The sequence below is a fragment of the Bubalus bubalis genome, chromosome X (genome assembly GCF_019923935.1).
Source record: "Bubalus bubalis isolate 160015118507 breed Murrah chromosome X, NDDB_SH_1, whole genome shotgun sequence".
Classification (NCBI taxonomy): Eukaryota; Metazoa; Chordata; class Mammalia; order Artiodactyla; family Bovidae; genus Bubalus; species Bubalus bubalis.
The window spans coordinates 86928096-87072274 of NC_059181.1; the positions used below are offsets into that span (position 1 = coordinate 86928096).

General features: G+C 47.7%; 1 protein-coding gene across 2 annotated transcripts; it reads right to left on the minus strand.

Moving 5' to 3' along the window:
• Positions 1-18788: 18788 nt before the first annotated feature.
• FRMPD3 (FERM and PDZ domain containing 3) lies at positions 18789-87143 on the minus strand. 2 transcript variants are annotated; one of them, XM_006050718.4, is made up of 14 exons: positions 86763-87143; positions 82722-82824; positions 78984-79029; positions 68702-68806; positions 63800-63907; positions 60535-60666; positions 58384-58503; positions 54153-54289; positions 53727-53853; positions 51465-51554; positions 49248-49427; positions 38359-38503; positions 24186-25007; positions 18789-22609 (listed from the first exon to the last, which is right to left on the minus strand). In XM_006050718.4, the coding sequence occupies exons 1-14, from the start codon at positions 87031-87033 to the stop codon at positions 19656-19658; spliced, it is 5340 nt and encodes a 1779-aa protein (XP_006050780.3). In that variant the 5' UTR covers positions 87034-87143; the 3' UTR covers positions 18789-19655. The 2 variants fall into 2 exon arrangements, with proteins under 2 accessions (XP_006050780.3, XP_006050784.3); XM_006050722.4 differs by lacking the exon at positions 24186-25007.
• Positions 87144-144179: the final 57036 nt, after the last annotated feature.

Genomic DNA, 144179 nt, shown 5'->3' on the forward strand with positions numbered 1-144179 from the left:
ACCTGTTGCTAATGTGTTGTTTTACACCACTATTTTATTACTTTTATGATGATACCAGCTAATTAGACCAAAGAGAGCCTTTATTCTCACACCACATTTTCATTAAGCATATCCCAACCATGGGTTAGAAGTAAGACAAAAATCATGTAATTTTAGAATCATACAATTTTAGTTAGAAGTGCCATAATGCTCATAACTACAAGCTGTAAAAATAGAAGGGACTTCAGAAATCATCTAGTCTACTAGCTTCATTTTACATACGGTTGAAACGTAGACCAGAGATGGAAAGGAATTTGTCCAAGTGGCAAAGGCAAAAAATATTTCAAGCAGCACCCTAGCTTTCTCTTCCTGCCATTTTCAGCAGTGCCCACAGAGGACCTCTCCTTCTGACCTTTTGTTATAATTTTATGAGTTCAGAAATTCAATATAAGCCCAGGAGTACAGGAATACTTGAAGAAGGAAGTAGACTACAGGCAGAATATTAGCAGTGTTCCATCACAATTCATTCATCAAATATTTACTGAGTGCTTCATTGCATACAAGGCAGTATACTAGGCATTGAGGGGACTATAAAATGTTTGCCTCCAGGGAATTTGTTCATTCAATATTTATTGAAATTTTTCTTGAATAATTCTAATGTACCAGGCCTGTTCTGGGCACCAAGAATGCAGTAGTAAACAATCAGAAACCCCTGCTCTCATAGAGTTTACATTCTTAAACAATAAACATGTAAGTGAAGAAATTGTGTAATATATCAAGTGGTGATAAACCATATGGAGAAAAATCAGGGGAAATGTGCCATGGTGGTTGTGGAGGAAAGGGAGAGTCTAATTTTAAGTAGGGGAGTCAGAGAAGGCCTATCTGGGAAGGTGACATTTGAGCAAAGACCTCACGGAGATAAAGGAACGAGCCCTGTTGATATCTGGGACAAGCAGAAGGCACAGCAAAAACTCTAGGGAAGGAGTGCACCTAACTTGTTCACAGACTAGTAAGGAGATTGGTGTGTCTGGTACAGAGTGAATATTGGGACCACGGAGGTGGAGCACACCTGTAAGAGAAAATAAGATCAGTGAGATAAGAGTGATGGGTGGGAAGATGTCAACCATGGGACTGTAGGACTGTGAAGATCATTTAAAGGATTTTTGCTATTACTGAGTAAGGGTTTTTACCAAAGAATTACATGAGCTGACTTCTCTCTTAAAAGGAATAGAGTGTAAGCAACAAGCCTTTGACTGTGTGGATCACAATAAACTGTGGAAAATTCTTCAAGAAATGGGAATACCAGACCACCTGACCTGCCTTTTGAGAAACCTATATGCAGGTCAGGAAGCAACAGTTAGAATTGGACATGAAACAACAGACTGGTTCCAAATCAGAAAAGGAGTACATCAAAGCTGTATATTGTCACCCTGCTTATTTAACTTATATGCAGAGTACATCATGACAAACACTGAGCTGGAGGAAGCACAAGCTGGAATCAAGATTGCAGGGAGAAATATCAATAACCTCAGATATGCAGATGGCACTACCCTTATGGCAGAAAGTGAAGAGGAACCAAAAAGCCTGTTGATAAAAGTGAAAGAGGAGAGCAAAAAAGTTGGCTTAAAGCTCAACATTCATCATGGCATCTGGTCCCATCACTTCATGGAAAATAGATGGGGAAACAGTGGAAACAGTGTCAGACTTTATTTTTTTGGACTCCAAAATCACTGCAGATGGTGATTGCAGCCATGAAATTAAAAGACACTTACTCCTTGGAAGGAAAGTTATGACCAACCTAGATAGCATATTGGAGAAGGCAATGGCACCCCACTCCAGTACTCTTGCCTGGAAAATCCCATGGATGGAGGAGCCTGGAAGGCTGTAGTCCATGGGGTCGCTGAGGGTCGGACATGACTGAGAGACTTAACTTTTACTTTTCACTTTCATGCATTGGAGAAGGAAATGGCAACCCACTCCAGTGTTATTGCCTGGAGAATCCCAGGGATGGGGGAGCCTGGTGGGCTGCCATCTGTGGGGTCGAACAGAGTCAGACACGACTGAAGTGACTTAGCAGCAGCAGCAGCAGCAGATAGCATATTCAAAAGCAGAGACATTACTTTGCCAACAAAGGTCCATCTAGTCAAAGCTATGGTTTTTCCAGTGGTCATATATGGATGTGAGAGTTGGACTGTGAAGAAAGCTGAGAGCCGAAGAATTGATGCCTTTGAACTGTGGTGTTGGAGAAGACTCTTGAGAGTCCCTTGGACTGCAAGGAGATCCAACCAGTCCATTCTAAAGGAGATTAGTCCTGGGTGTTCTTTGGAAGGACCGATGCTAAAGCTGAAACTCCAATATTTTGGCCACCTCATGCGAAGAGTTGACTCATTGGAAAAGACTCTGATGCTGGGAGGGATTGGAGGCAGGAGCAGAAGGGGATGACAGAGGATGAGATGGCTGGATGGCATCACCAACTCGATGGACATGAATTTGGGTGAACTCTGGGAGTTGGTGATGGACAGGGAGGCCTGGCGTGCTGCAATTCATGGGATTGCAAAGAGTCGGACACAACTGAGTGACTGAACTGAACAAGATAAGAAGCAGAGAGACCAATTAGGAGATGACTTCCTAGTAAAGAAGATGAGACATTTATACAAATGTTTAAGACACAGTTCAATTTAATACACAACCTTACAGAACTCTGTGTTTGGGTAAAGAGCAAGCTGCTGTAACATAGACCCTAAAACACAGTGGCTCAAAGAACACAGACTATTTCTCTCTTGTATAACATGTTCCCAGGCCAATGGGACCATTCTGCTCCATGCTATGTCATGAGCACATCCACCTTCCAGTCCGTGGGAAGGAGGAAAGAGAAGAGGTCCAGAGAAGGGATTTCTTTTTAATCAAGTCACGTGGAATTTCCCAGATGGTGCTAGTGGTAAAGAACTCGAGTGCCAATGCAGTAGACATAAGAGACACAAGTTTGATCCCTGGGTTGGGAAGATCCCCTGGAGGAGGGCATGGCAACTCCATATTCTTTCCTGGAGAATCCCATGGACAGAGGAGTCTGGTGGGTTACAGTCTCTGGGGTTGCAAAGAGTCAGACTTGACTGAAGGGCTATGGAAATTGCTCATTTCATTTTCCATCACATCCCTTTGGAATGAGCTTAGTCACACGGCAAGAGCTTAGTTGCAAGTCACACCTACCTGCAAGAAAGACTAGGAAATGTCTTGTACTCAGGATGCAGAGGAAAAAGGGATTTTGGAGGTACAACTAGACATGCAACCCAAACAAAGTGATAATGCAGACTCTGGTAAAAAATGTCTCCTCTACCTGGGATATCCTGAGTTTTTCTGGCAGTGAAGGCACATGAGCTAGGCCTTGAAGGATGGGCAGGGTTTTGGCAGTGATGAAATAAAATTCATATTTTGTGTCAAGACAAAATTCTTCTCTGCCCATCTGGGCCTCCTCCTTCCCTTTTAGTGTGTATTATTATTATTAACCAGACCTCTCTAGAAGATAAACTTCCTTCTCATTCTTGTGATGGGTCATGATGACCTACTACTCACTTTGTATGCACAGATCAGGATTATGTAAGCTGTCAATCAAACTGTGATTTGATGTATCTCTATGTCTCAGGGAGGCCTGGCGTGCTGCAGTCCATGGGATCACAAAGAGTCAGCTATGACTGGACAACTGAAGGTGAAGTTGCTCAGTGGTGTCCAACTCTTTGCAACCCCATGAACTGTAGCCTGCCAGCCTCCTCCATCCATGGGATTTTCCAGGCAAGAATCTTGGAGTGGTTTGCCATTTCCTTCTCCAGGGGATCTTCCTGACCCAGGGATTGAACCTGGGTCTTCCACATTGCAGGCAGACTCTTTACCATCTGAGCCACCAGGGAATCCCTGACTGGGCAACTGAACAACAACAGATGTCTCAAAAACTTATATAACTGTGCTTTGACCTCTGATGGGCAGAACAGTCCTTAGTGCTGTCTGAAAGACTGTTTCCCAGATTACAATCCTCAGGTTGACTTGAATAAAATTTTTCATTCTTTCTTAGGTCGACTGTTGATTAATTTTTTTGCTGACAGCAGACAATGATTGGGAGGAGGTGGTTCTCCCCTGACAAGAAGAAAAGGTGAGGAAGTAGATGTGTTGAAGAAAGGTAAGGAGTCTGCCTTGACTAGCGTATCAGGTACCATATTGATTTTATTCTGCAGGTGATGGGAAGCCATTTACTATTCTGGAATAAGGGAATGACATGATCATAATTGTGCTTTTGGCAAGTTTAACTGTGTGGGTTAATAATAGGGAAGAGAAGATTGGAGGCAGGCAAACCAGCTTGGGAGGATAAGTTAGTAATGTCCTTAATTGGGCCAGTAGCTGTAGGTTTAAGAAGAGGGATGAGAGATGTAAATCTCAACCTTTTGGATGTCATGGACCCCTTGGAGAAATTTATGAACACAAGGGATCTTCTCTCCATATAAATGATCAAAGAACCCTGGGCTTATTGGATTAAAACTAATAATGATCCCATTAGGGCAAAAACTAAGTCACCTAATCAGAGAATTCCAGAATATAAATGTGTGTGGGGAAAATGCTGTTATCTTTATTCAATTTTTCTCTCTCTAGAAAGGTAAACAACCTTAGGGCATGGGGGATGGGAGTCTTAGTCCTTATTTTAGGTAAGGTAATCCTGAGGAGAAAGTTTAAAGGAGACTTGAATTAAAGTCATCCAGGAAAAAATGTCCACAGACCTTTAGGGATGGATGAACATGGCCAAATTTGTTGTTCAGTTGCTCAGTCATGTCTGACTCTTTGTGACCCCATGGACACAGCATGCCAGGCTTCCCTGTCCTTCACCCTCTCCCTGAATTTTCTCAAACTCATGTCCATTGAGTTGGTGATGCCATCCAACCATCTCATCCTCTGCCACCCTCTTCTCCTCCTGCTTTCAATCTTTCCCAGCATGAGTTTTCTCCAATGAGTTGACTCTTCACATCAGGTGGCCAAAGTATTGGAGCTTCAGCATCAGTCCTTCCATTGAATATTCAGAGTTGATTTCCTTTAGGACTGACTGGTTTGAACTCCTTGCTGTCCAAGGGACTCTCAAGAGTCTTCTCCAGCACCCAGTTCTAAAGCATCAATCAAAGGTGCTCAGCCTTCTTTATGGTCCAGCTCTCATATCTGTGCATGACTACTGGAAATTAGGTCATCAGAATAGGAACAATGTATGTGAGGCTGGCATAAGGATCCTAAAATACGAAATTTAGAGAAGAGTGTGCTGAGTTATATGTAAATGGTGATGAGTTCTGTAAGTTTGATATTATTCCAAAGAAATATGCTGAGATCCTTCTATATGTCAGGGCTTCTATATGGAGGGCGGAAATGCAAACAGTACACAATCTTTTCTTCCTAGCATGCAAGACAGATACAGAAATAAGGTTAAATATTGGGGGCAGGGGTGTGAGAAATGCAGTCAAGTTGAGAAGATGTAGGAAGAGTCTTGAACGAAATGGGTCTCTTAAGATTAGTGAGGTTTGTTGCATGGGAAAAAAGGATGGTCACATCCCAGGTCTGAGGTGAGTCCCTGGGATGGGCCACGAACTGTGAGTTCTTGGCTTCATGCAGGAAAGAATTCAAGAGCAAGCCATAGTAAAATGAAAGTTGTTTTACTTAACAATATACATGCCACAGACAGAATGAGGTCTGTCTCAGAAAGTGAGAGGCCTTGGGAGAAACACATTCCACAGAATGTGGGCCATCTCAGAAAGTGAGAGACCCTGAAATATGGGATGGTTAGTTTTTTTTCAACCTTTTATTTTATACTGGAGTATAGCCAATTAACAGTGCTGTGATAGTTTCAAGTGGACAGCAAAGGGACTCAGCCATACATATACATGTATCCTGCTGCTGCTGCTAAGTCGCTTCAGTCGTGTCCGACTCTGTGTGGCCCCATAGACAGCAGCCCACCAGGCTCCCCTGTCCCTGGGATTCTCCAGGCAAGAACACTGGATTGGGTTGCCATTTCCTTCTCCAATGCATGAAAGTGAAAAGTGAAAGTGAAGTCGCTCAGTCGTGTCAGACTCTAAGCGACCCCATGGACTGCAGCCCACCAGGCTCCTCTGTCCATGGGATTTTCTAGGCAAGAGTACTGGAGTAGGGTGCCATTGCCTTCTCTGATACATGTATCCATTCTCCCCCAAACACCCCTCCCATCCAGGCTGCCACATAACATTGAAGAGAGTTCCCTGTGCTATACAGTAGGACCTTGTTGGTTATCCATTTTAAATATAGCAGTGTGTACATGTCCATCCCAAACTCCCTAACCAACCCTTTCCCTCACCCTTGGGGTGCTTAGTTTTTATGGGCTGAGTAATTTCATAGCTAATGAGTGGGAGGATTAGGATTAGTCCAACTATTTGGGGAAAGGGGCAGAGATTTCCAGGGAATTGTGTTACCATCCACTTTTTAGTCTTTTATGGCTAGCCTCAGAACTGTCATGGCGCTGGTGGGTGTGTCTCTCTCTTTTTTTTTTTGGCACACCACATGGTATGCGGGATTTTACTCCCCCATCTAGGGATCTAACCCATGCCCCCTGTAGTGGAATTGCGTGTGTGAGTGTGCTAAGTCGCTTCATTTGTGTTCGACTCTTTGTAACCCTATGGACTGTAGCCCTCCAGGCTCCTCTGTCCATGGGATTTTCCAGGCAAGAATCCTGGAGTGGATTGCCATGCCCTCCTCCAGGGGATCTTCCCAACCCATGCAGAGTCCTAAACACTGAACTGCCAGGGAATTCCCAGGGGTGTCCTTTAGGAAAGTTGATGCATTACAATGGGCATTTAATGAGGTTCAAGCTCTTCTAGTGGAAGTTGACTCTTCTACCATCTTGGGCTTACTTACTTCTAACCAGTTTATATTGTGTTCTCAACATCTAAGTCATTCTTTTAAAGGTTGTGCCCTGCCCCTTTCCTGTCTCAGGTTTATCAAAGGCCTTGGGGCAGGTAAATGCACAGATGGGGAGATGAAGTAAGGGAAGGTATGTTGGGAGCTCAGGCAAGACAGCAACTCAGAAACTTATGATGGTCAGTTTTATGTATCAACTTTTCTAGGCAGTGGTCTTAGTTATTGTATCAAACACTAATCTGGGGGTTGCTGTGACTGTATTTGGTAGATGTGATTTATATTTCTAATGATTGTCTTTAAGTAAAGGAGATTTTCCTAGACAATTTGGGTGGGTCTGATTCAATCAGTTGAAATGTCTTAAGAGGACAATTTCAGTTTCCCTGAGGATAAAGGTATTCCACTAGTAGAATTCTAATCTCTCCTTCCTGGTGACTGGCCCACAAATTTCAGACTTGTCCAGCCAGCCCCTGCAATGGTATAAGCCAATTCCTTATAATAAATCCCTTAATATACACCTCCTACTGGGTCTGTTTCTCTGGTTGACACTGAGTTATACACAACCAGGTTGTGGAGGGTTTTGAATGCCAGTTTCAGGCTGCTAAGGGTAAAGGACTAGAGTCCTGGTCCCCAAATAGGAGAGAAGGGGAGGGGAGAATTCAAACTATTTTGTTCTAGAAAGGGCTGAGAAATGTCCTCTTGCCTGTTTCATATTTCCAACTAACTCCAAAGCTCAGGGCTAGTGGGAGAATTTTGTAAGCACCTTCCTCATTGAGAGAGTCCCCTCCCTCCTCTATAGGGCACGTCTGGTTTTGCTTCCTTCTGAGATTCCAGGCATTATGTTGTTATTGCCAGGCTTCTCTGTCCTCCACTGTCTCCCAGAGTTTGCTCAGATTCATGTCCTTTGAGTCAGTGATGCTATCTAACAATCTCATCCTCTGCCACCCCTTTCTCCAGACATTATAAAAGTGAAAGTGTTAGTCGCTCAGTCGTGTCCAACTCTTTGTGACCCTAAGGACTATAGTCTGCCAGGCCCCTCTGTCCATGGAGTTTTCCAGGCAAGAATACTGGAGTGGGTAGCCATGCCCTTCTCCAGGGGATCTTCCAGACCCAGGGATCAAACCCCTGTCTCACTGCCTTGGAGGCAGATTCTTTACTGTCTGAGCCACCAGGGAAGCAGGCATTACCCATCCTAAGTCACTTCAGTTGTGTCTGACTCTTGTGATACCATAGACTGTAACCCATCAGGCTCCTCTGTCCATGGGATCCTCCAGGCAAGAATACTGGAGTGAGTTGCCATTTCCTTCTTCAGGGGATCTTTGCGACCCTAGGGATCAAACCCTTGTCTCTTATGTCTCCTGCACTGGCAGGCAGGTTCTTTACCACTAGCGCCACCTGGGAAGACTGTAGCATTATTCAGTTCAGTTCAGTCGCTTAGTAGTGTCTGACTCTTTGCGACCCCATGAATCGCAGCACACCAGGCCTCCCTGTCCATCACCAACTCCCGGAGTTCACCCAGACTCAGGTCCATCGAGTCAGTGATGCCATCCAGCCATCTCATCCTCTGTCGTCCCCTTCTCCTCCTGCCCCCAATCCCTCCCAGCATCAGAGTCTTTTCCAATGAGTCAACTCTTCGCATGAGGTGGCCAAAGTACTGGAGTTTCAGCTTTAGCATCATTCCTTCCAAAGAAATCCCAGGGCTGATCTCCTTCAGAATGGACTGGTTGGATCTCCTTGCAGTCCAAGGGACTCTCAAGAGTCTTCTCCAACACCACACTTCAAAAGCATCAATTCTTTCGGCGCTCAGCCGTCTTCACAGTCCAACTCTCACATCCATACATGACCACAGGAAAAACCATAGCCTTATAGGAGGGTCTAAATTTATCCATTTATTCAGTCATTTCTTCTGCAGGGATTTCTTGGGCAGCAACTATGGGCAAGATAACAGTGGTCAGACTTTGGATTACAGAAATGAATAAAACATGACCTTTTCCTTGAGAAGCTTTACAGATTTGTAAATGACTACTTTAACAGCAGGCAGAGAGAAAGTTATGGTTCTCTCCTCCCATCCCCTGCAGGAATATAAGGAAGGAGTTACAGTAGAGTCTCTTCTGGTCCTGCCACTTCAATCCCAGTGTGCAGGGCTCCTTCTAAGCAGCGGCTTTGACCAGCTGGACTTCCTTGTCATCTTCAAGCAAACTTTCCTGCTCCTTCTGGGTATTAGCATTTCTTTCAAGCTATATTCTCTTTTTTATCTCCTGCCTATGTTCTGATTCTTCCCTCTCGAGGCCAGTGTGGCCTCTCATTGTTCATATCCTCACCTTCATATTTTCAGCCAGCTCCTAACTCAGTGCCAGGGTGATGGCAGGTGGGTGTCTCTCTTTTGTCAGCACACCAGAGGGCTTTCAAAGGCCACCACAAAGCACATTACATCTGTAGAGACAGCCCGATGTGCTGAGCCCACACTGAGCGCACCAACTCTCAAGAGTTAGCCCTTCTGTGGGCTCTGAACTCCCAATTTATGTTCTCTGTGTCTTCAGTGAGCACACAAACTCTTTGAGGCCAGAGACCATGCATCTCTCACAGCCCTTAGCACAGACCCTTAGAGTGGATGCATTTTAAAGATTTAAGAATTTGAACTGAAAATCTGAACTGATGCCAGATATATTACGAGGTGAGTAATAACAGCTTTTCAACAGGATTCACTTTAGTAGTCCTTTGAAAGAGCAAAAGGCATAAATGTAAGTCATGGTTTTATTAACAAAAGTCTATCTTCTTTTTTTTTTTTTCATGTGCCTTGTGGGATTTTTAGTTCCCTGTCCAGGGATTGAACTGGGGCCCTCAGCATTGAGAGTTCAGAGGGCTAACCACTGGACTGCCAAGGAATTCTCAACAGTTTATCTTTAGGTTTACTTTTTCTTTTCCTCTAATTTTTGGCTGAACCCTGTAGCATGTGGGATCTTAGTTCCCTGACCAGGGACCGAACCTGTACCCCCTGCATTGTCATTCAGTCGCTAAGTCATGTCTGACTCTGCAGGCCATGGACTGCAGCATGCCAAGCTTCCCTGTCCTTCACCATCTCCCAAAGTTTGCTCAAACTCATCCATTGAGTCAGTGATGCCATCCAACCATCTCATCCTCTGTCATCCCCTTCTCCTTTTGCCTTCAATCTTTCCCAGAATCAGGATCTTTTCTAATGAGTGGGCACTTCACATCAGGTGGCCAAAGTATTGGAGCTTCAGCATCAGTCCTTCCAATGAATATTCAGGGTTGACTTCCTTTAGGATGAACTGGTTTGATCTCCTTGCTGTCCAAGGGGTTCTCAAGAATCTTCTCCAGGACCACAGTTCAAAAGCATCAGTTTTTCGGCTCTCAGCCTTCTTCATCATCCAACTCACACCCGTACATGACTACTGGAAAAAGGTGGAATCTTACCCACTGGATCACCGGGAAAGTCCAACAGAAGTCTATTTTAAATCCAGTTCTGGGACTTCCCTGGCACTCCAATGGTTAGGACTTTGTGCTTTCATTGCTAAGTTTATTCCAGTCTATTCCTGGTCGGGGAAGTAAGACCCCACAAGCCATGCAGCAAGGCCAAACAAACAAAAACAAACAGACAAACAAAACGCAGTCCTGTTCCAGAAGATTTATCTCATAAAGCCAAGTCTGCTGCTTTACCTTAGGATTTGCCTGAACCCTTTAGATGGATTTCACTCTCTAGGGTTCTTGTGAGTTGGTTTCATGTGAATGTAGGCTTTATTGTACAAGGTCAGTATTCCAGGGAGTGAGAATCATCTAGGGATTTAAGAAACAGGAGATTTTATCCCCCTTGACAGAAGGGGATTAGATGAAAGCAGCAGGGCCAAGCTGGCTCTGTGGTCTGTTCTGGTGCTTACATTTTATGAGTTGGGGAGTTCTCCCAGTTTAATTACTGACCTGGGGAATGTTTGGGTGATGCTAGAAGTACTTGTCTTTGTCTAAAAAAGTGCTTATATGAAAAAATGTAGGGAAAATGTGCTCTTTTAAAGCCAATAGGCCCTCTAGTTCAACCCACTCCTTTTATTAATGTATAGCAAGACACTGATACTCAGAGGAGGGAAGTGAATTCCCAAGATCACACAGCTAGTTCTTGAAAGAGCTGCAAGTAGAACCCAAATCTCCTGGCTCCTAGTGCTGCTCTGTTACAGAGCCAAGCTAGCATGGGCTCAGGGCTGCAGAAATGGCAAGTCAGATCAAAGCCTCTTCCATTGTTCAGCAGGGGGAACATCTGCCTGTTTTTGACTCAGTTCTTTGAATTTTTCCAGGTCCCTGGAGGCATTGTACATTCCTGCTGTGCCAGGCAAGGAAAGGGGCAGGAATGCTTGTCCTTGTCTCGGTTTCCTACCAATTCTCCTGTCCTTGGGGGCCAAGAATCACGCCATTGCCATATGGCATTTCCCCCCCTTTTCCTCTAAATTGTACTAGGAAGCAGGAATTTATAGGAAATGTACCATTTCCTATAAATTGTACTAGGAAACAAGAATCTGCAAACGGCTTGCCCATACTGCAGATTTACCTTCAAATTTATATGAGGGAAATTCCCTGGTTGTCCAGTGGTTAGAACTCTATTTCCATTGATGGGGGCATGAGTTCAGTCCCTGGATGGGGAACTCGGATCTCACAAGCTGTGTGGCTTGCCCCCCCACCCCAATATTTTTTATATGAGGTAGGGAGAGATGGGTGGGTTTCTGAGTTTACAAGTAGACAGGCTGAGGGATTGAATGATTAGGATTCTAGAGAAGGCAAAGAGAACTCTGTTTACCTCAGTGGCTTAGACCATCCCCACTGGCATAATGCCATAACCGAGAGAAGGGATTTCCAATGGCCATGTTACCTAGGTCACAGGCATGCATACAAATTCAAATATCACATTCATTGCATCCTGCATTGGTTATCACTAAAGCTAGCTTTGTAGGAAGCCATGAGGCATGGTATAAATTGATTTGTATGGTATAAATTGTGTTAATCAGATGGCTCTGAAACAAAACATAGGCCTGTAATACTAGTTTTTATGTGGGGAGAGGAAGAGGAGGAAGAGGTCATTTTGTAGGGGGGGGAATGCCTAGAGGGTTATTACCATGTAGGGCATTGACCAGAGAAGGCAATGGCACCCCACTCCAGTACTTTTGCCTGGAAAATCCCATGGATGGAGGAGCCTGGTAGGCTGCAGTCCATGGGGTTGCTAGGAGTCGGACACGACTGAGCGACTTCACTTTCACTTTTCACTTTCACGCATTGGAGAAGGAAATGGCAACCCACTCCAGTGTTCTTGCCTGGAGAATCCCAGGGACGGGGGAGCCTGGTGGGCTGCCATCTATGGGGTCACACAGAGTCGGACACGACTGAAGCGACTTAGCAGCAGCAGGGCATTGACAAGCTAGAAGAATGCTTGAGGGCCCAGAGTGTCCTGGCAAGGGAGAACCAGGGGTGGGGAAAGAACCAGGGGGTGGGAACCAAAGCCAGCTTTGCCTTCTAAGCCGTCTTGCTATGATCTGGGAGCTGAACTGCCTCCCCACCCCCTGCCCCCATGGGTCTTCAAAAATCATTTCTCCTGCTGCCCTTGGCCCACTGCCATAGGTTGGCAAACTTCTAAGGTGGGAATGGGATGCACAGGAGCTAAACACAGGCCCTGCAGCAAGAACTCGAAGCTGTCCCTGAGAAGCTGGCTAAGAATTTGAAATGGAAAGTTGTTTCCTGTGAACTAAGCCTGAATGTTGGGGAAAAAAAAAATGAGAAGCTCAAGTTTCTCTGGCTGAAAAGAGCTTTGGGTGTGCCTGACAGGGAGCCTTGGGTCCTGGATGGGAGTGTGTACTGAGAGAGCAGGTGGGCTTCCCAATTTCAAAAGAAAGGCCCGAGAGGGCAGAGACCTCACACATGCCTTTTTGAGGGGAAGGTGGTTTTTGTCAGAAAATAATGGATATTTGAAGGAGATAGACACCCAATTTCCTAGTGCCAGGCTCTTGGTACAAGCTTAATTAGTTTCTGTGGACTGGCTGCAAACGGAGCAGTTCGATTTGCACTTGTTAAGCTCTACAGCTAGGACTTTTTACAGCTGTTTTTTTCAGTACCACCTCATTAATCCTCACAGCTGCAGAGGGAGGCTGAAGACTCAGTCATCTTCGTTTTAGAGAAGAGATCCAAAGAGAAGAAATGATTTGTACCCCCATCAGATGGCAAGTCAGCGGCCAGGCTGAAAATAGAACCAAGCCCTGATTATAGGGGAAACCACTCACCTTACGCACATGGCCACCCTGCTTTGCCTGCTCATTGCAGAGGAAGAAATTTTGGGTGGCATAGAATCTGACTTCCCTGTCTGTACCCAGGGCTGTGGTTGGTGGTTTATTTGCAAAGTCATGTCTGACTCTTAGCGATCCCATGAACTGTAGCCTGCCAGGCTCCTATGTCCATGGGATTTCCCCAGGCAAGAATACTGGAGTGGGTTGCCATTTCCTCCCCCAGGGATCTTCCAGACCCAGGGATCAAACCCATGTCTCCTGTATATTGCAGGCAGATGCTTTACCACTAAATCATGGGACTGACCCTGTGCTAAAGTGTGTCAGAGGCAACACTGGGGCTGAGAAGGAGACTTTGATAATGTGCTCAATCTCCTCCTGGCGCCCCTTCCTGGCACTCTGTCATGCCAGGTCTCTCATACCCAAAGAGGTGCCTGACCGCCAGGGCCCAGATGCACAGAAATAGGTGAGCCTTAGCTGTCCTCCCCTTGGGGCCTGCATCACTATATAGTTCATCTGATGGACTCAGAGCGTGTCCAGCATTTTCACCAATGCACATCTAGGGGTAGAGAAGGGTGAACCTGGAGGCTGGTGCAGTAGACATGGTAATGAAGCCAGAAGTATCAACCATGCGTCTCGAGTGTCTTTTGAAATGATATGTTTTCTTTACAGGAAGTTCAACTTCTTCATTCCTCTCCAAAGTTTTACATAAAAACATTGAAGATAGGGACTTCCCTGGTGGCCCAGTGGCTGAGACTCTGCACTCCCAATGCAGGGAGTGGTTCAATCCCTGGTCAGGGAACTAGATCCTGCATGCTGCAACTACGACCCTCTCCAGCCAAATAAAAAAATAATAAGTAAAATAAATATTTTTGAAAAGTTAAATATATCATTCATGTGGTATTTGCCTGCAAAATCTTTGAGAAAAATGCCAGTGCATAATGAGTATGGGTCATACCCATAGGAAACTTAGATTCCCATTTGAGGAACATGGGGGAGGGGTGTTCCCCTCATTTTGATGATGGTGACTTTTTGGACACAGCTGCTCTATATGACTCCACTGCTTCTGAGAGTCACATGGCACTGGGGCCACCGGGTGAAGAGTCAGCTGGGCTTGCAGTATCCTGCACCTTCCACCCCAACCTTACCAATGACCCACACGCTGCCTGTACCTTGAGCAACAGTTATAGGTCATCCTCTGACGAGTGTGGCTGCGCCTGTGCCTCTGTTTTCAGGGGGATGGGCTGTAATTTGGAGCTAGGCTGAGTACTGCAATGGCACCCCACTCCAGTACTGTTGCCTGGAAAATCCCATGGGCGGAGGAGCCTGGTAGGCTGCAGTCCATGGGGTCGAGAAGAGTCTGACACAACTAAGTGACTTCACTTTCACTTTTCCCTTTCATGCATTGGAGAAGGAAATGGCAACCCACTCCAGTGTTCTTGCCTGGAGAATCCCAGAGACAGTGGAGCCTGGTGGGCTGCCATCTCTGGGGTCACACAGAGTCGGACACGACTGAAGTGACTTAGCAGTAGCAGGCTAAGTACTGCAGGGTAGCAGGTGAAAGCTTGGTCTGAGTTTAGAAACCAGCTAGCTTACTGCTTACCAGCTGTGTAACCAAGGTAGTGACTTAACCTCTCTAGGCTTCAGTTTCCTCCAAGAAAAGTGGATATGCTTGTGGTATTTCTCTCTAAGGATCTTTGAAAGTTTAAATAAGAACATGCATGTGTGCATGCGTGATAAGTCACTCAGTTGTGTCCGACTCTTTGTGACCCCATGGTCTGTAGCCCACCACCAGGCTCCTCTGTCCATGGGATTCTCCAGGCAAGAATACTGGAGTGGGTTGCCATGCCCTCCTCCAGGGGATCTTCCTGACCCAGGGATCGAACCCATGTCTCTTGTGTCTGCTGCATTGGCAGGTAAATTCTTTACCACTAGCGCTACCTGGGAAACCCGATAAGATCATGCATGTAAAGTACTTAACACAGCGCCCAGCATAGGGTAGATACTCATACACGTTTGTGTGTGTGTGTGTGTGTGCACGCGCACACATTTAAAGGCAGGGATCAAATTTTTCTGTGTTGTGGAAGGCTCCCAACTTATTCATATTCCTTTCAGCCAAAGCAGTGAACATTAGAATGAGGCGTCAATATGCAGAGGGAAGGACAGTCATCGCAGATGGGAGGGCAAGAAGCTCACAGTGAGCACACTGCTAAGTGGTAGGTCCAGAACCTGCAGCTGGAAAGGTCGGTGAGGGCACCAGGCAGTGTCCCTGAGATACTGGGAGCATGGGCAGCACCTGCAGACTTGGTGGTGTGTGGGCCGTGATCATGAGTGGGAAGCAGAAACCCAAAGTGAAACAAGAAGTTCTGTACCTGTGAGAAGTCAGGCCTCCATGGTTTCCATGTAATGGTTGCTCCCAGCAAGTCAGGGCGTTGAAACCAAGAAACCCACCTGGAATCCAGGACATTTTGCCCAGACCCGAGACTGAACCCTCACGGGTCATTTCCTCTGAAGACACACACATACAGTCTGGCTCCCAGGCTGTCAGGATGGGGCATGGGATGGAGTTAGTACTCCCATCCTAGTGGCTCTTTGGAGAAATTTGATCCTAAGACAGAAAACCATACCCCTTCCTAGTGCTGGTAGCCGATCCTCCCCGGTCCCTTTGGCAGTAGAAGTTCTGGCTCAGGCGGCCCCTTTCAATTCATTGTTGATGAAATTGCCTATGATCCACAGTGTCTTGATAGCAGTTTGGAAAAAAAAATGTGATTGTGCCAACACCACTGGCATCCTGGGCCCACGCCAGTAGCGTGAGCCCATTTTCCTCGAATGGCCTGAAGTTGGAAAGGCAGGAGGCAGGCTCTGGGGACTTGTGTCAGGTACAGGATGGCTGGAGAGGATCAGCTTCCGGCTCCAGCTCAGGCCAAAGATGGTGAGGAAGGTGCTTGTGGGGAGAAGCCTGTGCCACCCCCACCCAGGTCTCCCAGCTACTGCAGAGAACCACCCCAGGTCAGGAGAAAAGGAGTCCATTGAGCACCTCAGGAGAGTTTGTGAAGCTTTTGGAAAGTAACTGGTGAAACTCAGCTCTGAGTCTGTGGTACATTTTTCCTAGTTGGCACAAAGGTATCTCATAGACTTGTGGGGACCTGTGATTACCACAAGGACCCAGAACAGGAGAAATAGAATCAGCACCCACCATTAGGTATCTCTGAAAAACCAGAGAAGTCAGCTCAGCTTAGGGTCCTGCTGCTTCTATTGTACGGAAATACCCCTCCCTAGAAATCGCCAGAGGCCATTGCAAAGTCTGTAATGAACGTGACTCCTCATCTTTGATAGGAGGATGCCAGGCTGCTGGGCCTCATCCAACTGCACTGACTAGGGTTAGCCATTCCCAGAGAGAGGGCCTTTTTCACGAGGGTCAGAGGTCTGGCAGGACTCTCTCACGGCAGTCATCTCATTCAACACATTCATTCAACAAATGTTTATTGAACACCTACTATGTGCCAGGCAGGTACTGTGTGGGTGCACACCCAGACTATAAAACTGAATAAGATATGCTTTCTGACTATAAGGAGCTACCAGTGTGGTACAGGACCGCAAGTTTCTGGACTGTCCAATCAGGTCATTTTGAGTGGTGGCCTCTGTTCACACTGGGACTGACTTCAAGAGTCCCAACCTTGATGTCATGGGATGTATCCCTGGTGGGTATGCCACCAGGTCACCCTGGGTAGCCTCCTACATGCAGAGCCACCCAGCCTGACTGCTGTCTCTGGTTCCTCCTCCAGGTGTGGCTTCCAAACCACTTTAGCCATGACCTTTGCAAACATGAGAAAAAGCATCTGTGCCCAAGCTTTGGGAGGAAGTGACTCATTAGGGCTGCTGTACACAGTTGTATAGGATGTACAACTTGGACAGGGAAGCAAGTGGGGCTGAAATTACCAAGCTATGTGTCCAAAGGCCTAGCATCACCCAGAGGACTGGGTCTGCCCCCCCTAATTCATCATGGCAGGTGGGTGCAGCAGGGAGAAACTTTTCCTAGTTGGCACAAAGGTATCTCATAGACTTGTGGAACCTGTGATTACCACAAGGACCCAGAACAGGAGAAATAGAATCACCACCCCCCATTAGGTAACTCTCTGAAAAACCATCTCTGCTTAGGGTCCTGTTGCTTCTATTGTATGGAAATACCCCTGTCCCTAGAAATTGCCAGAGGCCATTGCAAAGGATTGGCTAGCTTTAAATACAGGCTAGTTCTGAGGTAACTGGGAGCAGTTTCAGAGGGAGAGGCCCCATTTCCCAAAGCAACTTGAAAGCTGACCTGAACCTGTCTCCTAACTCCCAGGCTGCCCAATGCTCCCAGCACAGAGCACATGGTGTTTCTGTGCTGCCCTTGCTGGCAGCCACGGTGGCCAGTGGAGCCAAAGGTCCCAGGGTCAAGTGAAAGGAGCACAGTATCCAACTCCTGTGACCAACAGGAGACTTCTAAGAGGGGCAAAGGGGAGGATGGAAGAGCAGGGTTCTCAGCTCTCCTTGTCCACCGGGGCCCAGATAGATGGGTGAGGGGCCCAGTGGGAGCATTCAGAGGGCTGCCAGCAATCAACAAGTCAAGGACACAAGGACTCCCACACAGAGGCACTGCAAAGACTTATTGGGATAGTAAGATGAATAGATTTAATCATTCTTGTTTGAAAAACAAGACATAAATTAGTATATATATAGAATTTATATATTTTATGTAGTATATATACTATATACAGACATTAGAAAATGTGTCCTCTCCATGAGGTTGAGGGAGAGGTGAAGGATGGTGGTGGAATGAATGACACAGGCGGGGCCTAAGTGGTGAAGAGGCAGGATCAAGAGGTTGGGAGAAGAGGGAGACCATGTCAGCACGTGGGCTCACAGTGGTCGTGGGGGCAAGGGTTCCCCACCTGGCTGCATCTCTGGCCCATTAAACAACTTGGTCCTGTGGGAGGAGAGGCAAGGAAGGGGGGGGGGGGCGCTGGCTTTTGCAGAACAAGCTCCTCTAATCCTTGCCGGGAGGAATTGCCACTCAGGGGGTCTTTTATCACACTCGGGGGTACCAAGGATAGGTGGGGGTTGAGCACAGTGTACATCTTTATAAAACTCACATAAGAACGGGAGGTTTCACATGAGCCCCTCACGGAACGATGAATGAGGCAGACGCAGGGCACGAGCATGTGGGAAATGGGGAATATGGAGAGGTGCATGAGAAGCAATCTATACAGAAGAAACATTGGCTTTCTTTGTTCCCTACAATGGGCAATTAGTAGGGACTCCGTGTCTTCACTCCCAGGAACACTGTGGGGGGACGGTGACGGCAGCAGATGTGTGTCAAGAAGAATGCGAAACAGTGTGAATTCCCTTCCAGATAACTCCAGGGGAGGGGAGAGAGAGAGAGAGAAAGGGAGAGAGAGAGGTGCAGGACTGCACCGGGTAAGGCGCTCAGCTTCTTTTCTTAGAGAGACAAATCCACAGGGTCAATACACAGCCAAAAGCATATACTCAGGATTAACATATCACGCTAGCTTCCAGAAGTTTAAGATATAGTCATCGACACCCCCCACCCCCGACCCCCTGCCCCCCACCCCCCACCCCCCACCCCCAATCTGTAGCTAAGTCGGACTCCTAAGGACAGTCTGTCTGGTAGAGAGATGTTGAGAGGAGTCGCGTGCTGGCAGCGACAGCCCCTGTGCTGGGCCGGGCTGGGCAGGGCGGGCTCCGAGGCCTGCACTGGGTCTCCCCAGGGCAGACATGGTCACCAGGTACCTTACCCAGGACGAGCGGGGTAATCCCAGATGCCTGCTCCCTAGTGGACTGAGCTGCCCTGCCCGTCAGCGAGGGACAGGGCACTTTGGGGATGGCTGGTGTGGAGCTACTGGGCCCAGGGGCGAGTGCTCCCAAGGCTGCCAGCATGTAGAGCTGGCCACCAACAGCCCAGAGTGGCTGTTTTCTGCAGACCCACTACCTGGGCACCAGCCCTCAGGGTGGCTCCTGCCGAGTGAGTGAGAGCTTGGGCACATTTGGGCTGTGTGCCCTCTCCCCTCCGCTCGCTCGGCACCGCCGTGGCCCTGGAGGGGAACAGGTGCCAAGAGGAGCTCGAGACCCACAGGCCTCCGGCTTCAGGCCTGCCTCCCTCTGACTCCCACGATGGAGCAGGAAGTGGACCTGACGTCACATCTCAGCCCTAGAGAAGAGAGAAAATACAGCTCTGTGACGGGCGTAGTGACGGGGGGGCCGTGGCCCTCACAGTGACGCCCAGAGGCCAGGGAAGGGGCAAGGATACCCAGGGTGGCAGCTGCCTGGAGCCCTCAGGGACAGCCTCCAATCCAGGGACTTCTCAGTCCCTGGAGACTGAGGACTCAGGGGGGCCCTGACTGGCCCAGCAGACACATATACTCACCACAAGATGCAAAGACCACAAAGCTCAAACCTGGGGCCACGGTTGGAGAAGGGGGGCAGGCCTGGGCAGATGGCCTACTTAATAAGGGTCTTTAAGGAGCGGGTGAATGTGCTCATAACAGTCGCTGAAGTTGGGGAGCCTGGCGGGTGGCCCCCAGCTGCCCCCAAAGCTGTTGCTGCCTGCTGTTGCTGCTGCTGCTGCTGGTTAAGGTTCCGGGCAGTGGACTCCTCAGCTGCGCGCAGCAGGAAGGTGTAGTTCCTCACCACTTCCTCCACCTTGGCCAGCAGCTCCTGGCGCTGGGCCTCAGAGCGCACAATGAACACCAGCCGCACGAAGGTCTCAATGAGGCTGCTCAGCACCTGGAAGCTGCCCGTGATGGCCGCCAGCATGTGCGTGGGGCTCTTGTCCACGTTGGCCACACGGCGGCAGGAGGCCCGGAGCTCCTTGAACTTGAGAGCCAGTTCCAGTTTGTATTCAGAGATCTGGGAGACGTAGGGCTTGGGGGCGCGGGCCTCAGGACTGGCCACACACTGCCGCAGGACCGTCAGCAGCTCGTTGGTGTCCAGCCGGGCGGCCAAGAAGCCATCGGGCAGGCCATAGGCATGGGCCCGCAGGGCATTGATTTTGGCCAGGCTTCCCTCGAAGGTGGACACCCGCAGGTCGATCTCCTGGGTGCGGGATGCCTCGGGGCTGCTGCTGCTGCAGGTGGCGGCATCCAGCACCTGCAGGGTCCTGCTCACCACGGGCACTACCTGCTCGTCCAGCTTCATGCCGGGCAGGATCTTCATGGGGATGGAGTACGAGAGCTCGTCCTTGCCATCGCTGGCATCATCTGCCATGTCACACTTGCGGTAGTAGAAGCAGTAGCGGATGGAGCAGCACTTGCCGCTCTCACTGTCCTCGTCCAGCTCCGCGGGCTTCCGGTACACCTCTTCTGGCAGTGAGAACACGGCCATCTGTCGGGGCCCTTTGGTCTCAGGGGCGACATGGACGTAGGAGGGGTCTCCCAAGGTCGGGGACTCCAGCGACTTGCTTTTGGGACCCACGCCTAGGGGGAGGCCCGCCTCTACCTCCTTGGCCTCCCTGGGCAGCATGCCCAGGGGTGGGTGCGGATAGATGTCTGAGGTCAGTGAGGCTCTGTCACCCTGGTCCAGCTCACTGATGCTGTAGCGGCGCATCAGTTTCCTGTAGTTGGGAGCTCCGAGACACTCGCCCCCGGAGGCACACGTGGTCAGGCAAGAAACACCACTCTCAGGGTCCGATCGGCACTCTCGGGACTCCAGGCTGGTGGAGCGGATGCGCCTGACACTGGTGGGGGTGTCAAGGCTCAAGCCTGGGCCGGCCTCTGGCTGCCTCTGGGTAGGCGGGACCCTGTCCCGATCCTTGCCCCGGAGGCTGGGCACTGGCGTCTGGGGAGCCTGAGGCCGGGCCCCCCTGCACATGCGCTTGCAATCGCAGCTGCGCCTCTGCTCACGGGACATGCCGGGTCCCTGCTGCACAGGGCTGCTGCGGAGCTGGCAGCTGCAGCGGCCTGGCGCTGGGGGTTGCAGGTACTCGGCTCCTGGCAGCTCCCCCTGGCTTGGCGGCTTAAGGAGTTCCTCGAGGAACTCCAGCTCATACTGCTTCACCTTCTGCAGCTGGGCCTGCCGCTCATCGGTCTCCTTCTTCTGGCGTGTTGGGAAGGTGGCAGAGAATAAATTACGGAGCCGGAAAGGACCCCGGGAAGATTTGGGCTTGGCAGGGCCTTCGGAGGCTGACTGGGCTCCATCGAGAGTGGTTTCGATCTTTCTGGAGGGCATAGTGCTCACCTGCCGGTTGGCGGCTTGAGGCCTCAGTGGGCTATGGCCTCGTGGCGGGCAGCTGGGGCTCTGCAGAATCATGGGGTAGCTGACTCGGGGGACCAGGCTGGTCTCCTCAAGTTTGCTGCTTTGGGGGGTGCTCTCCAGCTGCCCCTTCTCCCCATGGCCAGAGACAGTGCCCTGTTTGTGCACAGAAGGCTTGGCACCCTCGGGCCCACCCTTGCCTGCCACCTCCCCGGTACCTTGCTTGCCTGCTGACTCTCGACTCACTCGAGACAGATAGGTTTTGGGAGGGAAAGTTTGAACAGGCAGCCTGTCCTCTTGTGGGGAGAGGTGCAGGCTCTCAGCTCGGCTGCCTGTGGGTGCTCTGGAGCTGGAAGAGACCTCTGGGCTCAGCTGCTGCTGGGAACTGCGTGAGGTCTCCGGAGCACCGGGGCTCATTTTGAACTTCAGATTCTTAGTGGCACTGCCACTCATTGTGCTAATTTCCGGCCTTACTAGGCTGACCTCTGACCTCCCCATGCTGGCCTCTAGCCTTCTCTCCCCACTGCTGGGGGTGTTCCCCAAGGCTCCGGCAGGGGCAGGTAGGCTCTTAGTGTGAACCACCTGCTGGAGGGCAGCTGAGATGATGGCTGGGGTCATGCTGCCCTTTGGGTCCAGGATAAGCTTGGGGCTCAACCTGACCTCCTTGGGCAGATTCTCCCTTAGCTCAGAGACCTGCTCTTCACTAAGGGATGGTGTGGCCGCCCTCAGTGACATCTCTAGGCCTGCCCTAGTGTGGCCAGGCCCTTTGTCCTCAGGAACTGGGGACAGCAGGCTCAGATTCTTCGGCTCACTCAGCTGTGGAGACAGTGCCGGGTGCACTGCCAGGGCATATGTTCGTTCACGCTGTGGCTGGGCCTCCGATGAGGGCAGCTTCCTCCGAGCACCAGGGGGACCGGGACTCTGACCTGCAACCACTGGGTGGAGGGATGAGTTGGGATCCGGGCGCCCGAGAGAATAAGGGGCCGTGAGAACAGCCTGGGCCGCACAACTCTGGATCCGGAAGGGCAGGTCCTTGCGGGCCAGGAGGCTGTCCTTGTTGAGGTGCTGGGCCAGGAAGTAGGTGGTGTTCTGGTGCTGCTTCATGGCCGACATCATCTCCGACATGTCTGTGAGCTCTGAAGAGTTGGTCTCATGGCCCGAGTCCAGTGATGATTCAGGGGTGATTGTGGCCAGCACAATCAGACCTGGGGGGACAGGAAGAGGGCTCTGCAGCACTTACTCAGGTCAAGTCCTTTCCGATCATACGTAGACAGTCTGTGAGGGTCAAGGTTAGTCAACAGGATTTCAAGCTGGGAAAATCCAGTCAGCCCTGAGGGGCCTGCAGGGCTGAGGGTGTGAAGCGGGGAAGGGAGGGGACAAAGCGAGGCAAGCTGGGAGAGGGGTGATGAAGGGCTGGAATCCAAAAGAGAAACAAAAGAGGCCAGAGAGAAGATCTGGGCAGTTTGATGGCAAATTAACATGCAAATCACAGGCAACATAACATGCTAATAATCATCACTATTTTTAGACTCAACAGCCTAGGAAATTTTTGTTAATTGTCCTGAAGAGAGCTGACAAAGAGAGCTCCCTCTCTCTGGCACTCCTCATTTGGCCAGGCCAGCCTACTGTCCCCGCAGCTGAGACCATTTAGCAGACCTTGGCCTCTCTCTGGCTACCACATGGGCCTCTAGCCTGGGAGCAGCTAGTGCTTGGAGCTCCAGACTCTGAGAGTCATGCTAGGCCTAGGGGCCGAACACATAGGGGCTGCCCAACACCAAGGATGCTCTTACAGACAGAAAAGGCACACGCTCGCCCTGGTCAGCTAGGCTCCCTCTGACCCCAATAGCTTCACTTTCTGTCCACACTTGTCCTTGCCTCACATGCTTTCCCATATGCCTTCTTCCTCCCTATTTCTTTCCTTTCACTACAGCATTGACCTCTTTTAGGCATATGTGTATGGAAGGAAGGATGTACATGTGGCTATGGGTGCATGTCAGACATGTGAGCTTGTTTAGAAGATGGATGTATGTGGGTCTATAACAGGGAATAGCATGCATGTTGTATGGCTTGCCTACCAAATAATAATAACAATGGCTACGACCTACTGAAACCCTACAATGTACTAGGAAGTATTTATGTACTTGGCAGGAATGATCTCAATTTAATCCTCACAACACCCCTATGAGATAGGACTGTTCTCAAATCCATTCAAGATGATGAAAGTGAGGCTCAGAAAAGGTTAAGTGGCTTGGAAAAGCAAAGGTGACACCGAAAAGTGGTGAAGGAGCCAGGACTTGGGTGCATCTGACTGAGAGCCAAAACTCTGAGGCAGGATAAAGGCCTTAGCCCTGAGCAGTGATGGCTCCTGGCTCCTCTGATCCCAGGTCCCTACGTAGTTAGTTGGTCATTTTGTTTTTCTTCCAGACACATGCATGCTGGATGCTCTTTGCCTGTCTTCTATCTCTCTCACAATTTTGCTCTGATCCTCCATCCTGGCCTGGCTCCGTAGCTGTCATGGCCCCAATCCCTGGGGTCCATCCACAAGACATTTCCAAAGCGACGGGATGGTGAGAGCCAGACCTGTAGTGGGGGCTGAGCAGTAGCTCCCTGTCACAGCATCATCGCTCCCCTGACCTTATCTGAACTGCCTCTGGGCCATCCACTGCCCTGACACACCACGCTAACTTTGACCTCTGCTTGGGAAGAAGAAATGTCACCTGCTGGCCCTGCCTGGCTGGGACAAGGAAGGGGAGGCAAGAGAGAGGAGGAACGGGCTGTTACCTGCAGTCTGTGGGGGTGGGGGATGTGGTCCATCCTCTGAGGCTGCCAGGGCTTCCAGAGCCTGCAGAGTGGACACCAGGGCATCATCTAGCTCCTGGGCATGATCTCGGACTGTCCGGGTCTGCACGCTGTCAATCAGTGTCACTGGAATCTCATCGTACAGGAGCCCCCGCAGGTGGCGTCCTTGCTCCTGGCTCTGGGCAGCCCGGCGCTTGGGGTCATCCTCATCAGAACTGTTGTCTCGGAAACCAGGAGGTGGGGCAGCGATGGCAGGCAACAGCGAAGTGCTCTCATCTTCTTCCTCTTCCTCCTCCTCACTCCCAGGGGGTGGGAGGGACATCAAGTCCACCATATTGTCACGAGAGGAGCCAGACCTCCCACCTTTGCGAGGGCCCAGCTGCTCCTGGAGTTTGGCTTTGCAAGAGTCACAGTAGAAGTTCAGGGCTTCAGCCCCAAGGGAATTGTCCAAGGTGTAGGAGCGGGCCCTGCTGGCACAGGGCTCGTGGTCTAGGCTAGCTGCATCAAAGTCATCAGGGATCGCCTCATAACCTTGGCCAGAGCTCTTGGACGTGGGGTCAGACTTGGTCCGGGGCCTGGTCTCCTCAAAAAAGATTAAGTTTTCATTGACATCCATCCGGCTTTCCTGTTCCTTCCTTTGTTCCCGCATGTGGAGGTAGCAAAAGCTGACAAGCTCAGAGTCGGCAGGTGGGGGCGTGCAGCGGCTCGACTTCCTGGGGCTGGTGCCCACGCTGCCCACATAACTACTCTCCTTTTTCCCCAGGTGGCCCCCAGTGACAGGGCGGTGGGCGCTGTGCATGTAATCTAAACCCAGAAAGAGAATGAACAGATGAGTCCTGGTGCTGAGGACTGTGGCTGAGTTCACATGGCGTCTTGGGCCTGGGTCTCTGGTGCCCAGCTGGGTGGTGGGTACTGAGAAAGAGCATGATTTGGCTCCTAGAGATAAGGGGAGGGGCAGCCAGGCTGCTGCTGACCCTGAAAGTAGAGTGAGTAGAACTGAATGGCCTGGGTGGCTAAGAGCCCCCAGGGATGGGGGCAATGGGGGCCCCCATGGGGGGCCTTTTCTGCAATGGGAAAAGGCATGGGGTGAGGTGGTGTAGGGATAACACCTTGGTGTCTGGGCACAGCTGGACTCTTACATGGGTATATGTCTGGTCCAAGAGTCAGCTGTACGGGTGAGGTTTGTTTCATGTTCCTTCGGAACTGTCAGTCTCCAACCCCGTCTATTCAGAGCCTGTGTTATACTTGTGTGAGGTTGTATCTCTTCTAGCAGAAGGAATTGAGTCTGACAAGTTAGTAGTGCTTTAGTGAGAAAGTGTACAACAGGTAGTACAATTCCAAGAGTGTGTATTTCAAAGAGGATGGTCAATGGAGGGCACCTAAAAGAACAGAGCTCTACTAGCAGAATTTGGGGCATCTGAATGTGTCAAGCATATGAGAGAGATGCTGGCATGTACATTATGTGGGAGGAGAGTAGGGGGAGCATTTTTTTCAATTCCTCAAATCACATCACTTCTCAGTATTCATACAGGGCTAGCCTGCCTGCTCTATGTATATGTGGCAAAATATTCTAGTCAAGTATTTCTTTTCCTGGCCATGCCTCACTTAAGAGGAATCTTAGTTTCCTGACCAGGGATGGAACCCATGCCCCATGCATTGGAAGCACAGAGTCTTAACCACTGGACTGCCATGGAAGTCCGCTACCAAATGTATTTTAGAGACAGTAAGTGCAGGAGGAGTTCACAGAAGAGAGAGAGGCCTTCAGTCTAGAATGATCAGAGAAGACTTTCACAGAGGAGATTTAACAATGGTAAGTATGTAGATCTGAGGATTATTCATAGCAAATGCTTTCTTTCTGAATGGCTTCTCTCTTTTAGGCTGTTTTTTTTTGGCCCCTTCCCATGTTACTTGTGAGAATATACTCAGACAATGCCAGTTTCCTTTGCTATCAGCAGACAGACCGATGGCAAACACTAACTTAGGCTAAGGCTATATACCTGATCCAATTTAATCCTCACAACAACCCAATGAGGTAGGTACTATCATTATCCCCATTTTACAGAGAAAGAAACTGATCCATTCATTTTGTGACTTACCCAAGGTCACATGAATTGTAAATGGCAGTCTGGATTTTTTTTGGGGGGGTTATGCTACACAGCTTTTGGGGTCTTAGTTTCCCAACCAGAGATTGAACCCAGGACCTTGGAAGTGAACACTCAGAGTCTTAAACATTGGACCAGCTGGGAATTACCTGGCAGTCTGTATTTGAGCCCAGGTTTGAGAGACTACAAAGCCTATGTATTTTTTTTTCTTAAACTTTTTACTTTATGTTGGAGTATAGACAGTTAACAGTGTTGTGATAGTTTCACTTGGACAGCAAAGGGACTCAGACATATTTATACGTGTATCAAAGCTAGTGGAGGTGATGGAATTCCAGTTGAGCTATTTCAAATGCTAAAAGATGATGCTGTGAAAGTGCTACACTCAATATGTCAGCAAATTTGGAAAACTCAGCAGTGGCCACAGGACTGGAAAAGGTCAGTTTTCATTCCAATCCCAAAGAAAGGCAATGCCAAAGAATGCTCAAACTACTGCACAAGTGTACTCATCTCACACGGTAGTAAAGTAATGCTCAAAATTCTCCAAGCCAGGCTTCAGCAATACATGAACCTTGAACTTCCAGATGTTCAAGCTGGTTTTAGAAAAGGCAGAGGAACCAGAGATCAAATTGCCAACATCTGCTGGATCATCGAAAAAGCAAGAGAGTTCCAGAAAAACATCTATTTCTGCTTTATTGGCTATGCCAAAGCCTTTGACTGTGTGGATCACAATAAACTGTGGAAAATTCTGAAAGAGATCAGCATACAAGACCACCAGACCTGCCTCTTGAGAAACCTGTATGCAGGTCAGGAAGCAACAGTTAGAACTGGACATGGAACAACAGACTGGTTCCAAATCGGAAAAGGAGTATGTCAAGGCTGTATATTGTCACCCTGCTTATTTAACTTCTGTGCAGAGTACATCATGAGAAACGCTGGGCTGGAAGAAGCACAAGCTGGAATCAAGATTGCTGGGAGAAATATCAATAACCTCAGATATGCAGATGACACCACCCTTATGGCAGGAAGTGAAAAAGAACTAAAGAGCCTCTTGATGAAAGTGAAAGAGGAGAGTGAAAAAGTTGGCTTAAAGCTCAACATTCAGAAAACTAAGATCATGGCATCCGGTCCCATCACTTCATGGCAAATAGATGGGGAAACAGTGGAAACAGTGGCTGACTTTATATTTCGGGGCTCCAAAATCCCTGCAGATGGTGATTGCAGCCATGAAGTTAAAAGACACTTACTCCTTGGAAGGAAAGTTATGACCAACCTAGACAGCATATGAAAAAGCAGAGACATTACTTTGCCAACAAAGGTCCATCTAGTTAAGGCTATGGTTTTTCCAGTGGTTATGTATGGATGTGAGAGTTGGACTATAAAGAAAGCTGAGCACTGAAGAATTGATGCTTTTGAACTTTGGTGTTGGAGAAGACTCTTGAGAGTCCCTTGAACTGCAAGGAGATCCAACCAGTCCATCCTAAAGGAGATCAGTCCTGGGTGTGCATTGGAAGGACTGATATTGAAGCTGAAACTCCAATACTTTGCCCACCTGACGCGAAGAGCTGACTCATAGGAAAAGACCCTGATGCTGGGAAAGATTGAGGGCAGGAGAAGGGGACAACAGAGGATGAGAGGGTTGGATGGCATCACCGACTCAGTGGACATGGGTTTGTGTGCATTCCAGGAGTTGGTGATGGACAGGGTGTCCTGGTGTGCTGCAGTTCATGGGGGTGCAAAGAGTCGGACATGACTGAGTGACTGAACTGAACTGAACTGAACTGATACTGTTTCTTTCCTTCTGCATGTTTTGAGTTTAGTTCACTGCTTTTGTTTGTTTGGGTTTTATTTTATCTATGCCTTGTGGCTTACAGGATCTTAGTTTTCCCACCAGGGATTAAACCTGAGCCATAGCAGTGAAAGTCCCATGGCCTAACCACTGGATTTCCAAGGAATTCCCATACTTTGCTCTTCTTCAAGTTTTGTAAGGTGGAAGGTCAGATAACTGATATAAAGTCTTTTTTTCTTTTTAAATCCAGGTGTTTATAAATTTCCCTCTAAACCCTACATTTGTTAGATCTCATAAGTTTTCATGCATTCTATCTTCATTTTCATCCATGTCAAAGTATTTTCCAGTTTCCCTTGTGATTTATTTTTTGACCCATTGGTTATTTAGGAATGCTTTATTTAATTTCCATGTACCTATGAATTTCCCAGATTTCTTTCTGTTATTATTTTTTTTTTCTATTTCTGTTGTGCTCAAAAAACATACTTTATAAGATTTCATTCCTTTTAAATTTGTTGAGGTTTATTTTATGACCTAATAATATATGGTCTGTCCTGGAGAATGTTCCAGGTGTACTTAAGAAGAGTGTATATTCTGCTATTGTTAAATGACATATTCTATAGATTTCTGTTAGGTCTAATTGGTTTATGGTGCTGTTCAGGTCCTCTGTTTCTTCACTGATCTTCTGCCTAGTTGTTCTATCCATTATTGTAATTAGGGTATTGAATTCTCCAGCTATCGCAGTTTTATTGTGTTTTTCTCTTTTCAATTCAATCAGGTTTTGCTTCATGTATTTTGGGCTCCATTGTTAAGTGACATCATCACAGTTTTGTGATGGCTGTAAGCTCTAGTGAAAAGCAACACTGATTCATTGCCCCCGTCAAACTGGAATTTGAAAGGCATTTGGAAGTTTTTTTTTTTTTATCCCCCCAGCATCTAGACCACTATGATGAACTATAGGGTAATGGTTAAAAACATAGACTTATATAGTTATACGACAGCCTGTATGGGAGGAGAGTTTGGGGAAGAATCCATTCAGTTCAGTCACTCAGTCGTGTCCGACTCTTTGCCACCCCATGAACCACAGCATGCCAGGCCTCCCTGTCCATCACCAACTCCCAGAGTTTACCCAAACTCATGTCTACTGAGTCCGTGATGCCATCCAACCCTCTCATCCTCTGTTGTCCCCTTCTCCTTCTGCCCTCAATCTTTCCCAGCATCAGGGTCTTTTCCTATGAGTCAGCTCTTTGCATCAGGTGGGCAAAGTATTGGAGCTTCAGCTTCAGCATCAGTCCTTCCAATGAACACCCAGGACTGATCTCCTTTAGGATGGACTGGTTGGATCTCCTTGCAGTTCAAGGGACTCTCAAGAGTCTTCTCCAACACCAAAGTTCAAAAGCATCAATTCTTCGGTGCTCAGCTTTCTTTATAGTCCAACTCTCACATCCATACATGACCACTGGAAAAACCATAGCCTTAACTAGATGGACCTTTGTTGGCAAAGTAATGTCTCTGCTTTTTCATATGCTGTCTAGGTTGGTCATAACTTTCCTTCCAAGGAGTAAGTGTCTTTTAACTTCATGGCTGCAATCACCATCTGCAGGGATTTTGGAGCCCCGAAATATAAAGTCAGCCACTGTTTCCACTGTTTCCCCATCTATTTGCCATGAAGTGATGGGACCGGATGCCATGATCTTAGTTTTCTGAATGTTGAGCTTTAAGCCAACTTTTTCACTCTCCTCTTTCACTTTCATCAAGAGGCTCTTTAGTTCTTTTTCACTTCCTGCCATAAGGGTGGTGTCATCTGCATATCTGAGGTTATTGATATTTCTCCCAGCAATCTTGATTCCAGCTTGTGCTTCTTCCAGCCCAGCGTTTCTCATGATGTACTCTGCACAGAAGTTAAATAAGCAGGGTGACAATATACAGCCTTGACATACTCCTTTTCCGATTTGGAACCAGTCTGTTGTTCCATGTCCAGTTCTAACTGTTGCTTCCTGACCTGCATACAGGTTTCTCAAGAGGCAGGTCTGGTGGTCTTGTATGCTGATCTCTTTCAGAATTTTCCACAGTTTATTGTGATCCACACAGTCAAAGGCTTTGGCATAGCCAATAAAGCAGAAATAGATGTTTTTCTGGAACTCTCTTGCTTTTTCGATGATCCAGCAGATGTTGGCAATTTGATCTCTGCTTTGCTGGAGCAGCCGTGAAGAGATACCCCACATCCAAGGTAAGAGAAAACCAAGTAAGAGGTAGGCACTGAGAGAGGGCATCAGAGGGCAGACAGACTGAAAGCACAATCACAGACAACTAGCCAATCTGATCACCTGGACCACGGCCTTGTCTAACTCAGTGAAACTAAGCCATGCTGTGTGGGGCCACCCAAGATGGCCAGCTCATGGTGGAGAGGTCTGACAGAATGTGGTCCACTGGAGAAGGGAATGGCAAACCACTTCAGTATTCTTGCCTTGAGAACCCCATGAACAGTATGAAAAGGCAAAAAGATAGGATACTGAAAGATGAACTGAAAGATGAACTCCCCAGGTCAGTAGGTGCTCAATATGCTACTGGAGATCAGTGGAGAAATAACTCCAGAAAGAATGAAGGGATGGAGCCAAAGCAAAAACAACACCCAGTTGTGGATGGGACTGGTGATAGAAGCAAGGTTCGATGCTGTAAAGAGCAATATTGCATAGGAACCTGGAATGTTAGGTCCATGAATCAAAGCAAATTGGAAGTGGCCAAACAGGAGATGACAAGAGTGAACATAGACATTCTAGGAATCAGCAAACTAAAATGGACTGGAATGTGTGAATTTAATTCAGATGACCATTATAACTACTACTGTGGGCAGGAATCCCTTAGAAGAAGTGAAGTAGCCATTATAGTCAACAAAAGAGTCCGAAATGCAGTACTTGGATGCAATCTCACAAACGACAAAATGATCTCTGCTTGTTTCCAAGGCAAACCATTCAATATCACGGTAATCTAAGTCTATGCCCCGACCAGTAACGCTGAAGAAGCTGAAGTTGAACAGTTATATGAAGACCTACCAGACCTTCTAGAACTAACACCCAAAAAAGATGTCCTTTTCATTATAGGAGACTGGAATGCAAAAGTAGGAAGTCAAGAAACACCTGGAGTAACAGGCAAATTTGGCCTTGGAATACAGAATGAAGCAGGGCAAAGGCTGATAGAGTTCTGCCAAGAGAATGCACTGGTCATAGCAAACACCCTCTTCCAACAACACAAGAGAAGACTCTACACATGGGCATCACCAGATGGTTGACACCGAAATCAGATTGATTATATTCTTTGCAGCCAAAGATGGAAAAGCTCTATACAGTCAGCAAAAACAAGACTGGGAGCTGACTGTGGCTCAGATCATGAACTCCTTATAGCCAAATTCAGACTGAAATTGAAGAAAGTAGAGAAAAGCACTAGACCATTCAGGTATGACCTACATCAAATCCCTTATCACTATACAGTGTAAGTGAGAAATAGATTTAAGGGACTAGATCTGATAGACAGAGTGCCTGATGAACTATGAATGGAGGTTTGTGACATTGTACAGGAGACAGAAATCAAGACCATCCCCAAGAAAAAGAAATGCAAAAAAGCAAAATGGCTGTTTGAGGAGGCCTTACAAATAGCTGTGAAAAGAAGGGAAGCGACTTAATATACAATATAATCATACAATCAGCAATATAATCATTTATAAGGTGAATATTTTGAATAAGCTTATGCCAACAAATTAGATAACCTAAGATAAAATGGACAAATTCCTAAAAATACACCAATTACCAGAACTGAATTAAGAAGATAGAAAATCTAAATAGGCCAATAGCAAGAAGATAAACTGAATCAGTAATTAACTCTCCCCAAATTAATCAAGTCAATCAGTCAGTCAGTCCAGGCCCAAAATGGCTTCACTGGTGAATTTCATAAAGTGCTCAAAGAAGTACTTTATAGTATTCTTCACAAACCCTTCCAAGAAATGATAAGGAACAGATACTCCTCAGCTCATTTTATGATTGTCAATATTACCTTGATACTAAACCAGACAAAAACATCACACAAGAGAACTACAGACCAATATTCTTTATGAATATAGATAAAAAATATAACATAGTCCTCAACAAAATACTAGCAATCAGAATCCAGCAACATATATCAAGAATTATACATCATGCCCAAGAGGGATTTATTGCAGGAATGCCGCATTGGTTTAACATCTGAAAATCAATTAATGTAATATACCACGTTAATAGAATAGAGGACAAAAACCACATGATCATCTCAATAGACACAAAAAAATCATTTGACAAAGTCCAACATCTTTCATGATAAAACTCAACAAGATAGCAATAAAAGGAAATATCCTCAACATGATAAAGGTTAACTGTGAAAAACCTAAGTTAATTTCATACTTGATGGTGAAAGACTGAAAGCTTCCCCCTAAAATAAGGAAAAAGTCCAGGATTTCTACTTTCACCACTTCTATTCAACACCATACTTGGATTTCTTGCCAGGACAATTATTAAAATGAAATACAGTCATCCAGATTGGAAAGAAAGAAGTAAAACTATTTCTATTTGTAGATCTTATATATAGAAAATCCCAAGGAATCCACTAATAAACTATTAGAACTAATAAACCATCTCAGCAAGACATCCCTGGCAGTCCAGTGGTTAAGAATATGCTTCCACTGCAGGGGGCACAGGTTCCATCCCTGGCTGGGGAACTAAGATCCTGCATGCCACATGGTGCAGCCAGAAAAACAAAAAAAAGCCCAATATCAGCAAGGTTACAGTATAAAAACTTAATATACAAAAATCAATTGTATGTTTATGCAATAGCAATAAATAATCTGATAATAAAATTAGGAAACAATTCTATTTACAATAGCATAAAAATAATATACTTAGGTATAAATTTAATAAAAGAAACTGGAAACTACTGGAAACTACAAAACATTTGCAAAAGAAATTGAAGAAGATTTAAATAAATGGAAAGATACTATGTGTTCATGGACTGGAAGACTTAATATTGCTAAGATAGCAATACTTCCCAAGTTGATCTATAGATTCAACACAGTCCCTATCAGAATTCCAGCTGACTTTATAGAAATGAAGTGAAAGTCACTCAGTCACATCCAACTCTTTGCAACCCCATGGACTATACTCCATGGAATTCTCCAGGCAAGAATACTGGTGTGGGTTGCTGTTCCCATCTCCAGGGGATCTTCCCAACCCAGGGATCGAACTCAGGTCTCCTGCATTGCAGGTGGATTCTTTACCAGCTGAGCCACAAGTAGAAATTACAAGCTAAGTAGAAACTGACAAGCTAATTCAAAAATTCACATGGAATCACGAGATCCAGAATAACCGAAACAATCTTAAAAAGATCAAAGTAGGACTCATATGTCCTGATTTTAAAACTCACTACAAAGCAATGGTAATTCAAACTGTGGTACTGGCATAAGTTTAGACATTATAGGTCATATGGAATAGAACTGAGAGTCCAGAAAAAAATCCCTTTTTTATGGTCAAATAGGCCAATTTAAGAGCTTCCCTGGTGGGTCAGTGGTTAAAAAAATCTGCCTGCCAATGCAGGAGACATGAGTTCGATCCCTGGGTTGGGAAGATCCCCTGGAGAAGGGCATGGCAACCCACTCCAGTATTCTTGCCTGGAGAATTCCCTGGACAGAGGAGCCTGGTGGGCTACAGTCCATGGTGTTGAAAAGAGTTGGACACGACTGAGCACACACACACACATGCTGCCTCTCTAAACATATAGTCAATGTAACCACATTGAGTGGGTTCAATTTAGATCATAGTGGCTGACTCTAGGGAACTCTAGGTCAGCGGGAGAATGGTATGTAATGACCTCTGTGCTTTAGGTAAGAAGTGCTCTAGGGGAGCACTGAGCCAGGAGCACGAACTAGCAGTTCAGGAGGTCTCTACCCACAGGCACTGTCCACAGGGCTCAGCCATGTACCAGGTGCTAACTCCCTGTGAGGCAGATGAATAATCAGCATAGCCAGCCTGGCAACAAGCTGCCATCAGAGGTGGGTCCCAGGGGCATGTGCACTAAGCAGGTGGTGACTTCTCTCAGCCAAGGTCCTGATGTCCAAAGGTGGCTTCCCTCTCTGCAAGATGGAAACATCTCCCAGCACCAGGTTGTCAAGGCCAGGTGACACACAGCCTGCCACTTGGTGCTGTGATGTGCAGATCCAAGGAGCAGCATGGGGCTGTGTGGCAGAGACAGTATGCCTGGAAAAGCCCACATCTCAGGACAGAAGGTTACAGATGCCAGTAAAGTCAGCTATGATATGCTGACGGCTGGGACAGCATGCCTTTCAGACTCAATCTGCTGTAAATTGCTCATCAGCTTTCCCCAAGAGGGATGCCCTAGTCTAGCCCTCTGTACTCAGTTACTCTCAAGGGTAACTTAAATGCTTGCAAAGAAATAGGATAGTGATTCAACTGTGCTGTGCTTAGTTGCTCAGTTGTGTCCGACTCTTTGCGACCCCATGGGCTGTAGCCCCCCAGGCTTCTCTGTCCATGGGGATTCTCCAGGCAAGAATACTGGAGTGGATTGCCATGCCCTCCCCCAGGGGATCTTCCCAACCCAGTGATTGAACTGAGGTCTCCCGCATTGTTGTGGCTTGTTTACCGTCTGAGCCCCCAGGGAAGCCTGGTATTCCAACTAGATCACTATATAAGTATATATGTATGTATGTGTGTGTGTGTGTGTGTGCGCGCGCTCAGTTGTGTCCAACCCTTTGCAACCCCACAGACTGTAGCCTGCCAGGCTCATCTGTCCATGGACTTTTCCAGGAAAGCATACTGGAACAGATTGCTATTCCCTCCTCCAGGGGATCTTCCTGGCCCAGGGATCAAACCCGCATCTCCTGCGTCTCCTGCATTGGCAGGCTGGTTCTTTACCTATATATGCTCAAGTATATCTCTCTCTCTCTCTCACACACACACACACACACACACAGCAGGATGTTGACTTAGCTAGCCTCCTATTACTTGGCCTTGCTATATTCTACAGTCCAGTAATCACTACTGGTTATAATAATGACCTAGAGGCTTTGGAATAAGTTCATGTTCTTTCTGACTCATCATTAAAAAAGCCTGTTATGTTCAATCCAGCTTTAGCACTCTGTGCATGTCATGGAGTTTTAACTTCATGAAAATCAGTAAGCCATGCATGGGCTATGTAGTAGCCATTAAGCATAATACTTGATTCACTAGACCAAACTGCTTTACAACCATGAGAGAAAACGTAGAGTGAGTTCCTTCAACTGTCATCCCAGTTGGGGCCCCCAAACCTTATTTTCATGGATTTCCCCAGGATACAAGGGAATTCAAGGCTGGAGAGAGAAGGTAGCTGCCTCTGGATTTCCCACAGCTGGAGAACAGGCATCTGTCTGAGTCTTTCTCAAGCCCAGGTATTGTTCTGTTGTGTCAGCTGAATTTCCCCTAAATAAATGCAAAGGCACTTACTGCACTGACATTATCCATTTCATCATCTGTCTGTATTCCCCCACTGGACTGTAAGCTTGGCGAGCACAAAGACCATGTCTGTTACTCCTGGCTGTATCCACACTGCCTGGCACATAGTGAATACTAGAGAAATAGTTGTTGAGTGAATAAATGAAATACCTCCTGTGGGGAAACTACTGATAAAACCCAAGAGGTAATCCCTTCCTTCCCACATCCCCATTTTCCTTTTTCATTCAGTCTCAGAGGAGAGGAGGTGCTTTTTCTTTTCTACTTGTGGGTTTAACAGCATCCTTTTGGCCCAGCCAGCTGAGAACTGAGTCGAGCTAGCTGGCAGCCGGTAACTGCCGAGGGACAAGAATAGAGAGCAGGCCAGGGAGACCAGGCCCTGAGTGGTCTGGAGCTTTGGTTCCTGAAGGTAAAGCCCAACTGAAGTTGGCAGGATTCCTTTTCCCTATAGGCCTTGGCTAAGTAACACAGCACTGGACCTTCTGTTCTGAAATGAAAGTGCGGGCCAACAGAGGAAAGCCATCTCAGCTTTGTACCAGGGACTGATGGCCCCTCACTGTAACCTGGGCAGAGGGCTCCTCAGTGGTACCCATTGCTGTCTTTCTAGCCTGTCCTTGGGGCCAAGGGAGAAGAAGTGCACACCAGCCCCTGACAGGCAGAGCCGGGAGGCTTGCCCTGTGCCACTGGCTGAGAACACTGGGTGGCTGTTGTTGAACCCAGCATCTGACAGTCCCAAAGGCCACACAACTAGGCCCTGCTGTGGACTCAAGGCCTTGGGGAGGTGAAGCACTGCAAACAGCAGGGATACCACTGTGGTCTGTGTGGCTCCCACATGGACAAGTGAGGCCCTATGGTAGAGACAGCCTGAGCCCCCATCACTCTGCAGGCCCAAGGGGGCTCCCAGGAATCAGGAAGGACCAAAAGCCACGTCCAGTTTTTTGGAAACCTCTTTCCAGGCTGCAACACCTCCATGAGAAATGGATTTGCCTTTGGAATAGCAGCAGGGTTGCAACATACAATGTGCTCAGTGGAACTGCCAGGACACAGAAGCCTGTGCCGCTTACTTGGTGCCATTGTCCCCACAGCAAGGAGAGTATTTAAGGACAGCATTGGCTAGGGTGGGATGACAGAAACACTTTGTCAGGCCGGGTGGGACTGGCAGAGTCACTCCCAGGGTCTTGTGAAAGTGGATCCCTTTAAACAACCGTCATTTCCACACCTGGTCCTCAGCTGGGTTCCAGGCTTTTCTTTCTGGCTTTCCTTTTCCATGTCTCCCTCTTGGTGCTGTTCAGTAAGAGGTATCACTGGATGTGATGACAGAGAGGAAGACCACAGGCGACACTGACAAGGTTAACGCTGGCCTTGGCATCCTTTGACCATCAGAGGTTTGATAGTGCGGATGGCAGCTCAGCCCCTCGGCTCCTTCTATTCTAAGTCACTTCCTATGCTTCTCTACGTACAACCTCCTTCATGTGCCTTAAGGCCACTGATCCTTTCCTACATCTGTGTTTGGTGGATTGCCTTCTAATTCGTTTGGTCAGGGGCTTCCCCAGTGGTCCAGTGGCTAAGACTCCAAGCTCCCAATGAAACGGAGCCTGGGTTTGATCCCTGGTCAGGGGACTAGATCCCACATGCCATAACTAAGAGTTCACATGCCACAACTTAAAAAAAAAAAGATCCTGCATGCCACACAAAGATGGAATATCCCGCATGCTGCAACTAAAACCTGGCACAGCCAAATAAAATAATAATAATTCCTGTGAGCAATGCGATGAGATGTAAACACAGGCTTGTCACCACATTCGTGATGAAGAGATCATGAAGTGAGAGGGTGGGTGTGAGTGTACACAGCCCACAGGCTGCTGGTTCATCCCCTGGAAGTGTGTTTCTACTCCTCGCTCTACATCACAGGTAACCATACTGCAAACCAAGATAGCCTTAAAGAGAAGAGACAAGCGGCAAGGCAAGCGGATGGATTCGTCAGCATGGAGGAAGGCGACTCCTAGGCAGTCAGTCTCAACTTCCGCCCACGATGTTTGGGTGCTGGGACAAGCCAAGCCTCAGGTGTAGTACATGGAATGTCTGTTCTTTGGGTCTCCTCCCTCTCCTCCTACTGTGGTTCAGGACAGCAGTATCTGGACTGGGCTGATTTGTCCTAAGGCCCCTATGTGTCGCATCACCAGCACAGCTCTGGGTGATACACTGAGTTGCCTCACTGGGAAGCCTTCTGTTGGGGGGCAGCCCTTGACTCTATCTGATCCTAGTGATCATTCCCTCCTATCTCTGAGCCTCTTGCTGGGCTTGCATAGCCCTTCCTACCCCCGCCTTCCATGGCCTCTTACTCCAGGCAGCTCTGTCAGTGCCCACTCTGATGAATAAAAGAAAGGTTTTAGCTTCATTTTCAACTGCGCCAGGACATCTGTGCATCTCTCCTAGATCACTGTACCTCTAAAGCTTTGCCTTAGATCCCATGTGATTCTCCAATTGGTTCTATGGATTGCTCGTTTGCTATTTTTATGTTATGCTTGTTGACCAACTCAGACACAATGTATTGTTACCGGCATCCTTTGTGGGACAGGCCCATATGAAGGCCAGCTGTCTTTTCCACTGGCTTGGGCCAGGGGAGACGCAATGGTGTATCAGGGACTCCTGGTAAACCAGGAGCTGGAAGAAAGGGGTGAGCCTTCCTCCATGTCTGCAGGGTCCAAAGGGCCTCTGAGACACTGAAAACTCAGGCTGAGCCCTACCTGCCTTGATCATTGGAGGTGGTAGAGGCTGGCTGGCGGGCCTGGAGAAGACCATCTTCTTGGAATCCAGCAGGAGGCGGCAGTACCCCGCAATCAGGCAGGCAAAGTTGGTGGCTTCGGGCCACTCCATCAACAGCACCAGAGGCTGGGGGAGAGACAGGAGAAAAACGTGAGGAGGCAGGAGGGAGGGGAACAGGTACATGTCCAGGAGAACAACAGCAAAGACAAGATGACTTGTATAGTTATGAGAACATCCTTTCTGAACCCCACATTAAGGCACCTAGGCTGACAGATAATTTCTTCTGATTTGAGAATTTATTTATAGTCAACTCTTCCCCATGTATCAAAACTAAATCAACCTTTAATTACACATTTAATGAACCACTTTTACTGAAACAGACTAAAATTATATAACATCACATGACTGCTGTGTGGCTGTTTGGGTTTATTGAGGCTCAGCAGATGGGCAAGCCTGCTGAGAGAACAAGGCTAAACCTGGGAGTCTAGGCTAGGTCGGGGAAGATCCTTGACAGGAAGTTCCTCAAATGCATGGACTATCTCTTACTCAACTCTATAACCTGCTATGATACCCAGAACAGCTCCCCGGACATGGACACTCTGAGCAATCCAGTCCTCCCTGTGTCTTCTGGGCCACAAAGTCTTTCTGGTCTGTAGTCCTGCTCAGACCTGCATGCTGTTCCCCCCATTTCCCTCTGTTTCCCAAAGTGCCCTCACAGTGTTAATCAGTGCCACTTAAAAGAGTTTCTTGGTCAAATATGTATGTGAAACAATGAGTTAAACAAAGCTATGCACACAATTATACTTATGGGAATTCTCAGATCCTTTAATATATTAATGTGCGCTGTGAAACTTCAAGAGGAGGGCTTTAATACTGCAACTTTTTCCAATAATTTGATCAAAAAAATCTATTTTTATAGAACATCTCATAGTAGCAGGGCTGCTTTTTTTTGGGGGGGGGGTTGTTTTATTTAACCCACACTGGAAAATACTAGCATACTCTGTTGACTTCTGTTCCTGACCCTAAATCAATCAAATTAATCTTGGGGTTAGCTAGCTGACTACTTCAAAGACCTGGCAATGATATACCAAAACCCCCCCCAAAAACCCCAACCCAAAAAAACACCTACACCTTTTCCAGAAACCTTCCCAATATCTGTATTCTTCAAGTGTGGCTTGAAAATAAATTTGGGTCAGACTGAAGCCAGCCATGAGAGTATTTTCCCTGCCATAGGGAAGTGGCCTCCAGGTAAAGACCACTGAAGACTAGCTGAAGAGGAAGCCATGGGGTCATGCGTCATCTTGTCTTTTGAGTGTTTCTGGACCAAGCATTAAGAGCAAAAGGAATTAAGAGGAGGGAATGAGCCTCCTCTGACTAGTGAAGAAGCTACTACAACAGTCCAGGTGAGGGGTGATTAGGACCCTACTAGGGGCTTTCTTGATAGCTCAGACAGTAAAGAATCTGCCTGCAATTCAGGAGACCTGGGTTCGATCCCTGGGTCAGGAAGATCCCTTGCAGAAAGGAGTAGCTACCCATTCTAGTATTGTTGCCTGGAGAAACCCCACGGACAGAGGAGCCTGGTCGGCTACAGTCCATGGGGTCACAGAGTCGGACACGAATGAGCGACTAACACTTCTACTTTCAGGGCAGTAGCAGTAAAAAGGCACATCACAAACACTTGATGGAACTTGGTCACCAACTTGACGAGCCCTGTTTGGCTGGACCATCACCTTGGGAACAATTCTGAATCCAAACCAGCTCAGCTTTTAGCTAAAGTTGTACCAGTCAGTTTTTTTGCTATCTCTCAGGATCCTGAAACATAGCTTGCATTGAATATTTTCAGTTCATATAGACCAGGGATTGGCAAACTTTTTCTGCAAAGGGCGAGATAGTAAACATTTTAGGCCTGGTAGGCCACACAGGCTGTGTTACAGCTCTGCTATTGTAATGTGAAAAAAGCCATAGATAATCTGTAGGCTAAACAAATGGGTGTGGTGGTCTTCTCCAAAAACTATTTCTAGAAACAGGTGCTGCTGGGTCAGGTTTGCTTCATAGTTTGCCACCTAATCTATGAGTAAAGCTACTTTCCAACTAAATACAATAGTCTGTATTCACATTCACACCTCTCAGCTTGTTTCATTTGTCAACAGTGATCTCATAGTCCTTTGGAAATTCTTCTCTGGACTTCTGTTTCCGAGAGATGACACTGTGCTCTAGTTCTATAAGCTCTGACCACATTTGTCTCTCTCTCTCTCTCTCTCTCTCTCTCTCTCTAGGTCTCTTCTTGTGTGACCTCCCTGGAACCTGATGTCTCAGGCTCAGTCCTCAGACATCAACTTTCATTTTTGAGCTAGGGATCCCAAAGTCACTATTTCTAGTCCATTCCCCTCTTGAACTCTTTTCCTATCTCAGAGCTTGTACCATGCTGGGTCTATATCACACAGTTTTGTGCTGGATTGAATCCTATCCTAAGTTGTTTAATAGTTATTGTTCATCTAATTATACTGCACGCCACAGTAAGGCATTTTGGATTCTGCCCCACAGACAGTGAGTTAGTGATGCTCCTGTGGAACTCATTCAACACTATCAGGAAAAAAACAAAAAGGAACCATCTTTACCCAGAAGAGCAATGACTCTATTCTCCAGTGACAAAGGGACCAGGGATGAGACACTACCTTTGAATCATTGTTTGGAAGGGGTAGAGGAGACGTTTGTACCTCCAGTTAACACATGCTTCTCAATCACCACAGAATGGTCAACTTTGTGTACAACAAAGTAGAGACAGAGGGGAATGGGATGGGGTGGTGAGGCAGGGGGAGAATAAGATCCCCTTCCTTTCTGCCTCACCCCCTGCCACCAACAGCAGAAGGATACATAGAGTGGGTGTAGATAGCTGCTACTGCCATTACTAAGGCCTCTTGCCATTACTACAAGCTAGGCTGGCCTCTGGAGCATTCACAGACATCATGGCCATTGCTTCATTCTGGACCCTCATAATCTTCCTCTAAGACCAAATCTTCTCAAGGTACCTGTAAATGGGTCACAAGTGTGCTGAGATCCTGAGCCCCTCAGCCTCTGGCTAAAACTGCCTCATCTGTTTATTCCAGTGGGCCATACAAATTTTGATATTTTCATGATTAGGAAAAGGTGAGGATACACTAACCTGAGGACCTTTGATAGCCTCCTGATTGGCCTGCCTTTTTTTTTTTTTTCCCGGCCATGCTGCACAGCATATGGGATCTCAGTTCCTGACCAGAGAGCAAACCCATGCCCCTGTAGTGGAAGCACAGAGTCCTAACTACTAGACCACCAGGGAAGTCCCAGCCTCTTTGCTTCTAGTCTCTACTCACTTCACCTCCATCTTGCGGCCTGAGCACCTGTCTAAAACACAACGCTCACTTAAAATCTTTAATATCTCATCACCTAAAATCTACTGCCTTCCAACATCACACAAAGCCTCTCGTGACCCAACCTACAGCTCCAAGCACATCTTCCACTAACTCTGACTCCTCTCATCACTGTCCTTCACCATATGCTACAGCAACGTCACATCATTTACAAGGTGCTAGACAGGCCTTGTGTCTTTGCCCTCTCATACCTTAACCTATGCTGTTCCCTCTGGCTGAAATGCTCCCATGCCCTGTCCACCTAGCAAGCCACTACACACTGGCTAAAAGGCTCAAGGACCACATGACCCCCTGAGAGATGCAGCTGTTCATCCTCGAGTGGGGCCAACATAGGTCCTGCCCTCATGGAGCTTATAATCCATCAGGAAATAAGATATAAATGAAGGGAACTTCCCCAGTGACTAGGACTCAGCACTTTCACTGTGGTGGTCTCAGTTCAATACCTGGTTGGGGAACTAAGATCCCACAAGCCTCTCAGTGCAGCCAAAAAAATAAATGAAGTAATCATACAAAGGAATATGATTACAAGGTGTGATAAGCACTACGAAGGGAAAGTGTGTGTGCATGCTAAGTTACTTCAGTCGTGTCTGACTCTTTCCGATCCCATGGACTGTAGCCTGCCAGGCTCCTCTATGCATGGGATTCCCCAGGCAAGAATACTGGAGTGGGTTGCCATTCCCTTCCCCAGGGGATCTTCCTGAGCCAGGGATTGAACCCTTGTCTCTATGTATCCTGCCTTGGCAGGTGGTTCTTTACAACTAGTGCCACCCAATATGAAGGGAAAGTAGAGAGACCGATCAGAACATAGAATGTACTGGACTGGTGGGTGGGTGGGTGTGAATGTGTGCATGGCTGACTACTTTGGGTTCAGAAGCTGGAGAGAGGTTCTTTGCGGAAATGGCATTGACTGACAGAATGAGAGACCACTGGACCAAAGCACAGGCTGACTGACTGATGGACAGACTGATGACAGACTAGCTGGCTGCAAGCAGTCTGACTCACTGATGCCCTGGCTGATGAGCTGGCTGCAGGGCAGGCAGAATGCCTAACAGCCTGACATCTTGACTGGTTAGCTGGCTAGCTGGCCAATGGATAGATCAGAGGCTGAGTGCCTAACTGGCTGATTGACTGAACTGTCTGCCTTCAATGTCCCCTCTTCTCTCCTCCCCCACTATGGCCCAATGTCAGTAATAAAACAGTATGAAACAAAATCTTATGCCCAGAGAGGGCCAAACGTAGCCTGAGTTGGCTCAGCAAAGCACATCAGCAGCCTCTCATCTGCATTCCCATACAACCCAATTGGCTCCAGAAGGGGCCAAATGTAGCTCGTGAAAGGAACAGAGGCAGTTTTTGCCATCAGGGGTAAAAAAAAAAAAATCTAATCAGAGGCAGGCAAGCAGAGAGATTGGATAGGTTTTCTTAGAAACCTTCAAAAACAACATTTTATTTTAAATAGGATTTTAATGATCATGACGCCTAATGTAATGCTTGTCCCGACAGAAACCACTAGAGCAATAAGGCTCAAACATGACAACAGGAGACACACTGGGCCACAAGAGATCCTTTGGGACTTTAGTGTGATGATTTCTTTCCCCCCCTTATGGGTTTCCGTGGTAATAGGGTATGGTAATGGCCCAGAGCCATCTCAGTCCCAGACTGCTGTCTCCTGGAGAAAGATATTTGCAGACTACCTCATGTTTACCTCACTCAGAGCAAGTAAACTGAGTGAAAACTGTAACTAAATAGGCCCAGTGAAAAAGTGAAAGTGACAATCGCGTCCAGCTCTTTGCAACCCCATGGATGTAGCCTACCAGGCTCCTCTGTCCATGGGATTCTCCAGGTAAGAATACTGGAGTGGGCTACCATTCCCTTCTCCAGGGAATCTTCCTGACCCAGGGATTGAACCCAGGTCTCTGACATTGCAGGTAGATTCTTCACTGTGTGAGCCACTGGGGAAGCCCTTAAATAGGCGCAAGCCATCTTCAAATGGAAAAGAAGAGGAGAATGGAGTTGGAGGCATGGCCAGCCCTGAGAAGGTACAGCAGGGATTCATCTGACATGCTCTAGCACCACCTTCCTGGGGTGCTCTGGGAGTTTGAAGGCACCCAGCACTTGGGGATGCCAGCTAGGGAGGGGACTGGCCTTGGGGGAGCCTCAGCTCACACTAACATCCCTGAAAACAGGAAAAAAATGGGAATTTAGAGGCCTGGAGGAGTAAGGAACAAGATGGTTGTCCTTGAGTCCCAGGGGACTGGTGCCTTTGCATTCTTGCCTCCACAGCACCAGGAAAGGCTAATTGTAATAGTCAGCCAATTCGGGGGCAAGGCAGAATAGCACTTTAAGGCAGTGGTTCTCAGGCCAGATGCACATTAGAATCACCTGGGAAGCTTCAAAAACTTATCTATTCCTGACCTCATCCCCAGAAATTCTGGTTTTTAAATGGTTTGAAGAGAAGGGCCTGGGTAGCCAGTGGTTTTTAAATCTCCATATGTGAATCAAATGTGCAGTCAGAGCTGACTGCCTTAAGTGAACAGTCTCAGTTATTAAGGCCCTTCCAGAATATTCCCAAACCAGAATAGCACATCTAGGGGGAAATGGCCAATTCTGGTTTGTAACTTCATGTTCCTTGTTCAGGAAGTTCAAAGAGTCTTTCCTCAGTGTACCTCATGCAGTGGTATGCTGGTAAACATTTAACAACCAGTTCTCCAAAGTTCTGATTTGTAGCGTTTGCTAACTTCCCTGGCATACATACTCCCACCATGGCTGCTTTCCAGTTATCAATATGACCTCACTGAATGCAGAGTTGGGAGAGATACATATGCCCAATCAGCTCTTATGTGCCTGTGTGAGCTGGGTCCAGCACGACACTGGCCCTACAGAGAGACTCCTACTGAGCCCAGGAAGTCACCCTCCAGTGCAGAGCTTCCCAAACTGTCTTCCCAAATCCTCCTCCTTGTGCACATATATGGAAGAGGCACTGCTTGGTAACCACAGATCCTGCTAATATAAAGTGCCTCCTGGAAGCTTCCTTAATCCCCCAGCCAGAATTAATTTCACACTCCTCTGTATTCTAACATGGTCTTCCCATGTTAAGAACATGGAAGCCAATGCAGGAGACTCAAGAGACACAGTTTCAGTCTCTGCATCGAGGAGGAAATGGTAACCCACCCCAGTGTTCTTGCCTGGGAAATCCCATGGACAGAGTAGCCTGGTGGGCTACAGTCCATGGGGTCACAAAAAGTTGGACGTGACTGAGCATACATGCACGTACTCTAACATGATCTTGCTACCTCTTCTAAGGTACCTTCTTTGGTATGCATATAAAGGTGTACTTCTTTCTCTCCTACAAGACAGTAAGCTTCTTGAGGGCTAGGAGCCATGTTTTTGTTTTTGTTTGTTTTCATCTTTGTATCTCCCATTGGGTTTAGTGTCCTTCCAAGCAACAGTAAATTCATAGTAAATGACTGCCTAATGAAGCCTGGATCATTTTGTCCCCACCCTTCCTCTTTTCCTCCTACCAGTATATCACCAATTGTGCCAGTTTACCCAAGAAAGGGACACTTCCCTGTCCATTTCATAGGGCACTGACTTGTAAAAGGAGATGCTCATGTCAGACATCTCTGAACACAGATGCGTCAGATTTTATGCTAACAGAAGTTGGGTTGCAGATGAAACATTTATCAAAGAAATGACACTTTAATGGAGTGAATGAGAGCTTCCTATTTGAAGGAATCTTAGTTTCCTGTTGCTTCTGTAACAAATTAAACTTAGTGATTTAAACAGTACATGTGTATTCTCTTACAGTTCTGGATATCAGAAGTTTGACACAAGTCTCATGGGCTAAAATCAAGGGTAGGCAGGCCTGCGTCCCTTCTGGAGGCTTTAGAGGAGAACGGGTTTCCTTGCCTTTTCTGGCTTCTAGAGGCTGTCCACATTCCTTGGTTCATGGTCCCTTCTTCCATCTTCAAGGCCAGCAAGGTTGGGCTGATTCCTTCTCACATCACACCACTCTGACCTTCTCTTCTGTCTCCCTCTTCCACTTACAAGGACCCTTATGTTGACACTGGGCCCACCTGGATAATCCAGGCTCATCTATTTATTTTAAAGTCAGCTGACTAGCAATCTTAATTCCATCTACAACCACAATTCCCCTTCCCATATAACATAGTGTATTCACAGGATCTTGGGCTCAGGGCATGGGAATTTTAGGGGAGGTGCATGATTCTGCTTACCACACATGATAAACCTTTTGACAAAATAGAAACATTTTAATATAAATTAGAATTCTCCCGTGGTTTCTCATATGCATTTTATCAGTGCCTTTAAGTAGAGCCAATCTGATCTATCTACCACTTGATGGTTGTATCATCTACCTAGTGATTTGCTGCTTCTCACTCAGCAAAGCATAACCTTCTCATAGCCCCCTCCATGCACCAACAAGATGTCCTGTTTGCCCTGTGATGTAGTGTCTCACCACCTCACCCAGCCACAGTGTGGACCGTCTGTGAGCCGTCTGCACGGCACCGTGCTTCAGTGCATTCAGGATACAGGCAGCAGGCAGCAAGGGTTAGGTATAAGATCTCTGCATTGTGTGTGTAAGAGAGAAATGTGTATGGGGATATGCAAGCAAACTCGTAGTGATTCTATGTCTCACCCTCACTCTTGTCCATTATCACAGCTATTCCTCCAGTTCAGACCCTGCCCTGGTCACTTCACCCTTGTACTTGCACTACTTTCCCCTCTCTGCCTCCCTGGCTTCGCATTAGCCTTGCAAACATCCATCTGGTACACTGGTCCCAGTCAGATTTTGGCTTGTCATTCCTCTCTTCAAGGGCCTACAGTGGATTCCTAGTATTCTAACACACTGAATCTCAATTCCTCGGACTGGCCTTTGAAACTTTTCACCAGCTCGTTCTGCCCACCCCCAATCTCTCTCCAATCTCTTTTCTCATTATTCTCCTCTCCAGCCAAGCAACTATGCTTATCGACCCGCACATATGGCTTACTTATTTCCGTGCTTGCTCTCTGTCTGTGAACACATCCCACTTCTCCTTGCTAATCCATGCCTATCACTTCAAGATCCAGCTTCAAACACTCTCCTGTGGGAAGCAAGTTCTGATTAACCCCTTCCTCTTCTTTTGTTCCAGGTTCCACACCACTGCTGCTGCTGCTGCTGCTAAGTCACTTCAGTCGTGTCCGACTCTGTGCGACTCCATAGACAGCAGCCCACCAGGCTCCCCCGTCCCTGGGATTCTCCAGGCAAGAACACTGGAGTGGGTTGCCATTGCCTTCTCCAATGGTTCCACACCACACTTAACCACAAAATTGACTTCATATGAACTTTTCCTCAATGTTGTTTTGCATTGGCAAAAATAATAGGTTGCATTTGTTGAGTACTTACTCTGTGTCAGACAGTGTCCTAAGACATTTTACCTCATTTTCTCATTTAATTCTGAATGACGACCTTTGGAGACAGGCACTCCATTTTGCAGTTGAGGAAATCAGTGTTCAGAGAGGTTAAGACACTTTCTCAAGGCCACACAGCTAGGAAGTGGCACAGCTGAGATTTGAACCTGGTCCATCTGATTCCAGAGGTCCATACATGTTATGATGTGGTATGATTAAGGCAGGTCATGTGCCTTTGTGAGTCTCCCCAATAAGAGTGTGACCCCTCCTGGGTGGCATTCATGCCCACAACTGTGGCCAGGTCACTCCTAGAAATGAGAGGAGGGTTCCTCACTCAGGCAACATCCAGCAACTCTGTGGGGGCTGGTTCCTCCCAGAACCACGGATGCAGAGGTCAGTGGTTCTCAAACTTGACTGTACTACAGAATCACCAGGGAACTGAAAAAGAAAGAAATCCTGATGCTCAGGCTGCAGCCTGACCAATTAAATCACAAACTCTGGGAACAGGGTTCAGTCATCTGTATTAAAAAAAAAAAAAACTCTAAAGGAAATTCTGTTGTGTAGCCAATGTTGAGAATCACTCTCCAAACAGGAGACTCAGCTGGAAACCCGTTTCTCAGTTTTAAACCCTTTTAATTTCTCAGGAAGTCATATCTTCCCTGTATGTCTTGTCTTTCCTCCCCTACTTCCCTGTCTGTTTGGCTTTTCACCCAACAACATCTGAGGAGGCCAGCAATCATTGGTTGAGGAAGTGGCCACAAGCCAATTAAATACTGGCTCCAGGAAGGTTCCTAAACCAATGGAAAGCCTGTGAATCACAGGTGGAAAAAATTAATATATTAAAGCTTCCTGGGTTTCACAAAGACAAAAATAAATAATTTGCTCTTTTAGAAACAGCAAACATTCCACCTCTTAATCTGCTAACAATATCTCCCCCTGGGAAATCCTTTAAGATTAAGAAAGGAAACTTGCACCTCCTCTAACAGCTTCTGCCAGCTGGCAGGCAGGCCTGCCCCCCATCCACACTGGTCACTGGGTGTTCAAACAGGAGAGCCATAGAGGGGGCGGCTGATCACGGCTGCCAGATTCTGTGACAGCTGCTTGCCAGTCTGAAGGAGCTGATATATGGGAAAGGTTATAAGATCCTAGAAGAACTTGACTCTGGAAGGTGAAATGGGGACGAGGCTCTGCCTGCTCCCTGTTCCCCCAGGACCCCTTGGTTCTGTCCACATACTCAGACACTCCCCTCCTCGATGAATCCAAGTGTGTGCACCTATGGCACCCAAATGGTGTGCACACATCCCTTCGGCCTCGGGGGAATCCGGGGGCGGGGCTGGGGAGGCCAGAGTCCCAGGGGCTGGTCCATTTACCCCAATGCCCCACATGAATATCAAGTCCTATGTGTGCTATGACACGAGAAGGATTGGGAAGAGATGGCCTAGGGGTAATTCCAAGTTCCCCAATCTCTGTGCCCATTGCTAAAAACCTCTCATGGGTAGATCAGACACTTTCTAGCCTTCCCTAGCATGGGCTGACCTTAATAGGGGGTCAAGGGCCTCCCTGGTGGCTCAGTGGTAAAGAACCTGCCTGCCAATGCAGGAGACTCCGGTTGAATCTCTGGTCTTGGAAGATCCCACAACTGAGCCTGTACTCTTGAGTCCAGAAGCTGCAACTAATGTGCCCTAGAGCCCATGTTCCACAATGAGAGGCAACGAGAAGCCCGTGCACCGAAACGAAGAGTAGCCCCCACTCATCGCAACTAGAGAAAAGCCCATGCAGAAAAGCCTGTGCAGCAATGAAGATCCAGTACAGCTGATAAATAAATAAATCAAAATTTTTTTTTAAATTGCAAAGGTGGTTAAAAAAAAATGAGGTCAAGATAGCATGTCCCAGAGGGTTGAAAAGAGGAAGAAAGATAAGCCCCCAAAGGCCCAGGATCTGAACCACTTCAGAATCACTGAACCTCACCTCATGGGCTAAAACTATTTGTCAAGTTTACTTCTTCCTCTCTTCCCCAGGCCTGTTCCTGGGAAGGAACCCCTCGAAGCTGGACTTACCTTGGCATCCATGATGCTGGTCTCCACCCGGGCCACGCCCTGGTTCTCCCGGAACAGCTGGATCTTGCTGATCTTGCTGAACTCGGACAGCACAGTGGTGAGGTTGGTTTTGAGGTCAATAACATGGCTGATGCCGTGACGGGGTCCCACCAGGAGGGTGGTGGCTGACTGCTTCTCATCCTGGGGCCCCAGCGTGGTGCACAGCATTCACAGAAAGCAGGGCAGAGGAAGTGGGGAAGAGGAGGTGGAAGGCGGAAAGACAAAACAGGCATTGGACTGGTTCTGTTGGGAGATCTGGAAATATCTGGAGCTCAGGGTCAGGGCAAGAAGACAACCTCGAAGGGAAAATGGTCTGGGATGCCCCTGTTCCCAGGACAGGGCCCTGGATCATTGGTCTAAATGGACACCTTAGCCTCAGTACCAGGGAGAGTGAAGTGGGCAGCAACAGGGCTAGTTCTAGCAAAATCATCAAATAGGTGAGGTCTGTTTTGGTGCCTTTGAAGTACCCTTGTCCTACTAAACCCCAGAGATTTTTCCATTGGTTGCCTTGGGCCACTCAAGTCTCCCTTGGTGCTCTGTCTGAACAGGTGGCATCCTGTGTTTGGTCTTTACCCTCCCCCACCAACAGCTTGCACTTCTCACCTCATGCTAAAAGCTAAACTGACAAAGTAGCCTGGAGGGGGATCTCCCTCCCTAAGAAGCAATTTGCTCTCTTGAATAGGCACTATGGGCTTCCCCAGTTGACTCAACAGTAAAGAATCCCCTGCAATGCAGGAGATATGGGTTCGATCCATGGGTCAGGAAGATCCCCTGGAGAAGGGAATGGCTACCCACTCCAGTATTCTTGCCTGGGAAATCCCATGGACAAAGGAGACTGGTGGGCTACAGTCTATTGGGTCGCAAAGAGTCGGACACAACTAAGTGCACACACACGTAATAGGGACCACAGTAGTCTTACCCCAGAGGAATGATCTATAAGAATTTCAGCAGTGGACTTCCCAGGATCCTCAAATCTCAGTACGTAAATGGTCACCTCTGTGCCTGATGGACTAGATTCCCTTAAGTGGTCCTGACAGGCTCCTTGGTGCCATCAAGCCTGAGTCCTCTGCCAGCCCATTCCCTGGCATTAGCATCACCCCAAGGAACCTCTTCCATCTGTTCTAGACACTTTGATAAGTGGCTTTCCATCAGTGTGCCCCACGAGCATGACAGCGTGTTCCCCAGAGCATGACTAACACCTGGATCCAGTAAGCAAATGATTTGAATTTCCTTTCACAGAAGCACACTAGGGTAAACTAGCCTGGGGCACAGTCTTAGGGGGACCACTTATGCCCTACCTCAGAGGAGCATTGCTATACTGAAGGCCCTGGGTGGGGGCTGGTGCAAGGGGCATCCAGGCTGGGGGACTGAGGGAATATGGGTAAGAACAATGAAATAGGGCAGGGGTTGGCAAATTCTGGCCCACAGGCCAAATCCAGTCCTCTGCCAGTTTTTGTCCAACCCACAAACTGAGAATGGTTTTGTACATTCTTAAATGGGTGGAAACAATTCCAAAGAACCATATTTTGTGACACATAAAAATCACATGAAATTCACATTTCAGCATCCGTAAACAAAGAGATATTGGAACAGAGCCAGGCCCATTTGTTTATGCACTGTTGATGGCCACTCTTGTGCCACAATGGCAGGGCTGAGTGGTTGTGACAGGGACCCTTGTGGCCTGCCTGCCAAGCCTATGCAATTCACTTATCTGGCCCTTTACAAAAAAAGTTTGCTGACCCCTGAAATTGAGAATAGGAGGCACAAAAGAGCCTGGAGGGATGCTGAAAACAAATATTGTCTCCTACTTTACATTTTATTTTTGGGCGGCACCACATGGCCTGTGGGATCTTAGTTCCCCAACCAGGGATCGAACCCAGGGCCTTGGCAGCAACAGCACCATGTTCTAACCACTGGACTGCCAGGGAATTCCCGAAAGTTTTTACATTTTACTTTATTTATTTATTAATTTTTGCCTCCTACTTTAACCATTTTACCAGAGGTGGGACAAGACCACCACAGGACCCAATAGGGAGAAGGAGGAAGGGGAGGGAAGTCTTTTAGAAATATTCACTGATAGGGAATGCCACCCAAAAGATCTAATGGAGTCCCTTCTGTCCCCCCACCCAAGGACAAGTGCCCCTAAAGAGCTCCCACCCCCTCACTGGCCTCACTTACCAGGCCCACAGTGTTGAACAAAACGCCCGTGAACGTTGGAAGTTCATTCAGAATTCGAAGATACTGGAGTTTGGCCTGAATTGCAGAGCCCTGTGAAAACAACCCACCCAGAAGTGTGAGAAACTTGAGGTGCAGAGGAAAAGCAAACCCATGTTTTTAGGAAGGAGGGTCAACAGCTTTGGATAGGCAGTAGTCAGACCAGCCAGCAAGCCCCACTGTGGGACCTTTGGGAAAGAATCACAGGAAGGTTCCAGTTTGGACAGCTCTTGCCAGACTTTAGCATCCCACCCCCCTTCCTAAACCCTCCTGCTACCTCCAGGTCCTCATTCCTGAAGAATTCAGCTTACTCATTTTTTTCCTGGGTTAATCTCAATGCATTTCCCCAACTTCAACACCCCATAACATCTATACCTCTCTCCTGAGATCCCTGATGACCACTAGGTGCTGGCCATCCCCAACTCGATACCTTTATCCTGAGAACTCCTAAGTCCCCACCCTGCTCTTCCTCTGGCAGAAAAATTTCCAACAGTGGTCCAGGCATTCCCTGGGCATTCAGGCCAGAAACCTGCAAGTCACACTGGACTCTTCCCTCAGCCTCTCATGTCACCAAATCATCTTGATTCTACCTCTTAACTCCCTCTCCACCCTACCATCCCTCTTCTCTAGCTCCATGGTCATTGCCTCAAGGTCTGCCATTTGCATCTGTCAGCCATGTTACCTTCAGTACCAACACTCATTTCCCTTCACATCTTCAGTGAGAGGGAGCAGCCTAAAACTTAAATCACATCAGCTGCCCAATTAAACCCTTTGATGGCTCTGTGCTGCTTACAGGATGAAGGATAATCCCTTTCCACAGCACATGAGGCCCTCCATGAACAGGTTCCTGCCAACCTCTCTGGCCTCTTCTCTTGCCTGCACCCTACCCAGGAAGGTTTCTTGAACCCTCTCTACTGGTTTATGTCAGATTTCTCTGCCTGGGGATGTTCCTCCCTGCAACTCGTCTAGACAAACTCCTATCTGTCCTTTAAGACCCATCTCTGGCATTAGATGGCATCACCAACTCAATGCACATGAGTTTGAGCCAACTCTAGGAGATAGTGAAGGACAGGGAGGCCTGGCATGCTGCAGTCCATGGGGTCTCAGAGTCGGACACGACTGAGACTGAACAACTGGCATCAAATGCACCAGTTCCTGGCTTTTTCAATCTCCTTCAGGCTGGGCTGGCTGTTCCTCCTCTAAGCTTCCAGGGAACCTGCATGAGTTGGATTGCACTGTGTTGTGACTGCCTCTGGTTTTCCCACCAGCCTATGCTTGACTCAGGGCAGAGACTCTGCTTTCTTCATCTTTATGTCTCCAGCCCAAGTGCTGGGCGGGGGTGTGGTGGGGGTAGGGGGGAGGTGGCGCTCAAAAATAATGTTTGCTGAGGAGATGGTTAGGAGCCCTGAAACTCTCCACTGGGAAGAAAACAATCTGATTAAATATGCACAGCAAGGTAGGAATGGCTTAACTCTCCGGGGAAATTTGCATCTTAAAAGAGAAGCTAGTTGGGAATGCAGGGAATCTGGAATGGGTGTGATATAAGAGGGCACCTGTGTCTTGTGTCTCCATCTGCATGTGGATTCTGGGGCCTCTCACCACCGCCTCTTAGGAGGCAAGTGGACTGAGCCTTACAAGTCAGAGAAGGGCCTGCAGGGCTGGGGAGGCAGGGAGTGGGAGTCCCTCAGAGGGCACCCCAGAAAGGGAAGGAAAGTACAGCAGTGACCTGAGCCCTCAACGTGACCTGGAGTGACCAGCAGTGATCTGGAGTTCTGTTATCCAGGTCAGACCTTGTCCCATGGGGTTGGGCTTTTATCTCCCTGTACCAGGACTGACGAACTAGAAAGCTAATGGAGGACAGAGGAGTCGTTTCCATGGGAAATGTGTCTATTCAGGGTTTGGGGCTTGTCCACACAACAGGTGCTTCATCAGCAATGACTAAATCGGTGAAACAACCCAAGAATTTTTTCTGCCTGCATCTTGGTCCCTTTGCTTTGAGGATCCTGAGCTGTCCCAGTAACTTGCCACTGAGCTGTCTCTGGGGGAGGCTCAGGCTTGGGGAAAAATCTCCACAATCATCCTCCATATCTGGTCAAGCTGGATGTGTATCCAGGTCAAAAACAGTGGGGAGAGTCCCCAGAAGACCAGACTTGCTGGGAAACCAAGCAGGAGTCCCCCAATGCCACTAGTGCCCCAGCAGGGGGCCCCGGGGCTGACTCTGGATACCTTGGTGCCACTGGAAGGATGTGTTTGGTGTGCCTTCAGCTGCTGAGAGAGAGATTTCCGGAGGGTCTTCTCTTTGATGCCCTGTAGGAGGGAGGGGGGAAGAAAGGGTTCCAGGCCCCACTCCTTCCTAAAAGCAGAAGAAAAGTAGGAAATTAGAAGGACAAAGTGAGACAGGAAAGGAAGATGGCAAGACAGAAATGGAGTGAAATTGGAGACAGAGGTGGAGGAATGGAGACTAGGGGAGGCAGGAGGCAGGCAAGTAGGAGCTGGAGCTCAAGGGCATCTTGGTCTAGGGGGTTTGAGGAAGTCCAGTTCTCACTCCCATCCCAGGCCCATGGTCCTCAAAAGCATAGCACAGCTCAACCACTGTACCTTCTCCCTGTGTGGCTATGTGCCCCCCTCCTGAAGGGCCCTGGCACAACTCACTCCACATTCTTGAGCGAGATCTTCTGACTAGGTCGAGTAGCTGAGACAGTGATATAGATGTGTAGGGCAGCAAGGCCCAAAAGCATCTCCGGCTTGGGGTCCATTCCAAAGCGTTCTCGGATGACATCATTCCGACTCTGTGAGAGAGGGCAGTCCAAACCCATCAGTTAGAGATCTTTCAGCCACTGCACCACGGACTCCCTTACATCCCAGAAGAGAATCCTGGTGTCAGTAAGAATCCCAGATGAAAGGGAAGAGGAAGGTTCTGCCCTTGGGGAAGAGATACTATTTGCTTCATTCAGCGGATAGTTGACTGCCCCCTTCTCAGTGCCAGGTACACACAATGGCAAGGCACAAACAGGTAGAATGTCTAGGGCACTACAGAAGTGAGACATGGCAATACTTCCCTTCTTTCCTCCTGTTCCAAGAGACCTTTCTGCCTTTTCTCTGGGGCCTATACTCACCACTGTTCACCCCCAGCCATCTGAGGCTCCTCTACCAGCTCAGATAAAAACAAAATAAGAGAGACACTGGGAGGGATTCTCTATAGGGCTCTGGCCCAGAAGCCCACAGTGAGAGACGGATGGCAGGCATGGGGCAGATATTCTTTTCCTTGGTGTCTGAAGATCAAAAGCAATAATGAGTCAGTCTTCCCTCAGTTCAGTTCAGTCGCACAGTTGTGTCCAACTCTTTGCAACCCCATGAATCACAGCACGCCAGGCCTCCCTGTCCATCACCAACTCCTGGAGTTCACCCAAACTCATGTCCATCGAGTCGGTGACGCCATCCAGCCATCTCATCCTCTGTCGTCCCCTTCTCCTCCTGCCCCCAATCCTTCCCAACATCAGAATCTTTTCCAATGAGTCAACTCTTTGCATGAGGTGGCCAAAGTATTGGAGTTTCAGCTTTAGCATCAGTCCTTCCAATGAACACCCAGGACTGATCTCCTTTAGAATGGACTGGTTGGATCTCCTTGCAGTTCAAGGGACTCTCAAGAGTCTTCTCCAACACCACAGTTCAAAAGCATCAATTCTTCAGTGCTCAGCTTTCTTCACAGTCCAACTCTTACATCCATACATGACCACTGGAAAAACCATAGCCTTGACTAGATGGACCTTTGTTGGCAAAGTAATGTCTCTGCTTTTTAATATGCTATCTAGGTTGGTCATAACTTTCCTTCCAAGGAGTAAGCGTCTTTTAATTTCATGGCTGCAATCACCATCTACAGTGATTTTGGAGCCCCCCAAAATAAAGTCTGACACTGTTTCCACTGTTTCCCCATCTATTTCCCATGAAGTGATGGGACCAGATGCCATGATCTTCCCTATGCTATCCTAAAAAGGATCTCCTGGAATTAATGGCCAAAGGTAAGAAAACCCTCAGACCCTGAAGGTCAGAATCCCAGCTATCAAGGATCAGCCTAGGTTAGACCAGTTGCCCATTGTGTTCAGGTGGAACCAGAATAAGCTGAGAGACTAGAGAGCCACAGTGGTATCACTACAGCAGAGGAGAGAGTGTAAAAGGAATGCTTTATCAATGATCATCTATGTAGAAAATCCAACAGAATCAACAAAAAAATCTACTAGAACTAATGAGTTAACAAGGTTGCAGGATATAATCAATATTTCAGTATCAACATAATCAATATACAAAACCAACCATATTTCTACATGTTTGCAACCATCAGAACCTAAAATTGAAAATCAAAACCATTTCTAATAGCATCAAAAACATGAAATTATTAAGGACAATCTGTCAAAATATGTGAAAGACCTATACACTGAAAAGTACAAAAAACTGTTGAGAAAAATTACAGAAGACCTTAAGAAATATAGAAATATACTGTCTTCATGGGTTGGAAGATTCAAACCAATGTATAGATTCAACACAATCTCGATCAGAAGCACAGCAGGTTTGGGATAGAAACTAACCATCTAATTCTAAAATTCACACACAAATGCAAAGGTCCTAGAATGGCCAAAACAGTTTTGAAAAAGAACAAATTTGGAGGACAAACACTACCTGATTTTAAGACTTGTTAAAAAGCTTCAGTAATCAATAAAAATAATAATAATCAATAAAAAGCCTCAGTAATCAAAAAAGTGTGATGGTGGCATAAAGATTGACAAGCAGATCAACAGAATAGAAGAGAGACTTCAGAAATGACCCACACATATACAGACAACTGATTTTTCACATAAGCACAAAGGCAACTAATGGGAAGAAAGGATGCTCTTTTTAATAAATGGTCTGGAACAATTGGATATCCATATGGAAAAAAGAAAGAAATCTGATCAATACTTTGTACCACATACTAAAGTTAACTCAAAATGGATCACAGATCTAAATGCAGAGCCTAAAATGATAATGCTTTTAGAAAAAAACAATAGCAAAATCTTTGTGAACTTGGGCTCAGCAAAGATTTCTTAAATATGACACCATAAGCACAATCCATAAAACAAACAAATTGACAAATTGGACTTCATCAAAATTCAAACTTCTGCTCTGTGAAAGACACTGTTTAGAGACTGGGATGACATAATTGCAAATAACACATCCAATAAACAACTTGTATCTAGAATACACAAATAACTCTCAAAACTCCCTAATAAGTAAACAAACAACCCCAACTTAAAAAGTGGGCAAAAGATTTGAATAGATACTTCACCAAAAATGATGCATGATGACAAAGAGGCACATGAAAAGGTGTTCAACATCATTAGTCATTAGGGAAATGCAAATGAAAACCAGAATGAGATACTTCTATACCCTATTAGAATGATGGAAATTTAAAAATACTGCCAAGTGCTGATGAGGGTGTAGAGAAACTGGGACTTTAGCACATGGCTGGTGTGAATGTAAAATGGCCCAGCCACCTTGGAAAACAGTATTGGAATTTCTTCAAGAAATTAAGGAAAGATAGATCTACCATATGATCAGGTCATTCCATTCTTAGGTATTTACCCAAGAGAAAAGAAAGCATATATCATACAAAGACTTGTATATGAATGTTCATAGAACCTTTATTTGTAGTAGCCAAAACCAGACAACCCAAATATCCAACAGCAGGTGGACTGGTAAACAAATTTTTGTATATCCATACCATAGAACAGTACTCAACAATAAAAAGGAATGAATTACTGATACACATAACAACATGAGTGAGCCTCAAAATCATGCTGAGTGAAAGAAGCAAGATCAAAGTAAGTGTTTATACTGTATGATTTTGTTCCTATAAAACTCTAGAAAATGCAAACTAATCTACAGTGACAGAAAGCATGTCAGTGGCTGCCTGGGGATAGGGGTATGAATTACAAAGGAGACTGAGGAGACTTTTGGGGGTGTTGGATGTGTTTAATATCTTGATTGTGGTGATGGCTTCATGGATATAAACATATGTCAAAACTTATCAAATTGTCATTTTAAATATGTGCAGTTTGCTATGTGTCAATTAGACCTCACTAAAGCTATCTTCAGTATAAAAGGAATATAGCCGAACACATCATCATAAAGGGGAAAGGCAAGGTGGACAAGGTCTTGTCACCAAATTCCAAAATAGCTGAACCAAACATCCATCTCTGCACCCAGCAAACATTCACTCATCCTTCAAGGCTAAAAGCATGCATCTATCCCTTCCACTGTGAAGCCTTCACTATGCCTCACCCAGGGAAGAGTTGGCAAATTGCTTCCTGAGCACCCCTACTGACATTGTAGCCTGCCATCCTCATAGTGCCTGTCACACTGTCTTGTATTTATTTGTGCACATATCTGTCTGAGCTCTAGCAATCTGTGACAGTTCTTTGATCACTGTGATTGCCAGCACCTAGCACAGGGCCTGGCCCAGAGTAAGTGCTTGGCAAATGTTTCTGGATGAACTGATTTGGGAACTGTCTCCTTACTGGAGCTTAGAACTGAGGACTGGGACCTCCTGGTACCCAAATGCACTTGTTAAACCAGGGTATCCTGTGAAGATGCCAGAGTTACCAGGGTTGTTTCCTCGTGAATGTTGATGGGATCTGTCTAGACAAACAGACAAACAGACTGGCGCCCCAGACAGCCCAAGTTGCCAGGCCAACTAACTTGACCATGCCCTACCATGGTAGCCAAAAAGGAAAGAGCTACCTGAAGGTTGGAAAAATTTACATAGCAACTTCATTGTGACAGCAGAGCAGCCTGCCTGCTTGTTTGTCCATTGGTCTGTTTGTCTGTGTACCCCAAAACCAGACTCTACCTGGATGTACAGGTACTCGAAAGCAGCAGGATCCCGACGCAGCAGCTCCACGGGGTCTTTGGGAAAGAAGCTTATCCGGAAGAGGCATTTCATTCCATGATAGTGTGTCCGCTTCACTACCTGAATCCCGGAAGTGAGAGGTGGGAGGAAAAGAGATCAGGAATCAATGGCTGGGGTGGCAGGAGCCTGCTCAGGGCCCCCTGGGCAGAGCTAGGTGCTATTTCCTACTCTGTCTTCTGCCTGGCTGATTCCAATTACCCTCGGGGAAAGTGATGAGAAGCGGAGTCTTTTTTGCCCTTCTGACCCAAAGTGATTAGAATTTTTCAAACCACTGATCCATGACTTGGTCTTTATCAACAACCCAAGGCCCAGGACACAAGGTAGGGAGAAAGGGCTCCCGGCAACTTCTCTGACTCTTCTTGCTGTGGGGCCTTTGCCTTGCAGAGGGGCTCATCCTCTGGCAGAGGAAGTTGCTGATGAGCAACCAAATCAAAGACTTAAAATCCTATTTGGACGTGTAGCTGAAACAAGCCAGCAATATGCCAGTAACTGCTGAAGCTGGGATGGGTAATGAGGGTTCATTATCCAATTCCTTCTACTTTGGTGTATGTTTGAGATTTTTTAAATTATAAATTTATTTATTTTATTTGGAGGCTAATTACTTTACAATATTGTATTGGTTTTGCCATACATCAACATGAATCCGTAATAAAAATGCTTAAAAATCCCATTTGGAACAAGAGACCAGTTGGATCCATAAGCTCCCCTGATGGGCAGGGAGGTGATTAGGCCTCCATCCAGGCAGGACATCCACCTTTTTTCCTTCATAGGTGGGAACCTAAGTCTCTGGACTACATACTGAGAACTACCCTTGAAGAATCCCTCTCTCTTAAATCCTTTCATTTTGGTGTGTCTCATTTCAGCTTTTGCTTTGCTTCCTTTAGACATTTCTTTCTGGCCGTCCCTCTCCAACTCCTTCTCTCCCTCTCTGAGAATATCCTTTTTTTAAAGCAAATGAGAAATTCTTTCTTTCTTTGGCCATGCCATGTGGCATGTGGGATCTTAGTTCCCTGACCAAGGACCAAACCTGTGTCCCCCTGCATTGGGAGAACAGACTCTTAACCACTGGACCGCCAGGGAGGTCTGCACTCCCTGGGAATACTGATTGGCCCTGGTTGCCTGTCTTCCTCTTCGTGGTGAATCACCATTAGTGAAACGTTATCCAGCCATCCTGGATTTCACTGGCTTGTTTCCATAGGCTGGGAAGATAAGCCACTTTCCCCTACTCCGCTTTGGAACTTGACATGGCTGTCACACGGGTGACACGGGTGACACACTGTCCATTCTTGGCTTCACTCAGCCCCGCCTCAGTCCACATGTGTCAGCCTCGGGGGTTTCACCAGACTCCACTCGCTGACTCTTCCATATTACAGCGCTAATCTGAAGGTTGAGTGTCCTCTCAGAGGCAGAAAAGTCTAGCAGGCAGGGACTGCAGGAGATGGTGGAGTTGACACTGCTCTTCAACTCAGCCTTCCACACAATGAATTGCCACTCCACGCCTTCCCTAACTAGTGACCACCAAGACTAACAACCGTCATGCCTTTTTTAGGTTACAAGAGACATTTTAAAGAATTTATTTATTTATTTTGGCTGAGCTGAGTGGCTTGTGGGATCTTAGTTCCCCAAGCAGGGATTGAACCTGGGCCCTCAGCAGTGAAAACATAGGGAGTCCTAACCACTGGACCACCAGGGAATTCCCAAGAGACATTTTCTTTAAAACTTTTTTGGGATATGGACCATTTTTAAAGTCTCTATTGAATTTGTTACAATGTTGCTTCTATTATGTTCTGTTTTTAATTTTTTTTTTGGTCATGAGGCATGTGGGATCTTAGCTGCCCGACCAGGAATCAAACTCACACCCCCTATATTGAAAGGTGAAGTCTTAACCACCAGACTTCCAGGCAAGTCCCTCAAGGGACATTTTTAAAGGCCTCTGTGGGTGGTTGGGATAGACCTTGATTGAGAACTGGGACTTCTAGGAGCTGGCTGAGCAAGTCATGATGAATTTTCCAGTAAGAGATTGCCTGGTGGCCTCTTGTTTACTAGAGGCCACTTGCAAAGGTATGAAGCTGTGACAGAGGAATCACTTACATAAGCCAGGGGCTGCTTGTCCTGGAGAAGCAGGAACTTGTGGTTCTGTTCTGGTCCGGCATACTCAAGGACAAGAGCAAAGTGCTCAATGTACCTCAGGGAAAGCCGGTCCTGTAATGTCACCATCACATCCTATAAAGACAAAGGAGCCTTGAGAGAGAGATCCCTTCCAGCTCTAAGATACTTTCTGTACCCAACATGGCAGAAGGGGACTGAACATCAAGAGAGTCCTGGGGAGAAGGCTGAGGGTGGGAAAGTGGGCCAGACAGAGCCACTGGCCTTCAGGGTGGCCCAGGCACACGGCTCCAGGATGAAGAGAGTGACCTAGGAGTGTTGTTCAGAGGCCTAGGCCCTGGAGAACACAGAAGGGGTGAAGGGAGGTCTTCCTAAACTTGGTTGGTCCATGTAGATGGCAAAAGAAGGTCATGGCCCTTCCTCCCCCTCCCCCCTCTCCATTCAACCAATGATCTCCTGAGCCTGTCCTTAGTGCCATGTGTGGTGTGGGTTCTTCCCTCAGCTTCTCACGTAAATGAGGATGTTCCCTCTGGTTTGTCCAGCAACCCTTTACTTAGGAATCAACAAAAGCCGAGGCCACAATTACATGATTTCAAAGGTACATGATTTCTGGATTCATAATCTAAATTGAATGACTTGCAGTTACTGGCAAAATATTCATCTTTGTCACTGGCTTTTAGAGATGATCAATTTAGCAACTTGAAAAATGTGTCCATGCAGAGGAACAACATCACATGTTCTATGTACAGTCAGGAATCTGATGACTTCCAAGCTCCGTCTGCTCTGCTGCCCGCCTTTTAATATTAGGGTGTCTGGAACAGATCTGTGGGGGCTGCCCACATGTCAGTTCTGAGACTTCCCATCTACCTGCTGTGACTTCGGCATACACTGGCCTCTAACATGTGTGTTTTAGAGTCAGCGTGGCTCAAGCCTCCAAGGGCCAGAGAGAAGCAGACTTGGGAATACAAAGCTCCCTTCTAGCCAGGGTTGCCAAACAAGCCCCTCAGTGAACACTGAAAGCCGGTTCGCTATTCAAATGCCAGGCTGGAAACTGGCGGGCACTTGAGAGTATCTCTTTGTATTATGCAAGTAGTCACAGAGGCCCCAGTGTTGCTGGAGTGCTGGCACGGACAAATGAGGTTGTTTTTGCCTTTCAACTGCAGTGGGACTGTGGGTGGCCAAGCTGGTGATTGCCAAATTGTATTACAAGTGTAATGGCCCCCGTGCCAGGCTGTCAATTCACTCAGGTACCTCTCCAGGACAAGTGGCTTGGCAACCTGTCCAAGTTCCAATGAACAGCCAGTGCACCCTGAAGTCAGGGTATGGTCACCAACCAGGGGCTGCCATTGTTTTGGAAAGCTGGGGCTACCTGGAAGCACCAAATGGTGGTGACATTGCGAGGGGAGAGAATGCTTGGAGAAGCTACTCAGGCAAAAGAGAGTGGTAAATGCTCCAGTGTGGGAACAGATCAACAATGGCCATACCAGTCCATGATGTAACACACAGGAAGATTCTGACACACCCATACCCACTTCTTGGACTTGGACTTGGGAGGGCACTTGGACATCACTGGGTGGCTTAGTTTTAATGTCTGTCCCATAGACGGAAGCCTTCAACAGTCAAGAGACCACCTCAGGACAGCTTTGGGAGTGTGTTTTAGTCCTAGGTTCCCTGGGGAATCCACCCAGGCCTAAGCCTTCCAAAGAAACTCTCAGTTCAATCAACACAGGTTAAATAAAGCCTCGAGTTTTGCAACTCGGCTGCTACTAGCACTTTGGACAGGACAATTCTTCATCATTTGGGGACTATTCCATTTCTTGTGGGACACTTGGCATCTCTGACCCTGAGACACTACATGCCAGTAGCACGCCAAACCATGGGGATGACCCCACATACACTCAGACATTCCCAAAAACTACCTGGGAGGGGGCAATGCTGACCCAGGCTGAGAATCGCTGGCAAAGTCAATTCTGAACACCTGGTAACTCCTCTTAGGGAAAGTTTCCTGGCCCACAGCTTGCTTTAGTACAGGGTTGTATTGGTCCCAGCAGAGGAACCCCAGGAGAGCCCTGGGCCAAGTGGGTTTTCTGGGCAGGAGCTGTAGCTGCCTGGCAGTCTTGTTGTTCAGTCACTAAGTCGTATCCGACTCTTGTGACTCCGTGGACTGCAGCCTGCCAGGCTCTGGGAAGCATTAACTGCATGGAAACATTCACTGTGAGGATGGCATTCTCTTTTTGGAGAGAATCCAGAAGGAGCAGAAACAGATATTTCTGTCCCAGAGCAGAGTAGATCCGGGTGGTTAATGGTACATACTTCTCATCCTCAGGACTAAGGGAATCGCTACAACTTCCAGATGCCTGCTGCTGCTGCTGCTAAGTCGATTCAGTTATGTCTGACTCTGTGCGACCCCATAGACTGCAGCCCACCAGGCTCCCCCATCCCTGGGATTCTCCAGGCAAGAACACTGGAGTGGGTTGCCATTTCCTTCTCCAATGCATAAAAGTGAAAAGTGAAAGTGAAGTCACTCGGTTGTGTCTGACTCTTAGTGACCCCACGGACTGCAGCCTACCAGGCTCCTCTGCCCATGGGATTTTCCAGGCAAGAGTACTGGAGTGGGGTGCCATTGCCTTCTCCCCAAATGCCTGGCTGAGCTGTTAAGAATCAGAGCTCTTTAGTTGCTCTTCCTGTGATAGGAATAGTCAAAGGGATTGTTGGTGGACTTTTTTCAATCTTGGTTCAGTGCTTAAGAGCTGGTTGTTATTTAAAAAGCAAGGCATGGCTAAGCTAATCTCCTGAGAGATGATTTGTTGATTTCTGTGTGTAAACTTGAATAGGTGTTATTGTAGCAATACAAATCACTTTTGCTTTATAAATGGTCTAATGATCATCACACTCCTTAGCTCCTAAAGGTCATGAAGGACACAGGGTAACATGACACAAAGCAGTTTGATAACAGATGTGTGCACACACGCATGCCTACCCACATGCATGCACATGTACATGAATGCACACACACACACATTTACAATCACTAGCACACAGTTGGGCAGGCAACTTTCCCCCACCACAGTCATCCAACGACTGTACGTTTTTACAACCAGGTACTTCCAGGAGCAGGAGGTCAAAGACCAAGAGCACCTTGCTCTGGCAGTGAGCAGCTCTGTGCAGACTCAGAGGAACTCTGAGACCAGCGGCTGTGTGTGCTCCAGAGAGTACAGTACCAACCCGCGAGAGGAGATTTTGTGGGTACCTTAACAGTAGTCCGGCCATCAAACGTGAATGACTTGATCTGCCCATTTTCTAAGAAAACCTTCAGGACATTGGGGATGAGGAGGAGAGCTTCTTTCTTCATCATTTTCTGTGAAAGGACAAGGAGGGGGCTCATTTAGAAGGAGGAGGGAAGCAGAAAGGAAGAGAAAGGAGTGAGTGAAGGAGAGGGAGCCAAAGGTATGGAAGGACAGAGACAGACGAAAGAACTGATCAAAGATAACATTACACAGAAACCAAAAGCAAATTCTCCAAGAAGACAATGGGCCATATCCAAAGCTCACCCTTCATCTGATGTCACAGCACACCCACGGTCTACTGTGGCTCAAAGCTCCACAGCTCAAAGGGGGCTTGGCCAATAGAGATCACCACACACTGAAGGGCTGATGGGAGGTCTCAGGAGCCCACCTCACTCACCAGCTCCTATCTCCTGCCTCCTTCCTTTCCACTGGGCCCTTCACACATTGAGATCACTTCCATGCCTTTGCCCTGCCAGTCTCCCTCCGTCCAAGCATCTTAGGTCTTCTCTGACCTAGTCCACGCCTACTTCTCCATTCATGTCTTATCATTCCTGGTACCCACACTGTTCTTTCATACCTGTTTACCTCTAGCAACTCATCATTTGAGGACTGCCTCACTCCCCAAAGGACATTTAGCATCTCTGACTCTGAGACACTAAATGCAATAACAAGCCAAATCATTGGGATGACCCCAAACACCCTCCAGATATTCCCAAAAGCTCTCTGAGAGTGGGCAGTACTGACCCTGATTGAGAACCACTTGCAAAGCCCAGTTCTGAACACCTGACAGCTCCTTAAAGCTTTCCTGGCTTAGGCATTTCTGTATTTATAGAGTGGTTCATGTTAGGTTCTTGATAAACCTTTATTAAATACTGTTCCCTCTGCCTCCCTCTTTTGATACCTGGAAAACTTCTACTCATCCTTCAAAACCCAGCTTAAATATGAATTCTGTAAAGCCTGTCTAATATCATCAGGTACTTGAACCTGGTGTTCGCACGTTGTTCTTTTAGCAACTTATACACAGCTATCAGTTGTTGTCATTCAGCCACTAAGTCATGTCCAACTCTTTGCCACCCCATGGACTACAGCATGCCAGACCTCCTTGTCCTTCACACACCTCTCTAAGTGCTCTTAAATATTTAAGTATTTCCTTATGCATTCATTTTTTTAATTTTTTTTTAATCTTTTGGCCACACTGTGTGGCATGTGGGATCTTAGTTCCCTGACTAGGGATTGAAACCACATCCCCTGCATTGGCAGCATGGAGTCTTAACCACTAGACTGCCAGGGAAGTCCCAGTGCTCTTTTTGAAGAATGTGTGTCTTTTGTAACCAAACAGTTAACTCAGCACTGGGACTATGTCCTATTCAATCTTTGTGGCCCTGACATTGAGCAGAGTTCCCAGCACACAGATGGTGCTCAATAAATGGCTGCTGAACATATGAGCAGGAGGTGCTTAATATGTGCTTACTTGATTAGACTCATTACGGAAATCCAACCATTTCCTTGGGCCAACATCATTAGTTCTAGAGGACCTGAAAAGCTGCCTCAGACGTGCAGTGTCCTGAATTCTCTGAGCCTCTGCTACACACTCAGCACTATACTAAGCCTCATGGGGGTACAGCAAAAGCAGAGGACCAGGGTCTAGCCTTATACTGTTTTTAAAAAAATTATTTATTTATGGCTGTGCTGGGTTTTTGTTGCTGCAAGCAGCCTTTCTCTAGTTGCTGGTGAGCAGGGGCTATTCTCTAGTTGCGGTGGCTTCTCTTGTTGCAGAGCATGGGCTCAGTAGTGGTGGTGCATGGGCTCAGTTGCTCCGTGGGATGTAGGATCTTCCCTGACTGGGACTGAACCTGTGACCCCTGCACTGGCAAGTGGATTCTTAACCACTAGACCATCAGGGAACGCCAAGCCTTACACTCTTACAGGGACGTGGCACACACATGATCCACTAGAGAACAATAAAACCAAAACAAACCAAAAGGTATAAGTTAAGGTCTCCTAGATGGGGTGAATTGGATTTTGATTGTAAAGGAGATGGCAGGCGTGGACTATCAGAGAGGCCAGACAAGAACAGTCCAGATCTAGGGACTGTCGTGGACAAGTACAAAAACATAAAGCAAGTCCTTTTGGGGCGGGGTGTGGTAGGAGGAGGGGGTGGTGCTGTTGTGACATCAGGTCATTTCCTGATGGAGTCAAGCCACAGCGCGGAGTGATGGGATCTAAAGTTGGAAAAGTGACTCCCTGGTTCTCTCCCTGATCCCAAGATGCTTCGCTCCCACCAAGCCCAGAGGCCCCAGATTCCCAGGCTGATGATGCTCTGTGGTGGCAGGTTTTATTTAGCACACTGGGTTGGACTCAGATAATTACTTAATTGATTTTGCTTAAAAATAGAGTTGGCAAGGAATGCCCACAGGATTTATTTTTGCTCTTGTTGCTTAATAAAGTCTGGAACACCAAGAGAAAGGGATTCTGGAGTCACCTGGGCCTGGACACCCCGCCCCACCCCCAACCCTGGACCTAAACAATGGGGAGGCTGCTATGGTCCACGCTGGTGGCAGCGGTGGTGGGGGGGTAGTGTTTTGACATCAGGTCATTTCCTGAGCACAGCTAGGTGGGAAGGTTGATGTCTCGGTCTCTCCCAAACAAGAGCCTGCCACCACCTCTGGTTTACCTGACCAGGAGCAACAGAGTAACCTGGGGTGGGTTCTAGCCACTCTGCGGCATTTATGTCTAGATTGGTCTGGAGTGGGGGCTTGCTTCTGCCTGTGGCTAGATGTGACATATGGAGAGGCGAGTCATGGTGGAGGGGAGAACACAAGGGAGAGGAAGAAAGGGGAGAAAAAAGGGGGGAAAGAATGGAAGGGGGAGGAGGGATAGGATTCTTCACTGGGTGACCAGGCCTTGGTGGGTTTTTCTGTGATGAAGATAGCTCAGTTGGGAAAGAATCTGCCTGCAATGCAGGAGACCCTGGGTCGATTTCTGGGTTGGGAAGATCCGCTGGAGAAGGGATAGGCTACCCACTCCAGTATTCTTGGGCTTCCCTTGTGGCTCAGCTGGTAAAGAATCCACCTGCAATGTGGGAGACCTGGGTTCAATCCCTGGGTTGGGAAGATCCCCTGGAGAAGGGAAAGGCTACCCACTCTAGTATTCTGGCCTGGAGAATTCCATGGACTGTATAGTCCATAGGGTCACAAAGAGTTAGACATGACTGAGCAACTTTCACTTCACTGAGATGGGAGAAGCTGCACCTGTCTATTGTGTGTGCTAAGTCTCTTCAGTCCTGTCTGATTCTTTGCGACCCTATGGACTGTAGCCCGCCAGGATCCTCTGTCCATGGGATTCTCCAGGCAAGAAAACTGGAGTGTGTAGCCATGCCCTATCCTCCAGGAGATCTTCCCAACTCAGGGATCAAACCATCTCTCTTATGTCTCCGGCACTGGCAGGTGGGCTCTTTACCACTAGCGCCACCTAGACTCTCCAAATTCAGATCTCATTTCCTTTGGGTGTTCAGGGCTCAGGACACAAATGTACCCTTAGTGACTTGTACCTCAGCTGACACACAAGGACTCCACACAGCTCCCTTTCCTCTCTGTGGCCCCTGCTTCTCCTCAACCTCTTCTGCTGAGACTGACATGAAGCCCAGCCACCGATTATTCAGATGGCTTAGCCAGTGGGGCCCAGTTGTCCCTTGGGCCTCACAGTCTTCCTCAAACGGGGAGGGAGGAGAGCCTTGGCAGAGTTTGGGGATAAGGGTCAGGGAAATTAAGTCATAGGACATCTCTGACCTCTATCTATCCCGTCCTCTGGGTGGTTCTGCCTCAAAGAACTACAGGGGTGCTGGTGCCCCACTGATTCTCCACTCAGGCTGGGCCTCCTACCTTGTCTCAGCTGCAGCTGTGCTTCACTACAGAAATGCCATGGGCCTCCCGAGAGCCCAGTCCATGACAGCCTGTGAAAGCACACAGCACCTGTTAGCGCTGCTGGCCTCCTCCCACCTACCCCCATGGGATATCACCAACTTCTGCCGACTCCTAGAGGACTTGAAGTTATCATCCATGGCCACCTAATACACATCTTTATGTGTTCTACCCGCCTCTTCTCATTTGCTTATCTGAAGCAGACAGCTCAGTTCATGTTAACCCCACAAGGCAGTGAGAAAGACAGTGGGCTGGCCATGACCCCTCCAGACTGGCTGCTGCATGACATGGGTGGTCAAACACCACCTGCTCCTCAAAACCCTACCACCCAGGGGTGGATTCCATACTGTCTCAATCTGAGTCGCCTGTCCTCCCAACATCACTGAGAGGAATCCAGAGGCAGGGAACAGGTATCTGTTTTGCATCCCTTGTAGTGAGTGCTGGGAACACAGCAAGCATCTAGTATTAATAAAAGTTCTGTGACTTAATGAGAGTCTATATCATTTCCCCTAGGCTGCTTCGCCCTTCACTGCCCAGTCTTCTCCAGTTGAGACCTGGAGTTGCAGGATCACTTCAACATGCCAAGGGCTCAATTTCGCTGCATCTTCAGAAAACCACTACTTCCTTCCTGTTTCTATCAAGTAGCCAAATGTTCATGGAGCACTTGTTCTGAGTACTGTGCTAGAGATGGAAATTTCTTGAAGTACCATGAGGATTCTGAGTGAATTGATATATATCCCTTCTCCCCACGATGCCCAGGGCTTCTCTGGATGCCACACACCCCTCACTCGCTCCCCACCCAGAGCCCCAAGGTCCCTCCTCTGACCCCTTCATAATGCTGTCCACTTTGAGGAGCAGCAGATGAGCAACTGGCCCAGAGGGATACTTCGACAGCCTGGCTGACTCTGGCCAAGGGCTGAGGGGAGGAGGCGAAAGCTCACTTACTGCATCTGTTTCTCCAACTGCCACCTGCTCGGAAAATCGGACCTTCACAGGATTGGATCTCAGCTTGGCCTTCTTTGCCGCACTGATGAAGGCAGATTTGGGGGACTGGAAAAAACAGAGAGGGCTCATGAGTTCACCATACTGGGAGAAAACCTGACATTTGCTGCATGGAGTTAAGACGTCTCAGTTTGGGTACCCCCTTTTGCCTTGTGGATCAATAAGCCAATAAATAAGTATTGATTCCCTACTAGGTGCAAGACAATGTGCTAAGTGCTTCCTTAGATGATTGGTATGTTCTGAGTAAGCTGGGCATGAATCGAATTTGAGTAAATTGAATCCCATTATTAATGCTCTAGGCCTAGGGGAGTTTGCAAAAATTCTTTGTAATAATGTACACTGAAATTTTATATATTTGGTTTCTTTAATGTGAGATATACCTAAATGGTGGTTTTTATTACATCTGAATATGAACATTGCAAAGGATTTACAGAAATAATCTTATTCATTTCAAAGATATGTCCTGCCCCTAGGAAGGAGGTTCATAGAAAATATTATTTTAGATGCAGAAGAAAGGAGGCTTATCATGCCAAAATGATTTATCCACAGTTTCTACACTATTTGACAGAAGAGACATTAGCGATTTTACCCAGGTGTCCTGGCTTCCTAGTTCTAGGCTTTCTACTACTTTGTTCATCCAACTCTGTAAGAGACACTCAAACAATCAGCTAGGGTCTCTCATTTTTGAAAACTCCCACAAATTCAGCAGGATGCATGGTTAGCAAATGCTGGAAACTGAGTCTTTCCTGGGTGCACTGTGGATTTGAGGAAATGCAGGAGTCCTAGTGAGGGGCACCCTCATGTCTCTGGGGCATTCATTCATTCATGTAACAAATTTTGGGAGGGCCCACTCTGTGCCAAGCACTGTTCTACATGACGAGGATCTAGCAGTGAATAAGATGGACAAAACTCTCTGGCTTCAAGGAGTGCCTATCCTAGCAGGGACAGACAGACAGACAAGAAATACTGAAACACCTCTTAGGAGGCAAATAAGGGCTATGAGAACAAATTGAGCAGACTGAGGGACTACAGCAGAGATTGAAGTCGTGAGGGAGAGAGTGGTGGGGGTTTTATTTTAGCCAAGACAGGCAGGGAAGACCTCTTTCAGGAGGTGACATTTAAGCAGAGGTCTGAAGGAAGTGAGGGAGAGACAACCATGAGGATATCTGGAGAAAAAGCCTTCCAAACAGAAAGAACAAGAAAGTGTCTGAGGTGGGAGGAGGACTGGGGTGCATGGGGAACAGTCAGGAAGCCAAGTGTAGCCACAGCTGAGTGAGTGGGGAGCTGAAGAGGTCGTGCTCAGAGAGGGAGCTGGGAGCTGCGTCAGGTAGGTCCTTGTGCGATCTTGCGTGCGTGCTACGTCATTCTGGTCATGTTCTACTCTGTGCGACCTTATGGACTGTAGCCTGCCAGGCTCTTCTGTCCAGGAGCTTCTCAGGCAAGAATATTGGAATGGGTTATCATGCCCTCTTCCAGGGGATCTTCCCAACCCAGGGATCAAACCTGCGTCTCTTATATCTCCTGCATTGGCAGGCACAGAGTGGGCCCTCCCAAAATTTGTTACACGAATGAATGAATGCCCCAGAGACATGAGGGTGCCCCTCACTAGGACTCCTGCATTTCCTCAAATCCACAGTGCACCCAGGAAAGACTCAGTTTCCAGCATTTGCTAACCATGCATTTGCTAACCATGGCACCTCTAGTGCCACCTGGGAAGCCCAGGGCCTTGTAAGCCATGGCAAAAACTTTGGATCTTGCTCCACTGGAAGGCTTTGAACAGTTTCGCTCAGTCATGTCCGACTCTTTGTGACCCCATGGACTGTAGCCTGCCAGGCTCTCTGTCCATGGAATTCTCCAGGCAAGAGTATTCGAGTGGGTTGCCATGCCCTTCTCCAGGGGATCTCCCTGACCCAGGGATTGAACCCAGGTCTCCCACATTTCAGGCAGATTCTTTGCCATCTGAGCCACCAGGGAAGTCCTTTTCCTCATCTCAGTATATGGCATCTCCAGTCTTCCAGTTGACTCCTTTCTTTTTCTCACCTCCCACAACCGATCCATCAACATAACTTCTTGGTGCTATCTTCAGAATCTAGCCAGAATCCACTCACTCGTCATCATAGCACCATTATTACCATCCTGGCGCAAGCCTCTATCATGTTTTAACTGTATTCTTGCAGGAGACTCCAAACTAGTCTCCCTCCTCCAGCCACCAGCCTCTGGTACTATTTTCCACACAGCAGACAGAGGCGTCCTTTTTAAATGCAAGTCAGACCCTGTCTGTTCAAAACCTTCCAGTGGAACAAAATCCAAAGCTTTTGCCATGGCTTACAAGGCCTGGACTTCCCAGGCGGCACTAGTGGTAAAAATCTGCCTATCAATGCAGGAGACATAAGAGATGCAGGTTCGATCCCTGGGTCGGGAAGATCCCCTGGAGTCAGACACGACAGAAATGACTTAGCATGCACGCACACACAAGGCCCTACTGGACGCAGCCCCCAGCTGCCTCTCTGAGCAGGACCTCTCCAGTAAGGAAGGAGGAAATCAGGTTTGGGGCTCTTTCAAACCACCACCACTACCAGCCTTGCCATGCAGCCTGTGAGCCCTACAATCAAGCATTCCTTTGTGTTCCCAGCCCTGAAGGGTCCCTGCCAGCTGGGAAGGCAATACATTAAGCAATTTTCTGCCATTAATGCTGTAGTTGAGATTCATTTACCAGATCAGCCACAGGAGGGCAGGGCCCTAAGATAAAGACACACCAGAAACAAACGTCCTCATCAGCTCTTGGGCCCTGGTCCCAGCTGTGTTCTCTTCCGGAGCCAACAATCTCATTCCCCACGGAGGGCAGATTGCAGAAAGCCACCTGTTCAACCCGAGTCCAGCCGAACCTCAGGCAGTGGGTCTCCGTCCTGGCTAGAGGGCAGAAACACCGGAGGGAGGAGCTTTACAAAGCACCAGTACCCAGTCCCCACCCCCGATCAATGACGTCAAATTCCTGAGGATAGGACCCAGGTATTAAGCTTCAAATGATTTCAAAATACAGCTAAGGTTGGGAACCACTGCGCTAAAGGAATCTTAGACTTCTCATCCTGATCCACAGGGACAATTTGTTGGCAGCAGACAATATAGCACAAGGAAATCCAGGGCTGGAGATGGCTGCAGAAAGTGATTATAGTATTGATTGTTCACAGGAGTCCAGAAATGCCTTTGTGTTACACAGCTTGGTGCTCAGATCCTAGGGGCCGGGGTAGGGGGGGGGCATGGGCTATGGCAGGAACAAGGGAAGGGGCGAGGCAGAAAGATCTGTAGTTCTGTTCAGGCAGCTCTGCTTGACTCGTCTCCACAGTAGTCCCATTTCCACTGGAGGTGCCAGACACAAGGTAGGGGAACTCTTTGTTCCACCCGACAGTCACCCTGTCTTTTCTCTGTGATCATCTGTCGTCCTCGAATATCCTCATGTACAGTGTGGAATGAGGCATCTCTAGAGACCTGAATGGGCCATGTAATCCACCCTTCATTTTTACATAGGAAATGGAGCCCAGGGAAGAGGCTATGGTTTATTCAAAGTATCAAAATAATTGAGTAGTGGAGCAAAACCCAGAACCTAGATTTTCTGAGTCTTGGATTAGCTATATAATCTCCTGCAGTGGACTGAAGCTGGAAGTCCATTCCTGGTCTTTTGTTCAATGGTCTGGTTCTATCTTGGTCCCAGTGAATGGATTTGCACAAATAAAGAACCCTAAATGGTACCCTATAGGCAGAGGGGACAGCCTCTTTGCTATCTATACCAAAAGTCCATGATTAGATCCTGTCCTAGAGATACAACAACAAAAATTTCAGATATTTACAAGAGCAAAATCAGAAAGTGGGATTGCCAGTATTTTCAAGGATTTTAGTCATTTCCAGTGTCTGTTGTACAGCCATTTTCAGCTTGTTTGTGCCTCATTACTCACTGACCCCTGCCTGTTGGTTTCTAAGACTCCATCCTACTCTCAGTCTTCAGCCTCGATCACTGACAGTGACTCACTCATTGCCAGCTGGTCTCTGCTATATGTCATAGAGTCATGTCTAGCCTTGTGCTTTGACACAGATGACGCCTGCCTTGCAGTGTGACATGAGTGGCTCTCAAAGGTTGCCCTGTCCCAAAGCATCTTCAAAGTGCAACTATGGGGCCTGAGGTTTTTGATACTAGAGTGTCCCATCTGAACTAAAGTATTAAGAATTGGGAAGACCCTGGCCCAAATTCAAATGTAGTACCTGGAAGGAGTAATGAACATACTTCAGAGGTCAGCAGATTATGGGCCTGGGTGGGCCAGCTCCTGTCTACCACTTGTTTTTTGTAAATAAAGCTTTATTAGAACACAGCCATTCTCTTCATTTCTGCATTGCCTATGGCTACTTCTGTAGTACCACATATGGTCTGCATGCATGCGTGCTAAGTCACTTAAATTGTGTCCGACTCTTTTGTGATCCCATGGACTGCAGTCTGCCAGGCTCCTCTATCCGTAGGTTTTCCCAGGTAAGAATACTGCAGTGGGTTGGCATTTCCTTTTCCAGGGGATCTTCCTGACCCAGGAATTGAACCCGTGGCTCCTGACATGTCTCCTGCATTGCAGGAAAATTTTTTACTGCTGAACCCCTGGGGAAGCACAAAGCCTAGAGTATTTACTTTATGGTCCTTTACAGAAGAAGTTCACAGACTCCTGCACTAACTCATTAGCATACTCTCACTCATGTTTCTAAACCTTACCTGATGCTAAAAATCACCAGGAAATGCTTATTAAAACACAGATTTCTTTGGGAATTCCCTGGAAGTCCAGTGGTTAGGGCTCTACACTGTCATTGCCAGGGCACAGGTTCAGTCTCTGGTCAGGAACTAAGAACCCACAAGCCGAGTGGCATGGCCAAAAACAAAACAAACACAGATTTCTCAGCCAATTTCAGACTTCAAAGGTCAGACTCTCTGAGATGGTAGGGCCCAGGAATTGCTGAAAATGTCCTAATCCACGAAGCATAGATTAATTGAGTACCTTAAAGCTGGGACATCTGAGCTCTTGACTGACCCCATTTTTCCTCTAAGCAGCTGAAAGTCTCATTTTGCAACAGGCACCCTTTCTAGCAAAAATGAATTTTGGCTTGAAACACGGGACTAGAATTTCTAAGTACCTCCAGGGCCATTGCAAGCCCCTTGAAGTAAATATGAAGCCAGCAGCTTGGTGGAATAAGCAATAGAGGAGAGAGTCTGCCTTCTCCCTTAGGGCTGAATTCAGCAGCTGGTGATTCTTTGACCATTTTTTAATTTGGTGACTCTATTAGTACAGATTTCAGGGTTGTGTTCACATATCTTGGCCGAAGACAGGTATATGGCTGAATGTTTTAAGTGTACGATAGGGCCCCACTTTGATAATTGTGAAAGGATTTTAAGAACATGGAGCTCAGGTTCCTGAAGCTTTAACAGCCTCCTGATTTCCCTTTCTGCTGCCTCATTTTCTTTGACACCTGAACCTACTTATAAGCAATTCCCATAGCAACCATTGTGGGAGCCTGGGACTATGGAGGGCCATCCTGATTCCAGGGGTCCACTGTTAAGGGACCTGGGGGTCCTTCCTTCCTACATTCAGGACTGCCTACAGGGGAACATGTCCTCTCCCTGGATTTCAAGGCCCCTGACAAACCACACATAACCCTCACTTCCCATCAATCACCTAGTTGAGTTATTCTGCCCACAGCTTCTTCCCGTTTCTGTGCCTACATCATGCTGTCTCTTCACCATCCCCACCCTTCAGGGCCCCCTGGTGTCCCTCTTGCTCAATAAATGCCATCTCCAAAACCCAGCTCAAATCCTATCTTAGTCCTGAATCCTTTCCCAACCTTGCCGTTCCCTTCTCTGGATTTCCTGTAGTCCTCCTTTGTGAATCCACTTAGCCATTACTTATCTCTCCAACTAGGTTGTAAAAGAAGAGGTGACATTTTGCATTACTGTGTCTCCCCCAGCACCAAGCACAGAGGAGGCACAGAAGAGAAGATAGTCGTTGATTGCAGGGGCTAGTATTGAATTAATTCATCAATTAAGCAAATAGGACTTGAGTACCTACTATCTGCCAGGCCCTATACTCAAGAAGCTCTATGGAAAACCAGTTCTGCGGTGGTTCTCATGATTTTGGCTTTTTTCTGGACAGGTGGCTTCAAGCAGAGGGGACTGAGACTCTCTGGGTACAGGCTGTTTTCAAAACCAGAAAACTAGTTTCATTTGAAGGGACTGTCTGCTTGCTTTGCCAGGACTGTTCTAGGTCACCAGTCAGTACTTTATTTTAAAATATTTATTGAGGACAAATGATGTGTCAAGGTCTAAGGGTACCAAAATTAATACATATTCAGTCAATCATGGGGAATAGTTGGTCACTCAAAGATTAAAGAACATTCTTAAATACATCTAGACTTAATAAGTGGCTACCTATGCAATATTGTTTGAGGGCCCTGGGAAAGGATCCCTATGGCTGCTCAAAATACTCCCCAATGGTCTGCTACGGTAAGAGTCACTCTCTTAAAAAGAAAATGCCATCTGAAAGAGACTACACATTAGACCGTGCACCTTGGCTACATATCAGAATCATTTGGGGAGCCTTTTCAAAAGATCAATACCTGGGATCCATCCCCACAGCTTGTAATTCAATTGGTCAGGGCTAAAGCCCAAGGATCAATATGTTTAAGAGTTCTCAGAAAGTTCTAATGTATATATAGCCAGGGTAGAGAACCACTGTACTAGACCATTGCCAGCCACACAATGTACGAGTGGTAGCAGCCTTAAAGATAGTCTGGTTCAATGTTTCCCAGATTCTACTGAGCATCAGAATTACTTACTTGTGGCTCTTATTAAAAGTACAGATTCTTGAGCCACAACGTGAACCTATCAGGAGGAGACTGTCCTCTGGGAGACTGTCAAGCCTGCACAGGAGAGTTTGATAAGAAGAAGCAGTCTTCATGCACCCATGAGATATCAAGTGCTACCTTGTTACGTGATGTAGGAGCTACAAGAGTAACGTCTGCTGGGGGGTGTGGTCTTCAAGGAGTTTTCACTTCAGTGTAAGAGAGAAGATTCTCTCACTTGATTTTTGTTATTCGCAGTTGTGTTAACACTGAACTAATGAATACTGAACAACTGTTCCTAGGGGGATTGTGTGTGTGTCTCACATAGATTATAATCTTAAATTCTAAAAACAATTCATCCTGGTAGATTCGATTTTCTTTATTTCACCAGGAGAAAATGAGGTTCTGAAGTGTTAAGTGACTTGCCTGATGCCACCCCTCTAACAGGTATCAGAGCTGGCATTCAAACCCCATCCCACTGTCCCCGGGCTGGAGTTTCCTGGACTACACTGCACTGCCCCCTACCATCTCCATCCTCAGGATGACTCTGCATGACAACTAAAACAAGACAGAGCATCATTTTGCTTGACCTCAGCTGGGAACAGGTACATTGGGAGACTCAAATTTTTCACGCTCCGCATGTGTCAGCAAACAACCAGGAAAGCGCTGTAAGTCTTGATTTTGGAGTTACAAATAAATTTTAGGAAGTGGGCAAATTGGCAAATATGGAATCTGTGAATAATGAGGACTGACTATACATGTTTGCAAGGCTGATATTTGGTTGGGACGTGCTGGGATGGCCATACCTATTGTAAAACATTGAGGGATTTTTGCTCACTGTCTGATAAGTAGTCTGTGCCCTAAGCTTTTTGGGTGCCACCTGATCTCTCCCCTGGAACCTCTTTATAAAACATCAACTAACAAAGGGTTAACACCTGGCACAGTTAGGTGGCCTGCAAGACTCTGCTCCACCACCTGTGGCTGGCTTACATTCTCACTGGAAGGCCCTTCCTGTACAGGTTGCTGTTTTGACTATCACTTCTGTGTATATGTGCCCCTATACTTTTCTATGTTTCTAGGGTTTAGAGGGGCTTCTCTGGTGGCTCAGTGGTAAAGAATCTGCCTGCAATGCAGGAGACCCAGGTTCGAACCCTGGGTCAGGAAGATCCCCTGGAGAAGGTAATGGCAACTCTAGCATTCTTGCCTGGAGAACCCCATGAACAGAGGAGCCTGGTGGGCTACAATCCACAGGGTCACAAAGAGTCAGACAGGACTGAAGCAACTTAGCAGGAGCAGCAGGGTTTAGAGGGCACAAGGCCAAGAACTAGAATGTAAGCTCTCCAAGGGTAGGAACCATGTTTGTCCTGTGCACTGCTATATTCCCAGCCTGGAAGAGCGCCTAGAATAGTGGGCATTCAGTAAATGTTTGATGAACAAATTAATGAACTAGAAACTCTCACTGAGGTTAGTCAGGCAAAGATGTTTGGAAGACATAAGTCTTAAGGCAGGTATTCAAGGAAAGAGCCATGTGTTACAAGAGATGTGGATTACAACAAGGATAGAAGTCTACAGGGTGGTGAGAACTAAGACATGTACAAGGAAGAGAAGGAGAGCACCCTGGCCATGACAAAGAGGTGTTGGGGGCACTGGGATGAGAGTTGGGACAGAGATGGGGGAGTGTTAGGCTCTTTATTCTGCACCTAAGTTTGGACACTTGAGTTTGATTTAGGTTTCCTTTATTCCAACAAATACTGAGCACCTATTCTATGTCAGATGCTGTTCCAGGTGCTAGTGATACAGCAGTGAACCACAGTCTACTCTCACGGAAAGCAGTCTGGCAGTTTCTTAATTAACTAAACATACACTTAGTATATGACTGGACAATCACACTTTTGGGCATTTGTCCTAGAGAAACGAAAACTTATGCTCACAAAAAACCCTGTACCTGAATGTTTATAGCAGCTTTAATATCATGCTAGCCAAAGCCTGGAAGGAACCAAGATGTTTTTCAACAGGTGGATGACTAAACAGTGGTACATCCATACCATGGAATACTACTCAGCAATAAAAAAGGAGCAAACTGTTAATACAAGCAATGGCTTGGATGAATTTCAAGGGCATTGTGCAGAGTGAAAAAATCCAATCCCCAAAGGCTACATACTTTATGATTCCATTTATATAATATTCTTGAAATGATGAATTACAGGAATGGAGAACAGATTAGTGGTTGACACGGATTGAGGGTGGGGAGTAGGTGCCCCATAAAAGGGCAACATGAGGCATTCTTTCAGTAATAGAACTCTCCAGTATCTTGACTGTGTTGATACATGAACCCACACATGTGACAGAGTAACACTGAACCATTCACATCACTGTACCGACGTCAATGTCCCAGTTCTGATATAGTACTGTTAGGGATGTAACATGTAACCACTGGGAGAAACAGGGTAAAGGATACACAGGGATGTCACTGTACTAGCTTTGCAACTTCCTATGAATCTACAATGATATCAAACTAAAAAGTAAAAAAAAAATCAGGGATTCCCTGGTGGTCCAGTGGTTAGGACTCCATGCTTTCACTGTGGAGGATACAGGTTTGATCTCTGGTCAGAGAACTAAGATCCCACAAAGATTACTACGAGGAAGTGACCTAGTAACAGACACAGTGCTTCTGGATTCCAACTTTTGATAAGGGCCTGGGGACTTCCATTTTTAATAAATAGTCCCGGTGACTATTATGATCAGGCAAGCATGGGGAACACTGATCTAGTCTAAATCCCTCAATTTACAGATGAGAAAACAGGTTCAGAAAAGGGAACCGACTCCCCCAAGGTCATACAGGCAGTTAGTAACTGAACCTAGACAAAGATGAACCTATTTGTCCAACTGCACCTCCCCAGCAACTTTATAGTAAATCCTCCACATACAGTGTTGTGTCTCATACACTGTAGGCCATTTAGTATATACCTGTATAAAAAGAATGAATAAGATTAGCACCCACGGTCTACAAGGATTAATGGAATTGGACACTGGACAGGTAAATTTTGATGGGACACAGCAAAAAAGAGGTAGAAAATATGTCTGGAACTGGGGCAGTGGTGGGGTAGCTTAAGTCAGGGAAAGCAGAGCACACAGGGCAGCACACAGCACTATGGAGCCCTTCAAAATCCTCAAGTCTGGGATGTGAGCATAGACAAGATGTGCAGAAGGTACGATTTTAAGTTCACTCCTAAACCCTTGGCTCACAACAATGCTGGTCCTAGTCTCTCCCATCTCCCTCTCCCATCACTGTCACTTTCCAATGTGGGAATGCTCTTGTCTCAATCAGGAGGAAGGGTGGATGGCAAAGAGGCTCACTCACCTGATGAGTGTGCAGAACTGTAAGAACGATGAATTCCTTAGCGCTCCTACAGAGAGAAGAGGGAACAGGAGAGTAGTGTATCATGCACTGGGTATTCATCTAGCACAAGAAGAACACCAGAATTCTCCCCTGGGCTGCATTCAGGTATATGGATTAGGACAGAGGGCAATCTAAATATCTGCATGGCTGCCTCGCCTCCCATCATTTGTGGCAGCTGACATCCACCATCCATAGAGGTTCACACAGCCTTCTGAAAATGGTATTATCATTACCTCTGGGTTGTCATTTTTCAGGTCTTCTTTTTATATTCCTTCTCACATTCTCTCTGTAGAAATCCTCAAACCCTAGGAACCTTTTATCTACAGGCAAAAAATTTGCAAGGAAAACGAAAGACCTGAATTAAGGAACTCAAAGGGAGCACAATCAGAGTCCTGGGAACCGTGTACCATGATTATTGGCAATTTGGTATTTAAGTAAGTGGAGAAACTCAAAGGAAAAACCCAAAGGAGGTCATTTGGTCATCATGACTCATACTCAGCAGAGTTGTTTTAATTGAAGGACCAAAAAAAAAATGAGAGCCAGAGAGCAACAGATGGAAGACAAGACTCTCCAGATAGCAAACATTCAAAAGGATGAAGAATTTGAAACTCTTCAGACAAGAATTATGCCAATGATCCAACAAGCTGTGAGGTATGAAAATTCTCTCCCAAGAATACATCATCCTTTAAAAGAACTAAAAGAAATGGAAAGAGTTCGCCTTGAAGGAGCTTCCCCTCTCGTTGCTGGTCTTTTTTCAAATGTTTCTGGGAACAAAGGTGTTCAGGAAGCAGAGTCAAGACACCCTTGATTCTGGGTATTCAAGAAAAGCTCGGGCTTCCCTGGTGGCTCAGTGGTAAAGAATCCGCCTGCCAACACAGGAGACTCAGGTTCGATCCCTGGTCTGGGAAGATCCCACATACTGTGGAGCAACTAAGCCCATGTACCACAACTACTGAGCCGTGCTCCACAACAGGAGAAGCTACTGTAATGAGAAGCCCATGCATTGCAACTCGAGAGTAGCCCCTGCTCTCTACAACTAGAAGCAATGAAGACTCAGCACAAAAATAACAAATAAATAAAATTATTTTTAAAAAAAGAAAAGAAAAGCCCAGGGCCCCTGCTCAAGGACTTGGACTGGTACCATATTCAATGAGGCAGAGTCCAGGGATGTTGTCAGCTCCTGGGTCTGGGAAGCTCCTGGAGTAAGGGAGGAGCTGTGTTCCAAGGAAAACACCTGGAAAGTCCTGTCTCTTGGCCAGGGCAGGGAACTAGTATAGATTGAATTATCTGACTCCTGTGCTCCAGCCCCTGCCACATCTCCCCATATCATGTAGAACAAAGCTAAAGTCCTTGCAGTGCTACAACTACCCCCTTCCTTACCCCACTCTACACGTGGGCTTCTCCCATGTTCCCCAAACATATCACACACACTCCTGCCTTAGGGCCTCTACACTGGGTTCTTCTTGCCTTCTCTGATATCCTCATTTCCTCCAAGTCTTTCTTCAAATGTCACCTCCTCATTGAGGCCAACACTGGCCATGCTATTTAAAGTTGCACTCTGCACCCCTGTTCCCAGCATTCCTGATCTTTATCCTGTCCCCCTTTCTATTCTTCAATAACATTCATCAACTTCTAATATACTGTGCAATACTTATTTATCATGTTTACTGCTTATGATGTGTCTTCTTCCACTAGAATGTAAACTCCAATGGGCAAGGATTTTTGTCTGTCTTATTCACTGCTGTATATTCAGTGCCTAGAACAACAACTGATGCGCAGGAGACAATCAATATAATAAATATTCACTGAATGAATGAATGATCTGCTAGTCCCAGAGATTATCAAATGTGTGAGCTCTGACTTGACCCAGAAGGTGCTCTGAGCAGTCTCACAAAATTGGGCTACCTTGGTATGGGGTACAAAGATATCCACAAGAAGCAAAGCAAAGACTTCTGAGGGGTCAGCCTGAAAGAACCCCCCAACATGCCCTGATGGGGTTGAAAGAATTCACCCCATGGTGATGTGGTGGTGGACCATGAAGGGTGGAGAGTGGGGGAATGCAATGGACAAACTGAACTTGGAGAAGAGCCAAATTAAGGGTCATTAGGGACCAGACACATACCAGGATATTGGGCTGGAGGGGGAGCCTGTGGAGGAAGACCTGCTCTGGACTTCAGGAAGGGGCAGTGCAAACCCTTCCAGAAGTAGCAAGGGGGCGTCACTCCTCTGCCTTTGAAGTGGAGGGAGGGGCCCTGGAGGCAGGTGGGCTTTGGGAGAACAAGAAAGACGAGTGGAATGAAAACACTCCAAATGGAGAAGGGTTGAAGGAGATGAAGGCAGAGATGGAGCAGACTACGCCAGACAGAGAGAGAGAGAGAGTAAGACAGCAAGCATGTGAGGATAGATAGCTGAGGTCCCCCAAACTGAGGTTATCCCCTGGAATTTAGAGCTGAAAGAATCTAATTCTGTTCTCTCAGTTCTATTGTCTTACTCCTTATCAAAGTGTCTATGCAAGGGGGCGTGAGGTGGTATGTGTGTGTGTGTGCATGTGATAGGCGTGTGGGGTGGGGGAGTATCTATGGCATAGGTGTGTGTGTGTGTGCATGCGCATGTGGTACCTGTGGGTATGGGCGTATTTTTAGCGCATGGTGTGCGTGTGTGTGTGTGCTGTGTGGTGTCGTGTTTTGTGTTTATGTGTGTATGGTATGCACGGGGGTGTGTGTGTGTATGTGGTGTGTGGTGGCATGGTGTGTGGGGGGGAAGAGGTATGTAGTGTCTGTGTGATATGTGGTGGTATGGTATATACAGAGGTTGTTGTTGTTTAGTTGCTCAGTCGTGTCCAACTCTGAGACCCTGTGGACTGTAGCCCACCAGGCTCCTCTGTCCATGGGATTCTCCAGGCAAGAATACTGGAGTGGGTTGCCGTGCCCTCCTTCAGGGGATCGTCACCACCCAGGGATCAAACCTGCATCCTCTGCCTTGGCAGGTGGGTTCTTTACTACTGAGCCACAAAGGAAGCCCCATATACAGAAGTAAGGGAGGGTAAAAGTCAGTGTGATGACTCCATGGACAGTGGTGGTCCTCCTCACATTCCTTTCTCTCTCTGACTTGCCCCTATCTGGGGAGGGCACTAAGGGGTCACACACACTGTGAGCAAAATCCAACATGGCAGGTTCCATGCCTCAACCTGCTGGCCAGGCATTTGGATTTTATTCTCCTTGTGGTTTTTTTTTTTTTTTTGGGGGGGGGGGAGCGGGGAGGGAGTGGCGGGTGGGAAATAATGTCTTGCTCACATTGTGCTTATTTCAGAATGTTGTCTGAATGGCTTGCTTATTTCTTATTCTTTACTCACTTGGTCTGTGTCATTGGTCACTCACTTGTTCTCAGTAGTCACTGCACAGTTAAGTTGAAAACCAAAGGGCTTGGGTGAGGGGAGTTGTTGGGTGAAGGGAGGTGAGGTGAACTGCCAGGAGGCTGTTCTTTGTGTCTCTTCACATCACTGAATGAGGTTAAGCCTGAGTGTGTGAGGGCCCTCAGTCCCCGGAAGTTCTGGGTACCCAGGAGCCCTGGCTCAGGTTGCTCTCCCTGGGAAGACCCCTCTCTCTTAGCCAGGGAGGGCTGTGGCAGCCATAGTTACACTACTGGTGGGATGGGGATAGCCGTGCTCAGCTCTTGCAAGGCCCAAGAGGCTCCTATTACCTGATGAGTTCTATGAACCTCTCCCTGGGGGCTTCACTCACGTCCTCCTCATTAATAGCCACAATCTGGTCACCAGCCAGGAGCTTGTCCTCAGAGGGGCCTCCTGTGGAGGAGAGGAGAGAGGCGTGAGGCCTGGGTGGGAGGGAGTCGCCGGTGCCTGGGGGAGTGGCTGCAGGCACTGAGGCCTGCAGGAGATGCGGGCCGAGTGGTGCCACTGATAGGCAACTCTTCGAGCCCTGGGCCACTGTTGCCTGTAGCAAGTGGAGGGCAGAGGGCTGGAGAAAGAGAATGGAATGGCCCTGCCTAGGCTGGGAGTGGTGTGGTAGCAAAGGCCTGGTGCTCAAGCAAGGTTCACCAGTGATTCCCGGTTCAGACCTAGTGAGGAGCACAAACTTTGGTTTCATCAGGAGGGATCTGCTTGGGCACAAGGCATGGCTTCCAGACTACTGGAGGGGTTACAGGTGACAGGAGGGGGTAAGGAATCTTCTTACTTGAACATAATTCATACTCACTGATCTGGAAGGATGTAGGCATTCACTTCCCTGGAGACAGGGGGATGAACTAAAGGACCTAAAGTGAAAGTGTTAGTGTCCAACTCTAACTCCAGTAGCCCGTCCACCAGGCTCCTCAGTCCATGGAATTCTCCAGGCAAGAATACTGGAGTGGGTAGCCATTCCCTTCTCCAGGGGATCTTCTCAAGCCAGGGATCAAACCCAGGTCTCCTGGATTGCAGGCAAACTCTTTACCATCTGAGCCACCAGAGAAGCCCTAAAGGCATTTATTTTCTTTCACCTAAGAGACATGCTGCTGTCTGAGAAATGAGAGGAACAAGGCACAGACCCTAAATCACTGGCAGTTGGAAATTTGCTTTCTCTCCTCCTCATGTCTACTGTTGAGGTTTAGAAAGCAGACCTGCCTGAGGGCCCTACCTTCCTGATGGGGGTAAAGGGTGGGTTGGAGGGGCCCTCTGGGCTGTGCTGCCTCTGGTGCTTAGCAAAGATCTCCTTGGAGAAAAGGATTTTAGAGATTTAAGGAGAATGACAAGTAGAACTCAGCTTAACTCAAACCCAAAATAGGACATGTCTAAGGACATGTTTAAGGACATGTCTCACTCTCAACCCAGCCTGGATGCTTGTTGGGATCCACTTGAAAGGGTCAGATCCCAGCTGTTCCTCTCTCTGCAAAAAAGTGTGCTGTGTAAATGCGACAAACATGAACAACGACCAGGTCACCATGTCAGTTGAGCATCACGCTATGGCTCTGGAGAGTGGCGCCTGTGTGCTGAGGGTGAGGCCTGTATGCTCAGCGAGCAGGATTCCCCACTCCAACTGCAAAGACCCTCAACCCACTCTTCTGACAGCACAGGGATGTCAGAAACAGGAAGCCTGCTGGTGAAGAGCCCATTCTTTGCAGCAAGTCAGGCTTGGACGCTCAACTCGAATCTACAACTCAGTGGCTGTGGGACCTCGGATGAGACATTTCATCTCTCTGAATCTCTCTTTCCTCATCTAAGAAATGGAAAAATAAAAGCAGAAGAATGTTGGGAGGATAAATGGGATGATGGATGTAGAGCATTTAAAACAGTTGATTGATGTTGGTAAGAATTCAATAAATGGTACTTATTATGTCTTCCAAGGGACAGTTCCTTCCACTCATTTCATTCCTCCTATTTGTTGTCGTTTAGTCGCTTCAGTCATGTCCCACTCTGTGCGACTCCATGGACTGTAGTCTGCCAGGCTCCTCTGTGCATGGGATTCTCTAGGCAAAAATACTGGAGTGGGTTGCCATTTCTTTCTCCAGGGGATCTTCCTGACACAGGATCAAACCCACATCTCCTGCATTGGCTGTACTGTGCTTATTTACTCAGTTGTGCCCAACTCCCTGTGATCTTTGGATAGCAGCCTGTCAGGCTCCTCTGTCCATGGGATTTTTCAGGCAAGAATACTGGAGTGGGTTGCCATTTCCTCCTCCAGGGGATCTTCCTGACTCAGGGATTGAACCCATGTCTCCTGTGTTTCCTGCATTGCAGGCGGGTTCTTCACCTGCTGAGCCAGGTAGATTCTTTACCACTGAGCCACCAGGAAAGATATTCCTCCTATCTACTTCTGCCAAATATGCCAATCTTTTAGGTACAGACCACTCGACCTATTCCCTCCCTCCCTTCTTTCCTTTCTCCTGTCCATCCATTCATCCCTCCATCCTTCCTTTCAATGGAGGAGGTCCTCATAGAACTTGGTCTCCGTCACAGGCCTTGGCTCTCTGATGGCAGTGGTAAGCTCAGTCTACTTACTATTTTCATGGAATTGTTTGTTGGCTTGTTCAGCCTTAACTGTTCCTCTCTGCTGCTGCTGCTGCTAAGTCGCTTCAGTCGTGTCCGACTCTGTGCGACCCCATAGATGGCAGCCCACTAGGCTCCCCAATCCCTGGGATTCTCCAGGCAAGAACACTGGAGTGGGTTGCCATTTCCTTCTCCAATGCATGAAAGGGAAAAGTGAAAGTGAAGTCGCTCAGTCGTGTCCGACTCTTCACGACCCCATGGTCTGCAGCCTACCAGGCTCCTCCGTCCATGGGATTTTCCAGGCAAGGGTACTGGAGTGGGGTGCCATTGCCTTCTCCTGTTCCTCTATAGGGCGCATCTTATCTTTTCTTGTGGCCTTAAAATCAAGTTTTCTGCATTGGATGGAGGGGCACCTGGGTTGGAGGCAGGTCTGAGATCAGCCTGCTGGCCCCATGGCCTCCTGTGGTCTCCCTTGTGGCTTTTCTTCTCTCCACTCCTCCAACCCCTTCTTATTCATTCTCAGACCACCTGCAGCAACCCTGTGAATTCTGTCTCCTCTAAAGTTAAACCAGGGTCTCCGGTGATCTGTTACTAAGTTTTATATGGTCCCTCTTTCCCAGGATAAATTTGATTTTGGATCAGAGACTCAAAAACCTTTTGCAAAACTGCATGACTACCTCAGGAGCCTTAGGTCAGCCACAAACTCCTGTACTGAATTGTTTTTTTACTTTATGCCCTCCAGTTGAAGAGCAAGCTTACAAAAATCTTTTTCTTTTCCTTGGAGGATTGCAAAATTCATCAAATTTCTGCTAGACCAGTTTGTACTCCGGCTGCTCCTCTTGACTGAGCAAGAAACTGTTGTAAACATCTAAAGCCTCAGGCCCAGCAATTCAGGAATAGAGCTCCTTTCCGTCTGTCTTTTCTTGTCAATGCCTAGCAAGATTTGGAACAAAACAGTGCTCAGGCCCTTTCCCATTTCATTCATAACAACAGGCTTTCACCGTTCTGGTGGGCTCGCACTTGGTCCACCCTGTATGGTCCCATTCAAGCCCTGCTTCCCTCCCCACCCCTCTCAGTGGCATCACACAGGCACAGGTGCAAATCCTAGCTCTGCTACTTCTTAGTGGAGTGACTCTGGACATGCCATTTCTCTTCCTCTCTGCCTCAGTTTTCTCATCTGTAAAATGGGAATGGTATTACTTACCTTGTGGACATAGCCACAAGCACTGAACAAGATGATGTAAATTTGTGCACTCTAGGGGGCTTCATCAATGGTAGGTGTTGTATTGCTACTGTGCCACCTATGGTCTATATCCTGACTCCAGCCTTCACTGGATGACCTATTTGGTGAGCGTGTACTAGTCTCCACAGCCTGATGATTAGATTCTTGGGGGCAGGAACTCTGTCTTGTATTTCCCTATAACCTTGCTTAGAGTAGGCAGTCATTACCTACTTGTTGAATTGAATCAGATCGGTATGTCTCACTCAAGGCAGTATGGCTCTTCTGTGAAGGTTCTATGCAAAGGGAAGTTTTGTTAAGACCCAGACCCTACTAAATTATCAACTGCAGCCTCAGTGTTGTGTGTGGATAAATCTTTAAAAACCAGCTCCCTCACACAGTTATTGGCTGGCAAGTCTTCACCCACTCTTCATGAATTCCTTGGCAACACAGTATACTTGGGTGCTCTTTTCTCTGGGACAATGTGTGGGTGTTTGGGGAGGGTGGGAGCCAGGGCCAGGGGGACACTCTGGGTGACACCTACCTGGCCTCACAGATCGCACCACCACAGGCCTCTCACTGCCAGCCACGAAGCCAAAGCCATATATAGGGTCCCGGTGAATGGTCACTTGTCGCAGCGTCTCTGCCGGCAGCTGCTCACATTCCATATCATTTGCGTTCTCTTCCTGCATCACATGACTGAGGGGGAGGGGAAGATGGGAGCAAAAGAAGACGCAAAGGCAGCTAAGCCTCAGAGCAGCTGGGAGGGATGCTGATAAGGGTGCTGGCCATGGCACCTGGGAGTTCACGCACATTGCTTCCTACATCCTCTGGCACCAGCAGAAGGGATGACCAATGCATATTTCACACTGGAGAAAGAAGAGTCTAGAAAGGAGAAGCCACTTGTCTATAGGGCCAGGGCCAACAGAGGACATGGGTGCCATGGAGCCTGACATTAGAGTCTGTCCTTTCCTCAAGATACTGGGACTCAGAAGGAGCCTAAAAGCAAATGTGTTGTTGGAAGGTTTAACCAGTATCACCCATGGAATTGGCTATTAACTCCCTGAGAGAAACCAAAACCTTGAGGGAAGGGACTGCAAAACAGGAAAGGCTGTGGGGAAGGAATGTGAAGTCATTTCAGAGTGTGGAGCACCTTCACAAAGTCCTTGTGTAATTTTAAACTTTAATATCCCTTAGGTCATATATAAAAAGAAAATATTGAGATGCCATATGAAAACAAACAGGCTCACATGGAGGACCAGTCCCTTATACAACTGTGCATAATGCTAACTTCTGTTTTTTGGTTTTTTTTTGGCCACACCAAACAGCATGTGGGATCTTAGTTCCCCAATCAGGGATCAAACCCATGTCCACTGCAGCAGAAGTGCAGATTCTTAACCACTGGACCACCAGGGGAGTCCCAATGCCAACTTATTTCAGTTAATGGGACAGCTGGAGAATAGCTGCCAAGGGCAAGCGGGAAGAGCCACCGCTGGAGGCTGTCAGCAGACCTGAACCCAGGTGAGCTGGGAGAAGAGAAATCGCTGCCCTGATACTTGGGAGAGAATATAGATGGCGCTCCAATGCCCGTAACAGATCTTACTGAAGCTTCAGAATTACGCCAGGACTTTATAAAGGGTTAACATCAAGGGCAAGGGTGAAGCATATTGCAGGCAAGGATGGGTCTGAGCTCAGTATTTGAATGAAGAGCCCTAAGGAGTGAAGGCGTGGGGACCCTGGGCTATGTGAAGGCACTGGGTTTAGGGGCAGAAAAGAGGAGAAAAGGAAAATGAATGACCGGAAGGCAGGATAGGGCAGGTGGAGGTGGAAGAGAGGGGACTAGAGCCAAGAGGCTTTCTGGTCTAATAAATGAGGTTGAGTTTCCTAGTCTCGGCGTGTATTTCTGAAACACTAAGGTTCCAGGCAGGGCCCTTCTGAACAAGATACAGAGGGCCAGGAGCTAATTAATCAAACTAGTGCAAGATTTGGAAAAGAAGTGGGAGGTTCTGACACTAGGAGAGTGATTGTTGACTGAATAAGAACACCAAATTTCTCAGGAGCAAATGGTTGTAAGCAATTAGGTTGTTTATCAGGACACAGATTTGCTAATTAGAGAGGAGCTTTAGGACTATCGATGGGGAGAGGGTGGGAAGATTTAGAGTAATTGTGTAAAAGAGAAATTCATAGTCCCAGACTCATCTCTCTCATTGAAGAACTCAGGAAGAAAGATGGACCGTGGCTGATTGGAATCTGACCACATCAACTATGGCTGCACCCGAGCTGACTTGGGCTCTGTCTGGTGTCCCTTAGGGAGGTGGAAGGGGCTGCCAGGGTTAGGTCAAGGCTCCTGAAGATGAGTTCAGGAACTGGCTCCTTCCATTTCACACTGGGTAAGACAAATGGTCACTCTTTGACAGAAAGTTAGTTGGGAGCTGGAATATGGCTAGTTGGTGTTCTATAGAGGTACCCTTCCAGGACAAGGGCTCAGCGAGGGTGGCCTCAGGCTGGCCCCTCTCTGATTTTTGCTCCTGGGGGCAGGCAGACACTTGAAGGCTTGAAGGGAGCCACTGAGGATCTTCCTGTGGCTGCCATCGTGCCTCACCATGGAGACTGCTTCCCAAATGAGCCCTTGGCCTGCTGTTTCCTGATCTCAGCTCACTGGCCCTAAAAGGGCCTCTGCTTGGGATGACACCAGCTCATTTCTGCCATGGGCTCCAGCCAGGGCACCCTGGACAATGAGAGCCTGTCGGGATACACAGGCTGTGGCGTGGGAAGCAGGGACACCACAAGGAAGACCCACACACGCATGAGAGCGCTCGACACCCTGTCCTTTGCTCAGGGCCCCCTGGTCACTGCAACCTTCCTTTTGGTGCCTTTTTCTTTTTCTAAAGCTAGGGACACTCCAGTCTCCACCGGGCCTTGAAGTACCACCAATACTCATGAAAAGAGACACTCTTGGTGCCAGGGGAACCAACAAGCTAAGAGCCTTTTGTGACCCAAGTGTTCTGCTTTACCGTTTGGACTATGTTAATCCATCAACAAGTATTTATTGAGTGCCTACTCACACAGTTGGAGATTTGGGGAGGGGGCACAAGAAGTTACAGATCTCTGCCTTCAAAGATCTTCCAGTCTGGGGTTGGGGGAGGAGGAACAGACAAGTGTACACTGAACAGGAGAAAGAGAGTGGTAACTGAGAACAGTATGAAAAGTCCAAGTGTTAGTTGCTCAGTCGTGTCCCGATTCTTTGCAATGCCGAGGACTGTGGCCCTCCAGGCTCCTCTGTCCATGACATTCTCCAGGCAAGAATACTGAAGTGGGTTGCCATCTCCTTTTCCAGGGGATCATCCCAACCCAGGGATCAAACCCAGGTTTCCTGCATTGCACACAGATTCTTTACCACTGAGCCATCAGGGAGCCCATGAGAATAGTATATGAAGTTCATAATTAAGGTCCCAATAGTATGTTCATAGAAGGGAGTGAAGACTGAAGGGCTCCCTGGAGGAGGTAGGACCTATGCTGGGTAGTCAGAAAATGGCACTGATGGGAAGAGAAACAAGAGGCTAAGCTCTGTCCATGGGTGGCCCCCATCTTTTCACAGGGGACCCAGCTATTTCTCCCACAGCCACAGGCATGTCTCCAGGTGTGACTGGAGCACTTCATCCCTGGGTTGTCTCTGACAGAGCTGGACTACCTGTCCCTAATTAGTTCTTCTTCCTTGTGCTCAGTCGTGCCTGGGGGACCCCCCATGGACTGTAGCCTGCCAGGCTTCTCTGTCCATGGAATTCTCCAGGAAAGAATACTCAAATGGGTTGCCATTTCCTTCTCCATGGTATCATCCCAAACCAGGGATCAAACCTGTGTCTCCTGCACTGACAGGCAAATTTTTTACCCTTACCACGGTGCCAACCACTAGATCCTCCCCCAATTCTGCAAGGAGTCCTTTTTTCACACTGCTTGGGCCTTCCCAGCATCTGTGGTCAGAGAAGAAATCCCTCCTTTAACACACTGGAAGGCCATTTTGCAGTGCAAATTGCAGCTGCCCCCACCCTCCTGGGGTTGGCGTCTTTCAGTGTCTGAGGCTCAGTCAGTCCCTCCGAAATTTGCTCAGTGAACAGAGACTTGGGAGTGACATTGAAGGCCAGTGGTGATGGATGACAGCAGCTCAGCTGCCCACGGGCCACGTGACTGCCCTCCTGGGGGAAATACGCACTTTGACTTTGAAAGATGTTTGGCTTCTGGTCTCATCAAACTGGGCAACTCTGAACAAAATTATGAAGCAGCCACAGCTTATGGTCCTCTCTCCCCACCCTCCACCCAGCTTTGTTTCTGGGATTGGCTATTTTGTTCTTCAAACCACACAGTGCCTTCAATCTGTCCTGTTCCTACCCAAGGTCCCCAAAGGTATATCCCTTCAGCCTGCACCAGGCTTGCCCTCTCTGGTCAGTGACCTGGGTAAAGGTCTAGCCTTTTCTCTTCTGTCTAATGATAACACTTTATAGCCAAGTGGTTATTTCTTTTTTTATTCTTAAACCCATTATCTCATCCAACAAAAAGATCCTTTCACATCCATTATCACCTCCTAGTTGCCAAACAGACTAGGTCTCTGCTCCTCCTCCAGCCCAGACTCCAAGGCGGAGGCCAATGAGGGACACAGCTGGGGCCAGATTTCTTGGACAGGGCTCACAATCCCAGTACCCCCATCTATACCCACCCAGGGTCCCAGACCTTCTGGCTATTTAGTCTCCATCGCAGGATTGGCCTAACCCTGCAGCCAGCAGCTCTCCACATCCTGGCCAAGTCTGACAGGCTGGCCCTCATCTTAATTCATCTGTCTTGGATCCCATTCACTCAGCGTCACTGGGAGAAGGAAATGAGATCATAGTTACAGCAACCCTTTAGAAGGTTAAACATATCATGTAGATGTAGAGGTGGTGATCTTACCAGTGGCATCATTTGGGGTGGCAGGCAGAGCAGAGAATAAGGGCTGAAGATAAACTTCGCTTTATACAGTCCGGGCCCTTCCCCAACCAACTCCTGGCCTCTAAGTGGCAGCCCCAAGAGGTGCTCTGCCCCCTCATTTTCCAAGCAACTGTCCCCACTATCAGATGACCTGGCTCCCTATGGACACCCTGGCTCCAGTTCCTTTGTGGGCTAAATTGATCCCCTACACCACCACCACCACCAACTCCCACCCTCCAGCCCGCATCTCTGTCTAAAGAGGAGCTGGTGGCTGAAGCTCATGCTGACAACTGTTGCTAGGCAGGATGTGGTTGAAGGACAGGTGAACTGAGAAGATGGACTGATTGTGAGCTGCTGCTCTCTCCCCTGCACTTCTGGGCAGGAAGATAGAAATGTTAACAGCTTAACTCCCAGGCATCAGCTTTGAGCTCCCCATCCCTCCTTGCCTTTGGCTCCTTCTTCTTTACATTTATTGGCTCCTTGGGGAGTCTTGTTGCTCCCCTTGAAACTGGCAGGCTGTGGAGACACATGGGGCCAATTAGCCCTCTGCTTCCAGTCACAGGAGGCTGATTCTCCTGAAAGCTCCAGAGATCCCACGTGGCAGCTGGGACCCCAGGAGATGCCATCTTCTCCTTGTGGCAGGAATGGGAGATCCTGGGTGAAGGAGCTGCTCTGGGTGCCCTCTTTTCAGGAGCTTGAACACAAAACCCTTCTTTTGCTAAAGGAGCCCTCACTTGGGCTCACTTACTCTAAGCAGGGTGGCTCGCCCTTGAGTGTGTAGTTGCACCACCTGGGGGTAGTACTAGAATGATTCTGATGCAGTAGGTCTGGAGTTAAGTTTAAGATTCTAGCAAATTCCAGGGTGCTGCCCAGGTGGCTTGTTCATGGACCACACTTTGAGGAGCAAGATATAAAAGAACACCTTTGTCAGACAATGGGAGGGCCACAATCAAGTGGGAGGGATAAGGTATTTTCATTCCGTTGGTTTATGGCATTGAAGGCACAGTTAAAACACAAATGCTATCTTGGGGAAACGATACAGAAAGCCATGCAAACAAATGACTGACTGGCTGAATCAGATTTACCCCAGGAGAGAACAGGGAGTGATCTATAAGGATAAGAAGTGACAGGTAAGGCTGAATTAGGGGAAAGGAGAGAAAGATCTGGAGAGATGGGGCACCATTTACCCTGAAGAGTCTGGTCAGCCAAAGAACAGCCTGAGGTCTCACACAACATCTGGGAGTAAGGCAAGGACAATGCTGAGAGAGGACAGTGCTGAAAACAACAGCTACCATTGACTGAGGACTTGTGGTGTGCCAGGTACTATGCACATATTGCCTCACTCCAGCCTCACGACAACCCCATGAGTAGGAGATCTTATTGCCATTTTACAGATGAGGAAACCGAGATAGGGGAAGAGAGATTAATTTACTCCACGACATCCACCTATTTACACTGTGGTGTAGCTACAATGTCAACCCAGGTCCGTCCAACTCCAGAGCCAATATTCTCACACAATTTGGGCCAAGAACCTATGGGTAAGTAACGAGCATGAAGAGATGTTGGGGGAGAGTCCGCAGACTGCTCCTCTGCCAGGGAACAGAAGGCCACGCCAGTGCTGTGTGTCGGAGCAGCCTCCCCTGAAGCCACCACAGCAGAGGGGACAGGTAGGAGACTCCAGCCCCAGAACTGACTTCCTACCTGCCTCCAAGTCCACCCTCCTACATGGGAGACTCAGCCCAGGGGGCCTCCCATGCCTGTTAACCTCAGTCACCACCAGAGAGAAGTCCACTCAACTCTGGTCATCCCTCAGAACCCAGGGGTTCTCATCCCCGTGGGCATCTGTTCACCCTCTAATGCCACCCTTCTCTTCCCTTCGAACTCTTTTGCGGTGCCCTCGGGAATTCTCAGTCAATAGCAAACTCCTCTGTATCTTTCACTGACTCTCTGAAAGTGCCCTTTCGCCTCTTTCTCAATGGAAGCCGGCTTTATTCCTTGAGGACATCACTTGCCCACCAAGCCCTCTCAACAGGAAGCTGGATTTTTTCCCTCTCAAATCTCAAGACCCTCAGGGCCTGTGTGGGGGGGGGCAGGGAGGGCGGGTAGGTGTCTCCTTGCTTGCCAGTGCCATTCCTCCTCCTTCCTTCTGCCTAAATCCTGCTCCCTTGTGGAATACGCCTGCCACCCACCTCTACCTCTCCCTCTCCATTGCTGTCTATGATATCCTGGGTAGTCCCCACAGTGACATTGATTTATGTTACTAGTCATATGTGATCTTCCCCTCTGCTCTAACTTTTTATTTTATTATGAGAAAATGTGTCTAACATAAAATTTACCATCTTAATAATTTTTTAAAGCATATAGCTCAGTGGCATCAAATACACTTACACTGTTGTACCACCATCACCACCACCTGTGTCCAGAATTTTTCATCATCCCAAAGTGAAATTGTGTACCCATTAAATACTGACATCCTATTTCCCCCCTCCCCACAGTCACTGACAACCATTATTCTATTGAGCTGGTCAAAACTTTGTTTGAGTTTTTCCATTACATCATATGGAAAACTCCGAATAAAGTTTTTGGCCAGCCCAATTCCGTCTCCACTGTCTGACCACCACTTTCTCACTCTCTAAGATGACTATTTTATAGCTCCTCCTGTCCTCCATCTGCCCCACCTCCCCATTTATCCCAATGAATCTCATCTGATGACCTTGTCCTATATGTTATTGAGAAAACATAAGCCATCAAATGGGAGCTCCTTAATCTTACCACCACTAAATCTATACACCACCCTGTCTGCATCTGTACCCATGATTCTGTTTTCCCTCCTACTAAAATGGAGGATCTTTAGTTTCTTCTGTCAATGGCAGATCTGCTCAGTTATGCCCTAGTACCATAAAGAAGACTCTTGTCTTCTCAAAGACTTCCCTCCTTTGGCCATTCACTCTCTTCCCTAAGTCATCAATCCCTTCATCTCTCCAGAATCATGCTAGCATACTGATGGAAATCATCTATCCTTAAGAAAACTAACAGAAATGACCTGGTTCCACTCCATAATCCCCTTACACTGCTCCCTGTCATGGCAAAATTGCTCAAGAGTTTTCTACAAATATTTTCTCCATGTCTTCATCTTCTACTTGCTCCTCAATCCACTCTAATCTGGTTCCTACATCTCTCAACTCCACAGAATCACTCTTGTTAAGGCCACCAACGGCCTTCATGGTTCTCTCTCAGTCCTTATCTTACTCAGCCTCTAACCACCCTTGGACACAGTTGACCACTCCTTCCTTTTGAGGAGGCTCTCCTCCTCTGGTTTCTATGGCTGTTTCCTGACACTCCAACTACCTTTCTGCTCAATATTTCTTAGTTTCCTTTGTGGGCTTCTCCTCCTGCACTGAATCACTGGATACCACAATTCTTCCCAATTCAGACCTTCTTACCAACTTCCCAGACCTTCTCTCTAGACTCTCTTTCGCAGGTGATTTCATCGGTCCCCTGGCTTGAAATACAATCTATGTGCAGACAACGCCCAAATTTCCATTCTATCCACACCTCTTCTGTGAGCCCCCAAACTCCTACATTCCAATGATCTACTTTGACATCTCTGTTCCCATGTCTCAAGGGAATTGCAAATTTAACATGTCCAAAACTGAACTCAAATTTTTCCCCCTCAAGCGTAGGCCTCTCTCAGCCCTCCTCATCTCAGTATATGGCACCATCATCTCTTCAGTGACTCAAGCCAGAAACCTCAGAGTCATTCTTGTGTCCTGTTTCTCTATTTCCCTCACCCCCACCTCTAACCTCTCAGTAAATGCTTGCAGCTATTCCTTCAGAATCTGACCAACTCTCAATCTCCATGACTGTCACCCAGTTCAAGCCGCCATCATCCGTCTCCTTGATTGCTGCAGCAGCCTTCTTTCTGGTCTCCCTATAGACATTGCTGCCCCCCTTTAAGCCTGTTCCCTATAGATATTGCAAAAGCCCAAATCAGATCCCGTCATTCTTCTGCTTAACACCCTGAAGACATTTCCCACTGCAAGTGAAGAACATCCAAAGTTCTTTTCCATGGCCTATGAGGCCCTATTGTGATCTCTTCCTTGCCAACCTCTCTTGTGCGTGTGTGCTAAGTCACTTCAGTCATGTCCGACTCTGTGTGACCCTATGGACTGTAGCCTGCCAGGCTCCTCTGTCCATGGGATTCTCCAGGCAAGAACACTGGAGTGGGTTGCTGTGCCCTCCTCCAAGGGATCTTTCTTACTCTTGCCTAGAACAATCTGGCCCCACTAGCCTCCTTTCAGTTTCTGATCAAGCTCGATGCTACCTTGAAGCCTTCCCAGTTGGTATTCCTTTCTTCTTGGAAACCTCTTTCCCTATTCTTCACATGGCCAATCATCCTTCCTTCAAGTCTCATGTAAATATCACCTCCTCGCAGAGGTCTTCCCTGAAAACTCTGCCCCTTGATAGTCCTAACACTGTAAACTGATCTGTTTCCTTCATGATATTCATCAGGATCAGTAACTATAGACTCATTTCTGTGATTATTTGCCTGTAAACCTCATAAGAGTATTGATTATGTATCTTTTGTTCAACAGTGTATCTCCACCTTCTACTGTGTACATGGCACATAGTGGGTGCTATAATAAATATTTTATAAATGGCTTGATGGATGGATTTTGAGGCATAAGGATTAGAATCCTCTGGCTAGTCCATATAATTCATTATCAAATGCCTACTGGCTCTACCTCAGGTTTCTAAATGGGGAGTCTGGTCCATGGAAGAAAGCTTTCAACATCTCTGACCAAAGACAAAAAGAGGGAGAGAATGGAGTAAAAGCAAGCACACAAGGAGGGCTACAGTTTAAGAAGAAATGGCTACAGTTCTTAGAAGAGTATCAGGGTGGGAAATCTAGTGACTGTTCCTTCCTGGAACAGAAAAGTCTCTTTAAAGGGCAACAACTCTTCTTTCAGAATGGCCAGAGGCCCAGGGGTGGGCAGGATGACTTTGGATAGTCTTTTCCCTTCCAAGAGCCTCTAGGCAGACAATTCAATCGATTACTGTCCCAGGGCTGCCTCCAGGGCTTTCTGCCCTCTTTTCCTCCAGGTCCTCATGGCCCTGACACTTCTTTCTCAGCTGAGACTGGAGAGGCATCTTCCGGAAAACCTGCTGGTGTCTGGATTCATTTTCTCATTGTCCAAACAGTTGTTCTTCCCCAGAGGGCTGGAATGGAGACACCTGTCACCCATTCTAGCAGGTCACAAGGGAGCAGGTAGAGAGACCAAAGCCGTTGGTCCTTCCACAAATACCTGCAAACCTGGAGTCACCTCACAAAAGACCATCCCCATGATCCTTCTGAGAGGAGGCTGCAGTGGACCCTCTGGGCAGCCGCCTCCTCCCCTCCCTACTTCTCCCTTTCAGGGGCTACACATTCAAGAAACTCAGACATGTTGTCTAATAGGCCCAGATATGCTCCTCAGCCCTCCCTGCCAGCCCAGTGACAGATGTGAGGGCTGTGCCAGCTGTGAGGCTGGTACCATATGGCACCATGGGTCACAAGGTCTGAAGCTGCTGCCACTGAGCTGTGGCGGAGTTTGTGGGGAGATCCTTGCATTTTAGCCCCCACTCACCTGTCACTGGCAGAGGCAGTGAGGGGGAACTGGAGCTATGAAATATTCACGGGAGCTTGCAGGAATTGTCATGTCACCCCAAAGAGCACCCTGGCCCCCACCCTCCACTTACACATGAAGTATTTCTAAGGAAGGCTGAGAGAGAGACTGACCAAGCCAGTGCGGGAGAGGTGAGGAGTGGAGGGGAAGACAGGAGTGGGGGCCAGACAGAGCCAGGAGGGAGAAGAGAGGTGGGGTGAAGCCCAGAAACCCAGACAGAAGCAGAGATATGAGACAAGAGGAGGGCTTTGGAGACAGTGAAGAAGAAAAGACAGGGCTGAAGAAGGCAAGCCTGGCAGAGAAACTGTGCCCGCCAACTCATTTGCCTTAGCTTTTTGGAGGCCCACTTCTGTGCCTCGCCTGTTCTCTAAATACCCTCAAGCTGCTCCCAGCTCTGTCCTCAGGCTCTGGCAGTAGGCCACATGGTAACAAGAGCCCTCTGTTATAGGACTTCCAGTGCTCCATCTCTTTGGGGAAGGGTACTGCTATTCTGCCACACTGACTGCATCCATTTCATGGATGGGGATGTGGGTGAGCGAGGGGCAAATCTGAAGTAGGCTGAAGAAGAAAACCCAGGACACTGTCCCAACTGGGGCCAATTCCCCAGCCACAAGAAGCTGTATTTTTGGGGGGAAAGAGATCAAGAGGAGAAAATAGGATGGAGAGAACATTCCAGAAGGTGGGAGGGAATGGTCATGATGGGAAAAGTGGAGCTGGCAGGGAAGGGAGCAGCAGGCCTGAATTCTTCCCCTCAGTGAGCATACCTCTCTGAGGCCAGGCCAGGCTGCAGAGCCCTGGCACAGAACACTAAGCTAGGAGAGGGTCCCTGGCCACCCAGATCTTTCTCTTTTCTTGGATCGTAGCCTCTAGTCTGCCCATGGCTGAACTGTAAACAAGGCTTGGAGGCCAGAGAAGGGGAGCAGGTGTGAACAGGGGCTTCTGGGAATATCCCCATAAGTAGCTACCTCCAGCAGCCAAAGACCTGGGACTCCAACAGCGGCCCTGTGGGGTCTGCTTGGCAGGCACCAGCTGCACAGGGCTCCAGGCAAAATCTCCTGAAGCCAAACGAGGGCCCGCTCCTCAGCAGGCTGGCTGCGCCATCTCCCTCCCCTCTGTGAGCCTGCTAGGCATCCATGGCCTGGGCCGCCAGCCTGAGAGGTCCCAGCCTAACTCCAATTAAACAGCTGGAGAATCTTGGAGTTGCCAGGGCCCTGGGAAGAAGTTATTTATTTCACCTTTATTCACTCTCTGAAGATTTGCAGAATGACAGGAGAAGGCTTTCTGGAGAAATTGCAGCTGGGGGTTATAGGAGGGGCCAGATATGGACCCTGAGATAGAAGTGGGTGGTGAGGGGCTGTGGCAGGAGGCAGAGGAGACAGCCCAAGTGCAGGGGCGCTGGGGAGAAGTGGGCCGGGGGAGCAGGCAGCTGGAGCTGACCCAGGGAGACAGTGGGTAAACTTTCTCCTCCCTCCCTTGCTCACGTCTGGCTCTGCTGGGGCATTATGTCCTCTCTGCAGTGCCCTCTTAGGGAGCCAGTCTAGTCGTGGCTGGACAGAGAAAGGCACATCCTTCCTGCTGCTTTGCCTAGATGGCCCATCTGCCCCCTCCTTGCCTGAGATGATGCAGGTGGTAGCTGAAGCCCAGGCACCAAGCCCAGCAGGCACCAGGCTCACCTCTTGCGAGGGAACAAACTGGAGCAAGCCCCGGCTTCCCCCACTGTGCACTGGCTCCAGACTCTGTCCATTGGGTCCATGGGGGGAGGGGTGGCAGGGCAGAAATCAGGCCAAGAAGCAACTCAACAAAAGAGGTTATGTGAGCAGAGGCCTGGTAAATTCATGTCACCCCGTCTGGAGGCATCCAGAAATGCCAACTACAGCTTCAGGGCAAAGAGATACCTTTTATTCTGCCTAATTGCATCTTCCTGCAGAGAGTGAGTAAGAAATTAGAAGGTTTTTCCTAAAGCAAAGAGAAGGTTCTATGGGATCAGAGAAAGGGAAACAAGGTTGGTGAACCCTCCACCTAAGAATAAAAGTAAAGGGCAGGTGCTTCCCTGGTGGCTCAGTGGTAAAGAATCTACCTGCCAACGTAGGAGGCACAGGTTCGATACCTGGTACAGGAAGATACCACATGCCTTGGAGCAACTAAACCTGTGTGCAACACTATTGAGCCTGTGTTCTAGAGACTGGGAGTCGCAATTACTGAGCCCATGCGCGGCAACTACTGAAGCTGTGCACCCTAGAGCCTGTGCTCTGCAACAAGAGAAGCCACCACAATGAGAAGCCTGTGCACTGCAATGAAGAGTAGCTCCGGCTTGCCACAACTAGAGAAAAGCCTGCGGAGCAGTGAAGACCCAGCATAGCCAAAAAATAAAAATAAATACATAAAATTATTTTTAACAAAGTTAAGGGCAAGGGCAGGTGCCAATCTCATAAGGCGTGAGTTAGCCAGCACCTCCTCCACGTTGTTAGTGGGTTTCTAGGATGTGAATGGCAGTAAAACTGCAAAACTCAAAGGGCCTATAGACTTGTTTTTGAATGGCTGTGGGGGTGATAAGGAGATTACACCCAACTGTGCAACCAGGCTTGAGGGAGACAGGATCCTAAGGAATTCCAAGAACCCCACAGGCTGCCTACTTGGCAACACTGCTTCAGTGGTGGACCCCCCAGATTCAACTCATTATTTCTGGTTTTAAAACTAGACCCAGACATTGTAGAAAGAACCAGAAAGGGTAAGAAAAATAACTTTTTTTTTTTTAACCTAATCCTCAGTTACCCAGAACATTCTATTAACCAGAAAAGTCCTTCCCCAAGCATTCAGGTTTTGGCATTACAGAGTATTTGTATGTTTTCAGTGATTCACATATGCAGAGCTGGGACTCTTTGTTACATCATAAGCCAGCTCTGCTCCCACCTGCCCTCTTGTAAGAGGAATAATAGCAGAGCTATTATTATTAGCTATTATGTGCTCAATCACTCAGTAGTGTCTGACTCTTTTCGACCCTGTGGACTGTAGCCCATCAGGTTCCTCTGTCCATGGGATTTCCCAGGCAAGAATACTGGAGTGGGTTGCCATTTCCTCTTCCAGGGGATCTTCCCAACCCAGGGATTGAACCCATGTCTCCTGAATTGCAGGTGGATTCTTTCACTAGTGCCACCTGGGAAGCCTTATTAGCTATTCTCCTCATTGTAAGTCAGGGGCTCCCTCCACAGGCTCTTACATAGCATTTATTCATACATACAACAAAAATTTACTGAGCACCTACTATGTGCCCGGCACAGTGCTGGGTACTGAAGAAAAACTAGGGCCAGTCTCTCCCCTCAGGGAGGTTGCAGTCTGAGGTGGGGGCAGGTATGTCAACACACAAATATAAAACCGTGTGTCACCTGGCACCACAGGGGGCAACAGGGGATGCCATGAGAAAGAGAGGAGGGCTCTTCCCCCAACCCTATGACTCCCACCAGAGCCCCCTCACCCCAAGCTGAGTGGTGAAGGTGAGGAGTCCAGCAGACGGACAAAGCAGAGAAAGGCATTACAGGAAGGGAAAAGATTCAGTAAAGAGGGAAACCTCTAGCTACTGAAGCTGCTATAATGGAAAAAAGAAGTCACAGAAAAGAATCAGGCATAACTCAAGTCAGTCTTTAAATTTCTAGGTATGGGAATGAGGGCGGAGGGCTAGTGCTACCCAGTGGCTCCTTTCATGTAGCCTTCTGAGATGATGCACTGAACTCAGAAGAGGTCACAGACACAACCAGGGACACAGCCCAACACTGGGTTACCAGCCACATATCTATACACCAGCCAAAAGCTACACGTGGAAGACCCCTCTCTCATGGGAAGGCAGAAAGGGTGGCCCACTAGCGGATGCACTGAAATCCAGCCATAGTAATGGAGACCAAAGTTGCAAAGCTCAAACGCCATTATGCCCACATGGCAGCAGGTCTGTGGAAGCCAGCTCTGTGAACAAGACAGGGCTAATAGTACGAAATGACAAACATCCCGACTGCAGGGCCACCTGTGCCCCAGGAAGAGCCCCTCCAAACCTGGCCACATTTCATTCAGTTCACAGGGGCCATCCTGGGGGAAGGAGGGACAAAAATCAACAGAAACAGCAATATTTCTACACAAGCTACAGTCTCAGTTATTGAAGTCCTGCCAGGAAAAAAGGCCCCCTCTCCCTCCCTGGGAGGTAGAAAGATGACTTTGCTCAGCACTGCAAATCAGGCTCTAAAAACTTTTTAGAAAACAATTCTGAACAGAGGTACTCAGATAGAGCCATAACGTCAGATTAACAGCTCCAAACCAGCAGAGCAGACACTTGTCTAATTAATAAAACTTATAAAGCATAACAACTTATTGATGTTACAGGCCCAGCACTTAATACAACAACAAAACCCAAATCCATGCAGAACGCTCCATGTTCCTTAGGAAATCCTTTCTCCACCAACTTGTACAATCCTTTCATCAATGCAAACACAGGGTTGGGGAATGGAGGGAACAGTGCAGTTGTTGTTCAGTCACTCAGTCGTATCCAACTCTTTGCCACCTGATGGACTGCAGCGCACCAGGCTTCCCTGTCCTTCACCATCTCCCAGAGTCTGCTCAAACTCATGTCCATTGAGTCAGTGATGCCATCCAACCACCTCACCCTCTGTCGCCCCCTTCTCCTCCTGCCCTCAATCTTTCCCAGCATCGGGGGCTTTTCCAATGCTAAGCAGAGCCCTGGGCAACTGGCTGGGGAGGAGATGGCTCAAAGAGTTGGTGCACATCTGCCAAAGGTCTGGTCCAACCCGGACTTTGGAGCCAGGGGATCTGGGCTGGAATCCCAACTCTGTGGCAAGTTACTTAACCTCTTGAGCCTCAGTTCCCTCATCTATAAAATGGGGCTCATGATAGTACCGACTTCAAAGTACCTACATGAAGATGAAAGGTACAAAGTAAGTGTCAATTACTAATGGCTATTAGCAATGACTGTTATGGTTGTTATGTTTAGATACTAATAGGACCTGCTGTCCTGTTACAGCCTGTTAGGTTTGCCTCTCACCACAGAATGTAATGAGGATGATTTGAAATTGTTTCAAATCTCTGTGGACCTTGGGCCCTGACTTCAGATCTACAGAATAAGCAAGCTTTGCTATGGGAAAAACAAAGCCTGTATTATTACTTCATTAAAGTCAAGTTCTCATCCTATTTCTAGCCATTAACAGTGGGGAGTGAAGATCATGGTGGGGGCAGGGTAGGAAGCCCAGCTCTGCTTCTCACTAGCTGAGGGACCTTGGGCTTGTCCACCCCTCAGTTTCTACCACCTCAATTTCCTCATGTGTAAAATGGGGAAAAATCAGGTTTTATCTCACAGAGTTGTTCTGAAGATTAAATACAGGTAAAGCACTTACAACAACTGTGTCCCCATACACAGAAAGCACTGAGTGAACACCAGTTACAGTTCTTATTGTACACGACTTCTCATTACTACCTAAAGAGCTTAGCACAATTCTTGGCATATAGTAATAGTGATGGTTGGTACTCTTGAACTCACCTTTGTGATTTCACACACTACCCTCCCCGCCCCCCAACTGTACACAGCTCAAGAAAAAAATGTGACAGGTATGGGCCTACGTATTCCCGCCTGCCAAGCTTTCTACAAGTAAGCATCATCTCCTAGGGCGGTCTCGTTTCTCAGCCTCGCAATGCTTCCTGAACTCGAGATGGCAGGCCAGCCTGGGTGCATCCGCCCTTGGGAAGACTAGGTGCTGTGAGGAGGGCGGCTAGAAGTGCCCCTCCGGGTCTCCCCCCGGTAGCTCAGATACCCGGCTCCCTCCTGGGGACTGAGCTTTGGGGGCGGGGCGGCAGCGGGGAGGGCGGGGCCGAGTCCCCCGGAGGGGTCGCCCCTGCTCCCGCGGGCGCGTGCGTCGCGGTTTCCAGCTCTCCTTCCCAACCCCCATCCCCCGCCCCCCAGCCACCCCCACTTCCAGCGGAAAACTTCCCGCTTGCGCTTCCACTGTTCCAGCGGCGTCCAAACCCTCAGCCCCGCGCATCTTGTCTTCCTATTTCATAGCGAGTGGCACCGCGAAGAGGCACGCGGGTGGCCTGTCGACCCGAAGGGTTCCCTGGGGACCCAGGATGGGAGGAGGAGGGATGTCGGCTCTAGACGCGCCAACTCTGTCCCCTCGTCCATCGACTGCTGGCGCACAGCGGACGCACACCCTGGACCAGGGACCCATGCCAGTGCCGCCCGGAGTCACTGTGTGGCCGGCGAGGACCCCCAGCACCCGACTCCCCCAACCCCACAGACACCGGCCTCATCAGCTGGGCGCCCCACTTTCTGGTCCTTTCCTAGGCGATCTCAAACCCGGCTGCTCAGAGGGCTGTACTTACTGTCGGGGCCCTCTTTTGGGCCGGGGCTGGGCAGCTGCCCGGCCTGGCGAACCCTCTGGCCACCCTCTGGCTGTCTCCCCTCGCGCTGCCCCCGGCTGTGCCCAGCACCGACGGTAGCACGGTAGCGGCAGCGGCGTCTGTAGGAAGAGAAAGATCATGCCTGCCTTAGAAACCCAGCCCCTGCTGTGACCAGAATCTTAAAGACAGAGGCGACTGGCTCGGCCCCAGAGCCGCGGCTGAGCTGAGGTGGCGAACTAGCGAGGCAGCTGGTAAACACGGCGTCTGCTGCCTCTAGCCCGCCCGCAATCCGCCACGGAGAAGCTCCCTCCTCATCCTCCCCCTTGGACGGGCCCCCGCGGGGGAGCAGAGGAGGGGGGCTCCAAGTACTGTGACAGGCGGGTGATCCAGCTGCCGCCGGGTGGGCACTTACTAAGTGCCCAGCACTGTGCTTTCTAATCATCTTCTCATCTCAGCATCCTCCCCATTGTACAGAAAATAAAACCGAGACTCAGGGGAGCAAAGCAAGTAGACTCAAATGCAGGAGCTGGGAATAAGTGGTGGGAAACCAAGTTCAGAAACACGAAGAATGGCAAATTCACAGCTACCTGCCTCAAAAACCACTGCGCTGCTGCAAAGCACTTATTTGAATGCCTGTGTCCCCACCTCCTCTTTCCCCATTTTCCAGACAGGACTAGGGACAGGTGGCAACTCCAGGCCAGTTAGCTGGTGGAGGTGGGGGGTAGAGGCCCTGGGAGGTAGGATCCTGACCATTGTGCTAGTGCCCGGGAGTGGGCATCCCTCCTTACAATTCACCTGCTAGTGCCAAGCCTTGTTGAAGACAAAAAGGTCAAGGAGGTATTCTCCAGGTGTTATTCAGGAGACAGCCAGTGAGTCTGTGAGGTGTGGGTTATGCTAGAAAGATCAAAGATGGCAGGGGTAGAGGCCCTTAAAGGAGCAAGTAGCCAGTGTTCTCAGACACCCATGGGAGAATCTTGGGGAACTGCTGGCAGGGACCACACCATCCACTCCTCTTTAAAGAATGCGTGGAAGGCAGCCTTCTGGGGAGACTGAGCCCCGCAGGTTCTTAATAGGAGCTACCCTAATCTCCCTGCCATGGCAATGACATCTGTGAAATGGGAAAGGTCTCTTATTCCTTCCTTCCTGGTTAAAATGATGAAATAACACAGTATTCTTGCCCTTCTATTCTAATCATAAAAAAGAGCAGTTCAAGAACTTGTATTCTTCCCTCCCTTGCCCTGCTTATTCACTCAGTCATTCATTTGGCAAATGTTTATTTGCATCCACTATGCATCTCCACGGTTCTGTGGGGGAGTCTACATGGGAGGTGGAAAGCACACAGGGCTGGTAGTTAGGAAACACATTTAAAGTCCTAGTTCTTTCGACTAAATAGCTGTGTGACCCTGGATGAGTCATGTATCCTTTCCGGACCTCAGTTTTCTTGTTGGTCAAACAGGGATAATAACACCTTCTCTTCCTACTTCATGGGGGTGTCTTGAGGCTCAATGGAGATAATGGATGTGAAGGAGCTTTGAAAAGTATAAAGCCACTAGACAAATGTCAGGGATTAGTCTGTCTCCAAGGTGGGAGGGGGCTGCTGGGAAGAAAAGCTTAAGAGAAATCCTGGCTGACGCTCCCAAATTGATTGCACTGAATTCCATCTTGCCCGAATCACTGATTCTGCACTCACAGGAGTCTCTGCTCTGTGAAACATCGTCTTCCATCAGCAGTGCCCATGACATCAAGGTTAGTGATGACCTGGTTTTAAGCCAGGGAGATTGTTTGGGGGACTTAAGTGGAACCGGGGTGGGTGGCAGTTTTGCGTCTGGGTCTCTAATTCCCGGGAATGGCAGCATCCTCCCCCTTCCCCACCTCCATTGAGCCCACCAGACGTATCTGGGTAGAAACCATTTGAGGCCCCCAGAGACACCCTTTCAGGAAGCAAAGGGCTCATGTCACGCAGCAGTGGTGGCCCTCAGGGTGAATGCTCTACACTTTGGGAAGCTAGGCGTTCTGGGTTCAGTCCAGCTGACTGAAACCTACAACAGAACTAGTGGAGCCTCTGGGAGGGTCTTAAATTTGCTCAGTTCTCTCCTGCAAGTGCCGTCAAATAGACCTATAATCTAAATTACAATAGTACACTTGCTATGCAATACAGTTACGAGACATACTCCCAAATTTCCAAAAGTACTCTCCCCTACCCTCTGCTACCCCAAGTAAACACACAAAATAAGGAAACACAGGGTCTTTCCAGGCAAACCATTTACAGAAAAATCTGCTAGCCTCTTTCCTTCCTTTCCTTCTTCCCACCAGACTGTCACCCCAAAGCTTCTTCCATATAAAAATACAGAACCAATGCGGAACGGGGAGACCTCTGGGGACCATGGCTGGCTGAGTCCAGAGCTGCACCCCACAGCTCTGGGGCCAAACCAGGATGGAAGTCAGAGGCAGCAATACAAAGGAGCCCAGCCTTGGGCCAGGGCACCTTCAGTCAGCAGGTCCCTGGGGGAGGCGCAAACTCTACACCCAGCCTTCTTTGGAAGCCTCAAGGCTCCACTCAATGTCTTCACAGATTCCTTTGTCACATCCATTTCACCCAGACTGCTCCTCTTAATAAAGTGTTCCTGCAATCACTCCAGACAGCCTGATGTTATCCTTCACTCTCCCACCCTTCTCCCCAGCATGGGCCACACAGCAGTGATTCAGGCCTCCTAGGTCACAATACAGTTTCCTGAGCACCCAAGCCAGGCTGCAACAAAAGCTTTGGATGTGAGTGTATCAAGTACTCCTTCCTTGCCCCCTTAGGGTGGCCTGGGCGCTGGATTGAGTCTCAGCCCAAGTTCCCACACCTACGCCAGCCTGCATCCTCCTCCCTGAGCTGGCTGCCACTGGTCTACCCCCAGCTACATAACCTGAGTCCAATTTGCAAAGCCTTTCCTTGCTGATTGTCAATAAATCGCCCATCTATATCTCCCTGAAAGACCAGAAAGCTTCAAGATCTGAAGGAATGAATCACCGATGGTGAAATTTCAGGCACTGTGACAAGCAATTGAGGAAACATATTTGATCACATCATGTTTACCTATGTGTGAGGCTGGCCCTGAGAATATTCTGGCATTTTCCCTCGACTATAATGAAGACTTGGAATAACAGCAAAGGAAGACGTAGAAAATACACCAGGCTGGGAGCAGGGACATCTTCCTGCTCATTCCAGCTCCATTAGTAATTAGATATACGGTCCTATACTTTTCCTTCCTAGGGCTCCGTTTCCCCATATGTCAAAAGAGAGCACTGGATTAGCTGATTTCCCCTTCGTGTTTAACAGGCTCAGGTTCTGGGCAATCTGGCATGAGTGGGCGCCTACTAGGGGGACACTGGGCAGGGCACTGTGTATGCACGGGCATCAGAGGGGGCAAAAGGGTTGGCACTGTGTGCATAAGCTTGGTGTTGCTATTCAACAATGTAGCCAGTGTCTGACCCACCTTTGCTAGGAAGCAAAGAGAGGATTTATTCATTGCCCCCACTCCATCTTGCCGCCAGGATCCCTCAGGTTCCTAGCTGCATCTTTCTGCCTGTGAACCCCCACTATACCTCCCAGGACTTATTCCAGCTGCCCCGGGATCAGGATTGACATTCTCCAGTGAACACCTGGGCCACGTCACACGTTCCTGATTGAGTGATGGGCGAACACTGCCCCAAGTTTCCTGAGTGCCCTCCAACTGTCTCCACCACCTTTGGATCCAGTGTGTGTTAGTTGCTCAGTCATGTCCAACTCTTTGCAACCCTATGGACTGCAGCCTGCCAGGCTCCTCCATCCATGGGATTCTTGCCATTTCCTTCCCCAGGGATCCAGTAACTAAAGGGTTAATGCTTGGCCCAGTAGGGGGTGCTAACCATTCTGCCTGTTCAGCCATACAGGTGATATTAAAAAAATAAAATTTTCCAGCCTCATTGGCATGTGGAATCTTAGTTCCCTGATCAGGGATGGAACCCATGCCCCCTGCAGTGGAAGCACAAAGTCTTAACCACTGGATGGACCACTAGGGAAGTCCGGCAATAAAATATTTTTAGTATCACTCTACTCTAGGATTCCCCTCTAGTCTAACACACCAGCCCCTTCCCAGGCCATGTCTCCATGAAGATGTGTCAAGGGCTTTCTGGATTGAGGAATGCCCCACTTGCTGCCTCAGTCAGGTGGGTCCTGATTGCTTTGCCAGGAAGGAAGAAAAAGTAGGGAATAGGGGGTGGGGGGACTGGCTCTGTACTTAGCAGCAGCTGCCCTGGTGACTCTGTCCTGAGGTTTGGATCCCCTTGCCAGAGGATGAAACCAAATGTGTTGAAACTGGAGGGACACTCCTTTTGGCTATAACCCGAACAGGGCGTTGATTCTGCACCCCTCACTGGTCTCCCCCCATCCCCGCTGCCTCCCACTCCCCAGCCCCTCCCTGGCCACCTCCCACCAAGGGCTGTGGGCACTCTTACTTGCTCCTCAGGCCCACCTGGGGTGCCTGCCACCATTTTCTTTGCCTCCTTCATAGCCGACCCCATCCCTTCTGCTCTTAGCCACGGTGAGCCTCCCCAGCTTTGAAGACCACCTCCCCCCGCCCTTGGCCTGTTTCCCCTCCCTCTGCTCTTCTACTTCCTCTCCCTGCTAAGGTCTGGCTGCTCCAATGGGTGCATTGCCCCTGCGGTGCGAATGTTCTGTTCTCTCAGGGCCCAGTATTAATTTGCTCTCATTTGTGCGCTGCTTTGTTACTGTGCATGGCCTTTTCTTGATGTGCCATGCTGCTCCCGCTGCCTCCATTACCTCCCCACCCACACCCTCCTTAATCTTGTAATATGGGGCCCTTCCCTGCGGAGAGGGGGTTGGGCTTCCTCAAAGCTCTTTCTGGTACAGTCTTTAGTCGTTCAGGACCTCTTCACAACTACCTGAGGAAGCACAGCGGGTGCGAGTACTGATCGCTGGGGGAAACCATGAGGAAACCAAAGCTCGGAAAGCTTGCTCGTCTACATGAAGATACAGTGTGATCACCGTGCAGGCCTAGAACATGGCTCTTCCCCACAGGACCCCACATGCTTATGGTTTTCATCTTCAACACTGTTCTTTGAGGCCCTAACCAAGTCCCCAGAAAAGTCCATATACACACACCCACCCACATGCACTTTTGCTTATGAATTTGTGAGAGGTCATAGAACCTCAGAGGGTCAAGCCCCAGCACCAGTATTTTTTGGAGCTTCCCAGGTAATTCTAATATGCTGCCAGGGTTGAGACTCACGACTTGAAAGGAAGATGTAAAAATGAGAGATGAGAGAGTGTAAAAGCCTCAAGAAGCCAAGAGCTTTCTTATAAACGTTGGGCGTCCCCGGTAAGAACTCAGTGTAGACTGGGATGGGAACTTACGATCTAGCTTCTCTGCCTCAGTTTCCTCCTTTCTGCCTGAAGGAAACCATTCTGCAGGCCTTCACCACCACTCCCTAGCCCTGGACAGGCTCTGTAAACCAGTCAGCACTGATTTTGTTATGTGAAGGGATATTAAGAAAGAAATGCACCTCTCTCTCCAAATACATAGGCTGGCTAACTGCTAGGTAAGCACACCTTTAGTATCCTCTGCCTACAAGCGTGGAGCTGAATTCTGCTGAGTAAGGCATGGGGTCTCTCTCCAGGTGAAGAATAGAGACTTCCATGTCAATCATCTAGAATGAGGTACTCCTTAGGTAACAGGCTGGAACTCCTAATAATAATCATATGGATAGCTATTGTGGATCACTTCCTACATTATAGGCAAGAATACTGGAGTGGACAGTCATTTTCTTCTCCAGACCTTGCCCTAGTGAATACATTTACTCCTTTGGGTCTGGCCCTATAGACATCTATGCCTATGAACCCTTCACCCCACTCCTCTGCACTCCTCTTTACTGTGGGGAGAGGGAAGGCTGAGTATCCCAGTTTGGGAGAGTACTCATTAGTGGTTGGGACTATAGGTGTTCTGTGGCCCATGGAGGTATGCTGGGAGTTAGGGAGGAGGACCCCAGGGACACTGACAGTGAAAGATGACTGAGAGATATTATTTAGGACCGATTGTCTAGTCCAGCATCCTGGCCCTTATCTGTGAAATGGGCATAAAGATGATAACAGTGCCATGTCTACCTCATGGGCTTATTATGAGAATTAAAATGAGTATAAATGTACATACACATTTAGAATCATGCCTGGCTCAGAGGAAGTGCTCAACAAATGTTAGCTATTTCATTCTTCTTCTCCATGTTGGTTTCCCAGAATTTTGTCATCTCCTAAGCTTAGCTATTTCATTCTTCTTCTCCATGTTGGTTTCCCAGAATTTTGTCATCTCCTAAGCTTTTTAAAAATATTTTTTAATCTATTTTTGGTTGGGCTGGGTCTTCATTGCTGTGTGCAGGTTTTCTCTAGTTGCCGTGAGCAGTGGCTACTACTCTTCATTGCAGTGCACCAGCTTCTCATTGTGATGGCTTCTCTTGCTGTGGAGCATGGGTTCTAGGTGCACAGACTTCAGTAGTTGCAGCACGCAGGCTCAGTAGTTGTGGTGCACAGGCTTAGCTGCCCAGTGGCATGTGGAATCTTCCCAGACCAGGGATCAAACCTGTGTCCCCTGCATTGGTAGGTGAACTCTCATCCACTGCACCACCAGGGAAGTTCCTCCTAAGCCTTTGACATATGAAACTATCAGCCTGGTCTAAACAATACTGTAAAGTGTTACTGATAAAAGACTCCTGTGATGGGTCAGTGTTATGGGGGAAGGTGAATCTCACAGATGCTTCTTCCCATGGAAACCATCTCATTCTAGTGCCAATAGTGGAAATTCTGGGTGACATTTTATTAAGGGAGATGACATTTCCTTGCCTTGTTCATGGGACCACATCAGAAGGCCCTCCACCCCCTTGTCTACCTGGCAGTCTCCTACACATCCTTCTGAACTCAGCTCAAATCACTTTATCTGGGAAACTCTCTGTGAGCCTCATCTGCCTCCCCAGGTGGAGTTAATTTCAAAGTCTACCCTACACTAGAATATAAGCTCGCTGAAGGCAGGGAGGGCACGACTTGTCCACTGGATCCCCAGTGCCCAGCACAAGTATCAGTATGCAGTAAATGCTGGTTGGATGAACTGGAAGAAGGGGGATGTGGGGAAAAGAAAGGTTCAAGCCACATTTTGGGGGGATTCTCTGGTTCCCAGCACATCTTCTAAGTCTGATTCTGTGTGGCTCCTTAAATTCTTCAAACCATTACCAAACCATCACTTCATGGCAAATAGATGGGGAGACAATGGAAACAGTGACAGACTTTATTTTTTGGGCCCGAAAATCACTGCAGATGGTGACTGCAGCCATGAAATTAAAAGATGCTTGCTCCTTGGAAGAAAAGTTATGACCAACCTAGATAGCATATTAAAAAGCAGAGACATTACTTTGCCAACAAAGGACCATCTAGTCAAGGCTATGGTTTTTCCAGTGGTCATGTATGGATGTGAGAGTTGGACTATAAAGAAAGCTGAGCACTGAAGAATTGATGCTTCTGAACTGTGGTGTGGGAGAAGACTCTTGAGAGTCCCTTGGACTGCAAGGAGATCCAACCAGTCCATCCTAAAGGAAATCAGTCCTAAATATTCATTGGAAGGACTGATGCTGAAGCTAAAGCTTCAATACTTTGGCCACCTAATGCGAAGAACTGACTCATTTGAAAAGACCCTGATGCTAGGAAAGATTGAAGGCAGGAGGAGAAAGGGATGACAGAGGATGAGACGGTTGGATGGCATCACTGACTCAATGGACATGAGTTTGAGCAAGCTTCGGGAGTTGGTGATGGACAGAGAGACCTGGTGTGCTGCAGCCCATGGGGTCATAAAGAGTTGGACACGACTGAGTGACTGAACTGAATCATCCCTAACTCCCTGTGCCCTTCCCAGACCTATTTTAAGGCTTACCTGTAAGGTAGATGGATGGGACTGTTTTGCGGAGCCTTCCCAAACTTTCAGTATGCCCTTGCTCCTTTGAACAGCCCCTCACTATGATGGACCCATGGGCTTCCATCCCCTAGGCTCTTTAGGATGTCCCCAAACCATTGAGCATTTCCTGGAGCACCCCTCTTGAGCATCAAAGCTGAGGTGCTTTATGTTCCCATAAAACATGTGAGGCCTTGCTGTCCCACTAGGTCTTCCTTCCAAGACAACATATGTGAGTCTCCAGTACATCCATCCAATGGGGATTTTGAGCCCTGATTTTGAGGCTAGCTGGGGAGCCACTTCCACGTGGATAGGGTTCCAACGCTACTACAGCTGGGGTGAGATTTGTACCATCAACCCTGCCACCCTCCATTAACAAAAACACAAGGCCACTCTGGACCATTCCTGCAGCTCTGCTCCACAGTTTTTCACTCCTCCATCCCAGGTCACTGTGGCCTGGGTCACCATCTCCCACCCCACTGGAACTTCCCCACCAATTTCCTCTGGATGATTGAGTTCCTTTGCCAGGAGCAACTTGTCTTCGTGCAAAAACAACTTGAAAGCCATTAACAGAAAAGAGCATATTTCAGAAAAGCCAGATGATTTTAAAGCATTAATAGACACCTTTGCGATTCCATTTCAGGAGGAGTTAATGTCTCGTAAGGTGGCACTGGGCCGAGGACTGCTTGACACGGCAGCCCTCCAACACTGAAAAAACATGCCCTAGAACCCAAGATTTTGCCAGAAAAGCCAGGTGAGATCTGAGGAACAGTGAGAAAACCCAAGGTGAGAGCTCCCACAGAGTGCGGAGCCCAATGCCACATGCGTGCGTGTGGGTGCACACACACATACACACATCCAGAGACACAGGTGGGGCCACCATTGGCACAAAAACACCACCCACACTCTTGCTATAAGACCCACATGTGATTTGCCAACAAATTGCAAATTAACCTCCTAGTGAACAGATTAATGGTATTCATGGTAATTTACACTCCAAGTTTCATAGCAACAGACTTTGAGCATTCTGGTTGCATAAGAATTCAAGGATTTTCAAGTTCCTGGAGACATTGTAGTAATTAACCTGATAAGCCTATGCAAATTAGCCCCAATTTGACACTGTCATTTTTGAATCCAATATCCAAGGTATTTGCCCAGAAGGTTGCCCGTCGCCTCGCGTCGCTGATCCAGCTCCTTGGCTTGAGGTGCTAAGCTGACAGATGCCAGTCTGCATTTGTCTATGCAAATAAGGCCCCAGAGCAGAACTCCCCATCAGGCTGGGGAAGGGACTGGACAGTTACAAATGGGCTCCTTGCACACTGATGAGAATTGAGTTAAGGCTTCCAGAAGCAATGGAGAGGGGGCTGCAGTCAATCTACGCATGACTGACTGAGCTATCGTTTTAAGATCCTTGGTTGAGGACAAAAAATTCTGACTTGCACAAGAGTTTGAGCTTTCCACCTGAAGGTTGGGAAGAAGCCTCTTTGTGGTCTGTGGCTACGTGCCACTGGAGTTTTTTTTTTTTTTTTTTTAATCTTTCCAGAAAGATCAGCTTCTTAAAATAGAATCAAAAGCTGGGGTTCCCTGCTTCTTCCCTGAGAAGGTGAAGTTTAATTGGCTCTATTTCCCATTTTGAGCAAAAAAAATCACAGAACGTACTCAACTCCCTCATCAAATCAATCAGCCTATGGGCACAGCGTGCATGCTCTTTCCACAGGTTGACTGGTTCCTGTCTAATAATGTTTAGCTTCAGTGGGTGGCCACTCTACCATCCCCCCACCCAGAGCTCCATCCTTGACTTCCTTCTTGTTTGAGCCCTTGAACCACCAGAAGTCACTGAACCCCCTGGGTAATCTGCCCTGTGCTTCCTGCTCTGCAGGGCACAGTAATGAAGTGCCATGAAGGACATATTCCTGACCCACTGGCTACCTACTGCCGCTTCCAGCTCAGCTCTCCCCAGGACCTCAGCTGGTTGCTTGTGGTTCCGCCACCCCTACAGATTATTTTGGAAATGGCTTTCTGGAGCCCTGGTTTGGGGGCAGGGGGTGAGGATGGAAATACTGCAGAGAAACTGTCCAGGTTGCCCAGATCCAACCTGTCATTCAAGGGCTACCATCTGGTACTCAGCATTCTATGCAATACAAGGCCAGGCAGGGTAAGGATAAGAGTAGCCTCACCACTCTAGAAGAGCTAACACTTGGAGGTGATAAAAACTTGAAACTTCTACCAGGGACATTCAGTAATAACAATCTTTATCTGTATTCCTGAGCAACCTTTGGCTAAGTCAGGATTTCAGAAGTATTGGAAGGCCTCCGGTTGGCTTCTTCTCTGAAGGCGAGCCACCATTCCAAGATGATGCCTGGGGCCACTCTCCCTCTTGTCTACCTTCCCCTTCTACCCACGACCATGTCTCTATTCATCCAGCTACTGACCCCTCTTCTTTGACTGCCAAAAAGACTTAGTGTCCACCACACTGGCCCCCAGAACTGTGGGCTCCAGACCCCTGGGCTGCAGCATACTGCCAGAGGGATGCACATCCATACACTATGAACCTAAACTGTGGATATGTCAGTCAAAAACCTACAATGATAATGCTGCTGCTGCTGCTGCTAAGAACTTCCATTTGGGGAACATTTACTACATTCCAGACACTTTACATGAGTTTGACATGCAATATCTCATTGCATCTTCATCATTACCTTGCGAGCCTGGTACTATCATTAGCCCCATTTTGCAGACAAGGACACCGAAGCAAAGGTTTGAGCAATTTGCTCAGGATCACACAGGTAATACTTAGAAGTGCTGGAAATTAAACCCTGGCTGACAGATGCCAGAGACTAGGCCTTTAAGCACCATCCTAAAATACCTCACACATGTGTGTACCACTATTTTCTAGATGTGAGACAGATGTCATAATGAAATTCCTTTAAAGGTATCATATATTCAGATTACTCTGGTCATTATATATTTCTCAATCAATGGATGCATTCATGTATGCATGCTAGGTCAATTCAGTCGTGTCCAACTCTTTGCGACCCTAGGGACTATAGCCTGCCAGGCTCCTCTGTCTATGGGATTTTCCAGGCACGAATACTGGAGTGGGTTGTTATTTCCTTCTCTTGGGGGTCATCTCAACCCAGGGATTCAACCCACGTCTCTTACATCTCCTGCATTGGCAGGCGGTTTCTTTACCACTAGCGCCACCTGGGAAGCCTGATGTCTTTGTGTTACCAAGCAAAGTCAGAAGAGCCCAGGTCTAAATGTTAAATAAGTGTAAGAAGGGTACAGAATATGGGTCCTCGGTTTTAGCCAGATTGAGAACTGTACAGACAGACTGCACAGACTGTGAGAACTGTGGGTATTTTGTGCATGGAGTATTCCCATTTCATGTCCTCTCAGCCATGAAGGTACACATTCTTTTATCTGCTCACCTTTTGTTTTATTTCAAAATACCTGTGTGTCTCTGTAGCTGTGACAGGGTAGGGAGCCATGTTGAAAGCTATCTGCACATTCCCATTAAGCAAACATTTATTGAGCTCCTACTGCCTGCCAGACATTGTTCTAGACCTGGGGGGACAGTGCAGTGAACAAAATAGTAAAAAAAAAAATCCCCATCCTTGTGGAGCTTGCCTCCTAGTGACAATATACAAATAAATAAGTAAAATTACATATTTTACAAAGTGAGAAAGTGCTTTGGAAGGAAAATTGAAGCAAGGAATTGGGGGTGAGTGGCTGCCATTTTCAATCGGGTGGTCAAGAAAGGCCTGTATGAGAGGGCAACAACTGAGCAGAGCCCTAAAGGAAGGGAGGGAGCCAACACTGTAGCTGTCGGGGGCAGAGTCTGTCTGCACAAAGAACAGCACAGGTGCCGGCCAGGGGATGGAGCTTGCCTGAGGTAACCAAGGACTGACAGGGAGTCAAGCTTGTGGAAGAGTTTGTCTGAGAGAATGTTCTATGTATAGAAGTGGATTCCAAAATGGGCTCTGCCATTAGCTCTCCAAGTGGCCTACAAGGGTCACCCTAACCTGGTTTGCAGAACTAGCTCTAGGCAAAATTATGAGGCAAACGCTTCTGTCTCTCAACTCCCTAGTCCTTTCTTGTTGCCTCCTTGGGAGCCCATTTGTTCCTCTCTCCCCAATGTTTGGGGCCTCTTCAGTGCTTTCTGCCAGCAAAGCTAGTCCCATAGCCTCAGAAATAAAGAACACAGCTTGGGGGTCCCACAGGTCTGGGCTCGACTCCAGGTTCCACCTCTCACCAGCTGTAGGACTTCCTCTGGGTAAGTCATGTACTTTTATGAGCCACAGTTTTCTTATTTTTAAAACAGAGGTAATAAAGTATTTGGGGGTTTCCTTAAGTGGCTCAGATGGTAAAGAATCTGCCTGCAACACAGGAGCCCCAGGTTTAGTCCCTGGGTTGGGAAGATCCTCTGGAGAAGGGAATGGCTACCCACTCCAGTATTCTTGCCTGGGAAATCCCATGGACAGAGGAGCCTGGCGGGCTACAGTCCATGGGATTGCAAAGATCTGGACACAACTTAGTGACTAAACAACAAAATAAGATATTGGGAGGATTAAATGAAATAAATGCATGTGAAATGTTGAGACCAGTGCTGGGCACATAGTCAGTGCTCAAGAAACAGTAGCTGCTATTATTCATTCACACCCACGTATAAACTCTAGAGACAACTGTGTGCCTGGGGACCCCGTGAAAAGTCTGTGGATTTCTTGCAAGGAAAATTCTCAAATATACCAACTGTGGGTTGTCAGTAGAGAGAGGGGAAAAAATGCAAGTAGAATCACCATTGTGGGGAGTGTCTTACATTTTTAACATTACAAATGGGTATTGATATTGGCTTGGCCAAAAAGTTCATTCAGGTAATCATTGTACTGAAAGACTTGAATGAACTTTTTGGCCAACCCAATACTTAGAAAGCCAAGCAGTGCCATCAATTGGCACTAGCAGCATCGCTGAGAGGGTAGGAAATTCAAATGAAGCCTTGGATCTTCTGAGGAGATGTGAGGAGGTGTTTCCATAGTTTCTTCCCTCTTTACTCTGTTGCTTTTGTTCATATGGGCAACAGAGTAAATATCTCTTCATGGGAGAGATCAGAATCATGGTTCCAAACCCAGAACAAGCAACCTCTATGGTTGGCAGGCCCTCCAACCCAAGAAGCCTAATAGTGGGAGTGTCTTTTGCTTTCACACATATCATCCTGCTGGTCCTATTACATCCTTTTCCTGTATTCTGAACAAAACTTCCTGGCCAGCCAGAGAAAGTAGCCTCTGAGGAGGTGCTTGGTAACAACATCCAGGAAACTTCAATGACAGCTTTACCATGACCTAACCAGAGCTTGGGCATGTCAGCCCCTTATTGTACAGAATGATTGCAACCTGGACAAGTTTCTCAGAAATCAAATCTTCACACATCAAAGCCTATTTTCCATTTAACTTTTAACATAAAATTGAAGATGTGTTTCTCTGAGAAAAAAAATGAGGCCCTGAGACTTAATAAAAAGCATGTTTATGAATGCGATGCAGCAACACACTTGAAAAATCACAAATGTGAATGGCAAAAAATGAGAATTTTCTTATAAAATATTAACCATGCCCCCAAATGAGTGGCAAGATCTGAATACAAAATAGCTAGTGTTATTTTGATGTCTGGCACAGTAGCTTAAAGGCCCCAAAGAAAAACAATGACAGCTTAACTGAACAGAACACATCGGACTGAAAAGTTGCCCAGCTCGTATAAAATTGCCTTTCTAATGTTCTACAGTGGGGTCCAGGCACATTATTTGGAGGCTCAGAGCCTGAGTTCTAGCACTCTGGAGAAGTTGCTGGATTTCAGAAATGAACAGGTTGATCTGGCCCAGAGAATAGACAAAGTGGCACAGCCGAGGCAATGTTTAAAAATGCCCCAGGAAATGAGTTAATTGGGGCCATGGAGGTAAGTGGAAGACTATCTGGTAACACAAGACTTGAAACTCTGTAAAGTGAGACTTTGGGTAATGTATAATGAATCAGTCCCCCAATCTCTGTCGCTCTGGCGAATGTCTTTCCATGGAGTCTCTGGACAATGAGAAATTCCTCTGGCTTTCCGCTCTTGGCACTTCCCCCAAAGTATGCTGCAAGGAACACCAATCCCAGAAGAGGCTCCATAAAGGAGTTCCATGAACAAAAAGTCTAAGAAATGCCCAGTACTCCAAATCAGTACTTCTCCAAATTTAATGTGCCTACAGATTGACTGAGGATCTTGTTATAATGTTGATTGTGACTCAGATAGTCTGGGGCAGAGGCCTGTGATGTTCAATTCCCAGCAAGCTGCCAGTCCTTACACAACACTTTGGTGGCAAGGCTCTAAATGTCCTCTTGGAGATTCATGATTCTCATTAGTATGTTAAGGGCTCTGTGAGACCCTGTAGTAAAGTTTAGCTTTTCTAACCCAGCATTTGTCAAACTCACTTGTACCTGGAAACCTTTCTCTTCCCGTGGTACCTATTAATCCCACACACTGTGGAAGCCAATTGGGGAGTGCTGTTCAGGCTAATACTACTCTACCTGGAGTGACTTCATATCACCTGAGAAGTCGACATTTTGGGTCGTGGCCACAAACTTCATCTAGGGCTGGTTAATGGCCCTGCAGAGACAAAGGTATGCCAGGGCTGTGAACTGCCATTGGTTTCCAAAGATTCCAAGCTCAATGACAGCGAAATATCATAAAACTCTATTTACCATCCTGCCATACTCACCACTTTCCAAAATGCTTTACAACCTTAATGTGGCTCAAGCTGAAATGAAAGCAGGGAAAAGTGAAGAGATTTGGAGCAGAGAGGAGCAGGCATTTTCGAAAGAGCAATGAAATGAGATGATGAGCAAATGGCACTGAAAGAAGACAGGAGGTAAGGGACTCAGGGGTTAGTTGGGGTGAGGAGGAAGGAATAGGCATCAGTAAGTGATGCTAGTGGGCAGGGTGTCCTGGAAGTGCAATGAAAAGAAAATATACAGTCTATAAAATCCAACCTTGGGACTTCCCTGGTGGTCCAGTGGCTAAGACTCTGTGTTCCCACTGCAAGGCACCTGAATTTGATCCCTGGTCAGGGAACTAGACCCCACATGCCACAACTAAAGATCCTGAGTGCCACAACTAAGACCTGGCACAGTCAAATAAATTAATTAATTATTAAAAAGAATTAAGTGGAAACAGTGGCAGACTTTATTTTTGGGGGCTCCAAAATCACTGCAGATGGTGACTGCAGCCATGAAATTAAAAGATGCTTACTCCTTGGAAGGAAAGTTATGACCAACCTAGATAGCATATTCAAAAGCAGAGACATTACTTTGTCAACAAAGGTCTGTCTAGTCAAGGCTATGGTTTTTCCAGTGGTCATGTATGGATGTGAGAGTTGGACTATAAAGAAAGTTGAGCACTGAAGAACTGATGCTTTTGAACTGTGGTGTTGGAGAAAACTCTTGAGAGTCCCTTGGACTGCAAGATGATCCAACCAGTCCATTCTAAAGGAGATCAGTCCTGGGTGTTCTTTGGAAGGAATGATGCTAAAGCTGAAACTCCAGTACTTTGGCCACCTGATGCGAAGAGCTGACTCATTTGAAAAGACCCTGATGCTGGGAAAGACTGAAGGCAGGAAGAGAAAGGGATGACAGAGGATGAGATGGTTGGATGGCATCACCGACTCAATGGACATGAATTTGAGTAAACTCCGGGAGTTGGTGATGGACAGGGAGGCCTGGTGTGCTGTAGTCCATGGGGTCACAAAGAGTCGACCCACAACTGAGCGACTGAACTGACTAAAGTCTCAATAAACCTGGGAGGAAAAAATAAATAAAATACAGTGTAAATAAGAAAAAAGAATCGAAGGTAATAAAAAGAAAAAAACAACCTCAGAATGAGGAGGAAGACAATACAAAGAGTCATCTTGATTAACTGGCTTCCACCTGTACAGGTCTCAGCTATGTATTTTCCCAAAGTTCTGCTGCACAAATTGTTTGGCCATGAGGCCCTCTCTGGGCAGATCTCTCATTCTCATGGCATTGGCTGCCAGATGGAAAGGGTCTGGGTTGTCAGTTCATGTAGGAGGTCATCTGCTCACACCCACAGTGGCCTGTCACTCCAGCCCCTCTCCCAATTAGCACATGGATCCGAGAGGGCTCTCCAATTATCAGAAGGCAGACAGTGCTTCTGAACTGGAAAACACGAGAGATGGGAACTCCTGCCCTGGGGGTCAGATGGAGGCCACACCACAGCTCTGTTACTCTGTGAGGCCATGGGATAAACAAGCCCATTGAAACCTCAGTTTTCTCCTCTTTAAAACAGGGTTAAGTACACCCATGGTGGATTCAAGTCAATGTATGGCAAAACCAATACAATATTGTAAAGTAAAATAAATAAACAGAAAAAAAATTTTTTAAAAACAGGGTTAAGAATAGGATCTGTCTCACAGCAACTTGGTGAGGAAATGCCTGCCACAGAACCGGAATCCAGTAACTGTTAACTGTTATCAGTTCAATAGTATTCTTTTATTATTATTATTATTATTAAAAGCTTTTTAGTGCAATTACTTGGCACAAAGAAAGCAGTTGACAAATGATCGCTGATGTGATGACAGGATGACAATGACCATGACAATGAGGACAGTGATAACGTTGCTCTCGATGAGGAGGGAGCTTGCTTTGCCTCGGCCCTGCTTTGGCAGTAGCATCGGAAGGGGGTGTGGTTTGAAAGGCTCTGGGGTCACACAGTCCTGGGTTTGAATCCTGACTCTGCTATTGACTAGTAGGTGAGCCATTTTGCCATTTGCAAAATGTGGATGAGAGTTTTACTCACCTTTCCCTTGTGAGGAGGGAAAGAGACGATGCATGTGAAGTAGCAAGCGTAGCGCCTGGTGGACTGTGAGCACCAATAGCTGTGAACCCGCTAGCTAGCCAGTCAATGTCTGAGAATTTTCGAGAGTTCTGGAAAGTAAAGTAACAGGACTCAAGATGCCCTTACAGTCCAACATGAGAATCATGGACAGGCCCGTAAAATACATGATGTGCCTTTTCACACATCACCATTTCACACACGCAAAAGGGAAATAACTTGTTCAGGCCCGTGTGCAGAAACCCACCCCTGCGCTGAAGAGAATATCCAGTGTATGGAAATTCCTAACTCAGTTTAATGTGTTTGTTTTTCTTTTTAAAAATAGTGCTTTTTTGTTCAGGAATAGTAGTTAAAAAAAAAAAATGATGACTAAAAGCCTCTAGACTGCCAGCACTAGGCATGCAGGTTTGGGTCACCATCAAATCCAAAAAACACCTAGTCCAGTGGCTGGCAGACGATGGTGCCCAATACATATCCACTGAAGAAAATATCGCATTTTTTTCATCTCAAGTAGTTTTGTAGCAACAGTATCTATCTAATTTTTTAGGTCATGAATCAAGGATGCTTTTCTCAGCTCTTGGGAAAGTCCCATCAACTCTGCAAATGGGCCAAATTTGAATATTAGCCATAAGGGCTAGACACCCACAAGTACACAAAGACTCCCTCAAGTGCATACACAGACAGTCACTCTCCACATGCTGTGCCAACTTTGGGCCTCCCCTGCAAGACGTGGGCCCTGCTTCTCTGGATGGAAATAGCAAAGTGTGCGTCTGCGATGGTTCTTGGAGCCAGAACAAAGGGGCCATCCAGGGTCCTTGTCAAAACCAAATGGATCTGGGGTGAAATTTCAATCATCTCATCAGCTGGCACCAGATCCTCTTAAGGAGAGAACTGGGACTGCCTTTAGGAAAAGATGTTGATAAGCTACTTGCCTTGACAGCATGGGTAGGCAGGAGTCAAGGCAACAGAAAAGGGAGCATAATGCCGGGTGGGGAAAGTGAACAGAACTTTGGGGGTTGCTGGGGAAGCAGAGAGGAGAGGAGTAGACAGAGGAAAGAGAGGAGGACTGGGGAACAGGCTGGGAGGCTAGAGCCTGTCTGGGAAAATGACCATGGCCTAAGGCCCAGGATTCCCAAGTTTACATTTTCAGTTGTTTGTGCAAGCTACCAGAGAGAATCACCTGAGGGAGCTTTTTTAAAACCTGGGATGGCCCCGGGGCCTCCCCTCAGAGATTCTAATGTAACTAGTCTGGGGTGGGGCCTGGCATCAAGGCTTCTAATAGCTCCCCAAGTGTTTCTGCACAAGTCAAAGCTTAGAACCACTGCTCCAGATGGAACTCTTTCAGGAGAACCAGGTGCTTGGGGTGGGTGGGGGATGAGGAGAAAGGAGGCCTTTCCTGGGAATGCAGGGGTCTGGGAGCATGGTGATTTGGAAGGATCTTTTGGGCAGGGAGGACCTGGATTAGAAGGATAACTGATGCCAGTTGTTTGATTTGCGCCTCAGCTGCCCAGTCCTTCCTCCCTGCCCAAGTAATTATGACTCCCGGCTCAGCTAACCCATTATGCTTCTCCTAATTGCAAACATAACCTCTCTCCCCTTCCCATCAAGCATTATTTGCCCTGGATCCTATTTTGTTCATGAGCCAGCTTTTGACAAGTAAAGGCCAATGGATCTGATATATAAAAACTTTTCTTGGACCCCAAAAAATAATTGTATATTTTAACAAAGGTCTTCAGAGGACAATGCCCAGACTCACAGCAATTATGACAAAGCATGGAGAACATATTCTGGGGTGAAAGGGACCTGTGTGTGTGTTAGCTGCTCAGTCGTGTCTGACTCTTTGCAATGCCAGGCTCCTCTGTCCAAGGGATTCTCCAGGCAAGAATACTGGAGTGGGTAGCTGTTGCCTTCTCCAGGGGATCTTTCCCACCCAGGGATCGAACCTGGGTCTCCCACATGGCAGGTGGATTCTTTACCATCTGCGCCACCAGGGAAGCCCAACTTCAAAGCACACTTTGTGAGTAGATGGCTAGCCATGAAGCTAATGACTGGAGATCCACGTAGAAGAACTGTCAGGAACAGCTGGGCCCATTCTTCCAGGGGTTACTGGAGACGGCACCCAGGAAAGGTCCAGCCATCCTCCAGCCTCACGGGGCTCTTCTGGCCCCCAGCCACCAGCATCTTCCTCCCTACTCCTCCACCAGCCCTTCTAGCTCTTTACTCCTTCATTGTTTGCTACAGCTCTGAAGAAAATAAGCTCCACAGGCCAAGCTACCCTGTTAAAAGCTCACTCCATCACGGACATGGCAGGACTCAGCATTTTATTGGCGCTTTAGCCTTCGTTGGGGAAGACAGGCAGAGAAAGGCAGATTGCAGGTGCCAATTCCCCGGTTTTTATAGGTCCAAGCCCGAGGGATGGATCATCCTGTCACACCTCCCGAAGCTAAATGTGACAAATGAGCACTTTTCAGTGGGAAAACCATTAAGCAGGATGGCACCACGGAGGAACAGTCCTCCTTCCGCTAGGCCTCTCCCTCCATGCGCTCCTGCCCTCCACACAGGGAGAGTGTAAGAGAAGGTGATGCTTCCAGAGACCCTGGGGCCTCAGAGGCTACCAGAGACCTGTCTCCACAGCTACTTTTCCCAGGCTGACTGATTCAGAGGCAGGAGCTCGAATGGAACAGGCTGCAAACTCTATGTCGAATGAAACCTGTTAATTTGCTGACCCTTTCCTTCACCGAACTGGGCTTCCTGTCTTATCAAACATAGAACTTGAATGCTTTTTCAAACCTAGTCAGTTCAGTTCAGTTGCTCAGTTGTGTCCGACTCTTTGCCACCCGATGGACTGCAGCACACCTGGCTTCCCTGTCCATCACCAACTCGCAGAGCTTGCTCAAACTCATGTCCATTGAGTCAGTGATGCCATCCAACCATCTCATCCAGAGGTCAAATTGCCAACATCTGCTGGATCGTAGAAAAAGCAAGAGAGTTCCAGAAAAACATCTACTTCAAACCTAGTAATCCCAATAAACCTGGGAAGGAACCCGCATATTTTCTAACATTTGTTGTTGCGGTTCAGTCACTCAGTCGTGTCTGACTCTTTGCGACTCCATGGACTGTAGCACACCAGGCTTCCAGTCCATCACCAACTCCCAGAGCTTGCTCAAACTCATGTCCATTGAGTTGGTGATGCCATGCAACCATCTCTTCCTCTGTCCCTCCTTCTCTTGCTTTCAATCTTTCCCAGTATCAGAGTCTCCTTCAATGAGTTGGCTGTTTGCATTGGTGGCCAAAGTATTGGAGCTTCAGCTTCAGCATCAGTCCTTCCAATGGATATTCATTTCTACCATTTTTGAACAAAATTTAAACAGCTAGTACATCTGAGCAGGAGTAAGCATCTAAGTTGGCCCAGGATCGTTCTCCAAAGACTGGAGATGCTTGTTTGGGAACTCTCTTCTCTGCCTCTATCTTTCTGTCTGCTCCCCTGCCCCACAACTGTCTGGTGTCCCTGTCCCTGTGATTCCCACCCCTGCAAAGAAAATCTCAACTGACCAGTTCCTGTAGTTGAGACCCTCTCAAGGACTCAGCCAGCCCTAAACCAGATTCCTCAAGACCTGCCTTAGCAACGGAGGAATCCAAGTTCCATGGCACAAGGAGTCCTTGCATCCCAGGGTGCCTGCCTCTTTCCCTTCTCCTCACCAAATTACTTGGTTGGCTAAGCCCATTGGCATGACTAAATTGGAACATTCTTCTAGGAAGAACCAGGAAGCAGACATTTCTGACTAAGGGCAAACTGATCTGGGGTTCCCTCCACTCTATAACTCTGACATCTTGGGATGACCAGATCTTTGGCCTTCCCAATTAATGAAACATCTCCTTGGGGATTTGCCCCCACACCTGGGGAGCAGACTGAACTCTGAGAAGTCTGGGAGGTTGAGGATGGTGCTTAACCAGGCACTGGGAAAACCAGCAGCTTTGATTTCCCTGAGAGGCAGCAGCAGGACTACTGTCGAACTCTTCAAAGCCTGGCGCCCTGTCCAGCTGGTATCCACCTAGAGTTGGACTTGCCCTGGTTCGTGCATTCCCTAAATGTCCCAGGCTTGCTGGGTCTCTATGCACCCTGGGCCAAGCCCCCCTCCTTCTGCCCTGGCCCTTGGTTCTAAGCCCCAGCACCTGCCTGTACCCCATCTCAATCCCCCTGCTCCTCTTGGCAGGGACCCACACCAGCTCCCCTCCCTCTTGCCCCAGGGGAGCCAGCTGCGATGACGCAGCTTGTCAGGGCAGGAGATTGATGGCAGGCCCTCTGCTTTCCTTCCCCGCCCCTTCTTCCACTGTCTGGTTCCTTCCAGCTCTGGGGTTTGGAGAAGGAGGGAGGAGGCAGAGAGGGAAAAGGCTTAGCTGTTCCATTCACACTCTTGATTCAAGGGCTTTTGTTGGTCCTTACTTGAAGGGGCTCAGCTGAGAGGACACTGGCTTTCTCATCAGAGTGGAGAGGTTTAGGGAACTGGGCTCCTTCCCTGTTGCCTCCTGCACCCCCCAGGTCCGGCCCCAAGCTGGTCCTGATCCAAGGCCCCTTTCTGAGGCCCTTTTCTTTGTCCCAGAAGCACTTCGGGCAGTGGGCTTCAGGCCCATCTGTTCCCATAATCCCCTGGTCTCTGAGAGGTCCCAGGGAGCTCATTTGGGAGCCTTGGGCCTGGGCCTCCAGGAAGTGGGGGAGGGGATGCTTTAAGCATCATGAGAAGGAGCTACTGGATCCTAAGGACTAAGATGTCTTCCCCACCCAACCCCACCCCCAACCATGCAGGTTTTTACCTGTTCCTGGACCTGCCACGGGGAGGACAGGGAGATTATCTGCTGGGGTCTGGACAGGCACTATGTGGGGATGATAAAGCTCTGCAGCTGAGTGCCCCTGGCCACTGTCATCCTCCCTGCCCACCTCGCACACTTGTTCTTTCACAGGGAAAAGCACCAACAGGAGGCCTCTGTCCAGATCAGCAGGCAGGCAGGGAGCAAGAGTGAGCTGGCGTGCTGGAGGTGAGCCTCACCCCCACCAGCCCCAGCATCAGGGCCCTACAGGCTGAGGGGCTGTGTTCTGGCTGCAACAACTGATTCCAGAGGGGGCAGCTGGGAGGGCAGGGCACAGAAAACAGGGGACACAGCAGTCAGAGTCACGATTCAGACAAACAGTTGGCACCAGACTGGCAGGAAGAGAACGGGCATCCAAGATGTGGTAGCTGAGCCAAACAGGTGGGCAGAGCACAGGAGCAGAAAATGCAGGGCTGAGAGAGCTGAGAAATCTGGGAGTGTTCCTGAGGCGGGCCCCGGCCCTAAGAGACCTGCCTCACTAGATCTCCCACCCTCGGGCTCCGAAGGTGGCTGGCAAGAACAAAAAGCCTGGGACTAGGGGGTACAGAGAGGAGAAGAGCCTCAGGGGGGAACTTGGGAACCTAAGGGCGGGTCACCAGGGAGCACAGGAGCCCATGGCTGATGGCAGCCAGAACCACAAGTAGTCTATTCAGTGCCTTTGTGTATAAAGCTTAGAAAAAGCTACTTCCTCTGGGTAAACACAGCCCCATGAACATATGGCTTTTTCAGATGAAAAATGTACCCCTTTATCCAGGTAGACTCAGCCCTCCAGGAGGACACATGATGTGGGGAGCAGAGCATGAGCAGGATTTCCTCCCCTACTTATTTCGTCTAGTAGTCACCTTTATGCAGTTCACAACCTGCACAACTGTACATGGCAACCCAGACTATAACAAGTAACTCCCCTCCTCCTCCATATTGAGGTGCATGGAGACTGAGCTGCTGAAAGTTTGCCTGCATCCCATTCTCACTGGGCTAGAAGGAAAGGGATGGGCCTATGGACAGGGAAAATGGTGAACCTGGCAGGGTTACCAGACCAGTGGGAGGCTACATTGTGACATGGAGATAGATCTTTTCCTTTTTGAGGGAGTTATTCTCTAGGTCCTTCTGCCCATAAACAACTTTGCAACTTTTGTTTTTACCGTGTTTTATTCTGTCATGGAAGCAATACAGGTATCATGTGTGTGTGTGTGTGGTTTTTTTAGAGGTCAAGATTTTTGGTTTTGGAATTTTATTATATTTTTTAAACTTTTAATTTTGTATTGGGGTATAGGTGATTAACAAATAATGTTGTGATAGTTTCAGGTGAAGAGCAAAGGGATTCCTCCATACATATACTTGTATTCATTCTCTCCCAATCTCCCCTCCCATCCAGGCTGCCACATAACATTGAGCAGAGTTCCCTGTGCTGTTCAGTAGGTCCTTGTTAGTTATCCATTTAAAATATAGCAGTGTGTACATGTCCATCCCAAACTCCCTAACTATTCCTTCCCCCCTGGCAACCATAAGTTCGTTTTCTAAGTCTGTGAGTCTCTTTTTGTTTTGTAAGTAAGATCATCTGCATCATTTCTTTTTAGATCCCACATATAAGGGATGTCATATGATATTTCTCCTTCTCTGTCTGACTTACTTCACTCAGTATGACACTCTCTAGGTCAATCCATGTTGCTGCAAATGGTGTTATTTCATTCCAGTCTTTTTAATGGCTGAATAATATTCCATTGTATATATGTACCACATCTTCTTTAGGGTCAAGATTTTTAATGCAATACACACCCACAAAAACCTATATTTATTCTAACACCAACACTTATTTAGGAATTATTTTATTTTTTAAATTGTGGTAAAGTATACTTAACATCAGACTTTCCTGTTGGCTCAGTGGTAAAGAAGCTGCCTGCCAATGCAGGAGATGCAGGTTCAATCCCTGGGTGGGGAAGATCCCCTGGAGAAGGAAATGGCAACCCACTCCAGTATTTTTTGCTGGGGAAATCCCACAGACAGAGGAGCCTGGTGGACTACAGTCCATGGGGATAGCAAAGAGTCGGACACAACTTATCGACTAAGCAACAACAATAACAAATATATAACATCAAATTTATCATCTTAATCATTTGAAGTGTCCAGCTCAGTGGCACTGAGTACATTCATATTGTTGTGCAATATACATGTCTTTTTCATTTACCAACCTCTCTCTTGCATTCCCCACCCCCAGAGCCCTCCATATAACCTCCCTGCCCAAAAGTGTTGGCATGAAAGCCAACTTGGGGTCTCTGGGGACCCCATTCCCTCTTGCTCTGCTCTCAAGCGGAACCTAAATTGCAACAGTGCTCCTCAGTTCCCTTATCTATACAATGGAGGCAGATCAAGGTCCCTTCCTGTTCGGAGGGTCTGTAACTCTGAAAAGCCTGTCCCACCTCCTGTCACAGGGTTTTCTTCCTGGCCCCTCCTCTCCAGCAACTCAACAGAGGGTCCTGAGGCCAGAAGCTGGTGAAAGTGAAAGTGTTAGTCGCTCAGTCATGTCCAACTCTTTGTGACCCCATGGACTGTAGCCCGCCAGGCTCCCCTATCCATGGAATTCTCCAGTCAAGAATACTGGAGTGGGTAGCCATTCCCTTCTTTAGGAGATCTTCCTGAAAGCTGAGGTGGGAAAAAATATGAGCCCCAGGGCAGAATCTTGACAACCCTGTGCTCAGAGTTGAAGGTAAAAGTTGGGCCAGGTACAGCAGAGATCAAGGGCCTCAACCTGGGACCAAGGGAGATAGCCGAGCCTGTAGTCAGCCAGCGGCTACCTGCTAACGAGCACTTCACTGACATTACCTTCATTTCAGAGTGGCCTTTCCGGTAAGTCTCTGCTGACAAAGGCATGGGAGGGGGAGTGGGCTGGAGACAGAGTGAGGACCTACTGGAGCTTGGCCTGACTCCAGAGTATGGCTGTCTCGCTGGGTAAGACAGGAAGGGAGGAGGGGCAGGCCTCTTCGAACTCCTCGCAGAGATGTTTGAGAGAATAAAGAACTCTCAGCTCATGCGGGTTTTGCCTGCCAGAACGTGTTATGATTTATACACAGCAGACTGGAACAGGATTCAGGGGCTGGACTAATTAATTAGCAGGGTGGTCTTGGGTAAGTCCCTTCCCCTCGCTGAGTCTCAGGTTCCTTCTGTGTACCGTTTGGAAGGAAACTGAGCTAATCTATCATCTCCAGCATTCTAGCCGATCCTGCTCTGTCCAATCTCCCACCCGCGTTCATTTGTTATGACGACACTGCATCAGGCCCTGCTTACAGCCTGATTTCTTGCAGCTTCAGTCTCCATAATTTTGGAGCATGGCCATCAAACATGACGTGGAAGGGAATCCAATTTTCCAGAGGCTGAAGTGAGGGCTCACTGAGGATTCATTCTGGCCAGCTCTTTTCCAGACCACCTTGCTCCCCTGCCACTAGGCCCTATTGCTTGTTCAAGTGCTTTCTCTCTCTGTCTCTCCCTGGCTTGCTCCATTCTCTTGGTGGCATTTATCCATTATGGTGATTAATGTAGACACCAGGCAAATGCTGGCCAAGGGAAAATGCAAATTCAGTCCCTGTCCCTTTCCTTTGTGTCTTGAGAGGGGCAGTCAGAAGACCTTCTATCCTTGTATGCTGAGGAGCAGTGAGGCCCTGGTGGGGCTGAAGTGAGTGGGTCAAGCAAAGCAACAGTGGGGACAATGTGACCCTTACAAATTACAGCTTGTCAGGACTTCCCTGGTGCTCCAGTGGTCAAAACTCTATGCTTCTGATCCAGGGGGCATGGGTTCCATCCCTGGTCAAGGAACTAGATTCCACATGCCTCAACTAAAGGTCCCTTGTGCTGCAACTAAGACCTGGTACAGCCAAATAAAAATTAAAACAACAACAACAAATTACAGTTTGTCCTGTGCTTGGGAGGACCAGACCCCACCCTAATGGCTCTCTTTGTTGAGTTCTGAACTGATCCTTAAGCCCTGCCAGCAGTGAGATGCATGGCACCTTCGTACTCCAGGCAAGAACATCTGGAAGGTTCCCCAGCACTAGATCCTTCTAGATCCTTCTCTCTCATCAGCAAAGGTTCAAGTGGCTGACAGAATACATGAAGGTAGGGCTGTGTGACTGAATCACAAGTCTTTCCTTTTGACTTCTCCTCTCACCAAACCTTGGACCACCAAGCCATTATGGATTAACTTTCAGCAAGCCATTCTGATGCCCACCTGCTGCTGCTAAGTTGCTTCAGTCATGTCCAACTCTGTGTGACCCCATAGACGGCAGCCCAGCAGGCTCCCCCGTCCTTGGGATTCTCCAGGCAAGAATACTGGAGTGGGTTGTCATTTCCTTCTCCAATGCATGAAAGTGAAAAGTGAAAGTGAAGTCACTCAGTCATATCCAACTCCTAGCGACCCCATGGACTGCAGCCCACCAGGCCCCTCCGTCCATGGGATTTTCCAGGCAAGAGTACTGGAGTGGGTTGCCATTGCCTTCTCCAATGCCCACCTAGGGGATGTATATTTTGATAAAATTTCAAGAGTGGTGAAGAATTGCACAAAACCAACCAAAATGAACTGATGATGGTTTCAGCAACTTCTATTTCTCTGTGTCAATCAATCAGGGAAGACTCACAAGCATGCCCATGGTCCAGAGGGAGGGGTGAGGCAGAAACTGGACAGCTGGCCTCTGAGTAATTCAGAGCCCTTGAGATACCCATAACTCTGAGCTGTGTTATGTCGCAATCTAGGGACTCTCTACATAACAACTTTCCTATCACATATGCCACATGACATCCAGAGTAGAAAACTGCCATCTTACCTGCCAACTAACTAACAATGGCCAACCACACAGCAACTCATTCATTGTCTCCACTCCATCATGGGTTCCAAATTTCGCTGTGCCCATGAGGCCCATGACTCCTCTCTGGTACAATCTTTGGCTGCTTCTGACAATCATGTGTCCATTTCTCGATAAGCCTATTCACATTAAGAGTTCTATTATGAATATTTATAGAGAGCTGCTAAAGCAACCCTAAGCACAATATGATAACCACCTTTATATTCATCACCTAGATTCAACATTTATTAGTATTTTTGCCATTTTGCTTTATCTTTGTGTGTATATTTATACATATTTTTATTGTGGTAAAATATCATACATAAAGCTTACCATTTTAATCATTTTTAAGTGTACAATTCAATGGTTTTAAGTACATTCATACTGCTGTGCAACCATCACCATCATCCATTTTTATACCCATTAAACAACTCCCCATATTCCCCAACCCCTATTTATATCTTTTGAAATGCTGTATCAGTTTAAAGTTTCAAACATCATGATGCATCGCCCCTAAATACTTCATCATTCATCTCCTAAGAATGAGAATATTCCCACATAATCACGATGTCATTCTCACACTGAAGACAATTACCGATCTGCTATCCAGTTGTCAGGGTCTTCTTAAATAAGCAAAGGGTTCTCTACATGCAAAATGAGGGGAATGAGTCACATCCAGTCATTTCATAAACCATGGAGTGCTGGATAAATGTGAAGCATTAATAGCCTTATTAGATGGTCTTACAAATTTGTTTCAGCTCTAAAATTCAATTCGTGTTTATGATTTTCCAAAAGGTTCCACCTCCAGATCACCTGATGTGCCAGAGGCCGCTCCCCACCGCCTCCCCAGTGCCCCAAGGAAGTGAGACACCCCTGAGGGTGAGAGCCTTCATTCCAGCCCTGCCTCTTCTACCCTTACACCTGATCAACAGTCAACAAATATATCAAATCAGACTTCTCTGGTGGCTCAGTGGTAAAGAACCAACCTGCCAATGCTGGGGACACAGGTTCGATCACTTGTCTGGGAAGATCTCACATGCCTCAGAGCAACTAAGCCCGTGCACCACAACTACTGAGCCCACACTCTAGAATCCGTGCTCTGCCACAAAAGAAGCCCCACAATGAGAAGCCCACACACCACAACTAGAGAATAGATTCTAGTCGCCGCAATTAGAGAAAGCCCATGTGCAGCAACAAAGACCCAGGGCAGCCAGGAAAAAAAAAAAAAAACCTCCCCCACAAATATATCAAATAAATCCATACAAATCCCACGACTGACTCCACAAAGGAGAAAAAAGGCCACATAGAGTAGGTTCTCGAGACTTGAAACATGAAAGAAGCCATGCCAAGGAGGCCTTGATCAGGCCACCAATGTGGCCACTGGCTCAGGGAGCAATAGGTCCCAAAGAAAGTGGGGTGTCTAGGGCCCTCCCTCCTCACCTCTAGCACTGCTCCCACCTCTCCTCAAACCAGATTCTCAGCTCACTGCAAATATTTGAGCTCCTTGGTGTCCATATTTGTCTCTGCCTTCAGATATCTGTACACAGTCACCAATCATTTGAGTTTTTGGCTGCCTTTTTCCCAGCCATCTTAACAATCAACTTTGGTATGATTGCACAGCTTGGCTTTGCAGTCTAGCACAACCAGGCACTGAGTCAAACATTTTCTTTTTTCTTTATTTATACTGTGTCTTGTTTCAGAAAGGATTTAAAACGAGGAGACAAACATTTAGTAAACACCCTGGACCAGATGCTTGAAACTCTGCTAGGTGTTGTGGGAAATGCAACAGAGTTTTTTTGGGGTTTTCTTGTTTTGTTTGTTTTTACCCTCAGTCGAGTTTACAATTCACTTGAGGAGAGAAGACTCTCTAAGGAGGCAACTAACTCACAACAGCACTGGCCCTGGGAACTGGGAACTTGAACACCTGCCGTCTTAACTCCAAGCCTGGCCATTAGTTAGCTGTGTGATCTTGGACAAGTTGCCTCATGTCTCTGGGCCTCAGTTTCCTTACAGATAAAATGAAGAAGCTGTGTATGAGTGTAGAGACAGAATGATGAGATTGGTAATATTGGTTTTCTGAGGGGATGGGATTAGAGGGGCAGAAGAGGGGGATAATTTTTTTTTCTAGAAGCTTCTCTGGATTTTTTTGACTTGTAATGTGCATGCATGACTTTTGTGGTTAAATACATCTATGATTTACAAGTGGGAATGGATAGAACTTGCTACATTCTGGTTTAGCTCTAACCACAGTCTGTAAGTATTTGTGGTTTGGACAATACTTAACCTTTGGAGTTAGGAGACAAGAAAGCTCACCGAGGGTCCTGATAATCAGGGAGAGCTTCCTGGAGGAGGGGAGACTCCAGGCGGATCTGAAGGACTTGCATGCTTTGGATTAGAAGAGACACGGAGAGAGCATCCTTGGCATAGGGTGGAGATGGGCAATAAACGAGCTGAGGCCATAATGGAAGATGGAAGACCAAGAGTAGAATAACTCTTTCCTGAGGCCCAGAACCATCTTAGGTTGGGGATTGGGGTTAGCATCCCAGGCTGGGGAGGGAGCCTGAGAGCAGGAACAGTCCAGCTCAGTCCCCTTCCGGGGGCAGCCCTCCAGGCCCACCTGCCATCACAGTAGCTGTGGAATCTAAGTGGAAGAATGTCTGGAGGCCCCAGCCTGGTGCTCTTGGATCACGGAGTAAGCATAACACTTGGGTATTAGCTAATCAATCTCGTAAATTCATCTCTCTTTTACTGGGATCTGTCAGGAAGCTGATTAAATGCTGTGCGAGTGGGATTTGGCTCAGATGCTAGCCGGGAGCTTGGGGCTGAAGTTTTTCAATGTTCAGCTCATGCATAAAATTCATAGTTTATCATTACCCAGACTTGCTTCTCTAGAACTATCCAGATGGGAATATTTCTATGTGACAGTCCTATCCTGGGTGAGCTGGTTGCCTGGCCTCTCTCCCCACAGTTCCCTCTGCAATAGGTGCTGCCCCCATCCCCACTCAGCTCTGTCTGTAGAATCACCAGGCCAGGATGCCAAGAGCCCTGGGCACTCAGCTGGCTCTTTCTCTTTCCTGGGGCCCCAAATGGATTCCCTGGGACAAAGCCAGCACCCTATACCTCCGGTATCCTTGGACAAAACTGGGGAGAAGGCTGGATGTCTTTAAGGAGTGACATGTGTATGCCACCCCTACCACCTCCTGCCCCCATCCCTGGCTAGATGCCCTCTGGTTGTCTTTCTAGCCTGGGTGCCCCTGTTCGTCCCTGCTCTCCACTCTCAAGATCCCAAATTCTCCCAAGTCATCTAGGCCTGGGTTCCTTCCCCAGAGGCCAGTCCCTCCTTTATCCTCAACCCTCGGCCTAAGCAGGTGAAGTAGTCCCAGCTAACAGGCAGATGGGAACGGACCAGGGAGGAGATCGAACCCAGACCACAACCTTCTTCAACTTTTGCCTCTCTGTCTTCCTTTCCCCCTATCTGCTCTGAAGGGATGGTGCTTAGATTTTCCACCAGTGTACTGCCTCTGACCTTGTTTCCTCATCTGTAAAGTCTCTTCCAGCTCTGCTATTCTCCTTGCTATGACTACACATACAATTCTAGCAGTCCCAGTGGAACTGGTGATTCCATGTTTATTCCTACTATCTTCTCCAGTTTTTAGGTAGCCCCCAAAGAAGAATGATACTAGGACCAGCAACTACTGTATGTTAAGCACGCACTGAATGCCAAGCCCTATGTTTGCCCAGATCTCAAAGCAGGGATTCTGTCTGAACCTGCAGCTTGGCCAGTGGTGGAGGGATGAAGGCATCAACAAGGCACCACTGTGAAAGATGACTAAGCATTGGGTAGGTGCTTGAGACTGAACTGGAAGCTAAGGGGTTCAAATGGTGTGCGGTGGATATAGTGTGTATCCTTGGGGGTTAAAAAATGGGACAAATGGTGACATTTCAGTCAACAAAAGACCAATCTTCCGATTCATCAGTGGATCATATACATTTTTTATTCACTTGGCTGTTTGGAAAAAGAGGCAAAGGATAATGAAATAAAGCCAGCATGAAGGAAAGATTCAAGTAAGTAATTTTCAGGAAATAGTCTGGATTCAGGATTTTCACCTATATTTTCTCCATCCTATAAAAATAACAAATCTCCATTTGACAGATGAGGAAATGAAGGCTCTAATAGGATAAGCTACAGACCAAAGTTACACTGCTAGTGGGTGGCTACGTCGGAAGTAGAACCCACATCCTCTGACTTCTAGAAATCAGTGTTCTGACTGATATACTATACTATCTTCCTGTGACCCCAAACATCGGGGCTGATATTTAGAAAGCAAAGCCCTTAGTCATCAAACAGAATCCAGTTCACTGAGCCTTACATTCTAAGGCAAGAAAGGGGCCTCAGACTTTAGAGAGAATGTCAACAATGAATCAAAATAAAAATCCCCAATCCACCAGAAAACTGCATTATTATCTGCCCATTCTCAAATATTCTGGTCAACAGAGGTTTCGCTCCTTCTATGGATAATTCTCTTTTAGGCATCTGGAAACAATGGCTGAGCTGACATCTCATTGGCTCAGAGATTCTTCTTAAACCAATGACTGCTTCCCCCTTTGGATGTTGTTGAGGAAATAGCAGCTCAGGCTAAGGTTGGGGCAGAGGAAAAAGGAACTGCAGAAAACAAAAACACATTCCCAGCTGGGGCCCCTCTTCCACAGAGCAGAGCAGACACTTGACAGAGCTCAGGGGGGAAAGAGAGCTGAGATGAAATGGCCTTCACAGGCCAAGGAAAGATCCTCTGTCCCCTGGATAGCAGACAGGGCACATAATCTCTTTCACACACACTCTGTGTGTTAGCCATGGGTGTGCAATGCATCTGTGTACAGGGAGAGGAAATGTTCCTCTCTAGGAGCACACACAGATATGTGTGTGTGTGTGTGTGTGTATATATATATATATATATATATATATAGAGAGAGAGAGAGAGAGAGAGAGAGAGAGAGAGATTCAGTAACATTTGGTGTCCTCACTATAAACGCAGAACTAGCCCTACTGTTAGTGGAGGTGGGCCTGATAATTCTAAAATAAAATTCTGGAATATACACCCATCCTCTTTGGGGAGTCTCCTGTATCAGGTCTTGATTTAGTCAACTTGTCCTCCTTGGACTGCTGAGCAGAAAGCCTCTATCAGCACCCCTGCCCTCTATCCCCTTCAGGACAGTTTAACCTGTTGCAGCCTTCGTAGGGGTTTCCCATGTGGCGCTAGTGGTAAGTAACCTGCCTGCCAATGCAGGAAACATAAGAGACAGGGGTTCCATCCCTGGGCTGGGAAGATCCCCTGGAGGAAAAGATGGCAACCCAGTCCAGGATCCTTGCCTGCGAAATCTCATGAACAGAGGAGCCTGGTGGGTTACAGTCCATAGGTTTACAAAGAGTTGGACACAACTGAAGTGATTTAACATGCACACACAGCTTTTGTATACAGACCCTTCTGCTTTTTTTCCCTTTTCTTTACTTCCTGCTATTTGATTTTCTTCAATCTCATGTGCACATAGGAGGCACTTTACAAATCCTGCTCATTAGCGGCAGCAGGGCCAATGGGTGGATGGGGGAGAAACCACTTTCTCATCAATCTCTAATAACATCTGCCCCCTGCAAGCTACCCCCCAACAATATGTACCCTAAGTGAAAACCATGTGTAAAGGCAGCTTCCAGACAAGGCTCCTCAACTCTCTACCCATGAGACCGTTGCCCCTCCGTGTTCATTCTGTATGACAATTGCGGAGGCCACTCTTTGAGGATTTCTCTGCATTTTGCAACTCGCTCCCTTAATTTTCCTCCATTCCTCACATCTCTCACACTCCACTCTTTCTTGATTTTCTCTTCCCTTTCCCTTAGCCATTCTCTCAATCCTTGTGCTTTCTATTCTCTGTCCTCTTTTGACCTCTCTGATCTGCATATTCCTCACCTCGCCTCCCTCTCTCTCCAGACCAAGCCTCAATTCTGGAATCTTCTCCACTCTGAATTCCTTGCCTCAAGCGCCAAAGGTTTCCAGCACTTCCATCTTTGCAGGAGTACAGATGAAGGAGAGGAGGAGTCTACCCTGAGCTTACCCAGGGCCCCACCGCAGGGACCGAGGTTTCCCTTGGTAACAAGGGGAGGGATAAGGGGAGTGCATCTCTCTGTGACGATGACTGTGCTCTTAGAGCTTAGCATTTCGAACAGGTCCTCAAAACACATCCACATTCGCTTCCCCGTTTCTTCATCTCAGAATGTGTTTGAAAGAAAATTAGCTATTTGGTAGAAAAGCGTGTGTGTATTTTGGGGGTGGGGGTGGGAGAGTGCTGTTACACAAATGAGAACCTCTACTCCCGGCTTAGGCATGTGGAGATGGAGTAGAAACTGCACTGCAAAGTCAAGTTTGTGGGGCTCCAAAAGGTTGTATGATCTGGACCCCAAGCCTTCCTTCATCTGGCTGTCTATCCCCATCATGTCCTGAAATTGGGCTAAGGGCCAACAAACTCTGGGTAGGATAGCAAAAAGGGCAGATTTGGGAATATGACCTGGATTATGGTCCCATCTCTGCTACCTGTTATTAGCTGTGCACCCCTGAGCAAATCACTTCATCTCTCTGAACCTCAGTTTCCTCCTATGTGAAATGGCGATTATCAGTGTGCCTAATCCACAGAAATCCATGTAAAGCCCTGACCGAGAAGAAGACACTTGCACTCAGAGAGGTTTTCTAATTGGGTTGGTAAGCAGGGTCTTGTGTTGTGAGAGATCTGCCTCATTTGGGCTGGGTGCCCTGGGTCAGAGCCAGATATATAAGTAATAGCAGCTACAATTTACTGTTACTTTCCCTACAAGAGCTCACAATATCTCACAACAACCCTGCAAGCTAGGGACAATTTATCTCCATTTTGCAGAGGAGGAAATGGAGGCACTGAGAAATGAAAAGACTTGCCCTAGGTCAAGAAATCAGCAAGTGGTAGAGCCAGGATGAGAACACAGGAGCAAAAACGGAGGAGGAGGCACTGGCAGATAGTTGCTACATGCAGCACTACTGACTGAGCCCCCTACCCAAGGCCCAGACCCATCACACCCAAGGGAGCCTACAATCCGTGCAGTCCTTCTTCACTGTTAGCCAAGCTCACCACCCTGCAAACAGCGGCTTGGAGCTGACATGGCTGCAGTGGCCTGTGGGAGGCATCCAAGGGCTAGCTCAGCAGAAACAACAAACCCTCCTGCTTCAGCCCCTTGTGTGAGGCTAAAATTAACAACTTTCCCCACTGCAAACAAATGCAGTTGCTGAACCTGCATTCCCCTCTCTTGCTTCGGCTGCCACTGGGCTTCCTGGACCTTCTCCCAGCTCCCTCTTCTCTCCCTGGCCACGCCCATAGAGTGGGCCTGGTGGGCAAGGGCAGGGGCGTTGATACCACTGGACACATTTGGGCTGGAGCAGAGGGTCCCGGGACATTTGGCAACCCCAGTTGTGGATCAAATACCTCCTAGCTACCACCCAGGCTACCTTTTTGCTCCTCCCTTTGCCCCTTTGGTATGCAATATTTCTGGCCACCACTAAGTCCAGTAACCATTTTATGCTGACCCTGAATTGGCCACGATGTTCCAAGTTTCCACTTCACTGAGGCCTTTTTATCACCTACCATCAATCCTCATCCATTTATGGTAGACAACCTCTACAATGGCCCAAATAATCTCCACTTTCTGATACTTACATTCTGTATATCCACTCACCCTGAGCTTGGGCTAGACCTCAGGGCTCACATATAATGAACAGAATACAGCAGAAGTGATGGGATGTAACTGCTGAGATAAAGTTGTCCAAAGACCGTGGCCTCTGCCTTGGACTGGCCTACCCTTGGTCATGTACCTGCTCTCTCTGATCAACTGTACCGGAAGAAGCAAGCTGCCATGTGGTGAGCCACCTAATGGAGAGGCCAAGAGGCATGACAAGGAACTAAAACTCTAAGTCTGCCAACAGCCACATGAGCGAGATCAGAGACAGATTCTTGAGCCCCAGTGGAGTCTTTGGGTACTACAGCCCTGACCCATAGCTTGACCAAAACCTCATGAGAGGCCTTGAGCTAGAACTGCCCAGCCAAGATGCTCCCAGATTCTTAACCCACAGAAACTATAAGATGATCACTTTGTTGTTTTAAATGGCTCAGTTTGGGCCATTTATCTAGCAGCAATAGATAACTAATATACCATCTTGTATCCCATTCCTTCAAAGCTCTGCTTTATTCTAGGTAACAATGGCCAATGAGCTAATGTTTTGATTCTTTTTAAACAGCCAGACAAGAAGAAATCCTTTTAGTTAAAAATGCTTGAGGGACTTCCTTGCTAATACAGTGGATAAGAATCTGCCTGACAACAGAGGGGACATGGGTTCGATCCCTTGTCCAAGCTGATTCCACATGCTGAGGAGCCACTAAGCCTGTGCACCACAACTGACCCGTGCTCTAGAGCCCGTGCTCTGCAACAAGAGAAGCCACTGCGATGAGAAGCCTGTACACTGCAGCCAGAGTAGCCCCCACTTGCCTCAGTTAGAGGAAGCTCATTGCAGCAACAAAGACCCAGCACAGCCCAAAGTAAATAAACTAATTAATTTTAAAAAGTATTTAAAAAAATGCTTGAGCCTCTAACTCACCACTAAAGAACAGTGGTGGTTTTAGCTACTGGTAGGAGGCTAACAGAAAAGATTACTGGGGAAGAAGTCCCACATTTACTTTGTAGACATTGGGCTCTGAGCCCAGGCAAAGCAGGGCTGATCAAATTGTGACCAGAATAACTCAAGGTTCATGGCAACATCCACACTGTACCTCTTCATACCAGTCTCGTCCTTGGATAAGAGTAGCTAAAGTCTAAGCACTTCATATATTGTACAACACAGGAATATAGCCAATGTTTTATAATAACCATAAATGAAGTATGATCTTTAAAAATTGTGATTCATTACATTATACACCTGTAACTTAAATCATACATCAACTATAATCCAATCTTTTAAAAAGTCTAAGCACTTCATAATGATTAATTCATTTAATCCTCACAATAACCCCATTCTACAAAGGAGGAAACTGAGGCATAGAGGAGGTAAGTAACTTACCCAAGTTCAAAGTCAGTAAGTGGCAGAGCAGAGATATGAGCCCAGGGTCATAACCCTGTTGTCTAGGGGAGCCCACGTGTACTGGGCAGAAGGATGCATTCTGGTTACTCCAAGTTGTCAGGACCTTTCCTTTCTTTCCTTCTATCTTCCTTTCATTCAGTTCAGTTCAGTTCAGTCACTCAGTCATATCCTACTCTTTTCAACCCCATGAACCGCAGCATGCCAGGCCTCCCTGTCCATCACTAACTCCTGGAGTTCACCCAAACCCATGTCCATTGAGTCGGTGATGCCATCCAACCATCTCATCCTCTGTTGTCGACTTCTCCTCCTGCCCTCAATCTCTCCCAGCATCAGGGTCTTTTCAAATGAGTCAGCTTTTCACATCAGGTGGCCAAATTACTGGAGTTTCAGCTTCAGCATCAGTCCTTCCAATGAATATTCAGGACTGATTTCCTTTAGGATGGATTGGTTGGATCTCCTTGCAGTCCAAGGGACTCTCAAGAGTCTTCAACACCAGAGTTCAAAAGCATCAATTCTGTGCTCAGCCTTCTTTATAGTCCAACTCTCACATCATACATGACTGCTGGAAAAACCATAGCCTTGACTAGATGAAATTTTGTTGACAAAGTAATGTCTCTGCTTTTCAATATGCTGTCTGGGTTGGTCATAGCTTTCCCTCCAAGGAGTAAGCGCCTTTTAATTTCATGGCTGCAATCACCATCTGCAGTGATTTTCGAGCCCAGAAAAATAGTCAGCCACTGTTTCCCTATCTATTTGCCATGAAGTGATGGGACCGGATGCCATGATCTTCATTTTCTGAATGTTGAGCTTTAAGCCAACTTTTTCACTCTCCTCTTTCACCTTCATCAAGAGGCTCTTTAGTTCTTCTTCACTTTCTGCCAAAAGGGTAGTGCCATCTGCATATCTGAGGTTATTGATATTTCTCCCAGAAATCTTGATTCCAGCTTGTGCTTCCTCCAGCCCAGCATTTCTCATGATGTACTCTGCATATAAGTTAAATAAGCAGAGTGACAATATACAGCCTTGACATACTCCTTTCCTTTTTGGAACCAGTCTGTTGTTGCACGTCCAGTTCGAACTGTTGCTTCATGGCCTGCACACAGGTTTCTCAAGAGGCAGGTCAGGTGGTCTGGTATTCCCATCTCTTTCAGAATTTTCCACAGTTTATTGTGATCCACACAGTCAAAGGCTTTGGCATAGTCAATAAAGCAGAAATAGATGTTTTTCTGGAACTCTCTTGCTTTTTTGATGATCCAGCAGATGTTGGCAATTTGATCTCTGGTTGCTCTGCCTTTTCTAAAACCAGCTTGAACATCTGGAAGTTCACGGTTCATGTATTGCTGAAGCCTGGCTTGGAGAATTTTAAGCATTACTTTACTAGCCTGTGAGATGAGTGCAATTGTGCGGTAGTTTGAGCATTCTTTGGCATTGCCTTTCTTTGGGATTGGAATGAAAACTGACCTTTTCCAATCCTGTGGCCACTGCTGAGTTTTCCAAATTTGCTGGCATATTGAGTGCAGCACTTTCACAGCATCATCTTTCAGGATTTGAAATAGCTCAACTGGAATTCCATCACCTCCACTGGCTTTGTTCGTAGTGATGCTTCCTAAGGCCCATTTGACTTCACATTCCAGGATGTCTGGCTCTAGGTGAGTGATCACACCATCATGATTATCTGGGTCGTGAAGATCTTTTTTTGTACAGTTCTTCTGTGTATTCTTGCCACCTCTTCTTAATATCTTCTGCTTCTGTTAGGTCCCTACCATTTCTGTCCTTTATTGAGCCCATCTTTGCATGAAATATTCCCTTGGTATCTCTAATTTTCTTGAAGAGATCTCTAGTCTTTCCCATTCTATTGTTTCCCTCTCTTTCTTTGCACTGATCGCTGAGGAAGGCTTTCTTATCTCTCCTTACTATTCTTTGGAACTCTGCATTCAGATGGCTATATCTTTCCTTTTCCCCTTTGCTTTTCGCTTCCCTTCTTTTCACAACTATTTGCCTTGCTCAAAAACTGACAGCAACTACCCACTGCTTACTGGATCAGTCCAAAGTCCTCTTCACAACCTTTACCATAATTTGGCCGCAGTCCACATATCTTTTTCTGTTCTCCACGATGTAACTTCTACTTTTAGCTGCAATAAATCCTGATTTTCTCCCACTGATAAGCTATCTTCCTGTTTTGTTTTACCTGGAAAGCCTCAATCTTTCTAGCTGGAAACTACGAGGTGTGACATAGAGAGGGTTTTATACTCAGATCATCTGGGAAAATCCTGAAGACCCTTCCTCTCTCAGATTCCAAGATTAGGAATACTCTACCTGAATGAAAGTGCAGCTCTCAGTTGTCAATGCTCTGTGCCAAGCATGTCACCCAGCCAAACCCCATCTCCTCCTGAAAGCCCTCCCCACTTTGTTCTGCTGGTAGGAAGTCTCTCTCTGAGGCACACAGCATGGACTCTGCTCAAGCTATTCCATTCTGAGCTTGAACATCGCCTCTGCAAAAATGCCTTTCCTGTTACTCTCCATCCCTTGCCACTTGTTAATTTCCTTCCTGGCACTCACTGATACAAGTAGTTCATGCTTATTTGTTTGCTTTCAAAATGTTTCCATATAGCACATGAACTCTGCTCAATGTTATGTGGCAGCCTGGACTGGAGGAAATTTGGGGGAGAATGGATACATGCATATGTATGACTGAGTCCCTTTGCTGTCCACCTGAAACATAGTTAATCAGCTATACTCCAATACAAAGTTGGCTTCCCTGGTGGCTCAGATGGTAAAGAAGAAGATGCCTGCAATGCAGGAGACCCAGGTTTGATCCCTGGGTTGGTAAGATCCCCTGAAGAAGAGAATGGCTACCCACTCCAGTATTCTTGCCTGGAAAACTCCATGAATAGAGGATACAGTCCATGGGGTCACAGAGTTAGACATGACTGAAGCAACTTAGCACACACTACAAATAAAAAGTTCAAAAAACCAAGCGTGTTCCCACTGAAATGTATATACCACGAGGAATGAGATTTCATCTATCCTGTTCACCACTGTGTCCCCTGTGCCTAAAACATAGTGAGACACATTGGTGATACTCACTGAATATTTGTTGGTTGAGCAAAAAAGATGTTTCACTTGGAATTTCTTTGTTTTTCCCCAGAAGTAGTTGAGAACAAGTGTCCTAAGGGCAAAACCCATGTCACAGTCTTCAGTTTTCCATGGCATGTAGTATAAGACAGGATGTAAGTAAATCCTAAGACCATACTTGTGGAGTAAGACTGCTGGGATATCTTGCCCATGACAGTGTTTTTCACCCATTTAACTGTACTACTCCGACTTACTGGGCTGTTGGGGATGTGGAGCTGCAGAGTGACATGGGTTTTATTTTAGTGCACGATGTTCTAGTCTCGATGCTTGCAAGGGTTTGATCGGGATGGGGTGGGGAGTTTGGCAGGTTTTCTGCAGGGTCTAGGTAGTGGAGATGGTCTTTGCAGGGGAGATGGTACAGCAAAGTCAAAAGGAAAGATGGAAGGGGCTACCCTGATAGGCAACAGCTGAAGCCCACATAAGTCATAGAAAAGGAAATCTTGGGGGTGGAGCAGGGGGTGAGGGGTGAGCCATTTACGGTATTCAAACTGCAGCGTGGTCATGGCATTTCGAGGCTTCAAAGCAAATGCTGGAGGTCTCTATGTGAGTAGGAATGTGGACTGTTATTACTGCAGGCCTCGGTGACCTGGCGTGAGAAAGGGAGACAGAGAGAGAGAAGAGAAGGAAAGCCTGGGGTCTTCGTGTTTAAAAATAGAAAGAATCTAGTGAGAGGAAAAAGCCCATTTCTGAACCTTAATGCAGTTAGGCAGCGGAATAAACTGCCTAGCAAGGAGGCTGAGTCACTGGCATTAGAGGCCTTCAGACTAGGCAAGATCAGATCCTAAGGGGGTTTTATCAACACCAGCAAGCCTGTCCAGGCTGTGGGCAGTGGGGGAGGTGGTGGGGCTTCAAATGGATCCACTGAGAGGCCTTTTGCACGGTCAGTCCCAAGGGGCAGCTGCGTGTGTGTGTGCTCAGCCAATTCACACTCCTGCACTCTCCGTGGAGGGAAAGGACCCTGCTTCCTCTTGTCTGTTTCACTGAGGATGAAAAGGGGCTATTGCACCCCAGAGATTTCATCCCTTCTCCCTACTGCCAAGTCACTTATGTGATCCTGATGCCCCTGCAAGGTGTCCCCTAGGCCTCCTCACTCAGGAAAGTTTCAACAATCCTACAGATTTACTTTCACACACACACACACACACACACACACACACACACAGAGGCATGTGGGCTTCCCTGGTGGCTCAACGGTAAAGAATCTGCCTGCATTGCAGGAGACACAGGTTTGATCCCTGGATCAGGAATATCCCCTGGAGAAGACACGGCAACCTGCCCCAATTTTCTTGCCTGGAGAATCTCATGGACAGAAGAGCCTGGCGGGCTACAGTCCATAGGGTCACAAAGAGTCGGGCATGACTGAAGTGACTGAGTACGCATTCACACAGGCATGCACATGAATACGTGTGTAGTCTGTATACTTCAAATACATTCTCTTCCTCTCTGGCTCTGTCTCTCCAACCTGAGCTACTTTCAATAGCTATCAGTTGGACTCCTTCACACTTGTGTCCCTCTGGTTCCCAGAGGGCACCCCTTGCCTTTCTGACCCTCAATGGTTCTTAGAGTCTCTTGACAAGAGACAGGAGTTGTCTCTGCCTCTGGGGGTATCCTTGCTATCTCCTCAAGGCCCAGCAATGGGTATAGACGTGCCTGCCCATTCTGCTCTGAGAACACAGACAAAATGCAGACTATACTCACCCAGGGGTCTGGCAGAAGAGGTCACATTCTTTTCCTCCCCACCCTGCCCCATCCTCTTGTTCCTCCCCTCTCTGGGGAGCAGAGAACTCAAAACCCTCTTCAGTCCCAGTGAAGGGAAGAGGAAAAAACAAGACCCAAATGAAATGGAGCAACTAGTAGTCTGAGAAATTGAAACTGCCAGAGGCCCAGGGAGGAAACAGAGAGCAGCGGGCGGGGAATGAAAGTGGAAAGGCCCCAGCTGAGAAGCCAATGACCACAAATGGCCCTGCAGGGTCCTGGCCTGGCCAAAGCTGCTCCGCTCTGCTCACGGTTGGCTCAGAGCTGAGCATCTAGCTGGGCGGGCCAGGGGTAAAACTGGGAAGTAGGTGGAGCTAGTCTCTGGTAGCCCCTGGCTTGTTTTTATCCCCATTTTGAGACCTTCTCCC

Bases quoted from the DNA above. Each gene is read 5' to 3' on its own strand.
- FRMPD3 (XM_006050718.4), bottom strand. From the start codon at position 87,033: ATGTGCGTGAACTCCCAGGTGCCATGGCCAGCACCCTTATCAGCATCC. The intron at 58,504-60,534 runs GTAAGTGATTCC...TCCGGGATTCAG, and splicing joins ACAAGCAGCCCCTGGCTTAT to GTAGTGAAGCGGACACACTA. The intron at 22,610-24,185 runs GTAACAGCCCGT...CTGTCCCCCCAG, and splicing joins CCCACCCCCACAGACTGCAG to GTCTGATTGTGCTGGCCACA.